Source organism: Glycine max, chromosome 8, assembly GCF_000004515.6.
Source record: "Glycine max cultivar Williams 82 chromosome 8, Glycine_max_v4.0, whole genome shotgun sequence".
Lineage (NCBI taxonomy): Eukaryota > Viridiplantae > Streptophyta > Magnoliopsida > Fabales > Fabaceae > Glycine > Glycine max.
In genome coordinates, this window is record NC_038244.2 from 46,478,770 (window position 1) to 46,586,977 (window position 108,208).

At 33.9% G+C, this 108,208-nt stretch overlaps 10 protein-coding genes, 2 long non-coding RNA genes and 1 pseudogene across 27 annotated transcripts; 9 read left to right on the forward strand and 4 right to left on the reverse strand.

Annotated features, from left to right (window-relative positions):
• The first annotated feature begins 1,163 nt into the window (after positions 1-1,163).
• Positions 1,164-4,364, forward strand: LOC100798416 (laccase-17). The gene is made up of 6 exons (XM_003532267.4): positions 1,164-1,363; positions 1,503-1,654; positions 1,766-2,010; positions 2,116-2,244; positions 2,405-3,379; positions 3,960-4,364. Exons 1-6 carry the CDS (start codon positions 1,169-1,171, stop codon positions 4,088-4,090), a joined length of 1,827 nt encoding a protein of 608 aa, XP_003532315.2. The 5' UTR covers positions 1,164-1,168; the 3' UTR covers positions 4,091-4,364.
• Positions 4,365-8,153: 3,789 nt separating this feature from the next.
• On the forward strand, positions 8,154-11,235 carry LOC100795407 (laccase-17-like; annotated as a pseudogene).
• A 1,525-nt stretch (positions 11,236-12,760) lies between these two features.
• On the reverse strand, positions 12,761-16,452 carry LOC100795932 (laccase-17). Its single transcript, XM_003530846.4, has 6 exons — positions 16,263-16,452; positions 15,998-16,149; positions 15,630-15,874; positions 15,413-15,541; positions 14,165-15,139; positions 12,761-14,008 (listed from the first exon to the last, which is right to left on the reverse strand). Exons 1-6 carry the CDS (start codon positions 16,365-16,367, stop codon positions 13,878-13,880), a joined length of 1,737 nt encoding a protein of 578 aa, XP_003530894.1. The 5' UTR covers positions 16,368-16,452; the 3' UTR covers positions 12,761-13,877.
• Positions 16,453-19,936: 3,484 nt separating this feature from the next.
• LOC100796454 (laccase-17) lies at positions 19,937-22,618 on the forward strand. Its single transcript, XM_026129828.2, is given in 12 exon segments — positions 19,937-20,080; positions 20,219-20,364; positions 20,498-20,742; positions 20,846-20,974; positions 21,148-21,287; positions 21,289-21,415; positions 21,418-21,609; positions 21,612-21,926; positions 21,929-22,027; positions 22,030-22,068; positions 22,288-22,400; positions 22,402-22,618. Coding segments are annotated over 12 exon segments (1,680 nt in total). The 5' UTR covers positions 19,937-19,969; the 3' UTR covers positions 22,426-22,618.
• A 3,330-nt stretch (positions 22,619-25,948) lies between these two features.
• On the forward strand, positions 25,949-31,016 carry LOC100796983 (uncharacterized). The gene is made up of 9 exons (XM_003530848.5): positions 25,949-26,632; positions 27,151-27,326; positions 27,971-28,149; positions 28,646-28,930; positions 29,035-29,093; positions 29,189-29,225; positions 29,307-29,378; positions 29,500-29,821; positions 30,552-31,016. Exons 1-9 carry the CDS (start codon positions 26,500-26,502, stop codon positions 30,966-30,968), a joined length of 1,680 nt encoding a protein of 559 aa, XP_003530896.1. The 5' UTR covers positions 25,949-26,499; the 3' UTR covers positions 30,969-31,016.
• A 4,748-nt stretch (positions 31,017-35,764) lies between these two features.
• Positions 35,765-44,509, forward strand: LOC100798946 (WD repeat-containing protein 36). The gene is made up of 18 exons (XM_003532268.5): positions 35,765-36,078; positions 36,208-36,235; positions 36,320-36,420; positions 36,505-36,708; positions 36,784-37,027; positions 37,642-37,817; positions 38,407-38,489; positions 38,991-39,063; positions 39,529-39,594; positions 40,341-40,383; positions 41,228-41,367; positions 41,619-41,831; positions 41,961-42,045; positions 42,217-42,511; positions 42,866-43,124; positions 43,502-43,721; positions 43,831-44,048; positions 44,154-44,509. Exons 1-18 carry the CDS (start codon positions 35,953-35,955, stop codon positions 44,301-44,303), a joined length of 2,724 nt encoding a protein of 907 aa, XP_003532316.1. The 5' UTR covers positions 35,765-35,952; the 3' UTR covers positions 44,304-44,509.
• Positions 44,510-47,294: 2,785 nt separating this feature from the next.
• Positions 47,295-52,072, forward strand: LOC100798049 (uncharacterized). 4 transcript variants are annotated; one of them, XR_001389661.3, is made up of 6 exons: positions 47,295-47,565; positions 47,636-47,830; positions 47,906-47,990; positions 50,487-50,575; positions 50,758-50,827; positions 51,115-52,072. It is a non-coding gene; the product is annotated as an uncharacterized lncRNA (long non-coding RNA). The 4 variants fall into 4 exon arrangements; XR_005892456.1 differs by having other exon boundaries at positions 47,716-47,830; XR_005892455.1 differs by having other exon boundaries at positions 47,296-47,565; positions 47,724-47,830.
• Positions 52,073-53,449: 1,377 nt separating this feature from the next.
• Positions 53,450-65,113, reverse strand: LOC100799467 (chloroplast envelope membrane protein). 4 transcript variants are annotated; one of them, XM_006586212.4, is made up of 8 exons: positions 63,631-65,113; positions 63,400-63,485; positions 60,512-60,685; positions 59,873-59,987; positions 57,519-57,616; positions 55,114-55,249; positions 54,740-54,813; positions 53,450-53,748 (listed from the first exon to the last, which is right to left on the reverse strand). In XM_006586212.4, exons 1-7 carry the CDS (start codon positions 64,252-64,254, stop codon positions 54,745-54,747), a joined length of 1,302 nt encoding a protein of 433 aa, XP_006586275.1. In that variant the 5' UTR covers positions 64,255-65,113; the 3' UTR covers positions 53,450-53,748; positions 54,740-54,744. The 4 variants fall into 4 exon arrangements, 3 of the variants coding, with proteins under 3 accessions (XP_006586275.1, XP_003532317.1, XP_014635007.1); XM_003532269.5 differs by lacking the exon at positions 53,450-53,748 and having other exon boundaries at positions 54,618-54,813; XR_005892457.1 differs by lacking the exon at positions 53,450-53,748 and having other exon boundaries at positions 54,680-54,813; positions 55,114-55,214.
• LOC102666020 (uncharacterized) lies at positions 64,791-65,769 on the forward strand. Its single transcript, XR_415772.4, has 2 exons — positions 64,791-64,932; positions 65,112-65,769. It is a non-coding gene; the product is annotated as an uncharacterized lncRNA (long non-coding RNA).
• A 352-nt stretch (positions 65,770-66,121) lies between these two features.
• On the reverse strand, positions 66,122-70,789 carry LOC100500246 (uncharacterized). Of its 2 annotated transcripts, NM_001400394.1 has the most exons (7): positions 70,757-70,789; positions 70,427-70,615; positions 70,296-70,349; positions 69,995-70,075; positions 67,695-67,764; positions 67,491-67,579; positions 66,128-66,484 (listed from the first exon to the last, which is right to left on the reverse strand). In NM_001400394.1, exons 2-7 carry the CDS (start codon positions 70,604-70,606, stop codon positions 66,350-66,352), a joined length of 609 nt encoding a protein of 202 aa, NP_001387323.1. In that variant the 5' UTR covers positions 70,607-70,615; positions 70,757-70,789; the 3' UTR covers positions 66,128-66,349. The 2 variants fall into 2 exon arrangements, with proteins under 2 accessions (NP_001235285.1, NP_001387323.1); NM_001248356.2 differs by lacking the exon at positions 70,757-70,789 and having other exon boundaries at positions 66,122-66,484; positions 70,427-70,739.
• A 1,192-nt stretch (positions 70,790-71,981) lies between these two features.
• LOC100800000 (uncharacterized) lies at positions 71,982-96,398 on the forward strand. 9 transcript variants are annotated; one of them, XM_041017724.1, is made up of 27 exons: positions 71,982-72,138; positions 72,713-72,859; positions 73,109-73,179; positions 73,281-73,343; positions 74,155-74,216; positions 75,598-75,699; positions 75,788-75,953; positions 76,678-76,776; positions 77,679-77,828; positions 79,620-79,659; positions 79,839-79,896; positions 80,095-80,177; positions 83,306-83,404; positions 83,519-83,634; positions 83,720-83,838; positions 85,196-85,266; positions 85,672-85,777; positions 86,523-86,662; positions 86,800-86,958; positions 90,652-90,755; positions 90,917-91,092; positions 93,055-93,244; positions 93,779-93,878; positions 94,344-94,512; positions 95,562-95,644; positions 95,739-95,815; positions 95,918-96,398. In XM_041017724.1, the coding sequence occupies exons 6-27, from the start codon at positions 75,657-75,659 to the stop codon at positions 96,087-96,089; spliced, it is 2,520 nt and encodes an 839-aa protein (XP_040873658.1). In that variant the 5' UTR covers positions 71,982-72,138; positions 72,713-72,859; positions 73,109-73,179; positions 73,281-73,343; positions 74,155-74,216; positions 75,598-75,656; the 3' UTR covers positions 96,090-96,398. The 9 variants fall into 9 exon arrangements, with proteins under 9 accessions (XP_040873658.1, XP_003532318.1, XP_006586280.1 ...); XM_006586213.4 differs by lacking the exon at positions 74,155-74,216 and adding an exon at positions 72,285-72,335 and having other exon boundaries at positions 72,007-72,138; positions 73,056-73,179; XM_006586215.4 differs by lacking the exon at positions 74,155-74,216 and adding an exon at positions 72,285-72,335 and having other exon boundaries at positions 72,048-72,132; positions 73,056-73,179.
• Positions 96,399-97,386: 988 nt separating this feature from the next.
• LOC100499971 (LITAF-like zinc ribbon domain-containing protein) lies at positions 97,387-99,847 on the forward strand. Its single transcript, NM_001248063.2, has 3 exons — positions 97,387-97,700; positions 99,243-99,369; positions 99,452-99,847. Exons 1-3 carry the CDS (start codon positions 97,495-97,497, stop codon positions 99,533-99,535), a joined length of 417 nt encoding a protein of 138 aa, NP_001234992.2. The 5' UTR covers positions 97,387-97,494; the 3' UTR covers positions 99,536-99,847.
• A 6,760-nt stretch (positions 99,848-106,607) lies between these two features.
• NAC15 (NAC domain-containing protein) lies at positions 106,608-107,789 on the reverse strand. Its single transcript, NM_001251701.2, has 3 exons — positions 107,494-107,789; positions 107,157-107,416; positions 106,608-107,059 (listed from the first exon to the last, which is right to left on the reverse strand). Exons 1-3 carry the CDS (start codon positions 107,672-107,674, stop codon positions 106,826-106,828), a joined length of 675 nt encoding a protein of 224 aa, NP_001238630.2. The 5' UTR covers positions 107,675-107,789; the 3' UTR covers positions 106,608-106,825.
• Positions 107,790-108,208: the final 419 nt, after the last annotated feature.

Here is a 108,208-nt window from a genome sequence, read left to right on the forward strand (position 1 = left end):
AAAATACATTAATTTGACGAACATGGAATGCTTAATTTAATGAACCATGTAAACAGAACCACCTGTCCAAATGTACCTATGCTTCGGAGACAAGGAGAGAGGTTGCATGATAAAGACAGCAGTTAGTGCAACTAATAAATGTTCAATTTGGTTAATTATATTGTTTAAACAGTGTTATTAATTTCTTCACCTACCATCTTTGAGAAAATAGTCGACACGGTTAGAGGGAACTGAGGATGGTTGAATTTTTTCCTGAAAGCGATTGGTGTATTGTGTAGGGGATTAAGTGTAGAAATGACAATTGTGGTACCATGTTTTTCTAAGATTATGATGCACTGGAGTATATTTGCTCCTTCTGGATGGTGCTTACAGCATAGCATGCTTTCATGAAAAGGAACCAAGGTCATTAAGGTTTCCTTGCTATGGCATGCATGTTATCTGTCATGTAGTTTGTGGTGATGTAAAAGAATATGGCAAACAACTCTTCTACAGCGACTACTTGATGGAATCCCCTTCTCAATTACTTTGGTTCCAAGAACATCGGTTGTGAGAGTTACATCTGACCAAAATTCCTTGAGTTTTTTCTGCTGATAATGAACCTTTATTGGCAGTGGCTTTGGGGTTTCAAACCAATCTAAACTTGTGGTAAAAAGAGTCCAATCAAATTGATTTGTACATGTCATATAAGGGATATACCCTTTAATCAATTCAAGAGAACATGTGAGATGAAACAGAACTTAAAAATTGCACGATGAAGTGAAAAGTGTATAATCTTTTCTTTGATGGGCAATGAGTTTTACTTATTTCACTTTTCACTTTTTTCTATCATACTAAATTTACAAACCAGATCCTTTTTACTTGAACAACCTTTGACATGAATCTTTCTGATACGTCATTTTTAATGCACCAAAAAGTGTGTCAAATATATTGCAAATGATTTTTGCCAAGAACAGTATTAAAGGAGGCAAAATCTAAAAAGGTTTGACTTGTACAAGAAGGAGGTCAAAGGGTCAAGTGAAATAGATTATCTTGGACACCACTCTAGAGTTGTTCTAACAACTGATCTCATTAAAAAATGAGAAAAAAAAAAAACACACCTGAAGATCTTATGGAGGCTTTACATATTGCAACAACCACAAGGTAACATTCCTCTATAAATTACCTATCAATGAACTCTGTTGAATTCACGGTTCAGACTCAAACAAACTGTTTAAAGATTATATTTTCTGTCTTGCACCCTCTAGAACAAAGAAATATGGGTGCTCCTATTAAATCATTTGCATTGCCAGCAATGCTTCTCTTCTCAATGATCATCATACCCCAGCTTGCACTAGGGGGCATTACCAGGCACTACCATTTTGATGTAAATCTCAAAATGGACTTGATATCTTCACCTAAGCTCACTTATTTCTTCTTTGAAAAAAAAAATTCTATTGCACATTCTTTTAGTATACTTTACCATGGCTGTTTGCATTGTTTCTAATGATGGCTATGTGATGCAGATAAAATACCAAAATGTATCACGATTATGCCACACAAAGAGCGTGGTCACAGTGAATGGTCAGTTTCCAGGGCCACGCATTGTAGCAAGGGAGGGTGACAATCTTCTTATCAAAGTGACTAACCATGTTCAGAACAATATCTCCATCCATTGGTAAATTATTTTGTTTAAAATACTTTGTTAAAGAGAAATTGAACATATATTACATAGTGTGCAAATTGAACTTATTTTCATGTGTTTAAAAAACTGTTACCCTCCAAATAGGCACGGAATTCGACAGCTTCGATCAGGTTGGGCTGATGGACCAGCCTATGTGACTCAATGCCCCATTCAAACAGGCCAAAGTTACGTCTACAATTACACAGTTGTTGGCCAAAGAGGCACTCTCTGGTGGCATGCTCACATTTCATGGTTAAGATCAACTTTATATGGTCCTCTCATCATTCTTCCTCAGTATGGAGTTCCATATCCTTTTACTAAGCCTTACAAGGAAGTTCCCATCATCTTTGGTAATAATAAAAAAAAGTGATTGTGACATCATACCATAGTGTTCCTATATTTACATTAATGTACTTAGGAATGACCTAACTTTGACGTATAACAAAATATTGCAGGAGAATGGTGGAATGCAGATCCTGAGGCAGTAATAACACAAGCATTACAAACAGGTGGAGGACCAAATGTGTCTGACGCATACACTATTAATGGACTTCCAGGGCCATTGTATAACTGTTCTGCTAAAGGTATATATAAGTGCTAAAAAATAGTAACACAGAATACTCCATTTTATATGATTAGTAGTGGTTAAATTCCCAAGATTATGAACAATAATAATTTACCATATCTTTGTGAATTAAAATTGGATATGCTGTGAATCTATAAGAAAATATTGGTCTTTTGCAGATACATTCAAGCTAAAGGTCAAGCCAGGCAAAACATACCTTCTCCGTTTGATCAACGCTGCACTTAATGACGAACTCTTCTTCAGCATTGCAAATCACACTCTCACAGTGGTTGATGTAGATGCAATTTATGTTAAGCCATTTGACACTGACACTATTCTCATTTCCCCTGGACAAACCTCCAATGTTCTTCTCAAAACCAAATCTCACTATCCTAATGCCACATTCTTGATGAGTGCTAGACCATATGCGACTGGCCAGGGCACTTTTGACAACTCAACTGTGGCTGCTATCCTTGAATATGAAGTTTCACCACACGCTCTTCACTCAACAACTTCAATCAAGAAGCTTTCACTCTTCAAGCCCATCCTCCCTGCCCTTAATGACACTTCTTTCGCGACAAACTTTTCCAACAAGCTTCGTAGCTTAGCAAGTGCTCAGTTTCCAGCCAATGTACCCCAGAAAATTGATAAGCACTTTTTCTTCACAGTAGGCCTTGGCACAACTCCCTGCTCACAAAACCAAACATGTCAAGGACCCACCAATTCAACAAAATTTGCAGCATCAGTGAATAATGTATCTTTTATACAACCAACCACTGCACTTCTTCAATCTCACTTCTTTGGACAATCCAATGGGGTTTACTCTCCTTACTTTCCTATTAGTCCATTGATTCCATTTAACTATACCGGGACCCCACCAAACAACACCATGGTGAGCAATGGAACAAAGGTGGTGGTTCTTCCCTTCAACACAAGTGTAGAGCTAGTGATGCAAGACACAAGCATTCTTGGAGCAGAAAGTCACCCTCTCCATTTGCATGGCTTTAACTTCTTTGTTGTTGGTCAAGGATTTGGCAACTTTGATCCAAATAAGGACCCAGCAAACTTCAATCTTGTTGATCCTGTTGAAAGGAACACAGTTGGTGTCCCATCTGGTGGATGGGTTGCTATCAGATTCCTAGCAGATAATCCAGGTAAGTTTTGATTCCCTTTTGATATCGTTTTGCTGTGTTATAGGCTTATAGTTAATGAAACGGTTCCTTTATTTGTCATTCACGTAAAAATATAAATAAACAAAAAGCTACTTTGGCTAACATAGACAAAGTTGTGATAGCCTTACATCTTTATTAAACATTAAACAAGTTAAAAGCAACCAAGAAGGACGTGGATTTGTAAGGATCTTTGTAAATGTTTATTAAGCCTTGAAACCCGACCCTGGTGAGTCATCCAGATGCAACTCACCTAAACTTTTCATAATAATAATAAAAAAAACAAGTTAAAAGCAAAGAAATTTTCCTAAACCAAACCCATGTTTATGAGATTAAAATTGAGGTGTGATGATTCTGTCTATGGTTGTATCTAGTTAGTAATTAGCAATAATGTGGCTTGCGAAACTCATTTAGACACTACAAATAATATACTTTCAAATTAAAACAACATAGGATCACACACACAATAAAAGACATTGGAAAATGGACATAATAGGACATAAATTTTCATTGTTTTGCTTATTTAATTTGAATCTTTTGATTTTTCTGTAAATTATGTATGCAGGGGTATGGTTCATGCATTGTCATCTTGAAGTGCACACCAGCTGGGGTCTGAAAATGGCGTGGATTGTGTTGGATGGAGAACTTCCAAATCAGAAGCTGCTTCCACCACCAGCTGATCTTCCAAAGTGTTAAATATTCACTAGCAATTGCGGCCATAACTTTCTGAATATGGTGTTGGTGTTTTGTTTTTATCTTTTTCCCATTTTTTTTCTCTCCTTCGTTCACATGGCCCTTTTTGCCATTCTTCCCGGGCTAACTGACTGTCATTAGTTTCATCTTTTATTTTTCCCCTTCGGGGATAATGTGGAAGTGTGGAAAATAATATTAAGGTGTGTCAACAATAACAGATTTGCTCTCAATATTGTAATATTCTTTCACTTCAATGAGAAATCTTTGATTTTAATTATCCGAGGTATATGAACATTATTCTCTCTCCTTCTGTCTCTATATTTCATAGGAGGCTTAATTCCAACATCCGTGTCTTCATAAACTGTTGATGGTTAAATATTAAAGATTGATTAAGTTATCAAAATTTTCTTAAAAAATAAAAACTTTAAAAATTGTTTGAAAAAAGACTAGAACTAAAAACATGATCATTGAAGTTAAAAGTATATATTCAAATGTTCATTTGAATATTTAGTATAAAATATAATATTAATATAAATTTTATGTAAAAATAGTTTAAAATTCAAACTTTATATTTTTTTAATTTATTATATTTTCATAATCTTATATATTATCTTTTAAAATATAATATATAAGATTAAATTCTATTTTTTCATTTAATTTATTATATTATATTTTAAAAGATAATATATAAGATTATAAAAATATAATAAATTAATATATATATATATATATATATATATATATAATTCGAATTTTGAACAATTTTCACATAAAACTTATATTAATATTATATTTTATACTAAATATCAAGATGAACATGCGAGTGTAATAGTAAAAGAATGTATTTTTCACCCTAAGTTCTAGTCCGAGTTAAAATTGACTTTGAGATAAATTTTAAAATATAGGAAGACGTAAATTAAAAAATAAGAAGACCGATTGGTGAAATAGGCTAGGGGATAGATTTTGCAATTAAGTCTATTTCATATTAAATATTAGACTAAAATAGAATTTTTATTCATTGTCTATAATTTTGGTTTTAAGTTGGTCTCTTAAGTGTAAAAAGTTTCATTTTAATCCATTACATTGTTTTTATCATACAAAATTATTTCTTCTATTAATTTTTGAAATTAATGTGATAATTTTTTAAATTAATGTGATAATTAACCGAATGACCAATTTAATTTGACTGAAAAATTTTAATGGATCAAATTGAAACATTTTATAAAAGATGAAATTGAAACCTAAAATGTAATGTAGACAAGACACCAAAATTTTATTCCAGCCATAATATTAACTAAAATATAAAAAATTGTAAATACAATTAAACTATTAATATAAAAAATATTTAATGATAATGTAAATCATACCTTGGAAATAATTAAATAACCTTATATAAATGGCCATTGTAATTTGAGTCTTCTATTTTAATTTGAAGAGTGAAATCATCATTCATTCTCACATAAGAATGCATCATTTGTAAGAGAATGAAGATGACAACTATAAAATATTTGGTTGATCAAAATCTTACGCAGCTTTTCAAAAAAATAAAATTAGACCTCGTGAAGAGCTTTAATATATGTCATGACCATCCATACAAGGAAAATTAAAGTTTATAATAATCAAAACAATTTTCAGACTTGAAACCATGCTATGGGGCATTCCAGGCTTGTAAACAACTTTTCAATTCCAAGGTCTTGCTAAGAGATAAACTATGCAATACCAAGATTTATCAGTGTAGCCAAGAAGCCAGAATGTTTAATTCCAAGATTGCACATGAAATTTTTTGCAAAGTTTTAATATTATTAAGTGTACTAGCTAGGTGGGTATACGTAGTAATATTTTTTGGTGCAAGTGTGTCTTGGAATAGTTTTAATATAAAAAATAGCCCTTCGGTAGTTTTTCATTTTTAGTGCTCTATCTTTGTAACTTCCTCTTGTGAACTTTGTAGTCACCTTGTATGAAAGTGTCCTGAGTGCCGTTCAATTTTTTTTCAAAGCTGCTGTATTTTTTAAAGTCTTCTAGTTTGCATTTTATTTGACTAATTCTATTTTCCAAAACCACTAATCATTTTATATTTGTCTAAAACTAATTTTAAAACCACTTTTTTTTTTAATTCTAAAACTACTTTCTTGTAATATAATAGTACATGTTACAACAATTTTAATTTAAATTCCTACATGAAATAAACAAAATAATCTCCAGTGTTGAATTTAAGTTCTATTTTTTTTTTATTGATTGTGAATACAAGGACTAAAAGTCTTTAAGAAAAGCAATACGAGCAATATCTACGTACCTTCAAGAAATTACAAATGTATGAAAATCAATAGGTACATTTGAGTCATGCTTCGTCAATAAATCCGTCGTTGATTGGCTATTAAAATCTGAGCCTTTTAATTTAATCCACCTTTGTCTGTTAGGATTTTTTTTTTTCATTGGTGAATATAATTGCGTCAAGTAATAAGTATTATGTTGAATCATTTGAACTTAACCGAAATGGTACGTGTAACTGGTGAACTGGTGGAGAAGGATATTCGAGTAACGATGACGACTTAATCATTTAAAACATAAAACTACCTCTATTGAAAAAATGAAAGACATTTTAGGTCATAGAGTTGCAACAAGTCAAACCACACAAGTAACAAACTAAACCATAATTATCAATGGAAAGAAGTTGTTCATCTTCACAGTCTTTTAATTTTGTTTTTGGACGAAAGACTAAAAGTTCTATCATACATTTTTTTTTATAAAAAAAATGGACTAACAATTGTACTGTTGAAAATATTAATTAGTTTATAATTCATTGATTTGATCGTTGAATTATTTTTAAATCATAATAATTATATATATGTTTTAATATTAACTGAAATAAATTAAAAACTAATAAAAATAATTAAGTTTTTTCACAAGTTTAAATAAATTTCTAATAAGCTTTTACAAATGCCACCTAATTGAGAACTCACTATAATTCTAATTGATGAATTATTAAAAAAAGACACCAACAAAATTTGAATACAAAACCCTTTTGTTAATGTTGTTTAGTCTTTCCTTAAAAAATGTCATTTAATATTTAATCGATCATGCATAGCAAATAAGACAACCAGATCTAAAACATGAGCAATAAAATAATTTATAGATAAACAACGCATGTAGATACACGACTTCTTGTGAAATCATATACTATCAAAACTGAATATCAGTATCCAGCAATTGAATAAATAGTTAATTTAAAAATGATACATGGCTTTTATTTTGTTCCTTTAATGCATTAATTAATTTCATATTTGCAAAACTTGAGTGTTGAAATCATTATAGAAAGGAGAAAAATTGAGTGAGAAGAATCTGAAAAATAATGGAATGAAAGAAATGATTAGGATGGAGGCATATGAGTAGTATATTATTAGTTGCCATGTACTAACTAATCATTTAATTAAAATGAGAACAAACTAAAAATGATAATGTTAATCATATTTTTTTCCCTTTTGTTTTATATTTCCATGCACACGAGGCCACACCTAAGGCTTGTTGTATGTCTATGAATCTGTGTAGTTAAAGAAAACACCTTCAACTAAATATCGGTTTTATGTTCATTCAGTGCAAATTAGATCTCTGCTTAAAGGTAATAAAAAAAAATCTAACACCAATATCTGGCCTAGAACTCTGAAAGTGACATTAGATAGAATTAGAAACAATCTTACTTTGAGAACAAAAGAACATTGGTTGAGAGAGTTACATGTGACCAATGATGTACTCAATCTTCACTTCAGTTCCTTTCAGATGTCATCTTGGCTTGCATACACAACATTACCATTTACTAATAGGTTTTACTAACACCAAATTGTTTTGTTAAGTAGTTGGACTTGCACAAGAAGGAGGTCAAACTAATTTGAATGTCTTTGACACTACTCTTAAGTTGTTCTAACAACTGTTCTCGTTAAAACACAGCAATGTTGATTCAGCTTCTCCCTCAATCAGATAATATTGTGCCACCTAATCATATCCTTCCACTGCTATATATATAGCCCACCATTTCGTCCCATTCCATCAACTTTTAGTTCAAACTCCTAGTAATAACTAAGAGTTTTAAATTTCAACTTTCAAAATAAAAAATATGGGTGTTTCTCTTGTTAAAATCCCAGTGTTCCTTTTGTCATTAATCGTTTTTTGCATATTTGAGCATGCTCTGGCGGGTACTACTAGACACTACCATTTTGAAGTACTTTCTTATAACACTAATTACCTTTTTTAATTTTACATTTCCTTGTTTTTAGTTCTTTTGCTCCTCTGCTGGCTCTGAGTAATAAATTGTGTTTATGTACCTACACAGATAAGGCACCAAAATGTGACACGATTGTGCCACACAAAGAGCATTGTGACAGTGAATGGCCAGTTTCCAGGACCTCGCATCGTAGCCAGAGAGGGAGACCGTCTTCTAATCAAAGTGACTAACCATGTTCAGAACAACATCTCCGTTCACTGGTAAATAGTATTGTGTTTTGGGATTAAAAAAGAAATACTTATTAGAAGAATAATTGTGTAGTGACATTGTTATGATTTGGACATAGCAATAATGTGTCAAAAAACTTGTCATTGTTTGAAATAGGCATGGAATTAGACAGCTTCAATCAGGGTGGGCTGATGGGCCATCATATGTGACTCAGTGCCCCATTCAAACAAACAGGCCAAACTTTTGTCTACAATTACACAATTGTTGGTCAGAGAGGCACTCTCTGGTGTCATGCTCACATTTCATGGTAAAGATCAACTTTGTATGGTCCTCTCATCATTCTTCCCAAGCTCAATGCTCAATATCCTTTTGCCAAACCCCACAAGGAAGCTCCTATCATATTTGGTAAGGAAAATACCGAAGAGATGAACCTTGGTCTACCAATTTCATTATTTGCATAAGCTAATTTATGCTTTTATATAATTTCTTTAAGGAGAGTGGTGGAATGCAGATCCTGAGGCAGTCATAACACAAGCATTGCAAACAGGAGGAGGACCAAATGTGTCTGATGCATACACTATTAATGGTCTTCCAGGGCCCTTCTATAACGGCTCTCACAAAGGTATCAAGTGCTAATAAATATAAATGTTCTAGGAATATTCACTAGATCCTAGAAGGATAAAGAAAGCAATTAATTTACAACAATTAAGTCTAGGAAGATTTATACATAGTGTTAAAGAAAATGGCACTCACCAATTACGGCCTTCAAAAAAGCATTCACTAATTAGGCACTAATTTGAACATTAGCATAGTACTACTACAACTTATGGACTTGCTACTAAATGTTATCTATCAGTAATATGCGTTGATTCAATGTTACAGGTCATTGTTCACAGATACATTCAAGCTGAAGGTGAAGCCAGGGAAGCCTTACCTTCTACATTTGATCAATGCGGCACTCAACGACGAGCTATTCTTCAGTATTGCAAATCACACCCTCACAGTTGTTGAAGCAGATGCAGTTTATGTAAAACCTTTTGCAACCAACACCATCCTTATTGCCCCTGGCCAAACCACTAATGTTCTTCTCAAAACCATGTCACACTACCCAAATGCCACATTCCTCATGACTGCTAGACCATATGCAACTGGCCTTGGCACTTTTGACAACACAACTGTGGCTGCCATATTGGAATACAAAACCCCACCAAATACTCATCATTCATCTGCTTCCCTGAAAACTCTTCCACTCCTCAAACATATTCTCCCCGCACTCAATGACACTTCTTTTGCCACAAAGTTCACCAACAAACTCCGCAGCTTGGCAAGCTCTCAGTTTCCCGCGAATGTACCCCAGAAAGTTGATAAGCACTTTTTCTTCACAGTAGGCCTTGGCACAACTCCCTGCCCACAAAACCAAACTTGTCAAGGACCCACCAATGCAACAAAATTTGCAGCATCAATGAACAATGTCTCTTTTATACAACCAACCACTGCACTTCTTCAATCTCACTTCTTTGGACAATCCAATGGGTTTACACCCCTGACTTCCCAACCAAACCATTGATTCCATTCAACTATACAGGCACTCCACCAAACAACACCATGGTGAGCAATGGCACAATGGTGGTGGTTCTTCCATTCAACACAAGTGTAGAGCTAGTGGTGCAGGACACCAGCATTCTTGGTGCTGAAAGTCATCCTCTCCATTTGCATGGCTTTAACTTCTTTGTTGTTGGTCAAGGATTTGGTAACTATGATCCAAAGAAGGACCCTGAAAACTTCAATCTTGTTGACCCAATTGAGAGAAACACAGTGGGAGTCCCATCTGGTGGATGGGTTGCTATCAGATTTCTAGCAGATAATCCAGGTGGGTTACATTAATGCTTCATATTGATTTGCAACTTTTTTTTTTTAGAGTTTGGGTGAGTTGAGTCCTAGGAGCTCATCAGGCTCAAGGCAGAGACCTCAAGGCTCAAAGAACACTAATAGAAATACACTTACAAATTACGTACCAGCAAGATCCTCACATAAGCAGCAGGAATCAAACCAACGTCCTTTTGGAATATGAGTCTGTTTCTTATCAACTAGACCAACCTTTGTTGGTTATTCAGTTATTGCTTTGCAACTCTAGTGCATAGTTTGTTCACAACTTCACATTATCAACTTTAGTGCATAGTTTGTTCATTTGGATAAATTAGATTAAAAAAAAAAGAATGAAGCAATGCAATCTTATTTAATTCTTCTATGTTTGCAGGAGTATGGTTCATGCATTGTCACTTGGAAGTGCACACAAGCTGGGGTCTTAAGATGGCATGGTTTGTCTTGGATGGAAAACTACCAAATCAAAAGCTGTTTCCACCGCCAACTGATCTTCCCAAGTGTTAACAAAGCCTCAAATTTCTGCAATTTGCTTCAACAATGAGCAATTGCTTCTAACTAGTTGCTTTCATTTTTTTTATTTTATTTTTTCATTTTTGGGTGAAAGACGAGTTTTGAGGCTTGATTTGAAGTTGAGGTTGAACTTTTGTCCTTTCTTCGTATGAGATTTATTTATACACGGCGCCTTCTCTTCAAAATTGTAATCCATCCATTTGAATGAAAATTCCTTCATGAAAAGTTTATGCATTCCTTTTTCTTATAATTGGTAATATTATAAATTATTTATTATAATAGTTAAATAATATAATAATTCAATAATAAAATTGATGCTTCACATATTTTATTAAAAAACAGTTTATTTCTTAATTTTTTTGTTATTTATTAATTTTAAATATTAATTGAATTAAAATATAGTTAATGCATAATTTAAATCTCTAAATCTTGCATTTCTTAAATTCTATCCTGAACCCGGTTACTTTTGGGCTATGAAGCCTAAATACGGTTTTTTTTTTTTTTTAACTCTTTCTTACTTTTTCTCAATCTACATTACTTTCAATATAATTCTCAATATATACTACTTGCGACTTTCTCTTTCCTTTTTATTTTTTTTAATTTAAAATATTATATTATATAATTTTTTAAATTTTTTTAAAAATTACTTATTTATTAAATTAAAAATTATAATTGTTTTTTATTTTTTAAAAGAAAAAATATACAGATAAAGAAATATAAAAAAATTGGATAAAATTAGAGTATAATTTTTTAGTTACTTTTTATGTACTTTTGTAGTTAAATTTATGTGTTGTTGATATTTTTTTTGTTATGTTCGTTAATTAAAAAAATTAAGAAAATTAATTAGTAGTATTAAATAAACTAAAAAACACACTAAAAAAATAATTGATACATCTATCTTATAGAATAGACATAAAATTTCAAAGAGAAGTAACTGCTATATTAAAAATATCTTTAAAAATATCTTTAAATAAAAATATATTGAAAATATCTTTAAAAATATTTATTTAGCAGTTATTTTTTGCTTAAGGGATAAGAATTGATATTTTTATTATTTATGTCTTGCAGATATGAAAAGAAAAGATTAAAATATCCAAAAGATAATGATAACCGCTAAATATAAACTATTTTTTATAATAAAAAAATATTGAAAATATCTTTAAAGATATTTAATTAAATATTTTTTACTGTCACCCAAATCAATGTGACAAGAATATGCACCAGATGAGTGGGACAAAGAAGAAAATAAACGAAAAAGTAAAAAAAAATGTGAAATTTGTCGGCAACATGATCATAACACAAAATAATTGTCTTCACATATCTACATCTAAGTTTTTTCTTAGGCAAGTGTAATTGTTTAATTATTTTATTAATAATATAATATAATGTTCTTCTATAAATAAGTTGTTAAATAAAAAGTCTTCTCAATTTTAATTAAATCTAATGACATAAACAAGCTAATTATATTTAGTAATATAATTATATTAAAAATAATTATATTAAAAAATTCAGATTTTAAATAAAAATATTCACCTAAAAAATATGTTAAGTAAATTAAATAATAAAATAAAAATAATTATATTTAATAATATCATTTTCTTTAAAAAAATTTAAAAACAAAATTATAAAATTTAACTTAATAAATAAGTAATTTTAAAATCAATTAAAATAATTATATAATATAATATTTATATTTTATAATATTTTAAATTAAAAAAAAAAACAAAAAAGGAAAGAAAGTCTCAAATATTGTATATTAAAAATTAAATTGCAAAGTAGTGTGATATGACAAATTTTTTAAGATTAAGGATACAATACATCTTCTATATGTTAATAAAAAATTATTAAAAACATATTATATATATATGCAAATATGTAAATTTCTATTATAAATTTATATATGTAGACATTTTTCAAGCATTATAGTTACACAATAATAACATCACAATATCATAAATGTGAAACTACTTTCGCACCGTAATGCATCTTTTCCTCTCTCATCCGAGCCTTTGAACTTCTGCCTTTTGTCCCCTTCGACCACCCCTCTTTCTCTGACACCATCTACGACGTCTCCTCCCCCCTCCCTCCTCCCTTCCCCCCTCTACCCGTGGTCCAACTCTCCCACATGCCACAGCGCGGCTCATACCTAGTACATGCACCTAAACACCTTGTCATCTGCCCCCCTTGTGAGTCCTAACCACATGCACTAGCTTGTATTTGGCTCTTGCTCTGTCAGAACTTTTGTTGGAGAGAAGAATCGCGGCCCCACCAACGCGGAAAAGGCAATTGGGTATGAGCATGGCGTTGTTGTTCCCAAAGTACCAATTCTAGGTTACGTTCTTGGTACTGACGACGACGGCGTAGGTGTTGGGGTGAGCCTGAAGGATGTCTTTTGCGAGGTCAACGGTGATGACGCGCCGGCGCTTCAGCCCATGCCGCCAAGGTTGAAGCTTTTGGCGTTACCGCGGAGCTTGTACTTGTTGACGATCATGGAAGAGAAGGAAGGGGTGGGGTTGAAGAGGCTGTAGTTGACGACAAGGATGCCAATGTCTTTGGGGTTGACAAGGGAGAAGCTCGGAGAAGCTCCTATTTAAGGCCTGAACTATTTCTATTCCTATTCGAAATCTCGAATACGCATTTGTTCTCTTCGCAAGCGAAATCTCACAATTCATTTTTTTTTTATAGTAACATGAAGAAAATGCATTTGTAATAATAATATATTCATGACGAATTTTCATTCAAATTAATTGATTACAATTTTGTAGAGAAAGACGTCTCCTATAAATAAAATTATCATCCAAAAAAAGGAAAAAGTTCAACCTCAATCTCAATTCAATCCTCAAGACCTCAACTCCTTTTTCACCCAAAAATGAAAATAAAAAATAAAAAATAGAAAATGAAAGCAACCGGTAAGAAGCAATTGCTCATTGTTGAATCAATTTGAGTTTTTTGTTAACACATGGGAAGATCAGCTGGCGGTGGGAACAACTTTTGATTTGGGAGTTTTCCATCCAAGACAACCCATGCCATCTTAAGACCCCAGCTTGTGTGCACTTCTAAGTGACAATGCATGAACCATACCCCTGCACATATAGAAGAATTAAATAGATTCCATGATTTTTTCTTTCTAATTTATCAAAATGAAGCATAACATTTTTTGAACTAAAATGTAAAGTTGATAATGTGAACAAACTATGCATTAAAGTTTGAAAGCATTATGAAACATTAATGTAACCAACCTGGATTATCTGCTAGGAATCTGATAGCAACCCATCCACCTGATGGAACACCAACTGTGTTCCTCTCAATTGGGTCATCAAGATTGAAGTTTGCAGGGTCCTTATTTGGATCATAGTTACCAAATCCTTGACCAACAACAAAAAAGTTAAAGCCATGCAAATGGAGAGGGTGGCTTTCAGCACCAAGAATGCTGGTGTCCTGCATCACAAGTTCTACACTTGTGTTGAATGGAAGAACCACCACCTTTGTGCCATTGCTCACCATGGTGTTGTTTGGTGGGGTCCCTGTATAGTTGAATGGAACCAATGGTTTGGTTGGGAAGTCAGGGGTGTAAACCCTATTGGATTGCCCAAAGAAGTGGGTTTGGAGAAGTGCAGTGGTTGGTTGTATAAAAGAGACATTGTTCACTGATGCTGAAAATTTTGTTGAATTGGTGGGTCCTTGACAAGTTTGGTTTTGTGGGCAGGGAGTTGTGCCAAGGCCTACTGTGAAGAAAAAGTGTTTATCAACTTTTTGTGGTACATTGGCTGGAAACTGAGCACTTGCTAAGCTGCGGAGTTTGTTGGTGAATTTTGTGGCAAAAGAAGTGTCATTGAGTGCAGGGAGAATAGGTTTGAGGAGTGGAAGGTTTTTCAGTGAAGCAGCTGAATGGTGAGTATTTGATGGGGTTTTGTATTCCAATATGGCAGCCACAGTTGTGTTGTCAAAAGTGCCAAGGCCAGTAGCATATGGTCTCGCAGTCATGAGGAATGTGGCATTGGGGTAGTGAGAATTGGTTTTGAGAATAACATTAGTGGTTTGGCCTGGGGTTATAAGGATGGTGTTGGTTGCAAAAGGTTTTACATAAACTGCATCTGTTTCAACAACTGTGAGGGTGTGATTTGCAATGCTGAAAAATAGCTCGTCGTTGAGTGCCGCATTGATCAAACGTAGAAGGTAAATCTTCCCTGGCTTCACCTTCAACTTGAATGTATCTGTGAACAATGACCTCTTACATTGAATCAAGGCATATTGCTGATAGACAACATTTCATAGCAAGTCTATAATTTCTTGTAGTAAGTACCATGCTAATGTCAAAATTGGTGCCTAAACAGTGAACGCTTTCTTTAAGGCAGTACTTGGTGGGTTCCATTTTTTTCTCCTTTGGCTATTGTGATGTTTTAATTGATGTAAATTATTTTTTTCTTTTAATCTTATGTTATCTACTGACTACTCCCAAAGCATTTATATTGATTAGCACTTGATACCTTTGTGAGAGCAGTTATACAATGGCCCTGGAAGTCCATTAATTGTGTAGGCATCAGATACATTTGGTCCTCCACCGGTTTGAAGGGCTTGTGTTATGATTGCCTCAGGATCTGCATTCCACCACTCTCCTAAAAGAAATTATATAAAAGCATAAATTAGCTCGTGCAAATAATGAAATTGGTAGACCAAGGTTCATCTCTTTGGTATTTTCCTTACCAAATATGATAGGAACTTCCTTGTGGGGTTTGGCAAAAGGATATTGAGCATTGAGCTTGGGAAGAATGATGAGAGGACCATACAAAGTTGATCTTAACCATGAAATGTGAGCATGCCACCAGAGAGTGCCTCTCTGACCAACAATTGTGTAATTGTAGACAAAAGTTTGGCCTGTTTGAATGGGGCACTGAGTCACATATGATGGCCCATCAGCCCACCCTGATTGAAGCTGTCTAATTCCATGCCTATTTCGAACAATGACAAGTTTTTTGACACATTATTGCTATGTTCAAATCATAACAAGGTCACTACAATTATTCTTCTAATAATTTATTTCTTTTTTAATCTCAAAACACAATGCAATTTACCAGTGAATGGTGATATTGTTCTGAACATGGTTAGTCACTTTGATAAGAAGACGGTCTCCCTCCCTAGCTACAATGCGAGGTCCTGGAAACTGGCCATTCACTGTCACAATGCTCTTTGTGTGGCACAATCGTGTCACATTTTGGTGCCTTATCTGCATAAGTACATAAACACAATTTATTACTCACAGAGCCAACAGAGGGACAAAAGAACTAAAAACAAGCAAATATAAAATTGAAAAAGGCAATAAGTGTTAAATGGAAGTACTTCAAAATTGTAGTGTTTAGTAGTGCCCGCCAGAGCATGCTCAAACATGCAAAAGATGATCAATGACAAAAGGAATAATGGGATTTTAAAATGGGAAACACCCATATTAATTTCTCTCTCAAAGTGTGAAGTTTGATCTTGAAATTAACTCTTAGTTATTACACTAGGAGTTTGAACTAAGTTGATTGATGCAATGGGACAAAATGGTGGGCTATATATATAGGAGTGGATCAGTGGAAGGACGTGTGATTAGGTAGCACCATATTGCTGTGTTTGAACGAGTACAGTTGTAGAACAACTTTAGAGTAGTGTCAAAGACATTCAAATTAGTTTGACCTCCTTCTTGTGCAAGTTTAACTCCTTAACCAAACAATTTGGTATTGTAAAACCCATTATGTTGTATAATGTATGCAAGATGGCTTCTGAAAGGAACTGAAGTGAAGATTGAGAACATCATTGGTCACATGTAACTCTCTCAACCAATATTCTGTGTTCCCAAAGAGTGTTTCTATCTATGTCACTTTCTAACTTCAAGGCCAGATGTTGGTGTTATGTTCTTTTTTATTACCTTAAAACAGAGATCTAATTTGCACGGAATGAATATAGCCGAAATTTAATTGAAGCGATTTTCTTCAACTACATAGATTCACAGAAATACAATACAACAAGCCTTACATGTCGCCTCGTGGGCATGGAAATTTAAAACAAAAGAAAAAAAATGAATAGCGTTACCATTTTCAGTTTGTTCTCATTTTAATTAAATGATTAGTTACATCGTCACTAATAATATACAAACCATATGCCTCTATCCTAATCATTTCTTCCATTCCATTAATTTTCTGATTTTTCTAACCCAATTTCTCTCCTTTCTACCATGATTTCAACAATCGTCACTATTTCATTACAGAATAGCCATGCAAGCAATACAGCAAGCAACTAAATTTGATAAATAAAAAAAGTTGGCACCAAATTAGAATCAACTTCTCTTCTTTCTTTCAAAATATTTATTTAATTTAATTAAATCCTTAAAAATAAAAATTATTAAAATATATCATTTAACATTAACAATAATTGTTCTGCACCTAGTTAACCTATAGACCTCAAGTCGGATACATCTCATGATCAGTGATTTAGCACGTCATGCATCACGAATTGCGACTTGGGAGTTATTTGTTAGACCTGATCAATTTTGACCCTAAGTCCAATACATCTCTAAGCAAGTTGACATCTTATGACATCATCATAAGTATGACCTGAGCCATCCAGTAATTTTGCAATCTTCTCAATAATTGTTCCGTATGAATTAATAGGCTCTAATCAATTGAGTTAATAGATAAATTATATTATAAAATAAATAATATTGTTATATATAACATTAAAATTTTTAATGTATATTTAATATATATAAAAATTAAATAATAAATTTTGTGACAATTAATTTTAATATAACTCATATGGATTATTTAATCTATATATTTATTATAAATAAATAAATATTTACTATTAAAAAAATTAATTTATTAATAAATTAAAAAAAACATTTTTTTGAAAAAAAAGCACTTAAGGATCACGTAATATGTATAGATTAATTCCTATGACTCATACGAATCATGTAATCCATATGAGGTATATAGATTATGTAATCCGTAAAAACAAAAAATCTTTAAAGATATTTTTAGAATTTTGTTTTAATGCTGGGTGCACAAACAATATGTGGGTGCACTAACAAATCTCATGGACTTGAGAGCTATTATTCTAGACCTAATCCAACCCAGGCCCAATGAAGTCCAATTCCCTAGTGTAACACTAGAGGGTATTAATTGTAACTTAAATTTGGATTACTTGTAAATGTTAATGTTTTAAACACGAAAACATAATGGGGAAGCTACTCATTACATAAACAAATATTACATAGAAATAAAACCTAAAATACTTTACAAGTTTAATACTATTTATCTGGGTGTTGTACAGAACATAAAACAAATAAATAAACATAAACTAAAACTAGTCACGTCCTTCTTGTGCTCGACTCCAAGCTCCACCAACAAGCACCTTTATTTGTATCTTGAAAAAAAGGAAATTAAAAAAAAAAAAAGACATAATATGTCACTGAGTGTTAGGCTTTAAGGATGAGTTAAACTCTTCTACCTAAACACTATTTATTTTACCTCTCATGGCTTTTACCGGGTCTCTAGTAAATCCTAAATTGGGATCTACACCTTTCAATTGCTAATACCTTCCATCAAATTCCTCATTCATTCGGCAACTATTATGCTATTTTACACACGATTGTTTTTAAATATTTTGAAACTTATAACTAAAAATCACATATAGTCTCTAAGTTTCCTCTATTTTTACTACAAAATATTAATAAAAAAAAACACAATAACATAAGTTAACGAATTCATCTATATAATTTATGGCTATCTATTTATTTATATATAAAAAATAATGTCTTCATGAAATTAAATAACTTATTGTTATAATATTTACATGTCATTTCAACATAAATATAAAGATAAATGTGACCCTCGCAGACAACATACTAGTTCTCTACCAAATTCTTCACGCGGAGATATTAAAAATGATGAAATTACACTTGATGAACAAGAAATGCTTAATTTGATGAATCATGTAACCAGAACCATCTATCCATATGTATGCATGCTTGGGAGAGAAGGAGATTGCATGATAAAGACAGCAGCAAGCAGCAGCTAATGCAACTTAATTAAAATGTTAGAGGGAACTGAGGGTTGTTGAACTTTCTGAACGTGCGTGATATGTGTATGGTGCATGTGTAGGGGATTAAGTGTAGAAAGGACAGAATAGTTGTATCATGCAGTAGAATATATTACTTTGCTCCTTCTGGATTATAGCATGCTTTTTTGAAAAGAAAAGAAATTGAGTTAATTGAAGTTTCCTTACTAAGGATGAGTGTTATCTGTAATGTAGATAATTTGTGGTAATGTAAAATAATATGGCGAACAACTCGTCTACAGTGACTACTTGATAGATCCCCCTTCTCAATTACTTTGGCTCCAAGAACATCGGTTGTGAGAGTTACATCTCACCAAAATTGCTTTAGGTTAATTCTATGCTAGTAATGAATGGTAATGACATTGGAGTTTGAAAACAATTTAAACTTGTGGTCAAAAGAGTCCAATCAAATTGATTTGAATATAACAGAGATAAGTGATATACCCTTTTGTCAATTCAAGAAAACAACTTATAGGAAACAGCATTTGAGAATTGCATGATGAATTTTCCTTATTTCACTTTTTCTATCATACTAAATTTACAGACAAGTTCCTTTTTAATCGAACACCCTTGACATGACTCTTTAGGATATGCCATTTTTAATGCACCAAAAAGTGTGTCAAATATCTTGAAAGAGGGTTTTGCAAGAACAGCATTAAAAGAGGCAAATCTCAAAAAGGTTTAACTTGTACAAGAAGGAGGTCAAACGGTCTAGTGAAATTGACTGTCTTGGACACCACTCTAGAGTTATTCAAACAACTGATCTCATTAAAAAATGAGAAAGAAACATCTGAAGATCTTATGGAGACTTTGTACATTTCAACAACCACATGGTATTATTCCTCTATAAATTACCTACGATTGATCTCTGTTGCATCCACAGTTCAGACTCAAATAAACAGTGTTTAAAGATTATATTTTCTGTCCTGCACTCTCTAGAACAAAGAAATATGGGTGTTCCTCTCATTCAATCAATTGCATTGCCAGCAATGCTTCTCTTCTCATTGATCATCATTCCTCAGCTGGCACTAGGGGGCATTACCAGGCATTACCATTTTGATGTACATTTCAATAAGACTTTATATCATTATAGCTTACTTTTAAATAAAAAATTTGCATTTCACATTCTTTTAGTATACCTTGCCATGTCGGTTGCTTTTTTTGTCTAATGATGGCTTTGGCTTTTTGATGCAGATAAGTACAAAAAGGTATCACGACTATACCACACAAAGAGCATGGTCACGGTGAATGGTCAGTTTACAGGGCCACGCATTGTAGCTAGGGAGGGAGACCGTCTTCTTATCAAAGTGATTAACCATGTTCAGAACAATATCTCCATCCATTGGTAAATATAATTTGCTTAAAAAACTTGGTTAAAAAGAAAATGAACATATTAGATAGTCTGTGAATTAACTTTATTACATAGTTTGTAAATTGAACTTTCATGTGCTAAGAAAATTTGGTTACTTTCCAAATAGGCACGGCATTCAACAGCTTCAATCAGGGTGGGCTGATGGACCTGCCTATGTGACTCAGTGCCCCATTCAAATAGGCCAAAGTTATGTCTACAATTACACCATTGGTGGCCAAAGAGGCACTCTCTTTTGGCATGCTCACATTTCATGGTTAAGATCAACTCTCTGTGATCCTATCATCATTCTTCCCAAGCATGGAGTTCCATATCCTTTTACCAAACCTTACAAGGAAGTTTCCATTATCTTTGGTAATAATAAAAAAAGTGATTATGACATCATACCATAGTCTTCCTATATTCCCTTAATGTACTTGGGAATGACCTAACTTTGACATATAACAAAATATTTCAGGAGAATGGTGGAATGCAGATCCCGAGGCAGTCATAACACAAGCATTGCAAATAGGTGGAGGACCAAATGTGTCTGATGCATACACTATTAATGGTCTTCCTGGGCCATTGTATAACTGTTCTGCTTAAAGTATAAATTATGTGCTGATAAAAAATATAGTAACCTAATAATATTCCATGTCATGTGATTACTAGAGGTCAAATACTTAAATCCCCAAGATTATGAATAATAATACTTGACCATTTCCTTATAAATTAAAATTGAATATGTTGTGAATCCATATGAAAATATTGGTCTTGTAGATACATTCAAGCTAAAGGTCAAGCCAACGAAAACATACCTTCTCGGTTTGATCAATGCTGCACTCAATGATAAACTCTTCTTCAGCATTGCAAATCACACCTTCACAGTGGTTGATGTAGATGCAATTTATGTTAAGTCATTTTGACTCTGACACTATTCTCATTGCCCCTGGACAAGCCACCAATGTTCTTCTAAAAACCAAATCTCACTATACTAATGCCACATTCTTGATGAGTGCTAGACCATATGCGACTGGCCAGGGCACTCTCTTCACTCAACGTCTTCAATCAAGAAGCTTTCACTCTTCAAGCCCATCCTCCCTTCCCTTAATGACACTTCTTTCTCGACAAACTTCGCCAACAATCTTCGTAGCTTAGCAAGTGCTCAGTTTCCAGCCAATGTACCCCAGAAAGTTGATAGGCCCTTTTTCTTCACAGTAGACCTTGGCACAACTCCTGCCCACGAAACCAAACTTGTCAAGGACCCACCAATTCAACAAAATTTGCAGCATCAGTGAACAATATCTCTTTTATACAACCAACCACTGCACTTCTCCAAACCCACTTCTTTGGACAATCCAATGGGGTTTACACCCCTGACTTCCCAACCAAAACATTGGTTCCATTCAACTATACTGGGACTCCACCAAACAACACTATGGTGAGCAATGGGACAAAAGTGGTGGTTCTTCCCTTCAACACAAGTGTAGAGCTAGTGATGCAGGACACCAGCATTCTTGGTGCTGAAAGTCACCCTCTCCATTTGCATGTCTTTAACTTCTTGTTGTTGGTCAAGGATTTGGGAACTTTGATCCAAATAAGGACCCTACAAACTTCAATCTTGTTAATCCTGTTGAAAGGAACACAGTTGGTGTCCCATCTGGGGATGGGTTGCTGTCAGATTCCTAGCAGATAATCCAGGTCAGTGATTTGATTCCTTCTTATTATCGCTTTGCAGTGTTATTTGAAACGGTTCCTTAATTTGTCATTGACATAAAAAATTAAAATATAAATAAAAAGAATGAGCTACTTTGTCTAACATAGACGTAGTTGTGATAAATATTCTCTAACAGACTGAAATTTTCATTATTTTTGTTGATTTGAACTTTTTCTTTATTATACTATAAATTTTGCATGCAGGGGTATGCTTCATGCATTGCCATCTAGAAGTACACACCAACTGGGGTCTAAAGATGGCTTGAATTGTGTTGGATGGAGAACTTCCAAATCAGAAGCTGCTTCCACCACCAGCTGCTTCATGATCTTCCAAAGTGTTAAATTTCACTAGGAATTGCAGCCATAACTTTTTTGACTCTGTTGTTGTGTTTTTATCTATTTTCTGCTTTTCTTTTCTCCTTTAGATGGCCCTCTTTTGCATTCTTCATGGGCTAACTGATTGTCACTATAGTCATCTTTTCCTTCGAGAGGAGAGGTAAGAGGGTGGAATGTATCAAGATGTGCCAAAAATAACAAATTTGTTCTCAATATTTTAATTTTCTTTTTTCATTTCAATGAGGAATCTATGGTTTTAATTATCAGGGTATTTTAACATTCTTCTGCTTATATATGTGTTCCTGAATCGTTGGCTGAGGTAGCAGACTAAGGCTATGGACAAGAAGAAGAAGATTTAGTTTATGTTCATGATATTATGATCCTTTTCTTGGCATGTTTTGTGTCTGTATATTTCTTATTACTTATGTCATTTATGCTAAATGATGTATGTGTTATATCTTTTATTCGTTCATTCTTGGTGAGGTCTTGATTGCTGAATTTTATACCTATAAAAATGAGTGAAGGTTGTCTAATTTTTTATCAAATTTTACTTGTATAAAGATTTTTCAGGCCAAATTTCTTTTGGCAGAGACTTTAGAGTTGGTTAGGGGACCTTTTGATTACAAGTATTTAGAAGTGAAATTTTAGCATTCTTTATGGTAAAATAGTTTCTTTGAAATAGCATTTTGGAAACTGCATTTCTGTAACAGTGTTGCATGTTGGCTTCTAGCTTGGCATACATGTTTGGAGACCTTTTAAGGGTGCTTCCGAGGGAGCTATGCAAAAAGATTGGAGACCTTTTTTATTGTAGTTTGTACGTGTTTCACTCATGCTTTTGTGAAAGACAATAGCATATCTTATCCTCCGTACTAGTACTGCTTGTTCCCACTACAGCAACCCTTGCTATGAGAGCCTTTGTGCAGTCCCTTGATTTGTCATTCTCCTCAGTTAGGTATATTTTTTGGCTTATGGTCTAATAGTATTCAAAGATGACAGTCTGTTTGTGAAGCAACTACAAATTAACACAGCATTGCATATTTTTGTGATTTAACAAATCATAAAGTTTGAATTTTGAAACCAACATTGGATACTCATCCAGATCGACCTAGTGGTGGGAGATGAAGTAATGTACATGAAATCATAAATTCGAATTTCAGTGTGACTTTTGTACCAAAAATAAACATATTTCGGACAAAGCAAAAATCTATGTTTGGATATACTTAGAAACGGTAGAGAGAAGTGAAAATTTGTAATATAAAGAGTCTTCTTTATTGCTATTTATTTTATGATTATTTTTTTATATTAAAAATAAAAGGAACACATTACTCTTTCTTCTTTAAGAAATACTTGTACACTACCCTCTCCTTCTCTTATGTTAAAATATACAATTTAATTTATTTAACTTAACTTCGTGTTAAAGTAAAATTACTTACTCCTCTTCTGAGGGATACAAATACAATAATGCTCTTCCCAGTTCACACTTGTGTTAAAATAGAAAATAATTACATGTTTTTTTTTTCTTTAGAAATGCAAGTATTACACTTTCCTTCTTATATCAAATTATAATTTACTCCATTTAGAATAAGTTTTGCAGTTAGTTACCTGATAAATTTCTGAAAGCCTAGATGAGAAAGATATATTGAGAGTTGTAGTTGATTTCCCCTTACGATCTTTCAAACTAATTCAGAACAACGTGTAAGCCAAGTTAGAAGCCAACATATACACTAGCATGGGGTTAATTCATTGTTTGATAGAGACTGATATTAATTAGCTTCTCCCTTTGATTAATTGTAATTGTTATCCTAGATTTATATATCCTTTTCGTGGCAAAAAGGAAGATGAACGTGTCTTCTTTGGTATCATTAAAGAAAGTAACGAGTACCATTCCAGAATATTATTTTGTCGTAATCTATCACTCACCGTGCAATATCAGTACTACGGGGATTGTAATGTAAAATATTGAAAATGACTTTTGATTGAGACTTCTTCATTAGTTTATTCATATATCATTTTCATGAAGTAGAAGCAAAATCTCTTTTTTTTTTATAATTTTCATTTATTAATGTTATTATTTGTCAGAAATACTAATGTACATTCACATACGTCACATACCACATATAAAAAACAAATAAGATAAATTCATTTCTTATAATATTAACAATTTTATAATTAAATATAATATACATAGTAAATAAAGTTCCATTGAAGTAAATAATAATAATTATTATTATTATAAAAATGTGCCAGTTTTTTTACATTTTTTTAAATTATTATAGACGAATATTAATAATATAATTTTGTTAATGTATATATATATATATATATATATATATATATATAGATATTGTTAATGAAAATGCCTAAGGATTTTAAATTTTAAAAAATATACACAAGGAAAACATCAACTTAGAAATGAGATATACAAATATAGAGGCAGTAGATTGTATATTTGAATAATTAAGATTAAAAAATACACATAATTGTTTAAAGTGTTCAAGTGATTAATAATTAGGTTTTAATCTTAATTATTTATATTTTTTTATCCGTAAAAATTAAAAACATGTACTAAAAGATTTATTATAATTTACGCATCAACTCAATTAGACATCCTTAATAACTATTTATATTTGGTTGTATTATTTGGATATATAATTAACAATATTTATTGACAAGATCAATTATATAAGAGTAAAGAAAATTATCAAATATTTATTTTAACATGTTCATCATATTTACCTATATTATATTTATTAAAGCATCATCACTTTGTAGCATTTTTATTTTATTGACTAAATTACAGAAATATAAACTTATTTTTTGTTTTTTTCTTAAATACTGAAAATGAAAACATTTTTTCTAAAATTGAAAAAAATAAAAAATTTAAAATATTTTATATGTGTGGGTAAAACATAATCTCTTGATTGAAATTCACCTTGAAATTTTTCCCTACTTGAAAAAAGGATGTGAAATAAATAAATAAATCATATGGAAATATTTTTACAAAATAAAAATAATTAAGTTTAATCCAACAATTAAAATTTTTACGCAATTATTTAATCCAGCGGATAGCCTGTTTTTTTTCATCCAATTACTTAAGTACAGAGAAATTTTGTTGGGTTAATTAATTTTTAGTTACTCTACTTTTTTATATCCCAATTTTTATTCTTTTAAAAGTTTTTTTTGACAAAATTTAATCCTTTGTTAATTTTTCATCAGTATTTTTAGTCTCTTAATTTTTTTTTTTCATTTTTAGTTTCTCATTTATTTTTATTACTCAAGATTAGTCATTATTTTTGTAATTTTAATTCCTCATTTTTATATATTTTAAGTAATAAAAATAAATAAAAAAACTAAAAATAAGCAAAACAAATTGAGGAACTAAAGATACCGGCAAAAAATCAATAAAGGACTAAAACTTGTTAAATAAATTTTGAGGGACTAAAACTCAGAATAGGAAAAAATTGAGGAAAAATTTAATGAACTTTTTTTCTAAAAGCAAATATTTCCATTATCGAAAATCATGAAAAGTAAAAATCACTTAAATTTTGTCCCACCCAACTACCCCTGTACGGTCAGGGAATCAAATTAACCATGCTTAAAAAAATAGGACTTCTACCAACTGTGTTCAATATTACCAAGTACAAGATAGTAGTAAGAACTTCTAAAATAAAATTTAAAAAAAAAAAACGAAAACCAAAAGGCAACAAAAAACAGTAAAGAATAAAGATAAATGTAAGCGAATTGCAAATACCACATCAATTTTCAAAAGTTGCGGCATTGCTTTACTTAACTTAGTGGGTTTTAATCACAGTGGAAAAAATGAACTAAACTAGTTCTTTTAATTAAATCACACCCACCTTTTTGGTTTTCCATCCCTTTAAGTCCTCATCACTATACTAAAGCACACCACGTGCCCCCTCCTCCTATCTTTCCATAAATGTTCCACTCATTAGTTAGAATACAATGCACAAACACCATCACCATGTTGGCTCAATCTCTATGTTAGATTAATGTTTTAATTTAAGAGTTGGGTTAATTGAACTGAGAATCCAAAATGGAACAGTGAACTTTGTTGTAGCAATGAAGTGCGTTGTTCCCTCTACTGTGTTGTTTCATTTGATCTTGTTCATCTTCCCCCTAGTACTCTCTGTTCACTTACTTTCAGCTTTATCTCCAACTGGGTCCTCCAAACATCCCATAAAGTTTATCCTAGGTTGGTGCTTCTTGCACATGTCTCTGTAGTCTGTAACCTTAATTATAGTGAAAGTGTTACACATTTATAGTTATGGTTGCAGATCTTGTTTTCTGACAATTGTTTGGTTTTTTTGAGAGATGGGCACGTAATGAAAAAAATAAAATAAAATGGGAACATACTAACTATTAATGTTTCATTTCATATTGGAGTATCTAGAAAATTGGATCACATTCGCTGATCAAATTGAAAAATTTATTGCTAAATGCTTATTACGTGAATTATGACATCTTCTACAATTGCAAAACAAACCAGGTTTTTCATTCAATAGTTTACGCATTTCGATTATGCCTTTTTGTGCAATATTTAGACTCAGTTCTTTAGGTACTTTTGATACTGTTCTCCATTTAGAATTGGAGTTTCACCTCGATAATCTGCGAAACCTCGATATTTTAGGAATTGCATCTAAGTTTTTGTCTGTATAAATATGTGTTTTGTTCTCACTTCTCACCTTGTCCTTTTGTCCTTTTTGTTTTAAGGGGAAGACAATTTGGGTCCATGGAAGAATGAAGTCACACAAGTAGCTCAAGCAGCACGTCCTAGAACTAAGGGTACTCTTGTCCTAGCAGCAAACAGAACCAATAGACCTGACATTCTACAGGGATTTCGACGTTACCATGGTGGTTGGGACATTGCAAATCGACATTACTGGGCCGTAAGTTCAATAATTCATTTTCATTATGTACTCAAATGGCTGATACTGAGTCATTATGTATCTTCTTATCCCAACAATATATGATATTCTGGTTTGTTTCCTCCTTGCATCTCCTATTGACCACTCTGGATCTTTGGTCTCTACTCTGTAGGGTTGAAAATTGAACTTCGAGGATGTTCTGGTTGAACTTGTTTTATTTGTTTGGTTATTTTTCTTTTTCATTTTTTCTTCTGCTTTTATGATAGAAGGGTAAATCTGTAGATGTAACAATTGAGCAAAAGAAAAGGGTTGGGATGTTGTGACATTGTACATCATTAAACATCTTTATAGCTAGACAATATTAATTTTCCTCACGCTTGAGACATGGTAAATATGGTGAATCTTGATGCTGAAGTAATAGGATAAATGACTGATATTTACTTTACTCAGTACATTTGTATTTCTACATGCCACACTAGTATAGTTCTTTGCACATTACAATCATAGCCACTTGAAATTTCTTTGCATTGTTTTTTTATTCTACTCTTGTTCAGTTATGTTGTTCTTTGAGAGAATTTCTTTTCCCTCTATTGTTCCTAATAGCCTCCAAATTCTGGTGTTCACTTCAACTAAATTAATCAGTCTTTTAACTATTATATATTCAGTCAGTTGGATTCACTGGTGTGGCTGGTTTCACCCTTGCTGTCCTGTGGTTTATCTCATTTGGCTTGGCACTTGTGATTCATCTATGCTGTGGATGGGGAATTAACATCAAGGATAAAGGTTCAAATCGTTTGCAAAGAATTTGGCTTGTGTTGCTGTTGTTATTCACCTGTGTTGTAACGTAATTCTCTGAACTTTGGTTTTATGTCTCTTTGTTAAAACTTCATTAGATTAGAGTGCTTTATTTCCTCATACTTGCCTTCCTATGCTTTTTAACCGTAAACATATGAAGTTGGTTGTTTAATCATTTGTACTCAAGAATAAACACCTGCACTGACAGCTTGGTGTGATAAAATCGTTTAATTGCTGTGAAATTTTAAGAATCGGCATTATGAAACACAGGCATATTTAATTTTCACTTATGGGAGAAGCTTATTTTAAAAAAAATCTAGGGCCAAGAAGTATCTTCAGTATCTTGTTTTACCTGTCTGTTGTGTAGTTAAAGTTATTCTTGCATTTATGCTGAATTTTGAAGTTGACACTTGAAAGAAGTCCATTGACAAAATTCATCAAATTCCTATCCCTGGAACCAGAATTTAAAATAATTGATTATTCCATTCAAGCTTTAGGTGAATGTTGCCTGGTTTAACAATTTTTATCCTCTCTTAATTCCGCAGGACTGGATGCATCGTCCTTTCTTTCGGGCAGGATAAATTCCATGGTGAGGCAGTGGATACCCTCCATTATGTTGTCAATCAGTCAGACTACACAGTGCAGACTCTAAGAAATGTGACAGAGTATCTTGCGCTTACCAAAACTATCGTGGTGGCAGAGATGTTTCTTCCATCTAATATCATGGATGATATTGACAAATTGAATGCAGATCTAGATTCTGCAGCAGATACACTTTCCAAGCAGACAAATGAAAATTCATTTAAAATACGAAAAGTATTCAATGCTGCGTATGCTTTTCATTAACTTCACATTGTTCGATTCTCATTTACAATTTAATATTGGCAACTGGCATTTGCCATCCATTTATATTGTAAACTGATTCATTTTGCAGGCGTCTAGCTTTGATTATGATGGCAGCAGTGATGATTCTACTGGCTGTAATCGGGTTAAGTATGTATTGATTGATGTCATTATCTTAAATACCATGAGCAAATTTTATAATTACATTATTTCTTTCTCATAATTTACTTATATGTTTTCTTCAGTCCTGTCTATCCTTGGATATCAACACGCAATCCTCATGTAAGTTATGACTTATGATAACACCTTTGCTTATTGCTTCTGTCTCAAAGATCCTTTTCATATTTTAATATTCCATTGCAGATTTGTTATCACTGGATGGCTATTGGTTGCAACCACATTCATTTTTTGTGGAGTTTTCACAATCCTTAATAAGTAAGGGCATAATTGGGTGTGAGATCGATGTAACTTGCTCATTAAGAATGAACTAGCTATACCTTTTCTTAACTTGTTGAAATTCAATTATCTGGAATTTATTTCTTGTCATTTATTATAGTGCAATTTGTGACACCTGCATGGCCATGGGAGAATGGGTGGAGAATCCGCATGCTGAATCTGCTCTTAGCCATATTCTTCCATGTGTTGATCAGAGAACCACAAACAAGACACTTTTTCAGAGTAAACAAGTTGTTACCAATATTGTTAGTATTGTCAATCGGTTCATCTATGACACTGCAGATGCAAGTCCATCACAAGGTAGTATGAATTATTACAATCAATCTGGACCTGCAATGCCACCTTTGTGCTATCCCTTTGACTCTCAGTTTCGAGAACACCAGTGTACACCTCAAGAAGTGTCCTTGGCCAATGCTTCACTGGTATACTTTTTCTCTGTTCACTTTTGAAATTGGAGAGGGAAATGAACTTGTGTGAAACAGGAAGTTAAAATTATTTTGAAAATTGATCAATCACTTTTTGACAAGGAAGTTATTAATGAAAAAATTTATTGAAAACATGAGATGCACTCAATATTACATGGGAATTTAGAAAGATTAATTTTTTGTTGATGGTTGGTTAGTCCAACAATTGTCTCTAAGTTTCATATCCCTTTTGGTGATTGAAAAGTTCTACTGGCAGTCTTGCATTTTAAACCTAGGCTTGTTAGTGTTTATATAGCAGAGCATGATTGAGTAAGAAATAATACTTAACAGTTGAACTACAAATGTGTTATATAATTCTGATTTCTTCGTGTCATTGAACTAACTTAAGTTATTGATGAGAAGTGGTATCGCCAAAGTTACTCTTGTAAGATTTGAATTGTTGTTATATTTATGTTATAGTTTTTATCTAGACAAAACCTTGATGCGATATCTTGCAAGTTTTTTGTGTTGTTTTTCAATTAGAATTAGAGTTTCATGTTGGGAACGTATGCTGACTTTGAATGTAAACATTTATTATTCAGATTATCAAGATGAAACTCCAATTCTAATTGGAGAACAACACTAAAAACACCTAAAGAATTGCATCTAGGTTTTGTCCTTTTTAATTTTTATTCCTTCCAATGGCTTAGAGGCAATTCATCAAATTCTTTATTTGAACTTTTTACAGGTTTGGAAGAGGTATGAATGCAAGACATCTGAATATGGTGTTTGCACCACTGTTGGAAGGGTGACCCCAGAGATTTACTTGGAGTTAGTACAAGTAGTTAACGAAAGTTATGCATTGGAACATTATACTCCACTTTTACTTAGCCTTCAGAATTGCAATTTTGTGAGGCATGCATTCAAAGAAATTACTTCACGTTACTGTCTTCCATTGAACCATTATCTTAAGGTTATCAATGTAGGATTGGGCCTAATTTCAATTGGTGTCTTGCTTTGTCTCGTTCTCTGGATACTCTATGCAAACCGCCCCCAAAGGGAGGAAGCGTTTGTTAGGCTCTACATAGCTAAAAAACTGAAGAACAAATTTAGCAAGAACCCCAACAGAAATTCATCTTTGTCAATAGCAATGAGTGAAGTATAGTTGTACAATGGAAAATTAACTGAATAGAAAGAAAGAAAAAAAAATCAATAGTAGTGTTTCACTGGACCCCATAACAGAGAAAAAAACCAAGGTGAAGCGAAGCTACATCTTGATCGAGTTAGAAGACAATATATACTAGTGAATAGTTGATGCAAAACCATTCACAAAAGGAAGAAATCAATTTGTGTTCATTGAGTAAATAGTTGATTTACACTTTCATCTAGTTATAAGTCCACATCTATTGACTTTTATAAAAATCATTTAAAAATCATACCTGATTTGAATTTTGATTGGTTGTTAAAGTAAAAAAAAACAAAATATTGTGTTGACAATGTATAAGTATCACTCACTTTCTACTATTGTTTTACTTTTGTTAAAATTGTAATATTGTTTGTTTTCTTTTTTACTTATAAAGAATCTGTGGGGGTAACAAAAATTAAACGTCCTTGCAAGAGCAAGAACAACTTGGTTTGCTTGCCTACGAGCAAAACTCAACATCATGTGACAAATCAAAGTGTTATATCTATTTTTTGAAGCACGAAATATTTGAGTGACACTGGAAACATATATCATCTCATAAGTTCTCCAAAAGATTGGTTATTTAAATAATAGTTTGAAAAGAATTTGTCATTAATTTAGTCTTCCATTTAGTTATTTGAGAGATTAATTTGGTGACAAGTTAATTTTTTAACAAATTAGTGTATTGATAATTACAAAAATTATAAAATAATTAAAATCTTTAGAGGACTAAGATTTAATTTTATTTTTAAAAACATAAGCCAACACATATAACATTGAAGGAGTAAGACTTTCTTCTATAAAATATATATATATATATATATATATATATATATATATATATATTATATAATGGATTAAATGCAATTATTCAGTTCCCTTTATCCAAAATAAAAATGGAAACACAAGATCTATTAGGAGAATCACACAAGGAATATGAAATGTCCTTAATAGTGCTTTGTATTATTGTAGTGTCCCCTTGCCCTCGCCAATGGTCTCTCTGTTTTCTGACTCGCCCAAAACTAATGATGTGGCTTCAACGTGTTCCCAATGTTAATCACAAATCGATATTTAACGTTAGCTTTCTGGAAACGCTCCATTGTTGTGTTCACATAATCCATAGGAATTACCTCAATTTTAGGTCTAACATTGTGTTCAGCACCAAAATTAATCATCTCTTGTGTCTCCTTGATTCTCCTCCAATGTACTACCAGATATATTTTTTCTCACTGCCAATAATACGTAATGATAATACTCTTAAGCTTTATAATTTGGTTTTAACTTTTAATATTCAAAGGATGCAACAGTGCATTCTATACTAAAAACATCCTCCTTTTACAACAAACAAAGTAGCATACGAAAAATGACGGTGAAAATTTCATAAATAAATTTCTCTGCATCATCAGTGTTTTATTAGAACAATTTTTTTGAAAAGAAGAAACTATGTATGCTCATTGCCAACATGATTATGATTAAATAGCCAAACCTCTATAGTATAAATTGAGAGAGGGAAGATCAACTTACTCGAGTGTAACTTTAACAGAGTTACTCATAATTCTTATAATTTATTTTCTTGAAATCTAACGGGTAAAATTACCTACTCATTAAACATTAGATTTGGAGAGAGAAAATGTTTTAGGTGTCAAAAAAGTTATCTTTTTCCTTGCAAGGAATTGAGATAAAATCATGCATGTGCTTGGTTGTTCTATACCTATGAACTCTGCCTTCAAGTGAATGATAAAAATAGTTTTGTATTCTTACCCATAAAAATAGTTTTGTATTCTTACCCATAATTAAAGGTGGGAGTAGCAATTCCAGAGGCTTCTCTGGTGCCCCAACCGTTACTAGTTTCCCATGAGACTTCAATAGATCAATCAAGGGCATGAGAGGGTCAGAAACAATATCAATTATACCATCCAAGGTCACATTGCAGCCTACATATATAGTTACAGAAGAACATCATAAGGTTTCATTAAGAAGAAAAAAACATTATAAGTTGTCCATTTACTATTTCTTGTGTAGATGCATGTTTGGCATATATTGGTTCGGGTAAAATATCTTTTTTTAATGGTTTTTGTTAATGCCAACCTTTATTTTTTTCAAATAAAAACTTTCTACTTTTAGTTTCTTAAAATCAATCCAGAGATTAGTGTTAACAAAATTAGTTTTCCAAAATTGTCTTAGAAAGCTATTAAACATCAAACATGTTCAAATTTAACAATCTCACAAGATCATGTAAAGTTGTCTTATCTACTCATTAGTAAAAGCATTCACACGTTGATTGAAAATGTCCATCAACTTTAGTGTGAGTCTTGATAGCACATGTCAAAAGCACTAAAAGATACACTACCACGCACCAAAAAACATGATTTGCAAGCCAAAAGGTCATTGAAAATATTTACGGCATTTGGGAAAGTTCATTGCACAATCTATCGAGATTGTTGCAAGCTATGCACCATTTTCTTCCTGTTAAGGTCTTTGAGAAGGAAACACTATCAATGCCACCATAAGAAGGTCAAATAATATAGGGTTTCGTAAAATTTCATCATCTTTTTTGGAATTTCAGACCGTGTATCGATTGATTTCAATATTGCAAATTTGTGGTTTAGGTCGATGGAACATAATTGTATGGTAATTTGGTAAATATAAAGGGACCCTCCTTATAGTAGTTGCACAAGATGGCAACAGTAAAATCCTTCCAATAACTTTTGCCATTGTCAAAGGTAAAACAACGGAATCATGACTTTTTTTCCTTAAAAATTTAAAAAGGCATGCCACCCCACAAGATGGTCTACGCTTGATTTCAGATAGGCATGAATTAATAAAAAGTATCTACTCAAGACGTGATAGTGGGTGAACGATACAAAATTTTGTACATGAGTTCTGCATTCGACACATTGCACAAAATTACATGAGGAGGTTCAAGAACAATGACATAAAAAACTAATTATCAATATGGATGAATGTCAAACTTCTTTCTATTCATATTAAATATTACTTAATTTTATATTATTCATAATATTGAAATTGTATGTTTATAACTACTTAGCATATGCAAGGACATAACCTATGTTTAATCACTACTACAACAATCTGAGGAAGGAAGTAGATGGTAATCGAGCAATTAATTGACTTAGGGAGATTTCGCGAGAAAAGTAGACTTTCGCATGGGATGGTGGCCGATGATGGGAACACATGACCATCAATCCTGTTGAGTCAATTAATTTGGTGTTCAAGAAAACAAATTTTGTCAATAAGTATGCTAGTAAAATCAACTTATACAAGGTGTGATGCATTGTTTAACTATAAAGGGAGAGAAGTCCCAACAATGATTATATTTGACCAAGTTTATACACAAGTACTAAACAAGATTATAAAAGATGCATAGAGAAAGGCAAACTCTCACATTGTTCTTGAGTTCAATCAATGCAAAACATGATTCTTAATCCAGGAGACAATTAACCCGAGACAAGTTCAGCCCGCAGGAAATTTCACAGTCAAGCTAGATGAGAGGTGGTGCGACTATGATAAATTCTAAAAAGTGCACATGCCTTGCTCGCATGTTGTTGCTACTTGTAAGCATGCTCACCATGAGTATAGAAACTACATACATCATGTGTATACTTTGGAAAATGTCTCCAACATATGCAAAGGATTGTTTGGGGAATTGCACAATAAAGCGCAATGTCCACCTTGTCACGAGTAAAAAAATTTGCCCTGACCTAGAGAAGAAAATAAATTCTAAAGGTCGTTCAATCTCCTCTCGTATACACACCAAAATGGATATCTAATAAGCAGATCAGCCAAAACAATGTTCCATGTGTCACATTCCGGGCCATTCAAAAAACAAATGCCCCCACCATGTAGGCTTAAGTCAACAATCTTAAGTTTATGTTATAATTTGTATTTTAGAAATTTTGTTGTATTGTTTCAAATTTAAGTATTTTGTTCTATTGTTTGTAATTTTATATCTATTTTGTAAGTTAAATATTTTAGTTTAATTTAACTTGTTCATTAATTATGTTTTTTTAATTTTAATAATCAAGTAATATGAAAATACAAAGGATTTCAATTCTAGATGATTTCTTATTTATTGATTATGAATTGTTTTTGGTTTATTTAGTCTTTTGACTCTATATTTTCCTTCTTCCTCTGTTAGTCTCGTATCTAAATATTCTATAATTTTTATAGGTTTTTAGTCATTATTATATTTTTGGTAAAACTACTACAAAATGAAGATATAAGGAATAAAAACATGATAAAACAAAAAATATGCAAAATAAAGGAGTTCAACTCTTCAAAAAGTGAAAAAAAATAAAATATGAAAAAAAATAATGACAACATATGCAACATCATATTATTTTTAGTTCAAACAAAACATAAATATAGATAATTAATGACACAAAAGAAATTTTAAAAAATAAAAACAATTAAGAAATCAATTCCTCATAACTTGGTTAAAAAAATGGACGTTTAAAAAATGGTTAATGGAAAACCGGTTTCTAAATATATACTAAAAAAATGATAGTTAAGAAATTGGTTCTTGAAAAATCGATTTTTTAACTACGTAAAAAAAATAATTTAATTATAGTAATTTGTATCATTTAAGTAAATATTTTCAGCTTGTATTATTTATGTGATTTTTTATTTTATATTTTATAGGAGAAAAATTCGAGTTTAACACTAACATAATTGAAATTTATAATTAAATTATAAAAATAAAAATTCAAATTTTTGGCAATGTAATATTGAATAGAGAGGGAGCGAAACGGTGCGTGTTTGTTTTCATTCTGAACTAATAACTAGGTAAAGTAAAACCCTAGCGCCAAAACCCTGACTGAATACGGAGAGGACAAGAGAAGAAGCAGGGCAGAGTAGGCGCCGAGGTGGGAGTGAGAATTTAAATAATCTTCATCAATTCATTCACTCATTCGATACAAACAACCAAAACAGAGGAAAAGGAAGAATGGGTATATTTGAACCTTACAGAGCAATTGGATGCATCACAAGCAGCGTCCCCTTCTCTGTTCAAAGGCTCGGCACCGAAACTTTCCTTACCGTCAGCGTTGGAAAGGCTTTTCAGGTTTTTAACGTAAGTAATAATTTCTCAACCACACGCTTTCTTTCCTTTTTTTTTTTTTTTCAAACAAAAAATTGAAGATACAGTATTATTATTTTGTTAATTGAACTTCACCCTTGACGTGGAATTTTCTCTCCGCAGTGTGCAAAGCTCAATTTGGTTCTCGTTGGTAAGACTCTGGTTTTTCCTTGTTCCTTTTTCCCCTCCTTTTAATAATTTTGGGTTATATTAAAATTTGCAATTTTCCATGTAGGTCCTCAACTGCCGAAGAAGATTAGTGCTCTTGCTTCCTATCGCGAATACACTTTTGCTGCATATGGAAACAACATTGCTGTTTTCAAGCGTGCACACCAGGTTCTCTACATAATGCTCTGCTGCGCCTGCTTTGTTCTCTTGCAGCAGCATTTGAGGAATTTTAACATTGGCTACTTTTTTTAGGTTGCAACTTGGAGCAGCCATAATGCTAAGGTTAAGTTGCTTCTGTTGTTTGGAGATCATATTGTCAGTGTTGATGCTCGCGGCAACATGTTCTTGTGGCCATTTAAGGGAATTGATGAGAACCTTTTTCCATTTGGGCACATTATGCTGGATGAGAAATTTAGCCCCAGCTGTATAATGCATCCGGATACTTACCTAAATAAGGTAAACATCCTTCTCCCTTCAGAAGATTCATAGAAATTGTATTGTTCCCTTTACGATTGAGAAGCATGTAAGCAGGTTCTTGTTGGGAGTGAGCAAGGTCCTATGCAGCTTTGGAACATTAGCACAAAGAAAAAGATTTTTGAGTTCAAGGGATGGAATTCACCTATCTCCTGTTGTGTTTCATCCCCTGCCTTAGATGTTGTTGCAATTGGCTGTACAGATGGAAGGATTCATGTTCACAACATTCGTTATGATGAAGAGTTAGTTACATTTACACATTCCACACGTGGTTCAGTGACTGCCTTATCTTTTAGCACTGGTAGGAGCAGGAAGTTTTATATTAAAATTCATTAATGCATTGCACTTGCTGGGTGCTGCAGTTTTTTAATACTACTTTGCAGATAATTTGTTTGGTTTTTATCTGTCTTAAGCAACATATAGCTTCATCTTGTCTTGTCTTTTCATTTTTTTTTTGTCTTTTTGAAATGAAAAAAATAACTTTTAGGATTTCCATCGACTCATAATGAAGTCATTAAGTATATTATGTTACTACTTGGCACTTGTTAACATCCCACAAAATTGAATCAGGAGCCTATTTAATTGTCAATACTCGTGTTTTGAAGCCTCCGAGTCAAATTAACTATGTTTCTGTGGTGATATTTGAGGAGCCAACAATTTATCATTCATAGTCTAAGAATTCTTTTGACCCCCCTTAAATTGAATATATCTGCTTAAGGTTCTAAATAGGGGTTGCCGTATTAATCAACTTAATTATTTGCCGTATGGAATATATTTCTTTAATGAGTGTCCTTATGTTACTATTTTTCTGTATTAAATTGAAGAATACATTAATTAAATTGAAGAACTGCCTCTCTTCAAATTTTTCTGTATTATTTAGTGGTTCATGCATATTTTTATTGGTTTGTATATTAGATGGACAGCCTCTTCTAGCTTCGGGAGGTTCATCTGGTGTTATAAGCATATGGAATCTGGAAAAGAAAAGGCTCCAATCAGTTGTAAGAGAGGCTCATGATAGTGTGATCACATCCCTACATTTTTTTGCTAATGAACCAGTGCTAATGAGTTCATCAGCAGACAACTCGATTAAAGTAAGAATTATTTTGAAGGTGCACACATGCATACATGTGATTAAATTTTTTGAAGAACCTTATATGTTAGGAGAATATTCTATTCTGAGTGTAACTTTTGATGGCTGTTTGTTCAAATTTTATAGAAAAAAAATGGAAGGAAGTTGTTTGTGTATTTAAGATATTTGAAACATAACTAGTAAGCTTGGATATCTGCAATACAATACCAATTACTAGCAATTTAACATATTTTCCTTAATTTTTTTTCATAGAAAACTATGAATTTCTTTAATCAGAGTATCTTTACTGAGTGACTATGTTTATTGGGTTCCAGTATGATGGCTTTATACTGAAGTATATGTGCTTTACTGATTATTATCATGATTGAAGCTTTTGCTATATCGTTGTCCATTCTGGTTCATTTTCCATTTAATTGAGCAAAGTGTTTCTGTTCAACTTTTTTTGTTCTATAAGTAAGGTAATTTATTCTAGTGAAGGCTGAAGATAGTTTTTCAATTTTCATCTGGGTGTCTGCTTTTAATTTTTGAATTTTTTTTACTTACCCATTCTTTCTGATGTTGTAATAAAATGTCTGCCTTTGTTTCCACAGATGTGGATTTTTGATACAAGTGATGGTGATCCTCGCCTTTTGCGCTTCCGAAGTGGGCATAGTGCTCCTCCCCTTTGCATAAAGTAATAATTTTTTCCAGGTGTTAATTTATATAGGAATTTTTTTATGATCAATTGTTGTGTACATACATGTTAATGTCTGTATAAATACTATACTGTAGTGCATTTGGTTTATTGGTTATAAAAGTAATGATCAGACTTTTAATTTTTGAAGGAACATCTCGATTAATTATTAATTATGCTTTCAAATAATATTGTTTTCTTGGCCTCTCTATGATGTTCAGCATATGGATTCTTCTGTGTAAAGCTATTTTGCTAAGGGAATATAGAGCTATTTTGTATTAATTGTTTTGTTTGAGATTTTTCTTTATTCCTTTTTTGTGGCTGGCGTTCTTTTTATTTTTGGAAAGGAGGATTCATTATCCTAAAAGATGTTAATCGTATGGGTGAAATTAAGCTATTTAGCATTTGTTTTGGGTATTGTGACCTTACTACATAATGGTTGTCATTTTGCACTTTTTATTTGGCATGTGCCATTACTTACACCTGCAAATTATATGGCAGGTTTTATGCCAATGGAAGACATATTCTTTCTGCAGGTCAGGATCGTGCCTTTCGCCTTTTCTCTGTAGTTCAGGTTGGTTGTCCCTATTTATTTTGGGGAAAAAATTGTTTCATTACTGATACTGTTGTGAAAAATAATAGACAACATTGCCAATGTGGGCAGACAATTTTCTTTGAATATTAAGATCATCCTGAAAATTTACTCCATGAGAGCACTTGTCTAGAGTCCATTGTTGCCTCTCTACAGTCAAGGATGCAACCAAAGCTAGTTCCTTACTAATTTGAATTAAAACAAGTCTTCTCTCTAGTTTCTCCTTGTATGGTTAATGTGCATTTAGATATTAGTAAGTATATACTTATATTTTAATTCTCCAGCCTTTGCTCTTTCTAAGCTGGTTAGCGTGCATATTTATTTTTCCCCTCCATTATATTGGTTATACTTCATGGCTTAATCTTTTGTTCCTGTTTGCTGTGTACTATCTACTCAATTACTTTCCCCATATTTACAACATTGATGTATTTATTGAAATTTTAATAGGATCAACAAAGCAGGGAGCTTTCTCAACGGCATGTTTCTAAACGTGCTAAGAAATTGAAATTGAAGGTATGGCTGTTCTCATTCTGACATATTGTTGCTTAACTGTGCATAAAGACTTTTGGAACTGTTTGCCAAGGACTGTGCCGGGGTTTATGTTAGGTAGGGGGAGTTCTGGTTGCCTAGGTTCTTTTATGTTTTGCTTTCCTTCGTTTTCTGTTGAGTCTCTAGTAAAAATATGTTTAAGCTAGAAGCAACCTGCAAATTCTATCTCTAACTTTTCAGCAAACTTGTCAGAGAAGAGTAAAAGATGCATCTTTTTAAATGTTTCAGACTTAAGATTCAAATGCACATGATATGTTGACATCTTGTATTTGTTGAGTGCAGTACATCATGGTTCTTGTATGCTATGTTCAAACTTGAATGTCATCAAAAGGGAGATTGTAATTATTTTAATTCTATAACACCTGGTTATTAGATCTTTGATAGGTTTTATCCCAATCAGTCTTGTAAATGTATCCAGGTGATAATGCCTCAATTGGGCTTCAGTTTAATGGCAACATGGGTAGGGAGTGGATTAAGAAGTATATGGTACTCTCTGATTCTTTTTTTTGTTGTGAATAATTCATGTTTTATTGAAAATATCTGGAAGTTGGTAACCCAACTTTATTCAATTTAATGATTATGCTGCATTTAGTTATATTTGTGTTGTAATTACTGAATAATTGCTGCTTGTGTGAACGCAATGTGTTTTACACACTTAAATTCAAATTATCTACTTATCCTCTTTTGTTGTGTGTATGCGCGTTGCACAGGAGGAAGAAATAAAATTGAAGCCTGTGATTGCATTTGATTGTGGTAAGTTCTTTCTTTGGCATTTTCTCATTCGGGTGTAATTGTGCTGAAGACCAAACTTATAAATGAAACTTCATCTATTGACTTGATGTTTATATGAATTGATTCTTTTTTTTTTATCAGCAAAGATAAGTTGTATTTATATAGTAAAGAAGTACCAGAGGTACTGATTACAGTATTAGTCACCATAGAAATGGTTCCTCAATCAGGCAGCACAAGTCTGATTGGGAACCAAAATATGGGAAGCAAAGTATACATATATTTTGATCCCAAATGTAACCCCTACTACTGCAAAAGCGCAGCAAACTGATAGATGATTGATGATTATATAACCATAGGCTTATGTGAGTGGTGAATGATAATATTTGTGTTACCTTCTGGCTAGTTTAATTAAGATATAGTAATTGCCACAAAATTTTGGAATTAAAACTGCTTGTTGTTTTCTTTTTTCCTTTTACTAAAAGAATAAAATCACTGAGTCGGAGAGCAGAAAGTTTCTCTGAATTTGGAGGATAAGGGTTCCTCCTTAAGAAAACAGGTTTAAAATAGAAATAACAATGAAAAAGAGAAAACATCAATGGAAAAATACTGCATAGTGCCTAATCTCTCTTCAGTTAGGGAAACTCCCTTAGAAGACTGCTATACACCAAATAGAAGCCAATCACCAAATATTGTCTCTAATCTGCTGTTGAGTGAAAGAAACCAAAATAGAAACTCATGATTAGATAAACACGCAAACACATGTAGTTTATCTGTTTTAGCACTTCCAGATTTCTTTGCTCAATGAATTTATTATTTAATCTGCTGTCAGAAGTATCACAATTTTTTTTTTTTGTGAAAACTTCAGCTGAAATTAGAGAACGTGATTGGTGCAATGTGGTCACTTGTCATATGGATACTGCCCAGGCATATGTTTGGAGACTTCAAAATTTTGTTCTTGGTGAGCATATCTTGAATCCATGCCCTGAAAATCCAACACCTGTAAAGGTTAGGAATTCCACTTCATTCAATATTTTCTGTTTCCTGACAATCATTTCTTTCAAAGAAGATATGTGCAAATTGTTATGCTTAGTACCTGTTTTGTTGCTTCAAATTCCTTTTATAAAGAAAAACCCATTGGATGTGTTGCATAATAACAATACAAAATGTGTGGCATTTCTGTTAGGGTTTCAATATTTAAAAGCATGTTGACAAACAGGGATGGGTTCTAGCTGACTACTGCTTTCATATGGTAACAGGCTTGTGCTATCAGTGCCTGTGGAAATTTTGTCTTTCTAGGGACAGCAGGTGGATGGATTGAAAGGTTTAATCTTCAATCTGGAATTCGCAGGGGTGCTTATATTGACATTTCAGAATCAAGAAATTGTGCTCATGATGGTGAAGTAGTTGGAGTTGCTTGTGACTCAACAAATACTCTCATGATAAGTGCAGGATACAAAGGAGATATAAAGGTTCATATTTGCTGTTCGAAGATACTGTAGTTTCCACTTGTTAAGCTAATAAAGAGAAAATGATAATCACTTTCATTAGCATAGCTACATTATACTGGAAATACTCGTATATAATATATTTAATTGCAGGTTTGGAATTTCAAAGAACGTGATCTTAAAACCAGATGGGATGTTGATTGTTCTATTGTTAAGATTGTTTACCATCGTTATAATGGTAAATTGAATTTTTATTACTTTTCATATTCCATTATCCATGCGTTTGTGTATTCCTAAATCCTAATTCTTTAGTTTTGTTTAAAAAAATAATGTATGATGAAAGAAATTCCTACTGTATAATTCAAACTCACAGGTCATGAAGTGATTGTAGAGTTTTATTGATTTTCAGGTCTCCTGGCTACAGTAGCAGATGATTTAACAATTCAATTATTTGATGTCGTGGCTCTTAGACTTGTTCGTAAATTCGAAGGTCACACAGATCGTATAACAGATTTGTGCTTCAGTGAGGATGGGAAGTGGCTCCTGTCATCTAGTATGGATGGAAGTCTTAGAATTTGGGATGTAATCTTAGCAAGACAGATAGATGCAATACATGTTGATGTACCTATCACGGCATTATCCCTGTCCCCAAACATGGATATATTAGCAACTGCCCATGTTGATCAAAGTGGAATATACCTGTGGTGAGTTTCCAAATTTATTTTCTTTGTTCTTGGAACATAATTTTGTGGATAACGTTTTCTACTTTTCCAAATGTTTGTTGCATCAGATAAATTATCCTTTTTTGGGTTTGGGTGTGTAAATTAATTGTAAGACAAGGTAACATTCTCCATATAAAACATTTTCACTATTATATTTCTTTGGAACAAACAAAAGACTGGTTTTATTGAATTTCTGAAAGGTACAAAAAATACCGATGGGAAAATTGTTACATGTGTGATTTAATGACAATGAATGGAGAAATGGTTCTATTAATTGCAGAATAAAGTTGAATGTGTTGATAAGAAACCATTTTTGATAGTGAGAAATCTTATCAGGGTAAACCAGGCAATGTTCTCTAGTACTTCAAATGTCGATTCATACGCAAGTGGAAAAGAGGTTGTGAGTGTCAAATTGCCGTCTATCTCTTCTGCAGAACATTCTCGAGATGAGCATTATGATGAGCCAATGAATGCATCTCAACCTAAAGATGCTCTGTATTTCTCAACTCAAGATAAGCAAATACCTGAATTAGTTACACTTTCATTGCTGCCTAAGAGCCAGTGGCTGAACTTAATCAACTTGGACATTATAAAGGTCTTCACTTCTCAGCAGTATTCCTTCTCTGATATTGAACTTTTTGTGTGAATCCTTAGGGGCCATTTGGTTTGAGAAAATGTTTTCTGTTTTTACTTGTAATTAAAAAAATGTCACGTTGTTTTCACTGTTCCCTACTTTCAAAAGTTTACATAAGAATCATGGAAAACAAAAAAAAAAATGTTTTTACTATTTTCAGCCAAAAAATAGAAACAAAATGAAGACACGATAGCTTTTTTTGTAATTAAAAGTAAAAACAACTTTTTCCAAAACCAAACATCCCCTTTATTTTGTTAATTTTCATTTCTATTCTCCATCATGCTCATAAATGTCATGTAGTATATTCTGTTTGTTGAATTACAAACTCTAAATTCCAGGTTCGCAATAAGCCTATTGAGCCTCCAAAAAAACCTGAAAAAGCTCCATTCTTCTTGCCTTCAGTTCCATCCCTCTCTGGGGAAATATTGTTCGAGTCTGGTAAGTTATCATTAAAGGAGAATGATGGAACAGATGATGGAAAACAAATGAAGACAAGATTAGATATGCCACAATCACGTTTTCTGTATCTTCTCCAATGTTCAAAAGAGACAGACAATTGTAAGAGTCCAACTATTTTATTTTTATGTGCATCTTGTATGTTGATTGTGGCAATTTTATAATTTATTTTTCTCTGTACATCTCTAGTATTTAACATTTCCTATTGCAGATGCAGCATTTACTGATTATATTAAAGGATTATCTCCGTCAACTCTGGATATGGAGCTTCGAATGTTTCAGATCATTGATGATGATGATGATCAGCAAGAAGCAGAGAAGAGACCTGAGTTGGTATCCATTGAATGGCTTCTGGATTATTTTATTCATGAGCTTTCCTGCAGAAATAATTTTGAGTTTCTACAAGCTGTCATCAGGCTATTTTTGAAGGTTAGGGACTTCTTTGTTGGCCAATTTGACTGTTTATTGAATTCAAATGAATGTGATTTTCTTTTCTGCTGATTGCATGCTTAAAATATTTCTTCTTCTTGCCAGATCCATGGTGAGACAATTCGTCAGCAGTCATGCTTACAAGAAAAGGCAAGGAAGCTTCTAGATATTCAATGCATGGTATGGCAGAGAGTAGATAAATTATTTCAAAGTTCGAGGTGTGTGATTGCCTTTCTTAGTAATTCCCAAATTTAGGTGACAAACCTTCAACTTGCAACCCTCGAGTGATAGCAAAGGCAACTTGTGAGGTCATGTATTTGTTTAGGACTTCTATTCACTGGAATGATAGAAAAGTAGGGCAGCAAATTTGTTAAAAGCTGGTGGATAAGGTTTTGTATTAGGCTAAAATATGTTTTTCAATCTTGTAAAATTATCAAAGTTTGGATTTGGTCCCTGCAAAATTTTGTCTGTTTTTTTGTCCCTGTAAAATTATAATGTGTTACTTTTTGGTTTGAATCAAGGTTTGGATGATTCTAAGCCTGTGGCATTTATTTTTTTTAATTTAAATTTTAAAATGCAATTTTGGAGGGTTAAAAATCGAACTTCATCGTTGACCACAATGCACAAAAGCAACACTCTATCTCCAACATCAAATTATGCTTCTAGACTTCAAAATCCTCAAACCTTGGGCTTCTCATTCGAGCAAGATCTAACCGTGAAAATCCTAGCCCCTACCTCCATGAATAGATCACCTAAGAGGAGCCAAATCCTGAAACAAAAAGAGAATCACCTAAGTTTGTTTGGATCTGGATGGAGATGGTGGCATGTGGCAGATTTGGTTGTTGGTTGTGGTGTCAGAGGTGGGTGATGGCAGCACGAAGGTAATGGGGTTGGGTGCTGGTACAACTCCGTTCTGGGTGGGACAACAATGACGTCCTCGTAGGCGAAGTGATGTAGATGTTGTTGTAGTTGCGGCGTGCCTTGGTACTGAGCTAGTGTTGGAAGTTGGGAGGGAAGTAGAGAGGATGAGGGAGGAGATGTTATAAAACAAACCACCTGATTCGGTGGCGAAGGTTGTTGAATGTCGACAATAGCGAGAAATGAGGATCAGAGCAATATTCAAAGGGGAATCGCATGTGTGAGTTTGAAGGAGGTGCCTAGACATATTTACCTGGAGCTATGGTGTGTGCAAGTAAAGATATAAAGCTTTCAGCTCAAAAATGAAGAGCGACATTCAAGGAACTTTTGAGCCTTTATTGGTGCATTTTGTGGTTATGCGTATGCCATTTATAAATAAAATTCAATGGTTAAAGTTCTTTGCACGAATATGGATTTAATTTTTAGGGTTTTTTTAACTATCTATCCCTGTAGGCATAGATAGTGAGACTAATCAATGAACTTGGTTTTGCATTTAAACCAAAAGTTAGGAAGACGTTGAAGGTTTTGAAGGAGAGGGAAGAGGCATTTGGAAATTTGTGGAAGTTTTTTTCAATTTGTGTGGGGGTTTTAACCCCAGAAATTGTAAGGGAGTGACACGTTGATAAGGGAATCAACCCTATTCATATGTTTTGTGACTTTAGACGAAAAATATATTTTAACTTTCATATTATCATTGTCAAGTTTAAGAGGGTTATTGGAACGAGGAATTCTTGTAACAGGATTTAGTATGGTATACTCATCATACTATAGCAATTTTTGTAACTTATATTTGTATCAGTCAAATTACAATTTACATTCTTCATCAGTGTTTTACGTAATAGAAATTTTCCAGTTTTATGCACTTCTCTTGCCTCCTTTGCTGGCAGTTTTGTAGTCGACAGGGTAGATGAGCATCTAAATGGAAGATAGATGCAAAAGATATGCAAAAGCAGAAAAATAAAACTCAATTTTTTTTACATGATTATGCTATTGCTCTTGACCCTTTGCTAGGACAAAGTAGTACGCGACTTCGATATTCTCTAAGGGCCCATATTGGAAAGATAATTCTATATGCAGAGTAACTTACAGTACAATGCTTGTTGAAGACTCTCGTGATTTCCTACAGAAGATCATGTTAGGTATTTGTTAAACAATGGAGACGCAAAAGTTATCCACAGTCGTTAGATTTAGTTGATTTTAAATCGTCTGGTTATCCGCTGTGAAGAGGGGCGCCGCTGCACGTGGCGGTGATGGGTCATCATTGGTTACAACACACACAAACTCTGGTTACAGTTGCAGGTCCCCAATGAGATTATGTTTCTGTTCACATTGTTATTTTTATGGTTTGCTATTTTTGTTTGTGGTGGAGGGTTTGTTATTGTTGTTCATGGAGACAGTAATTGTGTTGTTGTTGTAGGATTTTGGGGGTGACTGCAGTGGTGGAATGGGAAATGAGCATTTGCAGTGTTGAGTCTTGTATAATTGTAATATTGAGATCATTGTTGTCGAATTAAGCGTGATTTTGTTCTTAACCTTAAGTTGTTGGAAAGAAGATAAGGGGAAGGAGGAGAAAAAGAAGAAAGGAAGGAAGAGAATGGGTATAATGAGAAGGAAAAAAATATGAAAAGTGTAAAAAATAAACTTTCTTATATTTTGCAGTCTTTGTCTTGTTAAACACGTGCATGTAAGTTGTGTAAACACTAAATGGAGTAATAAAAAATTAATTTATGCTAAGATTATTATTTAAAAAAATAATTTGATAGTTAATATTTCTTTAATAATATATAATTTAAGAATTAATATTCAACTCATTACATAAGGTTGAATTTACAATAGACATTCTCTCTCATTTAAGATATTGAACTACGTTATAGTTATACCTGTCTTGCTTCAATAAGTTCCAACATAGCCCTGTTGTTTGCTTCCACATCTACCATCGACTTTATAGTTAACCCATCCTTACTCAAATTATGGGATGTTTCAAATTATCAAATTCAATTTGTGATCAGATTGAAAGTATGACAACCAAGTTCTTTTGGATGTGGAGAATATTCATTGGCCAAGTTAAGGCAGGAGAAATCCACCAAATCAAAGAACACAAGCTGGACCACTTTAGAATGACTAGAGCCTTCAATAAGGTTGTTTTAACAAAATAATGGTGGAAATTGTTACACTATATTTAAATCTTTTAACTCTTTTTAGTTTTTACTTAACTGAAAAGTACAACAAGAATAACAAAAATTAAGCGTGAACCAAATTATTTATGCGAATGCAGGTTTCTCTTGTCACTTTCATTACATTACATGTTGCCTATTATTTATTGCATTGCTTGTGCTTGTTGAGATCGTTGTTATGTTATGCTATGGGATTCGATTACTATTGTGTGAAAGTTACCCTTCTCTTAAGTTATGTTTTCAACACTTCATTTGGTTTGATATTTAGATTTTTGTCTTCCGTCCCCATTGATAACCATGAAACCCCTAAACTATCTGGTGTATGCAACTAACAGGTAATTACTCTGTCTATCACTGGGGCGTTGAATGCAGTCTTAACTGAAGAACATAGAAAGGAAATATGCCGTTACCTCTATAATCATCAAGTAAGAACTTCAAGCCATTTTGCTCCTTAATCTACGGGCTTCTCCCAGTAGTTCTCCTAATTAGTTAAAGAACAAGGATGGTGGGTGGGGTTTGCATATTGAAGGTCCTAGCACCATGTTTGGCTCTGTCTTGAGTTATATTACTCTGAGATTGCTAGGTGAGGGACCTAATGATGGACAAGGGGAAATGGAGAAGGCACGTGACTTGATTCTAGGGCATGGCGGTGCTACTTATATAACGTCATGGGGGAAGATGTGGCTTTCAGTTAAGATCTTAACCTTATTTTGATGATAGATATGACATATTGGTATATTTATTTCTAATTTTGTTGTGGGATAGGTACTTGGAGTTTATGAATGGTCCGGAAATAATCCCCTGCCCCCTGAGATATGGCTCCTTCCATACATGCTTCCATTTCATCCAGGTTCTTGCTCTTTGTTCTGTTTTCTTATGTTTTAACTTGTTCACAAAGAAGACATATTAGGGAAATGTGCAAAAAGGAAATGTGAAAAAAAAATTCCAGGGTAGGAACAACTAGCCGCTTAACTGGTTAACAGTGTTAATCTCAGTTGCTTCTTAAATTAGAAATGCTTTTGTCTATAATTCCTATTTCTATTTTTTGTAGATTCTCCTATATATTTATTATGTTCAACGGAAGCTTCACTCTTTTACAGTTGACTGTTTCTTGTTAAGATTTCTACAAATGTATAGGTGTTCTGATCAATAAGATCTACTTGTAAATCTTTGTTCAAACATTTTTCCCCTTAATGTGGTTAAGTTGAGAGGAATGATTATTTTATAGTATACTGATGGTGGTGGAATCCTGCAGCTTAATTTAGAAGCCTGAGTTTGTTGGTGGAGAAATAAATTTAGTTTGGGTTGAATAAGGTCACTTAAATTTGTACAAAAGATTTATTATATAATGTTTATACTAAGTTTTTGTTTTGTTGTTCAGTCTGTAGAGACCTTTTGTGATTTGGTTCGGAATTTATGTTGTGGGGAAAAAAGAAAGCTATTTTACAGATAAGAATATTCGTGATTATGAACATAAATAGAATGTTAGGGCCCTTTGGGGTGGTTTTAAATTTTGAGTTTCAATATTTTAAAAAATAACAACCAGATTTAGTTTTTGTTTCAAATTTTTTTTAAACCAGTTCTTAAAATATGATTAGTTTCAAATAAAATTATTTTGAAAGTTTCATATCGTATTAAAATTAGTTTAAGAGTGCTTTTATATGGTGATGACGACAATGGTGATGATAGCAACGGTGACGATAGAGATATTCGTGATGTTTGTGGTGGCGATGACAGTGGCATTGGTTGTGTTGACGGTGACGATGTGGTGGTGGTAGCGGTGTTGGTGGTGACATCTAATGATTACGGTGTTGTTGTTGTTAGTGGTGACAGAGGTGATGTTTGTGATGATTGCGACGACGTTGATGGTGACAGTAACAAATGTGGTATTAGTGGTAGCAATTTTAGTGGTGTTAGTAGTGGCTATGATGGTGGTGATGGTAATGTCAGTGACAATGGTAGTAACAGTGACGGTGGTGATGGTGGTGGTGGCAACCAGTTATGGTAGTGACAATAATGGTGATGGTGTTGGTGGCAACAAAGTTGGTGGTGGCGATAGTGATACCAGTGGTTGGCAACAGAGTGTCATTATCAAATGTGAGAAATCTATTTTTTTTAAATAAAAATCAAATTCACAAAACTTTTTTTTCTTGGTTTTGAAAATTAGTGTAAAATGTTTCAAAAATTACTTAAAAATCATTTCAGCTCCATTTCTGCCAAAAATGTTGTTTTGAAATTTGTATTTGAAATCCAAAAACTTGCAAGCACCCCAAACGGGCCCTTAGAAATTTAATATAAAATCATTCATATGCATTTATCTCAAGTTTTTGGAATTGTTGTTTCATGGCATGGTATTACATCCTCTATGACCAAGTAGTTTGAATTTCACTCCTTGGTGTCTTCATTCTTATAAAAAGTTGAATATTAGCACAAGGTAGGTGGACTTGTGCATTATCCACGCTTTCAAGTCCAAAGGACTCTTGCATGAGGGGATGCGTTAGAGATGTAATATAAAATTATTCATGTGCTTGCCTTCACCTTAAAGCTTAAAGCTTTTGGGATTGTTAGCTCTTGGCATTTTGTATCCACATTTTTCAAAGAAGGCATTTGTCCATGAGTTGATGTGGTATATGATTTTCCTGAGAAAAACTTGATATTCATGAATTTTAATAAAATGCTTTCATTGTTAAATTGGTTGTCTTTAGTCAGCTTGAACATTGGTAAGTCTACTTATGAGACTGTAACGGTTAATAGTTGGTTCATGAGTGGAGTCAATAGAAACATGGTAACTAACCCTGCCCCCTAAGTATAAAGATTTTATGGCAGAGCAATTCTCGTTTTTCTTTTTTCGATTCTAATGGATGGTTTACGTATATGTCTTATTTTTACTTTACATCTGGATCTATGTTTGCTTTCTTCTTTAATCCATATTATAAGGTCAAAGGTGAGTTAATGGACTCAGAAGTTCTAGGGACTCAAATTTACTTCTCCAGAAGAAGGATAAACCTACAAAATGTACTCCTCTTAGAGTTAAAATAAAAGAACAAATCACCTCCATAACTAAAAAAAGCTTGGAAAAAGTGACTTGGTGTGTCAAAACAGAGATAATGCAACAAAGAAGTTACCTGGTTGTAGAAAACAATAATTAACTGAAGATCTTTATATTTGGTATTGCTTAGAGAAACATGAATCTTTACTATGTGCATCCAAGTTGTATATGCATTTCATACTTGCAATTTCCAATTACTTGGCTACATTCTTTAATTTGTTTTGTGATATCCTTAGCAGATTAATGGAATTTTCTTTCTAGCTGACACGGATTGACAATTTGAAATTAAATCTCCAGGTATGTTCCATTCTTGACGAGACACTGCAAGCAGTTGGTGCTAAAGCAATGGTGGTCGGACATACTCCTCAAACTATAGGTGTAAATTGGTAAGAGAAGATATCTATTTAAAGATGGTTAAAATAACCTCAAGTTGTCTAAATTTGATAATGTTGTATCTTACTATGCTTGAATTTTGACTTAAATGCAAATACAATATCTAGGCCTTTTAGTTCGTTGTGGATGCATGGAACAGTTCTATTAACTGAAATTAGTTCTTTGCTTCCTACAGTAAATACAATTGTAGCATATGGCTCAAAGATTGCGGAATGTGCAGTGGAGTTTTGAATTCAAGACCAGAGGTAAAACAAACTAATCCATGAGCACAATGTCCTTAATGAATGCTTTTGGTTATATACTAAATATTATAAGAGATAATCACATGTTTCTTAATCTTTCTTCTGGCTGCCGAGTGCCCAGTTCCCATGGAAAAGGCTTGAATTTTTTGTGGGGAATGTAGCACTGTTATTGGCATCGGAACTATGTAAATAAGTAAATTCCATTTATTATCTTGATAGTTCATGTTTCTTTAGATTTTGATCGACTTAAAATAGTTTTTGGAATTTACAGTTGTTTTCGTATTTTTCAGGTTCCTCTATAAATTATAGACGAGAAAGCAAGAGTTATAAGTTGCAAAAGGGACAGACACAGTGAACTTCAAGCTGCTGAATATACATAAGAAACAAACAAATGATTTAACATGTATATTAAATTACAAGTTGCCTGTTGATTGATTCTTTTGTTACAGATTCAATTCAAAATTTGGAAGTAATTGTTATTTGTTGACAAGTGTTACACATTTGTAAGTTGAAACTTTCCACCCAATTAGAGTTCCCCCTGCCCCCCACCTAAACCATTCTTTAATATTTTTGGGTTAATGTTAGAGTGAATTCTCCTGTTCATAGTTTCAACTTCACTCGAAGGATTAAGGTGAGAAATCGTTCCTCTCATAATTACCTGCACTTAAGAAGGACGAATTCTACATTGTAAATGTAATCCTTGATTACTTCATCTTTTGCTATATATTTTTTTTCATTATGTATATTCTATTCATCTTTTTTTAAGCGCAAATTCTACTACCATGTTTAATCCATTTGTTTGCGTTCTAATCCTTACTTCCTGTGTTCTTATGGTTACCAATTTGTCCTACTTGACTGAATAATTGACACAGGTCATAAGCGTGCGTTCTAGGTTGAATTAACGGTGGGAAAGCACTCCGTTGATACAAATATTATTGATACAATGTACACTACACATAGTTGATTGTTCCTTTTTGATAGGTATAATTCAATCCTTATTGATTAAAATTTAGTGACTGACACCACAAGAGCATTGCCTACTTCTACTTTTGGAGAGTTAATGCATTAGCTTCTGAAAGGTTTTCTGAAATCATTTTCTTTTGGAGCTATTTTTTAGGTGTTAAAGGATTGTCTTGATGCACTGTTTTTGGAGGGGTGAAATGTTAATTGATTACATTCTTTCAGAACTGATTATTATTCAGATGTTTTTCATTTCTACTGTCAATTTATTATAGAACTCATATAGTAGACTCTTACTTGTATGTATTATAGAAGTTATAACTGCTGAGGTTTTATTACATTTTACTAAGGGATTGCTCGAGAATCAATGTGATATGCTCATGCAATTACAAGTTTATGTCATGTTCAGACAATCATAGAGTTGGATAACTGTGTGGTATGCTACAGAATGCGCGATATAGCTTTGCAAAGGACGTATGATAAAAATAGCCTGAACATCACACATGATAACAATAGCCTCAACTTTATTGTACATCACTTTGTTATAATAATTTATGTTGTGTGAATTTTCTACCATGTATAGCAAAGCTAAGCATTGAATTTTAATTTTTCGTTCACTTGTTTTTTTTTATTAGCTATTCAAACAATTTGGGACGGGTTTTAATTGTTGATTTTGACCTTGATATTAATATGCTTGCTGTATTTCTGATTTTTAGTTAAATATTATCTTAACAGAATACAAAAAATAATAATTATATGTTAATAATTTAAAAATATGTGATTTCATTTCTATCATCATAAAAAGTAACCCTCGTTTAGGCTTTTTTATATTTCTTTTCAATAAAAACAACTGCTCATAAATATTGCTATTGTAAAAGTAGACCTCATTTAGTCTTATTTTTATAATTTTAAATTTTGTAATAATTATTTTGAATATATTCAAATAATTTTATAATTACACATTTTATAAAATCATCTCATTTTAAGTTATGTTAAATTTTGAAAAAAAAAATTAACTTTAGTAATTGATAAACCTATCAATCCTTGCATTGCCCAAGTCATCCAACTAGTATATATAAAAAGAGAAAATCAAATTATACTAATATAATTTTAATAAATTATCACATCATTGGATTAAAAATTTGTTTCACATAGATTATATATACAAAATTTTATATTAATTTAAAACCATTTATTACCTCATTCATATAAAATAAAATCTACTTAATATAAACTTTAATTTTCAAAATATATTAAAATATGAATAATTTGATTATCTTATTGTTATTCAACTTTAACAAAAATTTGATATATAATCTTAGTAATATATAGATATAATTAAATAATTAGATAAATAATATTAAGTTATTAAATGATGGAATAATTATTTAAGGTGTAACAATAATAATTTAATCCTCCTCATATATATAACTTATGTTATTCTCAAAATACTAAAGTTCATTTGCACACTCTCACTTTAACTTATTAGGTCTAGCACTGTTTGTAAGCTCATTTTCCATTTATTTTAGGAGACAAATCCTAATTGCACTGTAAGCACGTACATAACCAGCAAAGTTTTAATCTACTATCTCATTCCATGTAACTTATATTGCAAAGACTTTGTAACTGATTACGATGTTCTTAAACCATGACCAAGTAATCTAATGATCAAAATAATCCATTATTAGCTTATTATAGTTGATTACAACATTATCAATTGTAGAGATAACTGGAAAAATAAGCCCTCGTCATTTTGTATCTTTATAGGCTTCATATGAAATACAAAAAAGTGAAGGGAAAAAAATATTATAAGATTACATATTATTGAGATTTTTGAAAAAAAAAATCTCAAGTTTCACTTGTAGGTGATTACATTACATTTTCTTTGAAAGATTGTATGAGAGTGAATAATCTTGAAGGATATATTGAAGGTGAAGTATCCTACATGCTGTAGGTGAGGCATCCTATATAGTTTTTAAGTCATTGGTGAGATATCCAAGGTGAGTGCTAAAAAAGATTCAAGAAAAGATCTTGCATGAATTAGCATAAAATGTTGGGAAACATCTAAAAACTGAACATAGCTCTATGAGGTTAAGTGTTAACCAATATAAAAACCATCAATCCACAATTCCCTATTCCTACTCCTTTATATCCTATCTTCTTAAATATTTTTGTGAATTTTATCATGGTTTTTGTTATATGGACTTATAACTACTTTTTGGTATTGATCCTCTGATTCATCAGAAAAAAGAGAACATAACTAATCCGTTGTCATAACTACTTAATTGTGCATAATACTCATTTTATCTAGTTATTTAACAATATAAAAAAAAACATACAAAATAAATGTGTTTCTGGTTTGTGAACTTTTAGTTAGACTTGATTTAGGTCCTTGTACTTTAAAATTGACAAATTTAGTCTTTTAACTTTTAAAAATATGTAAATTTAGTCCTTCACGTTTAATCTTTCACATTTAGTGGCAATTTTTTACGGCCACAAAATTAGAAAAGGGACCAAATTCACATGTTTTCAAAAGTTAGAAAACTATATTCATCAATTTTAAGATATAGGGACCAAAACCAATGCCCCGCCACATTGAAGCTCCTTGAGCTGTTGTCTACCATATAATTGAAAGGAAAGCCAGTTAGCATTATGGATTTTTTTATAAAAAAATACATACTCCCTCCGTTTTCATATATCATATATAAGGGGAAAAAAACAATATCCTCAATCTTGCATTGGAGTATTAAAAACCGGAGGGAGTACTTATCACCATTTTTAACAAAAGTAAGGAAACCTCGAAGTAGTAGCTGAACTCATCGCACAGTCATTATTACACAAAATGTTGGAATTGCAATTTAAAGAAATGTATACAAGAATACTACAAGGCTAGGGTGAAAAACTAAAAATTGTTTCAGTTGACAAAACCCGCATGGCTGAAGAAAACTGACTTACCCAGACTAGTGACGTTTCATTTCTTGGAATATATTTGTCACGCTTGGGGATAAACGTGGGAGGAATTTAAACAGCTGTATCACAAAAACAAGAGGTGATACCTATTAATAACTACAAATTGAAACAGGGCAAATTTCCATAGCTGTCCACAAAATAGAAATTCAGATTCCTAGTAATGTTACTGTTCAACGAAATAAATTAAATCAATAAGGGTTATTGCATAGAAGCGGCAGTTGCAGATCTGAATGCAGGACAATTTTAGGTAGAGGCCAACGGATGACCTTGTATTTCTAATTCTAACACAAACAAGTACATGAAATGAAAATGGACATGGAATCAGTAGCATTTGGCAGTCATTAAAGAAAAGAACATACCCAAAGTTTCACGCATGCATCAATGACAACTGGGACCAGGCAGATAAAAATAGTTATAGCAGACTGATCAACTTCAAGTCCATAGTGCTCAACAATTATCTCTAGCAAAGTTTGCCAACCAGATTCAGAATGATAGCTGAAAGCATCCCAGTGTCCAACAAAAGCAGTCAACAACATGCATATTATACTGAAGGCTAAAGCAATGCAAATTTTCTTAAGGGTTCAGAATACACATATGGTATTTATAACCTGACTAAAGCTATAAAATGCAAAACACAGAAAAAGTGAGCTGAAAATAAACGTGTGGGTGAGTGGGTTACAAAACTAACTTTCATCAGTAATGGTCCCCAAATTGTAGATACTTGTCTAATACCCTCCCTCAAGCTGAGGGTTGAAATATATCAACCATCCTCAGCATGAAAAGGAAGTGATAGAAGAGCTTGGCCAAGAGTCCTTTAGTGAAAAAATCTGCAATCTTGCATTGGAGGCAAGAGGCAGCAGCTTTATGAGTCTGAATGTGCACCTTTCCCATACTACATGGCAGTCGATATCTAGATGTTTTGTTCGCTCGTGAAAAACCAAAATAGAGGCAATGTGCTGTGTACTGTTTTTGTCACAGCAGAGAACAGCTTGTTTGGTGCAGTGAACATGAAGATCATCAAGTAGAAACTTAAGCCACTGAAGGTCACAAGAGCCTGTGGCAAAGGCACATTATTCTTCTTCTGCAGAGGAAGAGGCAACAGTAGTTTGCTTTGATTTCCAGCTGAACAGAGAGTCCCCAAGAAAAGAAGCAATAACCACTTATTGAATGCCTTGTGTCTGGGAAACCCGCCCAATCAGCATCACTAAACCAAGAATATGAAGTACAGAGGTGTGAGGGAATAGAATTCTTTTGCCAGAATTGCCTTTTAAATACTTCAAGAATTTTTTGGGCTGCTTTGTAATGCAACATGTTGAGAAATGATAAGAATGGGACAATTGTGTGGCAAAACAAATGTCAGGTCTGGTTGTAGTGAGATAAAGTAAATGTCTAACCAGGTCTAACTTAGAAATTTCCTGTGCAACTCAATCATGTCGAGGAATTCGGGTGTCACTAACCCTTCACCACCTGTACTTCAAGTTCCAATTCGAGTTTCACTAACCCTTCAAGTACCCGAATCCAGCGAGCCCTTATTATATTTGTCCTGCAGAAAATCTGAATGTAGCATTGGTGAGCCCTCCGCTCAATGGTAATAATTAACATGCCTGGGCAAAGTTGATGAAGAAGGCTTTGATCTCTAAGAACAAATTCAAGTTCTATGATGGATTGCGATTTGTACCCACCACTAGACGAGTTTGATCCCAATTTCAATGTCTGGGAAAGGTGTAATAATTTGATCCACTCTTGGATCATGAACCATGTTGTGCCATCCATAGCACAAAGCATCATTTATGAGGAAGTTGTTGCTGAAGTTTAGAAGGATCTCTGGGAGCAATTCTCTCAAGGGGATCTGATTCGAGTAGCAGAAATACAACAAAGTCGTATTGTATCAAGCAGGGATCTATGGCTGTGACTGATTTTTACATGGGATTGAAGGTATTATGGGAGGAGCTGGAAAATCTTAGGCCAATGCCTCAGTGTATTTGCCCTGTAAGATGCACTTGTGAAGCAATGAGGAATGTTAAAAGGTACAAGGATCAGGATTATAAAATTTGATTCCTCATGGGATTAAATGATAATTTTATTCAAGTAAGATCACAGACCCTTATGATGGATTCATTTTCTACTATGAATAGAGTTTTTTTTTAATGGTTTTACAATACGAGAGGCAGAATGGTTTGGCACCACTGTTTTTAAAAGCATCACCCAATGTGTAAGATCACACGCTGCTGTGATGGATCACTGATAAGATTGCTGAAAGGTAGGATCATTGTAGGGTCACGAGGAAATAAGGAAACTAAATAAAAATAAGAAAATTAGGAAACAAGGAAATAATATCTCATCAAATTAGAATATAATCACAACATATGGAAAGAAGAACATTAATGCATTTGAAACACAGATTCCCACTTCTCCTAAGTGTCTTTTCTACAGCTTAAACTTGACAGATTCAAAGAAGTCTTCAATGCCGATAAATGATAATTACTTCAAGCTCAGTGGGATGTTAATGAACTCCTATCTCTTCTGGCCAAGTAGAAAGCTAAACCATTATTAACACAAAATATTCCATTTCTTAATGGCTTAATGCATACAAAATGTTTTTCTCTCTTGTAGATAGTTTAGCTACCTTTTCTAATGCTATGATACTTCTTTTGAATGCATTAATTAATACATGGTACATGTGATACCATGAGCAAATCAATAATTCATTAGAAACCAAGTTTCACAAAATGGAAGGCGATTATGAGTTGCAAAGGAAAATTACCCTAAGAATATATCTGTGATCAGTATAATTAGAAAAGCCTTCCCAGTATCTGAAATGTTATTGATAATTTTATAACCTGTAAATTTGAGCAAAGCTACCTGCACAACAGGAGCAAAGAAACAAATCAAAACATAATTAATATGTATGTATATTTCAGATTAAAGCTCAACATAAAATATTAGCAAATATCAACAATCAATGTTTTAAAAAAATAGGAATTGAAAGTATTAAAAATGAAACTGCCTAAACATAGCCTGAATCAACTGCTATGCTGAAGAATCCTCCTTAAAGATATGAGTGTTATGTTCCAACCAGTTGCACCAAATAGTAGCTCAAACTGCACATTGCTACAAATACTTAGCATCCTCATTTCTACCAAACCTTTAAAGCTAGTCACTGAAATTAGGTCTATGGCACTTCCAAATTCACCAAAAAGACTGAACAATGTATTCGATTAAAAATAAAAATAAAAAGAGCAATGTAATGTAAGAATAAATTAGCAACCAATTCTGAACAATCATCACACACAGCACACATTAAGAGAAGCATAGTGTGGCCTATTAATAGTGAAATTTGTGCGTTAGACAAACACCATCAAATAATCTTTTCTCCTAGCTACAATAAAAGTGTTGAGCCATTTGACCTTATTCATTCCATTGTTTGGGGCCTAGTACCTGTTTCTAATGTTTCTGGCACAAGATGGTTTTTCTCATTTATCGATAATTGTACTCAAGTAACTTGGTTGCTCTTGATGAAAAATAAATTGGAGGTACCACAATTGTTCGTGCAATTTTATCAGATGGTATAAACACAATTTGGAATCTTTGGATGTGTTGCCTTTATCGACATTCATAAACAACATCACAGTAAATTGGAGGTATGTGCAAACAAGTGTTATCACCCTTGAGTCGTCAATTTATCTCTATGGATGTCACATTCCAGGAAAATGAGTCTTTCCCTTGCTCTTAGCTTTAGGGGGAGAACCATTTAGAAACTAAGTTTGAGTCTTCTCTCACTGATCCTTTTCCACATGATTCTTTTTGTCTCCTCGTTCCCAAGAATCAGTGCCTTCTATATGCACCAAAACCAGTGAAAACCAAGGCCAGTGAACCAGCATTGGTATGCCAAAGGAGAAAAAACTCAATCTAGTCCAGACAACACTCCAGTCACCCGACCTGAAAGTAATCACTGAACGTAACCCTTCTTCTAGTCCTTGTGATTCTCATATCTCAAATACTTGTCAACCTGTGTAATGAATCTTCGCATGGGATTGAGTCATGTACCTAGACACATAAGACTCCTTGCAACCTATACAGAAAGCAAGAAGCAGAATCATCCTTGACAAAGCTTCTCCTAAACTAACACAAGTTTTTCTAAAAATAATTTCTCATTGATAATGTTCCAATCAGGTTTTCCTTTTAAAAAGGCTTACAGATATATCCCTAATTAATAGGATCAAAATTAGCAATTACCCTAATTGATGAAATAAAAAACAAATAGATCCCTTATTAGTAGGATCATATCTAACAATTATCCTAATTAATAAAATGAAAAATAAAGAGATCACTAATTAATATAACCATAACAATTATCAATTATCCTAATAAAAAATACTAATATTAACAATATGAAAACAGGGATTTATGATATTCATATCTTATTAAGATAAGGAAATATTAAGAAACACAAAAAACTGAATTAATTCAAGATTTAAATAAAGCGATGTGGTAATTCGTGGTCCACATCATCATTCCCTGCCTCAACTTTCAGCATGTCCTCAAGCTCAAAATCAAGATAAATTATCTAAAATTGAAGGTTCCCTGTGATCATCCTCATAGCCATCCTCATCTAACTATCTGTCATCGTCCTCCCCATGTACTTGAATCCACATTGCATCAAATCCGTCCATGAACAAACCAAACACATATAAATCATCACTTTGTAAGAGATATGTTGCTTTTAGGGGAAATCACAACTGATTTTTTCAACTACAGTGACCAGTTGCCTGACATGACCACCAAGTCCCTCTGAGGCTCTCGTGACTTCATTTGCAGCAAGTTTGACTCATATGACATATGTTCCAGGCTTCCAGCTTGAGAGGGTGTTAGATAGCATATTGAACACAAGTTAAACATGTAAATAGCTATTACTAGAAATTAGGGTTGGGGTTACGGCAATTTTAGGGATTTGACTTATTCTTATGTATTTATGATTTATTCTGTTATACCCTAATGATTATAAATAAGACATGTGTGAACATACAAACAACAACGTTTCACATTATGATAGATAACAAGTCCAATAAAACTGTTAATGCATAAAAACATATAACAGAAAGAAAATGGTAAACTTACTTTACTCTTATTGAAGTATAAAAGAATAAACAAAGAGATCCCGTAAACTGTATCTGACCATATGTTGGCAAATGCTCTGCGATTTTCCAGTCTCCACTCTTCTCTTAACTCTAATCTGTTGGTGCAACAAGTAGAAAGGCAAAAAGGAGAATGAATTTACAACAATCAAAGGTTATCTTAAAATAATGACTCTTGCTAAATAGCATAACAACAAATTATAGGGAATAACCAAGTCCCACATTGGCTAGAGAATAAGGCAAAGATAGAACATATTAGCGGAGGGCAACCCTCACCCCATCAGCTAGCTTTTGGATTGAGTTAGGCCCCAAACCCACATTCTAAGACAAATCAACAAGATTGATTTTCCTTTTGCTCAAAGCTTTCATCAGTTCACAAGCTCTTTATAAGGCAGAATTCAGGCAAAGAATCGTGAGCAGATTTCATAAGATTAGTGAGAGGCATATTAAATGACAGGCAGTTACAGTGCACTCTTTCTCATGATTGATTTGTGGACTTTCCTAGTGAATTCAATGTTCTTTTAATGCTTCATATAATGAATGCAGCTATAGTAACCAAAACGAGAAAAAGAAAGAGCACCATTCAAGATGATCAGGCAAAAGAAAGAAGGGTTGATCTTACGCTCTATGCCTTAATTCCCACCAAACCTCATCATCAGAAAGAGGTGGAGATTTACCAATCTCAACCTCAAGTTCAAATCGTCCCCTCTCAGTTCTTAGTTCCTCAATTATTTGAAGTTTTTGATATCTTCTCACATCAAGCATTTGTGCTGCAAGTGGTACAGTCTTCACATATCTATCAATAGCAAAAAGTTTTAATTGTTATAAGAAATTTTCAATTCAAGAAATTAAAACTAACACACAAGTAAAAGATGAATAATCTGAAAAACTTTTACTCAATAACAAAGACAACAAAGAAAAAAAAAGATGAAAATCATAGTTTTCTTTCAAATCTCTCTCACAAGGTGGTCATGAGTTTGATCCTTGGCCCCCTTCTTCATAATTAAATTAAACTTCAGCACGAGGGAAAGCGGGCTTGTGCAGAGATTTCAAGCCCAAAGGCCTCTAGTGTGAAGGGCAAGGTTTCTCCCCACCCCGGAGCAATTGTTACTGTGCCCATTCTCACCAGGCCCAGACGCACTACCACTAAGCCCATATGGAGCAAAGACTGTGTCCAATCACTTTTGACTCTGGATAACTATGTTTTGATATTGTTATTTTGCTTTCCCTAAAAGCCTTGATCTTGCCAAGTGTCTGGCACAGATTTATGGGCCGTTGTAGCTAGCCTATTCAATGGCTACCCTTGTAAGGTTTTGGACCATGAAATGAAATTGTCTAATTAGTTTCCTTTAGGTATATCTATAGTAGCTGTGCCCTCTCTTAATGGTAACCCTAGTAGCACTGTTTTTTTTTTTGAACGGCCAAAGATAATATTATATATATGATAAGAATAGTACCAGGAGTACTACAAGGAAACAAAGGATATAGTATCTCCAAAAACACAAGAACATAACCAGCAAATAACAAGCCAACAAAGAATAACAATGCCCAACCGTACAAATCACAGACTAGGTAAAAGACAAAGACATAGTTGAGGACCATTGGTGAAAAGGAACATTGAAGTCCTTTTCCCACCCCCTCAGCCATGACCAAGTGAGAAAGATTGCATTATCCACCAATTTGGAAATGACAAAAGGCTGATTATTAAAAATCATGTCATTTCTGAGGTTCCATATGGATTTTGTAGCTGCTATCCACCAGACCTTCCTCCTTGTATTGGAGTTCCTCGAGCCAGCCAAGGAGCAGTGCTGAAGAAAGTTATCCATAGGGTTGCTGTGCAGAGCTCTATCTTCCCTGACCCAGGAATTAAATTCCCACCACAAAGGCATAATTTTATGACAAGTGAAAAATAGGTGGGAGGCAGATTCGACTTGGCTTTGGCAGAAGGGGCAGAGGTCATTTTGAAGGACAATCTGCCTCCTAATTAGGTTTTCCTTAGAAGGAAGCCTATCCCAGAGTAATCTCCAAGCAAAAGATAAAGCTGTAGGAGGGATTTTGATTTCCCATAGCTGTCTAAAGCCACTAATGGGCTGATGAGGTAACTGGTCAGCTTTGATACAATTATAAGCAGAGTTTGTAGAAAAGATCCCACTTGGTTCAGCTCCCCACACCCAAGAATCCATCAAGGCTGCATTAGTGCTTATTGCTGCGGTCTGGTCAATAAAGTAACAAGGCCTAAATGATCATGCTATAGATATAAAACTATTATTGAGCATCCACCTTATTTTTATTTTTTTTTGCACAGCAAAAATCAGATATTATTATATATAACTCAGTACTAGGTGTACTGGAAATAGGATACAAATATACAAGGCAAGTTGCCTAGCCCAACCAACATAAAGATAGACACAAAAGCAAAAACAACAGAGACATAACCCCCCTAAGACAGCTGCTCCTTCAAGTTAGAAGACCACTGGTTGAAATGCATATCAAAGTCTTTGTCCATGCATTTTAGCCAAGACCAAGTGTGGAACAGAGCTTCGTCCATGACTTTTTCGGGGCTGAAAATCTGGTTATTGAAAACCACTGAATTCCTATGTTTCCAGATAGTCATGGATAGAGCTATCCAAAGTACTTCCCATCTCTTGACTATATGTCTCTTGCTGTTCCAGTGAGAAAATTGAATAAAATGATTTATAGGGTCAGTGGGGAAAGGGCCCACTCTACTAACCCAATTTAGAACCTCCCACCAAAGGCTCCTAGTTGTTGAACAAGAAAACATAATATGGCCAACTGTTTCCTCCTCTACATCACATAAAGGGCACCTATCAGATTATAACTGGGGCTATTGGGAAAATTGATCTTTAACACAAATACATTTGACTATTTGAGAACAAATAATGGTAGGACCAATACTACATCACATGCTACTCTGCTAGTCAGAATGGTTTTTCATTCAACCGCACAATACTTAAAAAGAATTAATTATATTCTGGCAAACCACTAATTTCTGTTGATGCTATATTTTTTGGCACTGAATTATGAGATTAGCTATACATAATATCTTGGCCTCTTCTTTTCTCAGACTGTATTTATAGGTTCCTACTTGGTAGCTGATTCAGAGACAAATGATAGTCCTTGGCAGTCTGAGTTTCCTTAGCATGGTCATGGGCAACCTTATTACATCTCAGATTGATCTCACCACTACAGTACTCGGCCTCATTCCATGTACTAAAACATTGGCCTAGCCCACCATAGTTTTAAATAATAGGCAAGACATTCCAATCAAATATATCCACTTTCATTCGCCTTGTCCTCCTAATACATCACACTCCTACAAACAGCTTGCAGAGAGAAGCACAAACTCAGGCGTATCTGTAGTCTGCTTGTGGACAAATCTTGAAGCAATTTAGCAAAACAGAATAAAATTTTGCCAATAGAAAAACATTTCATATGTTCAGAACAAAAATATAAGATTTGAATCAGAGAGACTTGATTACCAATAAATACCTGTCTAAAAATGGCATAAGTATATAGTCATGAACCAGAAAGTCCATTGCCCAAGGTACAATAATCAACACGGCCAAAAATTTAGCCTGCTTGGTACATGGAATAGAGTTACTGATTAAAGAATATATTAAGTAAATGCTAAGCTATCATCAGCTAAATGAGGGTTTTGATTGAGAAGACAAATGATTACATAAATGACAAGCATTGATGAAAAGAAACAAAAGCACTAACCGAATTTGATGAGGCATACTGGAAAACACGGTCTTCATAAAGCATGTCATCATCTTCCCTTCCAAAAATCAAATACCTAGCGGACTCTACGAACCCCTTTTCGACGGGAACATCACCGGAATCAGCTCGCACATTTTCCCTATAATCCTTCATCCCTTGCTCCCAAGAAGAAGTGTTATCCTTACCATTCCCATCCCCATCCCCATCCAAAAGCCAGTCTTCCCATTTTCTATAGTCTTGGTTCCTCCTATCTTCTTGGGCTTCCCTCAACTCCACAATTGCTTCAGCTCTCCGCTTCCATGCCTCAAACTTGTCGCCCTCGGATAACTCTTGTGTCCTCTCACCCTCGCCTTCAGCCTCAGCCTCAGCCTCTGCCATATCATCGTCCCTCAAACCAAGCCAATTCCCATCATCATTGAAAAAAAAATTCTGCCACCAACTGCTTTTCCTTGAATGCTTTTCCGCTTTTGAAATGAACCCATTAAGACGCCTCGTTTTGCTGCCAAACTGAATCACAAAGTTGGATGATGAACCATGCGAGACGAAAGACTTCAAAAGCAGTTTCTGATTAAAGAGGATTAAGTTCTTGTCGCATAAAACAATTGAAGAGCTCATCAAGATCATGAATATATGCCCACATTTTTCAGTTCCCCAACAAGTGAATGCACATTCTGCTTCTGCACAGTTCAATTCCTCACGTCACGCCTTTTTGCCTCTCTTATACGTCCGTACAAGAAAGAGCATTACCCAGCACATTCTTGGGCATGGCTATTGTTCCGCCACGTTCTTGTTCTCTCTCTTCAATTCTCTATTATTCACATATCATCATACTATGTATAAAAAAAATCTACTGTTTAGACATTACTCCTTATTATCATTATTCAATTTATGGTCCATCCGAGAATCCTATCCTTTCATTCATTTTAATGGCACATCTTACGGACGGTACAGGTCAGATTAGCCTAGAGTGTACCATAGCCATCCAAACTTGCGCGCGTATACTATCTTATTTTCTCTTTTTTGCTCCTTCTTTCCAAAACTAACCCTCCCTCTCTGATGCAAATCTGCGCCTATCTTTTCTCAACCCTACCGCACCTCTATCAAACCTGCGCCACCGCCACACCTCCGTTAATCCTTTGCAACCATCGCCACCTCTGTCAAATCCGCGTCACCACCGCACCTCTTTCAAAACCGTGTCACCGTTGCACCTTCGCCAATCCTTTGCGACCACCGCACCTCCGTCAAACCCGCGCCACCACTGCCCCTCCGTCAGTCCTTTGCAACCACCGTCGACCTTCATCGGTTGAGTACCTTCGTTGGAACACTGGAATCCAGTCAAATCTGTTTCGCAACACCATTATTGGGTTCGATTGAAACAGATCTGAATGAATTCCTTGGTTTTGACGGCTACTTCGCAAATCTGAACGGAGAACTAATGTCTGTTTTTGTTTGTGTTTGTGTTTGTGTTTTTTTTTCTGCAGATCTGTTGGTGTTTGGTAGTTACAACGCTTTCTAATGGTGGATGGTGGTTTCTGGTAGGTATGTTACGGACTTTTGCTTGGACGTTGATGGGTGGTTATGGTGTTTTGCTATAGAAGACGAAGGTTAGGGGAGATGATGTCGCGCGCGACGGTGGCGCTGGTTGCGCGGTGCTGACGCTGGCAGCACGATTTTTTGGTGAGGGCATTTGGTTTGGGTCTGAGTGTCGCGCCGTTATGGAGTGGTGGATTCGGAATTCTGTGCCGACGTGGTTCGTGGTGGTTGGTGGCGGTGATGTGCGCGCTAGAGAAAGGTGACTTTTTTTCCTGATTTGAGAAATGTGTTTGTGGTTTCAAGATTTGAAAAGAGAGGGATCGTCGTAGACGGCGGTTTCAGTGTCGTTACGGCGTCGGCGGAAGTTGGCTCTCGGTGGTCGACGCATTGACGGCAACAACACGGTGTGGTTGCTTCTGGTGGGTGTGGGAGATGGTGTCATGGGGACAAAGTGGGAAAAGGAGGTAAAAAATAAAACGAAAAAAGAAAAAACTGAAAAAATGTTAAGCCTTCGATTAAGAAAAAGTTTAATTTTTGCAAGATAGAATTTGTCATGATAGAGATCTGGCAAAAATAAAGTTCAAACGAAAGTTTGTTATACTTAAATGTCCCACGTTATGAGAATGGATTGTCTACCATGTTATTTAGGTGAAATAGTACTACTAATAGAAACCTTAAAATAATGGTATAACCAATGTGAAATATCTAATGGTTAATTTTCCTCAAGGAACTGAAACTTGCTTTTTAAGTGAGATTTACATACTAGAATTCCAATTACATTTACAAGTCAGCACGACACATGAAAAATAAAGTGAAATAAGATTAACAACGTTTCAAATATTTAATCATGAAAAAAAATTCAACTGGAAAAGTGATACGTGTCTTATCAACTCTATATCATTCAAAATTGATCTCAGGGGACGCGGAAAGCAGAGGAAACAGTTTCAGTGAATAGAGATTCAAGAGCAAAACCACGCCATATATTTAATTTAATGTATGATAATTGAAATGCTTAGGCCTCATGTTCGAATTTACCCGAGAGAACTTCCATAATTGTAGGTTAGATCCAGACATTAACACAACTTTATTTCGGGAAGAGATTGTACTAGAAATACAAGTAGCGACTAAAATTACAAAAACTGCATGGCTTTTGTCACAGATACGAATACTTCCTCTTTCTATCTATCTATCTATCTCTGAGTTCCTGTTCGAATTGCAGCAACTTTTCCCGAACAGGCTGTAAAAATAGCTTCAAGTCGTTGCGCATCTGTGTCTTGTCTTGATGCAAGATATCCCTTGCTTCACTCAGTCTCACTTCCACCTGTTGAAAATTTTGCCGGAAGAAGGAAACAGATCATATAAGCAAATAACTAATCATTTAATCGAAGCAGTGGGGTTTATACGTGCAAACCAATAGGTTATAGGTCTCTCACTTCTTAGAAGCACCCGCATTATCATGCCTAAGCCTATAATGCCAAAACTAGTTATATGGGGTATTAACAGTTGTTACTAAGAAAATGAGTGCGCTCTCACCCACGTAGCCGTACAAAGAGAGGACACTCGTAAGCAGAGGCAGCACATACACACACTAGATAGTAGATAGATAGGGTATTCCTTCCACTTTGGACATCCACTAACTTGGGCAAAAGTGCCTTTTATAGATGCTCACCACTTTTCTAGTGAGGAGCAATGCAACCAAGACAGAATCCATTCCCAGGATCAAGGAACCAACACCCCCAAACCCAATGACAAGTGGCAGCAGATATTCTACATTTACAGAGAGCAGGCAACATTGCAATCATTTAAGGTTTAAAGATCCATAGCAGGCAGGAAGGTTGTGGTATTGGTCGATTCTGGAGCTTCCCACAAAACTGTTGGAAGGTAACAAATCACTTGCCTCAATTCTTGGGATATTTGTTGGTCAACTTTACTTAACATCAATTGATTTTAAGAGTAAATCTAATATGGTATCAAAGTCTATAACTCATCTTGGTAAATTGCCTATTCCAGTAGGTTAGCTTGTTTTGGGATACAGCTTATATATATGTTGGACAACTTTACTTAAAGTCAATTAATTTTAAGATAAAATCTAACAAAAACTAGTGGAAGTGGGTACATATTCACATTATTTTACTAATACAGCGAAGGAGAGTTAAGGGTGTGTGCGTCAAATTCCTACACGTCTTTATAGCATTGTCTCTACTTCCTCAATAGTGGATAATCAAAATCAACTCTTCTGACCATGCACTATTCCAAACAGCATATGACCCTTCTCAATTTTCTAGTAACTCAAAAGTGTTTAAATCAAAATCAACATTAAGAGGTACCTGCAAGTCATCTAGTTCACCAAATGAGAACTCTGGGACATCTATATGACCCCCAATAAACTTCTTCTCTCCTTGTATGATCCATTCCCCTACATCCCTTCGCAAATCAGCATGACTTATAAAGTAATTAGATTGAAATGCATAAAGAAGAATAAAGAACAGCTAGATTGAAATCCTTAAAAAGAATGGTTGATAGTACCTCACCTTTGACTTTTAAGGTCAACTCATATGTATAACCAACACGTTTCTTGTTCCGAACTATCACCATGAATGCCTAAGAAATGTACAATCAAGAAATATCAGTAATATATATAACTATTTTGGGCAACGATATTCAAAGTTTTCCTTTCCTTTTGATTCTTCTTTGGAATATAAACTCAAGTGAATAGCATGTAACAAGTATGTAACTCACCAATGATAGGGAGAGCACAAAGCATTAAAAATTGGTATGGGAGAAGTTTATATACATACATATATATATATATATATATATATATATATATATATATATGAGGAGGGATCAACTTACACCGAAAATAATTTTCTTAGAGTTATTTCTTATCATTCATTTTCTTGAAATCTAACAAATAAGATTATTATTTTTTTAAAACAACCAAAAAAGTATTTATAGATAAAGTAGGGTATAAGTTATATCACTACAAAGCAAGATAGGTGAAAGATAACAAATAAGATTAGTGACTTATTACAACCATTAGATTTCAAAAAAATTAATGGTGAAGATGAGGAATAATTCTAAAAATGAGTTACTCTTAGTGTATTTGATCCCTCCTCTCTCTCTATATATATAATATATATACAAGTTTGGTAAATAGAAAGGAAGAACACATTAAAAATAAAAGTTTAAATATAATTTTGGTCTTTGAAATCTGATGTTTCTTAAGTTTTAGCCCCCATTTAAATTCTATTTGTTTTTAGTGCTTACATTAAACAATAACAAAGCATTATTAATCCTTCATCAGGGCTAAAAGCTGCTAAATTACTAAATTGTTCTTTTATTTATTTAACTGATTCAATTTGGTTCCTCTATTATTAAATAGTTCAATTTCATCCCACAATTTTCAAAACAGCTGCAACATTTCCTTTTCCGTCCAATTGTGGGAAATGATGTTGCTGTGTGCTAGTTGTCATGTAGGACACTTCCGTTATAGTGCTAACGGAAAGGATAACATTGCATCAGTTTTGAAAATTATGGGACCTAATTAAACTTTTTAAAAATAAAGAGACTAAATTGAATAGAGAGATCAAATTAGCCATGTATTTATATATATTTCAGATTTTAATTACATTTAAGAAGAGTAAATAAAAATGCAATTCCCTAAGTATACAAGATGCGTACTATGCACGAATCTGAACATTCATGAATCCTAAACTTTAACACAGCAATTCCCAATATGTAAAAGTCTCATTTCCAGCAAGGTACATTCAGTGGTGGTTGAGTCATGGTTGGTTGTATTAGACAAGGTGGTCGAGACCGAGTCAGATAGTAAAATGGTTATTGTTTAGAAGGATGGCTAGCAGGTTGGTCGTTGGTACCAATTGTACAAGGTGAGTCTGAGGACAGAAACTGGTAGAGGAGTCAGAGATGAGACAAATGGGATTGGCAGTGGGATGAATAGTGGTCAGACACACTACCTCAGGCAGTCAGAAGAGGGGTGTGACTGATACATACAGGGGTTCACCAATGCATAAGCAGGTTGCCAGAGATAGGTTGCTAGTGGTTGGTCTAACATTGGATGGTGGTTTGCTTAGTGAGGTCTCCAATCATAAAAGCAGTGGTGATCTTGATATCCACAAAGAGAATTGAGCAATATGAAAGTGCAAAAAAGGAAAAGGAAAAAAAAAATAGCAAAGAATGCAGCTGTGCAACAGTGATTTGCAGAAGCAAAGTCTCCCAGATCTAGAGCTTTGATACTATTTCAGAATAATAGAAACGGTGCACAACATTACAATATACAAAACTAAATAATTATGTCCCTAAACTAAAGCTAAAGCTTCGGTAACTCATAATCTACACGAGTAACAAAATAATTAAAATATAATTACAAATACAACCAATGTGAGACTTACAACATTTTCCTATAAATCTGAACCTGACGAGTACCTTGAAAAAATTTAGCTGAAAAAAACCTGATTCTCTAGACTCCACCAATTTGAAGCACATCATTAGCATTAAAAAAGTTAACAAATAGATGAATGGCAATATAAACATACATTCAATCATTGGATAAGAAAATTCTATTAAAAAAATTAAATCATCCAATCCAAGACTTAAATTGGAATCTCTGGAGTCTGTTTGAATCCTTGTAAAATTGGGGATGCAAACTTCAAAGATAATTTTTTCATATAAATTTCATCCCATAATTTTTCACTCTTATTTTCAAAGGGGCCACCAAACTGACCCACAAAGTATTATATGTGAATGTCCTGTAATACAGGAATAGACACGGTTAAAAGTAAATCATATTAATATATAATACACTCACATCGCCAACGCATTTTGTTACATCTTCTACTTCTGCCCTGCCAAAGGAGAACTGAATGGAGCCTAATGAGAAAAGCAACTCCTGAAAAAAAAATGCAAAGAATAACCAACCAGAGCTTAAAGAAACAAACAAATTATTAAATATGATTAGCTGCAACAAGTTCATGACACTTTATGTAAGATTGCAAGATGAAATCAAACAGTTTCTAAGATAGTTGAACTTGAACACAATCACATACAAGATTTACAACATATACATAGCATAAAGGGAAAAAAAGACAAAATGGATATGAGATGCAAACCTTAATTCTTGGAGTTGCCCAATTGCTTAGACTTTTCTCCTCCCATGTCCCAGCCTACATTAATTTTGCAGAACTCAAATTCATTGATTGATACAAGAAAAAACAACAGCCCTTTAGGTGGTCATACATACGCGATTCCAAGCTGAAGCAAGCGTGGAAGATTGAGATTGGGAAGGGGGAAGATCTTCTGGGTTGAGCTTACGAGGCAGAGGCAAAGGCGCTGCATCTTCCGTTATTTTCCTAACCCAATAGGTATACGAGGCTCCTTCTTTCTCAGACGACGACACTAGGCCTCCAGCTCCAGACTCCATTTTACTTCACTATTTCAATTTCAAACAAAACAAAACTTTAAGTTGCAACATCAAATGAATGAACTCACATTTAGGAAGCAGAAGAAGATAAGAGATTCGTCAGTAGCCGCAGTGGAATAGAAGAAACAAAAGCAAAGCCCTTCAACTCACAAAGCAGGATCCAATTAATAATAGCTCTTCCGCAAAGAAAGAATGGCAAAGTCAACTATAGTAGTGTGTATCCAAAAGCATTTTAGTAGCATACCATTACTCTACAAGTTAACTTTTTACTGGCTTGTTACCTAAACCTAATATTCTTTTAATTAATTCATACTTTTAACCAAAAAATAATAATTTAATTGGTAGTATTAAATTTATTAGCAATTTATATTAATTTTTTTTAAATTATCCTCAAAATTATTAAGATCCATCTTTTTTCTTTCCGATAATAAAAAATCATATCTCAATCAAATTACTTTAGAGTCGTTGAAATGGTTGAGGCCTGAATCATTAATATAGACTTAGATTAGAAAAATGAATAAACACGCTTAATGAAAAAAAATCACCATCAAAAGCTTTATTTTAGAATTAAGGTGTATAATAGATGAAATTAGTCATGAACATACCTTGAAACATAGCGCCACATGAAGAAAAACGCAAAAATAATGTATGCTATTGATGAAAACATAGTATTATATAATGAATATATAATAAAAATGGTTCAAAATTAGGATTTAAAGAACAATAAATATAACATAAAAATAAGATTCTAGATATGATTTAAAGAATTTCAATAATAGAATAAAAATAAAACTAACAAATATGGGTATAAGATAATCTTTTATCTTGTCAATATTTTTTTTATTTCTCATTAATGATCTTAATTTTTAAGTGATATTTTATTAAAGAAATATATCTATTTTGAAAGTATATATCCGAAACTATAAATTATAGTTCTAAAGATATTTTTTTGAAAAGAAAAGGGGTGTGCATCTCTAGAAAGATAATGTATAACGGGAAGTGAGGAGGTAGGTATGGTGGTGTACTTAGCATTAATGAGTGTAAATAGCAAGAGGCTTATTATGTTTTGGACCATGTGGTAGAAACCCATGATAGTAGGTCTGGTTTATATTTTGCTCTCTAAATTTTTTAAATAATAAAATAAAATAAAAGTTAAATATAATTAATAAAAAAATTAATAACATAAAAGTAATAAGAAGTTAATATAAGTTAGAAGAAAAAAATAATTTAAGAGTAAAATTATTCAATGAAATTTGTGCATAATTTTAATTATTAATAATTATATATATATATATATATAATTATTTTTTTCTCTGAATAATACTTTGGTGTGAAAAGACTATTTGACCGTTTTTTAATAAACGTTACAGTGTCAGTGAATAAAAGAAAAATAAAGGGGTGTTCTATAGGGTTCTTGTGAGTAGTCTTGCAGTTTGCAACTGGATACTTCGGAGATGGAGTTCGCTGATCGTGCTTGAGTTTTGCGGTGGCTATTTTGTCGCAGTTCGCAGAGGATCGACTTCGCGGTGCTGGTGATCTCTTTGTTTTGCTTATTAGTAGATCGAGTTGATAAATCTGGAAGGATTGTTGTTTATTTTTACTGATTGTTGTTTCCGTTGTCGTATTCGTTGTTGTTGTTCCGCGGTTCCTAATTTTGGTTTTTTTGCTCTGTTAAAAGCTTTATGTAGGAGTGGGTGTCATACCAGACTCTAGGAATGTTAAGTAAAAGGTGGGGTTCGTGTGAGTCTTTTGTTTTTGTAACAATGGTGACAAGGCTTTTTGTGTCTCTGGTTGAAGGATTTTAGATACTGTCTGTAATTGTTCTTGGGAGGCTTTGTATCAGGGGTCTTATTGGCATATGTATGGTGTACTCTCTGCTTGGTAATTGAAACACAGGTTGTGTGCCAAATTTTGAATAATATTTGCCTTTTTATTTTTTAAAAAAAGCTTTATGTAGAAGGTGAATTGAATTTCTGAAATCTGGTGTAGGGTATGAATTTTTGAATGGTTTTTGACATTTTGTGGTGAACTGAATCTTGTCCCTAAATTGTTTAATTTTTCTGTTGAAGATTATATAATAATGAATTGTGTATTCGTTTTCTGCAGTTATAGAGAATAGTGAAACAACCCAAGAAGAGGTGGTTTTAAATGGTATTAGTTTGTGAGAGGTTAAGGAAAATGGATTTTCGCAAATTCAGCGTCAAACGTCATTGTTTACTGTGGCAGCTCCAACTCGTTGTCTCTACTCTTCTGGTAATATTCTTTTTTTTATTACTAATCTGATGGCCTCTCACTATAAACTTTCTTTGAATTGATTCCATAATCCCAGATTGCAAGTTTCTGCGAACTTATTGTTATTTTCATATACTCTTGCCATCCCTTTGATAAGTTTGTTATTTCTGTTAATAAAGACATTCATTACATCAAAGCTTGTTGTGATTTTTATCAGTTATTAGCAGTTAGTTCACTTGGATCTCCTATTGAAACTCGCAAAACTGGCAGATCATCTGTATTCTCACTTTTTAACCTCAAAGAGAAGAGTCGATTTTGGAGTGAGGATGTTATACACAATGGTATGTCTACATCTTGTTCAATGAATGAAAACATCTTTTGTTTACTCTCCAGTAAGGGTTTATTTTGATTTTCTTAATAGTTAATTTGTTGTTTTTTTCAGATTTTGATGATTTAAAGTTTTCAAGCCATGGCAAACTAAGCGTATTTAATTATACCAATGCAGGTATACATGCATTCTTTGAAATTCTTCACAAATTAACTTTGTTTCTTTAAACTATTTTTGTTTCATTATGTGCTATTTTTATTGCTGTAAAAGTTTACTTGGATTGTCAAAATCATAGCTTCCAGGCTGCTAGTTGTTTTATTGGCCTCTAATTAGAAACTCACACCAGAGGTTAAATAGGTGGAGTTCGCCTTCTCATCGATTGGAGATTATATCATACTTGTGAAAAACTGTTTGTGGTATACTTTGTATTCTTATAGAAGCCTGCTGCGGTAAAAACATCCTGCCATGTGCTGGGCCCAGGGAAGGCTTGCACCTACTATGTGGGTCTATAGTTCGCAATCATTTGATTCCATGACATGGCAACAACCCCAACTGTTGTGCCAAGGCTTCTATGTGTGACGAGAGAGAAACAAAGAATTTATTTTCTAAACTTGCTTGAGTATATCACTAAGCAGAGTGATCTATTTATAATAATAATGATTACAAAGATGATAAATAGCTACTATTATTTTCAAGAGAACAATTTAAAATATCACTACTTCCTAAGACACATTGAACTCAACTGAACACAAGTAGTGGAACAGCAATAATCATTAATGCTCCTATTTCCAACACTACCCCTCAGGTTGGAGAATAGATGTTTTCATTCCTAGCTTGCATATAATTCTTTCAAAGTCTGGACTGCACAATTCTTTGATAAAAATATCTACAAGTTGACCTTGTGAAAGTACAAATTAAACCACAATTAAGTTTTCCTTGATAAAACACCCATCCACTTCAATGTGTTTCATTTGATCATGCTGAACAGGATTATGAGCTAGGCTAATTGCTGACTTATTATCACAGTAGAGCTTCATCAGTCCATCCCATGTAATTCTCAACTCTTCTAAGATAGTTTTCAACCAAAGCATTTCACAAATATCTTGTGTCATGGCTTGGAACTCAGCTTCATTACTAGTGTTAGATTAATATGTGTTTTTTGTATATGTTTTATTATCTTTCTTATTTTGCACTCTTTCTCTGCTGTACAAGGGGCTGCAGTCTGCACCCTATCTTGTCATGTACTTGTTTGTTTATATATATACAATAGCCTCAGCTTGTTGATAAACTGATATTATTGATATCATAACAGAAAATGTAATTGGCCAATCGAATCTCTGAGCACTAACGTATACTTATAGTCAGAGAGACTAACAAACTCTAATTATCTATTATCTCTAATTCTAACAGATAGAGTTAACTTACAGAGTATACACTCACCCCCTCTGCAAACTTAATGGGACTGAGAAACCAAAGGGAGCTCAGAAACATTAAGTTTGGATCTTAGAAAAGAAAATCTAGCAGATGACAAATGTTTAGTGAGCAAATCAGCCCACTAATCATAGCCAGGAATATGTTGAACAATCAGCTTCTTGGACAGGACTTTTTCTCTGGCAAAGAAGAGATCCAACTCCATATGCTTAGTTTCAGCATGAAGAACTGGATTATGAGCCATTAGCACAGCACTGGAATTATCACAAAGCACCATAGGAGTGAGATGAGGAACTGCGAGTTCAGAGTAAAGTTTGAATCCACAAAATATCAGCTGTAGCAGCTGCAAGGCTCCTGTACTCAGCCTCAGTACTTGATCTAGAGACCACTGAGTGATTTCTAGATCACCAAGAAACCAAATTGGGACCAATATAAATTGCAGCACAATCCCTGATATATTTTGTCTGAGTCATCATTAATGATCCCCATTGGACAGAGAATGAACCTCCATTAAAAACTAACTATTTCTTATTCAAATATTTTTCTTATTTGAACAATAATTATAAATTTAAAAATCTTATATAAATTTTTTCTATAACTTTAAAAATTACGTCATACATAATTAAAAATAATTTTGTATAATTTAGTTAAATTGTAATCTTTTTATAATTTGTAAAAATTAAATTAAAAGTTGCATTTTTAAAAATTATATGTAATTTTATTGAAATCTTATTTTTTTCATTTGAACATAATTTATATCCTATCCTATAAATATTTGGTCCGCGTCAAATATAGGACATGATAACACAATGATGTTATCTAGTGTCTAGTGTTCACCAAAACATTGGATATGATTAAAACCTATTCACGTATCCATTATAATGTGACCACTAAACAGGCTGTAACTTTACTTTAGAGCAAGGATTGGCTAAAGCTTGTGCGGTTTATTTTGAAAATGTAGCACCTATAGTTTTCTTAGAAGAATTTTGTTGTATTTCAGGTAACATTGCTAACTATCTAAAGCTTCAGGAAGTTGATTCCATCCACCTTCCAGTTCCTATGAATTTTATATTTATAGGATTTGAAGGGAAGGGCAGCCACGGTACATAGTTGAAAACTAACTTATCTTTTCGACGGTTATTTCATTTTATTGGTATTGCGGATTCTGAAGTGCATTTCGTGTCTTTCAGAATTCAAGCTTCTTCTAGAAGAAATTGAGCGTTGGTTTACTAAAATTGATCATGTCTTTGAACACACTCGGATTCGACATGAAGAAGTTCTAATTCCATTTTACAAAACCAACATGGATAAAATGCGATGGCACCAGCTTCCTGTTGTCAGTCACATAAATTACAAGTAATGCTTTCTATCCTAACTTCCCCAAAAAACACCAGTAAATCTTTCATTTTCTTTTCATCTGGCTTTGAATTTAAAGACTTGCTTGCCACTACATTTCTGAAATGGATATCAGTTTCAAGTTTCAACACAATCTTTGACAGATAAAGGTGTTTGTGGAGAAATACAGACTGATTTGGCATCAAATTTGAGTATTTACATCATAAAACCCTTGAGCCAAATGTAAGGATGGAAGTGAAAATTAGCTAGACTGAATTTTGAAACCCAAAGCTTATACTAGCTTCTTTCTCAGAAGAGAACTAGCAGGCCTTCAATGGCTTCATTCATTGTCTCTTGGCCATGATAACATCAGTTTAAAACTAAACCTTCTCATCTAACCATTTTGATTGTGATTTTATCTTTCACTTAATTTAGCATTTGATTTTTATTTATAAAAGAATCTATCTGGAGAATGAAGAGGAGTGTGTAGAAGGAGCATGAGAAATTCTTCTGAATCAACTTAAACATACAAAAATTGAATATTGGCTCTGAAGTATTTTCCAACCCCTGTTAATAACACTTCTATATCATTTTCTTTGAGCCCTCTTGATTGGAGACATATGATGTGGCAGCTCCAATGTAAATCTAATATAAATTTTTTCCCCATTTATTCTTGGAATTTCCTTTCTGTGAGAAAAAAATTGTACTATCTTTTGTTTCTCTGACAGTGGACATTCTGGTGCAGCTTTTCTGTTCATGCTATTGAAATGGGAGAGAAGGTTACTTCCATAATTGAGCATGCCATAAATGTGTTTGGCCGCAAGGATGATCCAGTTGGGAACCGGTAAATTAAATTAAATTTTTCCTTCAATTAGATTACATATTATTTGAACCATTATGAGTTCTCTTTGAACATCTGTGCTCTTTCCTAACAGAAGTATTGATAATCAAAGGAAGAGTTAATAGAGAAGCTAAAACAAATTTATCATTTGTTATCTTTTTGAGTGAGTTTCAGCATTCCTTTTCTCAAATGGTCATACCACATATATTAGCCTCCTGCGGTACTAGTAAGTAGTAACTATGCATCAAACAACTTGGTACTCCAAAGGCAATCCAATAACTGAGCTAGTTGATCAAATCATATGAAACTGGATAGCACTCCACTAAGTACTAACTCATTCTTTAAAGCTTGTAAAGGGGTTTTCATTCTAATTGTTCTGTTTTTTCCACTCTACATGGTTAGGCAGGGGTTGTCCCAATTTACTTTGAGAGGCTAATCATAATTTTAAGAAAAATAAATTTTAAAAATGCAGCTTTTTTTAATCAAGAAAACTTTGAAAAAAATATCCTTTTAAAACGCCAGTTTCAAGAGCAAACCCATATAGACCTCCTTTTTCTTCTTTATTTCAAATCTCAAGATCTAAGAACAGACCACCTAAGAAATTTTAACTTGAAAGTAACTTTCAATCTTAAAGAAGTATAGAATTACCAAATAACTTTAAATTTAAGGTTCTTACTTTTAACTTGAAGGGTTCAACGGTAAAGTTGCACCTTGGTGACCGGTTATGGGTTCAAATCCGAAACAACATATGTTAGATTAGATAAACTTCTGACTTTAACTTCAAAGTAGCTTTGAAGCTCCAAAGAAGTTGAGCCAAATCCTACCTTAGGAACATAAAGTGGCTTCTTTTGCTTTGTCTTTTGAATTTCTTGCTTTCTCTTATTCTCCCAAATTCTTCTTTGCAGGAACAATAACGGTGGTGGTTGGCAAGTAGATGTGGACATGTTAGATGGTCTTTTGTCTAGCCTGGTTGAATACCTTCAACTTGAAAATGCATATAATATTTTTATTTTAAATCCCAAGCGTGATGAGAGGAAACCTAAATATGGGTATCGGTAAGTAGTTGTAAAATGTTGTCATTTATTATAAAAAAAATCCAAGAATGTCATCTCTTATATAACCATGGATATGTACACAGTTCAAACTGATGAGTCTGAGTATATTCTTGTAGGCCTAAATCCAAGTCCCAAAGTAGTTGTGTCTTTACTGTATGAGGGAGGGAAATTAGTTATGGAGAGAGAAAATGAATTTGATCTGATTAAAGGGAATGTTTCTCATGAGGGACTTCACATTTTTGGGTTATTGTTTGTAGTTATTGCTTGGTTTATAGGATAGCATTGCTTAGATGGGGAGCTTTTGCTCTTATGTTTAATATTTTCTATACTCAATTTCATTTAATGTAAACTATACATATTTTTGTTTCCATCAATTTTGTGCTTTTGTTCAACGGCTTTGGGAGATTATGGTTAGTGCATGCAAACTAGAATGGCATTACAAATGCATGGTGTCATCAATGCTCGTGTATGTGCTGTTGAGTCCTCTCTCAAAAATTAGGAAATATTGCTACACATTCAGGATTAATTGGCCAGGCCACATAACTCAATTTTGAAGGAGCATATTGCTCAATTCATTGATCATTCAGCTAAGTTGAGTTCCTTGATGACTAACAAGTAGGGTCTTCACCATGTCCATTGCGGCAATGCACATCAAGATGGTAGAAAAAATGCAATGCCAACAATTTTCATTGAAATCACTATTCACTAAGTCAAGAACTGGGGGAAACACCATTCTTGTGATCAATAAATATGATTCACTGGAATCTATGTAACATCTCACTGCAAAGCATGTTGAGTTGTTGACCTTCTACAATGATGATACCAGTATACACATTCCCTACCATAGAGCATTGCTAGTCTCACATCTGTCCAGTTACTTTTCATTCGAGTAGTTGAGTTTGATTTGGACTTTATAATAGCAAATTAAGCCAAAACCATTTCTTTATTTCACACATTCATTCAAAACATTTTTTCTTATTTTGTCCCAAATGTTACATGTAAACAAATGGTGTTTATGTATTTGAACCTGTGATCTTGGCTTACTTGTTTTTCTTAATTCTTTGGATCTTCTATTTTTATTTTAAATTTGGGGGGGGGGGGGGGGGGGTGGAGCGCTGTTCATTCTGACCCCAGTTACTTTTGTTGGAGTAAGATACTCAGGGATATGTGTTTGAACCTGTGATCTTGGTTTATTGCTTTTTTATTTCTTATTCAATAAACTTTCTTCTTTTATCTATAGAAAGAAAAAGGAAGAAGTTTCTCTACTGTGTGAAGCTACATGTGTCTGTTTATATAATGCAAACAAAATTAGGAAATAGTTTTATTTGTTGTTTTGTTCTCTTTTTATCAGGATTACTGATCCTCCAGATTATTATTCTCTTATTAGAATGAGAGTGAAAGTCCATTAATAATTATGTTAAAGTGTCTGGGATATCATAATAATAAGTATGAATATTTTATAATTTTAATTGTGCCAGAAAATAGTTTTTCTTTTTCTTCCTTATCTGAGACAATTTTATGCATGTTTTTGAGTCATATGTGTTTTATATTATAAATATAAATTATATGTCAGAAACCTAATATTAGAAAGAATAAGGGATTTCTGCCCTAAAAACTAGGCCTAACTTGCAGAACTTTTATTGTCTGCACCTCCCATTGCCCAAATGCCCCAAATCTCTTGCAAACGACAACCAAAATAATTTGCTATCTTAACTGATGGGTATCTATCAAAATGATCTGTTTTGGCCATGCTGTGTCTTGCTTCTCTTATTCATTTGCAAAATATTTCAGGAGAGGTTTATCTGAGCCCGAAATAAACTTGCTAAAGGAGGTACATGAAACTGTCTTTTCTCCTAAAAATGTACACTATTATTAAAATGTATCATACTGTGCTTGGCATTCTTCTGCAGAGTTTATGGAATAATTGCTTTCAAAAACTAATTGCTAAATATTTCTCTCTGCTTTATCAATGCCTTCAGTGCCAACACTAACAGCTGCCATATCATGCAGAATAAGAGTTTGCAAATGAAGCTTCTTCAGGCAGAAAGCTTTCCTGAAAATATTCTTGGTATGGAAGAAATATACAAGTTTAACTATACAATATCTTGAATGTAGAAAACCAACTGATGTTCCACCATCTATCTTGAAAATTAACACCACAATTGCCTCTTCCATAACAACAATGATTTTCAAATGTTTATTACTTCTGATATACTTCCACAGTTGATGTTTGAAGTTCCATAAAGTACTTAATATTGTTCTACAGCTCTTACTAAGATTCAGCGACCGTTGTATGTAAAGCATCCAATGATGAAATTTTCGTGGACAAGGACCGAGGACACTGATATTGTAAGTATTTCATTTCCTTGTATGGTGAAAGCATATATGTTTATTTTGCTAAAGTTCTCTTCAAATCTTTCTCATCATTGGATGGCCTAATGATAGTCTTGTACCAAATCCAATTGGTACACCTTTAGCATCAGTTGCTACTTCTACTTATTTTGCACTTCATTTACCTACAAAACTAGCTATTAATCCTCCTGAAGTCCTACTTTATTGGTCTCTAGTTTATGCAAAATTGGCTATTAGTCCTCCCAATAGACCTACTATATTGGACTCCTTTTCCCTACATCTTGCATCAGAATTTCCTTTTGCATTACCTATTTGAATTTGCAAGTGATCATTTGATGGCCCACCTTGTTGCCAAAGATGCTTTTCCCCTATGACCAAGATTGTTCTACTCCTTCCTCTCCATGGCTACTATTTATCAGTGGCCTCTTTATTAGCAGCTACTCCAAAAGTTGATTTCTTGTTTGGCGAACTACTTTTAGGAGTTAGGACAAAAGGAAAGTGAAATTTAGCTAGAAATGTTTAGAGCAGTTAGTTATAGGAGATTAATTAGATAAGGGTTAATGGTGTTTGTAGTCCCTGAAAAATTACCTAATTTTGAATTTGGTCCCAACTTTTAAAACTAAAAGTTTTCATCCCTGTATTTTTTAAAATACCTTAACTTTAGTTGTTAAAGTTTACACCTTTTCCCTCTATACAAGGACCAAAGTCTGAGTCTTCCAAAAAAAATATAGGAACTAAAACCAATGTTTTGAAAGTTGGGGACAAAAATCAAAATATTTTAGAGACTAGAAACACCATTAACTCATTAGATAAATAAGGGGAATGAAGGTGGAAGGGTCCATTCAAAGAGTTAAAAATTGTAAGAAAGGAAAAACCCTCTTAGCACATGGATTTGTATTTTAATAACAACAACAAAGCCTCATGGATCACATGATGCCATTCAGCACGGTTAAAAACCAAAGTTTCAGGAATATTGTTTAGCCTGAGATCTCCCAATATGGTTTCCTTCAATGTCCTTTTTGGTTTCCCTCTTCTTTTCACCAGACTAAAAATCATGCAATCTACTCTCTAACTAGTGCCTCTTGTGGTCTTCTTTGTACATACCCAAATTACCTTAATTAGTTTTCTATCATCTGTTACTCAATGAGTGCTACACCAATCTTTTCTTGTGTAAAGTCATACTGTATTCTATCCTTTCTTGTAGGCCCACACATCCATTTTAACATTCTGATTTCTACTGCAACCAATATTCTCATTATGTTGTCCCTCTAACATTCACTACCACATAGTGTAGCTAGATGTATAGTTGTACGATAAAACTTGCCTTTGAGTTTGGTAGGTACTTTGCAATACAAATAACCGCGATGCCTTTTTCCATTTAAGCCATCCCGCTTGTATCCTATGTGTGACATCCTCATTAATTTTCTCCATTATCTTGTATGATTGATCCCAAATATTTAAACTTGGAAACTTGTAGTATGACATTTTCTCCCAATTTTACTTTTGAGCCAAAATTGGCTTATCTCCTGCTAAAATTGCAATGCATATACTTTGTCTTTCTCCTACTTGTGTGAGAACTTTTTGTTTGCAAAGTCTGCCTCCAGAATTCAACCTTCATGTGAACTGCTTCCCTTGATTCCTCTATCAAGACTATATCATCCGCAAAAGGCATGGAATTAGGGATAATCTTTTGTACGTCCTTGATAAGCAGGTGCAAGACTAGATTAAACAAGGACTTAAAGCTGAGCCTTGATGTAATCCTATTCCAATAGGAAAGTCCTAAGTTTCACCTCTTGGGAGTTCTAATACTAGTAGTTACTAGTTACCCCTTCATACATGTCTTGTATAACTCGGATATAAGCCATGTGCACACCTTTTTTCTCCATAGTCTTCCATAACACTTCTCTTGGTACACAGTCATAAACTTTTTCCTAGTCAATAGCAACCATATTTAAGTCTCTTTCCTTTTGTACATTTCAATCATCTTCCGTAAAGATAAATGGCTTTTGTTGTAGACATTCCTGGCATAAAACCAAATGGATTATTTGCAATCCTTCTTTCTTCTCTTAATCTATGCTCTATCACTGTCTTCACACTATGATAGTCTTGATCATTGTTTCTTCGGACTCGCGGACTACCCATAAAACCCAATATTTTTTCCCTTCGTTTTTTAAGCTAAAATCTATCACACTAAAATATAGCAACATTTATAATAGTCTCAATACTAAAAATGTCAAAATATGTTAACAATACTAGTTAGGCGGGTTATATGGGTAGTCTGCGAATAAAGCCTACTAGGTTCGTGGGTTTTGCGTGCTGGACTCGAAAACTCAATGCAACTACACACCCTTTAAAAAAAGAGGCCCATTATCCACAAGGTTTGTGGGCTGAACGGATCAGTCCGTCAATCTGGGTCTGTATACCCACCCTACTTTCCCCTTACACCTTTCTTAGAGCTCACTCTAAATTCTAAATGGAACAAAGACTATTAACTATTTAGATTGAAAATAGAAATAGGTTTCAAAAACATGAGAATATATTTTATTAAGATGATCCTAAATTCAGCTCAAGTTATGCGGATTTAGGTTTCCAAAGTAAGGATAGTACAACAAGAGAAAATGTACAACCCTTTTCCTTTAGTTCCTTACAGTAATTCACCCCTGCTAACACTGGCTAAAACAAGGTCAATTATATACCCACCCAGCACATGATGCCTCGCCCACCAATCATGAATCAAAGTCGTGATTTTTCTACTTCTCAGCTTTTAATATCCATTTCACCCGCAAGCTAAAATCCTACAAAATTGCCATATGTACTTGCATTGTATCCAAGTTTTAATTGCCTTTCAAAAATACTTTATACTGTAAAAGTAAATTTAATAACAAAAAAAATAAGAAAAGGAGGTATATTTAATAATTATGGGAGGCATGTTTAACAATTGCCTATTTCTTTGCCTTTTCATTTTGTACAAGTCTTGCTAGAAGCCAAAGAGAAACTAGCAGCATTTTCATCGTAGTTGTCCTGCTCAGTGCTCATTTATGTTTAGGGTCTGGTCTTTTTTCTGGATTTTATGGTGTAGGCAGTGTAAGTTTTTACGAAAAGTTTGCTGTTTTGGTAAAATGCAGATGGAATGGTATAATATGTGGCTTGATTCACTAGATAATTTTGGGAGGTTGTATGAAGGGAGAGACACAGCTGAGATCATTGAGGCCAAAGCTTTACAGGTATATACTCATCAGATAAGTCTCCACTCTCCACATAAAAGAAAGTAGGTTTAGTTACAATTTTTTTCCCCACATCTTTTCCTGAAACTTTGTAATTTTTTCGTGTATGTTTAGTTACTAAAAGGGAAGGATCAAGACCTGAAGCTCCATCTGGAAAAAGTATTAAAATCTGGAGACTTCAGTGGTTTTCAAGCAGAATGTCTCACAGACACATGGATAGGAAAGGACAGGTTCAATTTCTCTTGCTTCATACAATGCTAAATTTTAAGGCATACACATCTCTTTCTGTTTACATTCATTAGTCTTTTGTACCAGATGGGCATTTATTGATTTGAGTGCAGGTCCCTTTTCATGGGGACCTGCTGTTGGTGGAGAAGGTGTGCGTACAGAAGCAAGTTTACCAAGTGTGGAAAAAACGATTGGTTCTGCTTCAGGTAGTAATGATGTGTTAGATTGTGTGCGTGTAATGTATACAGCTGTAAATCATACTTGTGATACTCACAGTTAAAGTGCCAAGGTTTGCAGCTAACTACTCATATATATATATATACACACACAAATATTGCAGTCTCATATATGTATAATCCAAGAGATCCAGAAATAAGGATGCAGCACTTGTTAAAAATAAAAACAAAACATCAGCAGTTCAATTAAAATGAACACTGGCAATGACAATATTTCTCCTGGAATTATAAAATTACGTATTTTATAAGGCTTCACTCTAAACAAGTTAGACACTGTTACTAAAATTGGAAGCTACTTGTCCAGTACCAATCACTTTACCTCAAGCTGCTACAAGTACCATCTTTAGCATATGACTCATTGGATTCCAATTGATTAAAATTGCAGAGAGGAGCCTTAGGGAAAGCCCTTTCTGTGAATGTGAGTGATTTGCGGTAGCATTTTACAACATCTCTCTTATCTGTAAAAGATAAAGGTTTTAATGCATCATATAATGTGCAGTACGAATATGCAGCTGTCAGAAACTTGTAGTTACTATTTACTACGCAGGGTTACTTTTTTGACATACACTCTCAAGCTGGTGCATGTAAATAATATGAACCAGTTTCTTACAATTTCCAATATAACCCGCCACTATTTCCAATAAAAAAGTTCTACTTATTGAGTCCTTAATCAGTGCCCTTAAAACACTTGTTGACAAGACCCTTTAATATAATTGTGAAGAATAGCAAGATTTGTTGGTTCAAGTAGAAAGGCTCAAATCCCTTGAGGAATTAGTATAGGATTCAATCCCAAGATTCATGTGCATGTAAAAAAAAAAAAACCCGTTGAAAGTGTTTCTGGTTTAGCACCTAACCATATTTCTGAGATATTGGTCTTACCTTCTAGGTGGGGCGTATACTTTGGGAAGCTAAAAAAAATTATTACATAGATAGATAGGTGGTTTCACACTCATCCCTATAAAGCTTAAGTGTTTTTTCCTAATACATCCGCTCACTCCTAACCCTGCTGGGCTTGATGTGTGGATAATATGGTAGGTTGTTTAATAAAGGCTCTAAAACCATCTTAACATTAGATTTGTGGCCTAACTCATCCTTTTAAAACCAGCTTATAAGATGAGGGGTACCTAAGCTTTATAGTTTATAAGCCTTGGGTTTTTTCGAATAGAGATGAAGAAAAGGAAAAATGTAAGCAACCTCTTTGATATAGTACATTGTCTTGTAAAGTTGAAACTTTGATCTTATTTGTTCAGTTCACTGTGCATGGCTTAACTCTTGATGCCATGTTATATTTATAGCTATTTTGATCCTTTTTCTTTGCTGATTGCAGAAATTTCAGAAGAAGAAGCTGAAGACCGATTGCAAGATGCTATTCAGGAGAAATTTGCTGTATTTGGTGATGTATGTATCATATGTTGGATCTAACAATAGATTGCATATTCCATATTGCATTTGATTCTTCTAAGAACAAGGTTCCAAAGTATTGTAGCAAATTGTAAATACTTGTTATAATCCTACCTCGCACACTGTCAATACCGAAAACAAAAGGAAAGTTGTCTTTCAACTGAAATGATTGAGGATGACAAACAAGTTGTGATAGAATTAAGGAACAATTCTTTGCTAGGTTTATCTCAAGGTTACAGGAAATTTTATGTAGTGTCGTTAGACTTTGATATTATTGGAATGTTAATTAGGATGTTGAGAGGAATGTAGGCATCCAACATGTTTAAGAAAAGTCTCTCCTTCCCCCACTCATTTTTCTATTGGAATCTCAAAGTGGGTCCATTGTTACTTTAAATGTTGCAGAAAGAACATCAGGCCATTGATATTCTTTTAGCTGAGATTGATATATATGAGCTTTTTGCTTTTAAACATTGCAAAGGAAGGAAAGTCAAGCTTGCTCTTTGTGAAGGTAATCTCATTTGTATCTTTTGGGCTTTATTTTTCTAAATTGAACTTTAAATTTGATTAATTCCCTTTTTCATTTCAGTAAAATAATTGTTTCCTCAAATTTCTCATAAAATCTTGCTTTTTGGACATATGAGCTAGCAAATGACAAATACAACCCAGGATATGAACTGACACTAGGATGCAACAAACTTTGAAAGTTATAGGGCACAACACGATTAGGAAATAATTTGTAGTTAATATTCTTTAAACTAATATAAACACATAAATCCTAAAGATATATTTAAGATATAAACAAAAATGCAAAATAATAGTATAGTAATGATTTCTAGATAATGACCTCGTGTTTAAAATATAAGCATTTCTAGATAATGATTTCTAATACTAATCTTGAGGACATCAATGTTTTACAAGATTCATTAACCATTGTATACACTATCCCATTTATATTAGTATAATAATTCAACAAGTAATAGTTAAAAGTGTAGTATAGAGCTTAGGAGTATATCACAGATGTTCAAGAAATATCTAACATGATGTGTGACACCCAGTATGGTAATCATGTGAAGTATCTATACTTCCTTGCTACTGAGATGTTCTCATGAAGGTTATTTTTTCATACACAGTTCTCTTTTTTCCCCTAACTATCAAACCTTTTGTAGATTGCGCAGCTCAGTATTTCAGTAGGCTTAAATCCACATAATGTTTTTGTAGTCTCTCATACAGCTTGTAACGTATGATAATTTCAGAACTCGATGAGAGGATGCGGGATTTGAGAAACGAGCTACAGTCATTTGAAGGTGAAGAGTATGATGAAAGTCATAAGAAAAAAGCCATAGAGGCTTTGAAACGGATGGAGAGCTGGAATCTATTCAGTGACACATATGAGGTCAGCCAGTTGATCTTTGTTAATTTAGTAGCTTTACTATAATGAAATGTAGGCCCACTATTTTTTTTGTAGTTTCAAAAGTCTGGTTAGACTTGGATCTCAGTATTGGCTTCATTCATGGATTTGCCCCTGTGCAGGAGTTCCAAAATTACACAGTTGCACGTGATTCTTTTCTTGCACATCTAGGTGCAACACTGTGGGGATCGATGAGACATATTGTGTCACCTTCGGTTGTTGATGGTGCCTTCCATTATTACGAGAAGATATCCTTTCAGTTGTTTTTCATGACCCAGGAGGTAGGATGTGTGTTCGACCATTTGAAAAGGCTTCCAACTAAAAGAATCTGAGATTCAACATAAAACAGAAACAGAAAAACTAACTTTGATTTTATTAATTTTCTGAATTGAGGAGAGGATCTTACAGGTATTTATAGACTAACAGAAGAGAGCTAGAGAAGCAACTAGATGCTGACTCAGCACTGACTAGACTCAATAACTAACTTGGGACACAAGTTAGTTATTAGAGATAAAACTAGCCTATGCAGGCCTACTGTTAGACAGTGGGCCTTTGTTACAAAGAGTTTAAACATATACTCTTATACTCCCCCACAAACTCAGGGTTTGGTGATGATGATGTCGAATCGTCTCAAAACAAATTAGGATTCCCACAATTCTGCAGTATAGGAATAACCTAGGTCGACTCAGAGGCACAATCCAATTAGGTTCCAACTTCAATCCACTTATAATTCAGAGCAAGGGATTTCATTGAGCAGTTTGCAGACAATTAAAATTCAGAAACAGAATCACAAGATTAATAGGATTATGAAACAAATTTAAGGAGCATCAATCCAATTCACCAAATTCAAGCAATTCGAATTATCACAATTTTCTAAAGATGATGATCCTACTATGAAGGTCTAGTCAATCTAATTAGAGGTAATTCAATTGAACTAATCCCTAATTAAATTGAGATAACAAATCAGATTGAAGTATCATCCAATTAATCTGTAATTAAGATTCAAATTAGGAAATTAATCAATTACCTAATTCATTTCCAATCCTAAACACATTCATAATCATGAATACGAAAATAGAATTGGAGAAGAGGATGGAACATTCATAACAGAATTCAAAATTGTTAACCAGAACTCAAATTCGTCATTTCTTGAACTGGATCCTTGGATTGATTAGTTGTTTAGCCTTTCATAGCCATCACCAATGGAAGAACAACAAAAATTGAAAAAGAAATGGGAAGAAAAGAGATGAAGAAATATGTAGAACAAGTGAGAGAAAAACAGAGAAAAGAGTTTGATCTAAAACTTGTAATAAAAGTTTTCTATCTAACTCCTCTAAAAATACACTAAGTAAACTAATATATACTCTAACTAATAAGTAATGGATGGGCCTTGATTAGGCCCACCTTTTTTTTGCTCAGCAAAAGTAATAATTTGTATTAAATGAGTACCAGTGGTACTAAGCATTACAATAAATGATGACAAGCATTAGGTTCCAAATCAGACTTGATGTAGTCTAGATAGGAACCGAAGCCTGAAATCAGAATTACATAAGGAATACACAATACTGTAATGTGAAATCCTCCTCTAGCACATGAAACCTAATCGAAGATTGCTCGACCAGTGGTTATAGCCTGTCCCAAAGTCCTTCTCTAAGTTACGAAGCCAAGTCCAAAGTAGAAAGACTGCATCATCCATGATCTTGTTAGCATTTAATGTGACGTTGGAAAAAAGAATCTTATTCCGATGCTGCCATATAGACCATGTTAGAGCTATCCACCAACACTTCCACCTATTGACCTTGACAGCCTCAACCACTCCGAATATGTGTTGCAGGAAATGATGTTTTGGGCTTTGCGGGAGAGGACCCACGCTATTCACCCAAGACATGGATTCCCACCATAACGGACTGATTTTGCTGCAATGAAAAAACAAATGACTTGCACTCTCCTCCACATTACCACAGAACAGGCATTTCCTATCATTTATTTCTACTTGTCGTCTATGCAGATTTGCCCTTGTAGGTAAACGATCTCTGAGTAACCTCCAGGCGAATGCTAATACTTTATTTGGAACCTTTAGCTTCCATAGTTCTTCAAAAGCTGAAAACTCTGCCCCTTCTGCTATAGACTCCCTCATTATGATATAAGCACTTCTTGCTGAATAATGCCCACTCGGATCTGCCGTCCATACCCACTCATCTTTTCTGTGTAGCTGAATTTGCTTACTCTCCACATCGTTTAAAAAAGCAACGGCCATGTCTATCTCATTATCAAACAACAGTCTCCTCCAACTGAGCTCCCATTCCCACCCTGTGTCCTTACATGCCCCCATCTGCTGAATGGTGTGATTTTGCTGACTAGAAATGAGGTACAACCGAGGATACTTTACTGCTAATGATCTGTCTTCCCCAATCCATTGATCCTCCCAAAACTTAATATTGTCCCCACAACCTACCCTCCACACTATGCTCCTCGATAATGCCTCCCCGTAATCCGGATGCTGGAAGACCCTTTTTAAATCCCTCCACCAAATGGATTCATTAGTGGTTGAAGTTACCTCGTCCAAACTCCTCCACCCACCATATTTGGACTCCAATACCCTGGCCCATAAATCTCCTTGCTGCTGAAATAAGCTCCACTTCCATTTTGCAAGCAGTGCGAGATTGAAAGTGTTTATATCTTTGATCCCCAACCCCCCTTCTTCCTTTGGAAGACACACAGTGTCCCATTTGACCCAAGCTATCTTGTTATGATCCACAGCTCTTCCCCATAAGAATCTTCTCTGAACACGAACCAACTTGTCCATCACCTTTTTAGGAACCCTGAAAAAAGAAAAGAAAAATATAGGAATGGATGATAAGACAAATTTTATGAGTGTCACTCTCCCCCCAAAAGAAATGTGTCTTTGTTTCCATCTCGCTAATTTTCTCTCACACTTGATGAGTAGAGGATCCCACATCTGACTCCTACTTTGATTTCAGAGAAGGAGAATAAATCAGGCTTAGTAGTCATCAGCAAGACCAGCGACTCATACTAGTTTGGAAGACCTTCGAGTATAACATCCAATTGCTTGTGCTCCGAAATAGGATCTCCAATGGAGCGAAGGGAATCAACAATTGTTTTTATCCAAAGAAGGAATTCAGAAACTGGATGATCTTCTTTTAGAGTTGAGAAGTTCTGTACGCAATTGATGAGACCTAGCTTTTGTCTGAGAATGAAAATACATGTGGATTTCTCCCAAATTTGAAAAGAGTGTTTGGATCTGATAACTCTCGGTAAGAATGAAGCAGAGAGAAATGACTGCAACTAGGTCAGAAAAAGCTGATCTAGCTGATCCTGAAGCTCCCAGGCGTGATAAAGAGGATTCTCGATTCCTGCAGCGTGATCTTCAACGGAAAGAAACTGCATCAGAATCTCAGGAAGCACCAAAAATCTATGAAGACGATGCGCTGTGAGAACAGGATCGACCTGTTGCTGCCAAACAAGAAAATTTGATTCGAAGAGCTTCTCCGAAATGAGATATGGAAAATTTGCTGGAAAAGATGAGTTCATTGGCGTAGCTGGAGCAGAAGGAGAAGAATCAATGCCGTTTGGCGGAACCGTGGTGAACGGTGTAGGTAGAAACGGACCGGAAGCCATTGAAGAAGATTCTCAAGCTCTGAATACCATAGAATCTGAAATTCAACCAAAAACAGAGACAGAAAAACTAACTTTGATTGTATTAATTTTCTGAAGTGAGGAGAGGATTTTACAGGTATTTATAGACTAACATAAGAGTGCTAGAGAAGCAACTAAATGCTGACTCAGCACTGACTAGACTCAATAACTAACTTGGGATTCAAGTTAGCTATTGGAGATAAAACTAGCCTACTGCAGGTCTACTGTTAGACAGTGGACCTTTATTACAAAGAGTTTAAACATGTACTCTTATAGTAACAGTGGAATACTGATGTTGCCCTTATAAATTTTTGCAGAAAGTTGGGCACATTAAACAGCTTCCTGTGGATATGAAGGCTATAATGGATGGGTTTTCCTCATTGATGGTTCCTTCTCAGAAACCAATGTTCAGTCCGCACGTGTATGCAGTCATGAATTTTTAATTCTACTCTTTCATTAGCCAACCTATAATTAGGCATTTCGTTGGTGATTGATTAGAATACAATGCTGTGATTGATTTATCATGTTCCTTTAAAACTGTGCATTCTCCCTAGTTTTCTACTTACATAGCTATGGTTTTAGGTTGCCTTTGTCGGAGGATCCTGCCTTAGCAATGGCCTTTGCAGTTGCACGACGAGCAGCTGCTGTGCCTTTACTGCTTGTCAATGGAACCTACCGAAAGACAGTTCGTACATATCTTGATTCTTCTATTCTACAGTTTCAATTGCAAAGGCTGAATAAGCATGGTTCTCTTAAAGGTCTTTCTTATATCCTTAAATCCTCATGTTTTAGATGGTCATTTGTATGTACATGGAAAAACAAGCATAGGTTGGGCAATCCTCTTGAAATCGAAAAAAGAAAAGGTGGAAATGAAAAGAAAATGTATTTTGTCCATTGATTTGTGCATATGCTGCTCATTCTGTTTTCATTCATCCCACATTTTTATTCCAAGCAAATTTGTTGGAATTTTATTTTTTAATCTTCATTCAATTAAATAAATACTTAAGTCAGAGAATTAGAGATGAGTTTAGAATGACCTTTGCAAACAGCCTAGAAGATGCTTGTTGCTGAAAAGCAAGTATGGCATACCTTATTTGGGATGAATGTAGCTGTAAAATGAGAGTCAATATAGAGGGATAATAGACTGAAACCCTGTGTCAAAGTACACAGTAGATGCTTGTTTATATAGACATGTAGTATTGATTACACATAATTAGAGGATATTCAGTTTCCTCTAAATCAGATATCATATCCTATCACATCATTATACATTAAATTCCTGATTCTCAACACTCCTCAAGCTAAAGCTAAATTTATTCCCAGCTAATAAATAAAAACATAAAATTGAGTTCCACCAAAAAACAATGTTTGAAAGATGACTGAGGGATGTTGGCGAAGTCAGGAAATATTGCTAGAAAGGTAACATTGCCAAAGAGCTGGAATAACCATCAGCCTAAGAAATTTATGGCAAGCAAGTTCCGACCTTAAGAACCACATTTGGAAGTTTGAAACCAATATTGTGAAGAGAATTCAGGGATCTTGGTGAAATCGGGGAGTATTGCTAGGAAGAGAGAGCTGGAACACCCATTAGCTTAAGTAAATTCAAAGCAAGTTCCGATCTTCTTAAAACCAAGATTTGGAAGCTTCAAACGAAGTGTGGAGACCAAATTATTCAAACTGAAGAGACAAAACCATCATAAAGTGACAGCAAAGTGAAAGAAGCCACTGAGAAACATGCCGGAAAAGGACAGTGACAAAATAGGCAACTGGAAAATAAGTGGCAAGCTGAAGGTGGTGGCCGGAAACACGCTGAAAAAGATGGCAGCAGAATAGGCGACCAAAAGTGTGTGATGCAGACTATATTTATAATGAATTGGGAGTTGTGGGTTTGTGCTTCTACTATTGAATATATATTGTGTTTGGTTTATAGTATCTGGTGCATAATAACATGCATAACATGTGTGAAATATTAGGGACTGTTGAATATTAGAATATTTTGATGAAATTGTGTGGATTACGAAGCACTCAACGGCTTCCCTATATATAATAATTTATAGAGAGATTACATTTAGCAGAGCAATAAATAAATATAAAATATAACCTCCTAGAATAATGATAAGCCACTAAGACTATTCAGCTTTTCTATGTCTATTCGGCTTCCCAAGACTTCCCTAGAAACCATAGGAATGTTAATAGTTTCAAATATGGACTAACAAGGACTTTCCACATCTATAGCATGTAGGGGTTGTGTTAAGAACCGAGAGATAACGAGAAGAATAGAAAGAGTTTTATTGATTGGTAAGGAAAATACAGAGAATAGGAGAGACAATTCTCCTCCAAGGGTTTCCCTTTCCTCAAAGAGCCAAGGCTCAGTTGACAAAGATCACCAATGCCTTCCCTTTTCCCTATAGAGGCCTATTTATACTAGAAAACTCCACACATACAAAAATACTACTAACACGCTAGCTTTCCCTAAGCTTCCCCTGTTACAAACTAATTCGCCCCCTTTTTTCCTTTGTCTGTACTAAAATTGTAGTTGTCTGGAAACTTCATTCTCATGCAGTCATGCCTAACAGATTGACTATTGTTGTTGGACATAGTTTGATGACACGAGTTCTTTTCTTTTCACTTGCATTTTGAAATAATTCTTAAAAAATATCCTTTAATTCTTGATATTCTGGGAATTGAAAAATATAATAATATATTTATGAATGGTGCAGGAAGCCATGTGCATTCCAGGTCTGTGCTAGAGGTTCCAGTCTTTTGGTTCATTTACAGTGAACCACTATTACTAGACAAATATTTTCAGGCAAAAGCACTGTCTGACATGATTATTGTCGTACAGTCAGAGCCCTCTTCCTGGGAAAGCCATCTACATTGTAATGGGCATTCACTTCTGCTGAACTTGAGGTAAGATTCAGAAACCTACCTTCCAACTTTTTAAAATGACTTGTTCATCTATCTTGCAAAGCAGGTTTTTTTTTTTATATTAAATTCTTTTGGGGAAATTTGTTGAGGAAGAGGTGAACTTGTATATGAATTTATGTTGTCTTGTGTCATATTGTGCTACAATATTATTTAAGAAAGGCTTAAATATGTTCTTGTGGTCCCTGAAGTATAGTCGTGTTTTGCTTTACTTTTTGCCCCTGTAAAATTCCTGTTTTTTTTTCTTTTTGATTTTATATAACAAGGACCAAAACCAAAAAGAATTTTATAGTAACCAAAAGTCAAGCGAAATTTTTTAGGGACCAATAGTAAAATTTTACTATATTTTAGGAATAAAAAACATATTTATGCCTTTAAGAAATAATTATGCTGAAGTTGTTCATCAATAATTAAAAATTTATTTTATATTGAACAATTGATAATACCTTTATTTATTTTACAAAAATCCACTCATCAGTTCTTTCATGATTTCATCCTTTATCTGGATAATAAATAAAGGCAGCCTATAAAAGCTGCAGTCGCTTCTACTGCTGAGCATCTTGCTGGTTTGCTTCCCCTTCATCTTGTTTATGGACAGGCCCACGAGACTGCAGTTGAGGTACATTTTATGTCCAATAATTGGAGTCCAATATGTATAGTGTTTTAGGTCTAATTCAATCCAGATACCTTTTGTTTGTTGAGGTTCAGTTCTTGTGCATTGACTGTATGTTGTATGGGCATATGTGGCTCTGCTTTGGGTATACCTATGCCCTTAAAATGCAAAAATTCAGTTAATTTTTACCTTACCCCGACCTTGCAACTCTCCCTCATCCCCCAAAATAAAATGAAAAACTGGCATATGTATGGCAAATGGATCTGCAGGAAGCTAAACCATTTTTTCAATTTGTTCTGGTCACATGCTTAATGCCTTTATCAACAATGTACATATTCAATTAGAGATTAGCATTGTTTGCACTTTGCATACTGTGTGTCCCAGGTTCCTAGAACAGTCAATGTCTATATGCTAAAAGTAACTTCATTATCAAGTGTAGTTGAACCATGTATTTATCTCTGAACATGGCAGGACTGGTTATGGTCAGTAGGGTGCAACCCTTTCTCCATTACATCACAAGGATGGCACATTTCACAATTCCAGTCTGATTCAATTGCTCGAAGTTATGTCATCACTACCCTTGAAGAATCAATTCAACTGGTTAACTCTGCCATTCATCTTCTGCTAATGGAACGAACTAGTATCCTTGTTGTGTAGCATTGCAACCATTTAATGATAGAGAAATTACTGTGTTTCAAAGGCATCAATGAGTTCATTATTGGAATGTTCCTTATCCTCTATTTCTGTAATCTCTTATTTTTCCTCTCTAAAGAGTTATTCCTTTATCAACATCTGAATCTAAAAATTAAGACAAAAATGAGATATTGCATGAGAGAAAGTAAAGTGGGTACTATCTCCTAGGCAAAGAGTAAATGAGTTTACTTCTCAAATACTAATTCTTATGAAAGCTAAATGCATTTAACATGTGAAGCATGAACTCCTTCTATGTGTGATACATGAACTGCACATCATTCTAACTCTCCCCTTCAAGCTAACACTCGTAAGATTTTAGAGAGAGAATTTTGGGAACTGAATATGTAGTGAAGTTGTAAAATGTCTTCAACCCACTGATCAACAGTTACAATAGCCTATTTATACTAGCTCTCTAACACTGATTATCTGTCAACTAACCAATGGTTAGTTGAGCTTACATCTGGCACAAAACAGTAAGATATAACTACAGCTGTACAAAGAAAAAACTCTTAACCGTTAGAGTAAGTCTACTCTAATAATAAGCATGCAAACTAATTCTAGTTGAGTAGCATTTTCCTTGGTGTGATAGCTGAATCTTTTAGATTGATTGATTTGTTAGCAAGTAATGTTTGTGGTTGCTCACTGCTCAATATTATCACAATGTGTGACAAAATTGCAAATGGTGCCACTCTGACATGTGGACTGGTACTGGGAGAGCACTTGTCAATGCTTAATATGCAAAACATGGGGAGGGGAACATATTTCAAGTATCTTGAAGAATTAAATGAGTATTTCATATAGTGAATGTGCCATGTGCTTAGATTTCCTTGTCCATTGCATTTGCCTTGAGCGAGAAAAAATATATTGAAGCAGATATTTTGAATTAAACAATGTGAACCCAAACCTGCCATTTGCTTTTCAGGAGTGTTGTAGGGCATTTGTTTTCCTTGAAACACAAGATGGGTTATCTGTTTATGAATTCTTAACAAAATAAAGCTGAAAAAACATTCAGGATCTTCCAGTCCCAGGAGCACGAGCTTGTTAACAAGTACAATTATGTTGTTAGCCTTTGGAAAAGGGTGGGTGCTAGTTATTATTAGTAGCTTCTATTAAATTTACAATCTTTTTCTTTAACAGTTAATTCCATTAATGTGTTGTGAATGTCATTTTCAGGTATCAACTGTCACTGGAGAATTGCACTATGGTGATGCATTGAGGCTACTAAACAACTTGGAGGATGCATCCAAGAGGTTGGCCACTATTCTGCCATAAGCATTTTTACTAAAAATAACAATTATAAAACAGAGTAATGAGACTCGGTTGGTTTTTCTCTGACACAATCTTTCTTGCAGGTTTGTTGATCAAGTTAATGTGACTCTTGCCCTTCTCCATCCAATTAACTGCACAAGAGAGAGAAAAATACATATGGTGTTTGATATGACAACAATTCCAGCTTTTTTGATTGTTCTAGGGTGCCTTTTTATGGTATTGAGGCCAAGGCGACCAAAACCCAAGATTAATTGAGCTTGAAGCTACCATAATGAATTTTAATTAAAGTAAGGATTATTCAAGGGTTTTCAATGTTGGAAAGTTCAAGTTTGGTGGTAAGGATTTACAATCATTTTTATGATAGAGATGGACGTAAGACGTATATAATTTTTTAGGATTTTAAGGTTGTGTTGGTTATGGATAGTGCCCCAGCAAATTTAGTTTATACATGGTTTTTTAATGCGTCAACTTTTTCTTATGATAGACGTACATAATGTTGGAAAGTTTAAGTTTGGTTGTAAGGATTTACAATCATTTTTATGATAGAAGTACATAATTTTGTAAGATTTTAAGGTTTTGTTAGTTATGGATGGATAGTGTGCCGGCAAATTTAGTTTATACATAATTTTTTAATGCGACAATTTTTTTCCTATGTGCAAATTGTGATTTTAAGTTTGTGATTTATTAGTTTCTATAAGCACGTTATTCTCATGTGTGTTTTTTAAAAACTAAAGGAATGTGAAAGTTGTTACTATAGAGATGCATCTAAACTTAATGGATCAGAGATGCATCTAAACTGGTCAAAACCGGTAAAATTGACTTTAAATCGGTTAAAATAGGTTCATTTGGTTGTTGGTCTAACCAGTTTTTTATCCTTTTGTCACTCCCTTTTTGTCATGCCTCGATTCTTACCTTCTGCTTCATGTCTCAATTTTGTCTTACTAATGCAACTGTCAAGTGTCAAGTCTTACTGCTTTTCATTCATTGAGAAATAAAAAAATTTATCTAAAAAATTTAAAACTAAATGGACAAAAAATTTAAAAAATTATGTTTTTATTGGATTGGATCATATTTGAATTTGATTTTAAAAATCGATTCAACCCAATTCCATTAAACTTGTACACATGTATATATTTTTTATTCATAAATTTATAATATCATTGGTATTTCTAATTTTTTTTTATATATTTATAAAATTATTGTATATACCTATTTATTAAAAATATATTTAATTAAAGATATTTTTTATTAAATACTTAAGTTTAGATGCGTAAATATATTGCTATTAATTATATAATGACATGTAAATGAAATATTTGATTTTTTATTATATATTTTATCTTTTATTTAATATTTTTCAAAAGAAATAAAAATAAGATTAAAATTGGATAATTAATCCAATTTAAATTATATATAGTTAAATTATAATTTTAAACCAAACTAATTGGATGATAATCTAACAAAATAAAAAGAAAAAAAATTCATCCAATCAAATTTGAAAACACCCTTTGGATTAAGTAATAAGACAATAATGTAAACTTTCTTGTTTAGCGGGAGCCGGGCAGTGTGTATGGGGGAAGAAACGCGTTTTGAATTGAATAATCGCCTTTTTCTGTAGTATTTATTATCAATGAAAGAAAAAAGGATTTAGAGAGAGAGAATGGAGAAAAAGGAGGAAAAGGTGGTGGTGGGCGTGCCAGTGCCAGTGTATTACGGTGGAGAAAATGAATACCAAAGGGGAATCATCCCTCCTAACGCCGTGTTTGGAGATCCAAAGGGCATCCCCATCCAGCAAACCATTTACAGGGACACTCCTGCTCCTTTCAACTGCCCTTACTGCGCTCATACCGCTCTCACTACCGTCAGGTTATGCTTATTCTCTTTAATTTCAATTCAAACCATCTTATCTCATAACAATTTACCGGATTCAATTTCCAGTCAAAATCGCTCTTCTTCTTCTTATTATTATTAGGGTTAAACAATTTTTTGCTCATTATGTTATGATTTTGTTTTCGTCCCTTTTTTTTTTTTTTTTAATTTTGTATGTGGCTTCATGGGATTATGACCTAGTCATGGCGTATTTAAAAGAGATTGCATAATAGGCTTGATTTGGAATGAAGGGAAAAAAAAAATGTACCCACAAATATCCATAGGTAAAATCTATTATCAAGGGGTCTAGCTCATCAGTTGGTTGGTTGAACAGTGTTGAGTTGTGACTTGTGTTGTAAACCTCTGGTAGGTTCAATTCCTTCCCATGAACAAAAAAGTTAAATCTATCACGGATTGCATTAAGATGGCTTATTCGATGCTTACGGATGAAGTAAATGGTTTTTTTTGTATCACATATTAATGGGGAGCGGGTAGCAACTAGCAAGGTATTCGTTGGTGAATATACCTATCTGAAATTATTTAAATGTCCTTAATTATATATTATATATTACATGTAAATTAAGTTGTCCTAAAATTAACTTAACAAACAAAAAATTGCTTAAAAATTTACAAGCGTGAATGAATTCATTTTTAGTATAAATACATATTATTTTTTTTTATGTAAATAATATATATAGATACTTGTAGACGCTCGTTTAATCAATGTATACCAGTGTGAATATGAAGCGAATCAACAGGACAGGTGATGAGAGTTATTACGTGTGCTCGTCCCGTCCTACTGTCATTCTAGTAAAATGATTCATACTTTTACATTTTATTTAATTCAATTTACTTTCTTTCCATTTTTTTTACTCTATCGAACAGACTCTTCATATAAGAGAAATTCTTATAAAATGTCACAATTTCATAGAGGTTGAAATGATAAGGTGAGGAACTAAAAAAATATTGAATAGGGACACAGATAGAATTAAAAAAAAAATGAATATATTATAGGTACTAAAAACTTAGTTAAAGCCTTTTACAGCACAGCTATTGACCTTCTGTTAATCTGTTCAACTATTGCTAACAAGTTCAAATTTTGATCCCGTTTCACTATTTATCTTGCACTAGCTGGTTGTGTGTGTATGGGTTAAAGTGATTCGTTATGTCAATTAGCTGTTGAAAAGGAACAAGAAAGCATCTCCTAGAGATGATGCAACTCATGGTGATGGTCTTCCATCTTTAGGCCGGGCAAGAAAAATAAATTCACTTTGCGTTAGATGTTTCAACTGGCTGGCTAGTGGCTACAATCAGCTGAGTCAAGTTTGAGTTGACTTGCAATTACTTAGACACACACCGAGGAACTATCTTGCAAGCACGACTAACATTCTGTAAATTTGTCATTTTTAAAAGTTTTTCTTGCTTCTGTTCACTCCCTAGATTAAGATTTAAGCATAATATTGTAAGTAGTTAGAGATTACATCCATTTTGAATTTTTTTGCATCATTATGATGTTTGATACTTTGACCCGAAAAACAGATCAAAGCCCAGTCTGGCAGCATTTGTTGGATGCTTGATGCCAATGATGCTTGGAGTTTGCTTTCTTTGCCCTTCAATGGATTGCCTTTGGCATAAATATCACTACTGTCCTAAATGTCAAGAAAAGGTAGTATCATCGTCAATATGAATAGCATTGATCCAAATGTCCAATTACAACTCAATTGCTTTATCGTTATGTTCATGTGCAGGTTGCTGATTTTGAGAAATCAGATCCCTGTGTTGTGATGGATCCACCACACTGGACTCAGGAGAGCTTTGCATTGTCTGGATAGGATGATAATTCTGTTACTGCCATTTGGTTTTGCATTTTCTATATTGTTTAAGAATTAGCTGTGACATGTGCATGGGACAAACTTACTGCTCTTGAATTTGATGTATAAGAATTATCTACTTATACATGTTTTGTTGCATAACTATAATAAACTCTTGTTTTGTTAATAGATATTGTACTTTAAGGAGAATTGCATACATCCACAATCTGCTAGCTTTATTTTGGCCTTGATAATTGGATTGAGTTGTCTGATGATGAGGAGATATTCTTCCTCTCATATTTCTAATAAAGCAGTGGCTTTTTTATGAAAAAATCCAAGTGTTCATGTTCTTTTGTATATCGAGAAGCAATTTATTTGTAAATATTCCATTTGTTCATTTACTATAGTTATTTAGCTATTAAATAACGAACAATTACATTAGAGTTTTGGTGCTTTTTTTTATATAAAAATAATCATTAAGAAAAAAAAGGATTTTTTCTTGAATATTTGTCGGCTATAATAGATGACTTTTATTTCACTTCCTTTTGTTTCAATTCTTTTTTCCAAATACTTCTGTTTCGGGTTCCCCATGAACTGCATAAATATTAAATTAGATATTCAACGTGATTCAGTACTGTGTTATTTACAGCAATGAAACAATATAGAACTCCCCATGATTCAGTATAATGAAACAAACACAGCAATTGGAGGTATCTCAAGTTTAAAACGTTATTAAAAACTGTAACAAAAATAAAGGTCGGTTGTGGCTAATTCTTATGTAAGACTTTTACTTGACTTTTATAATATTGAAGACATTTCATATCATTGTATTTTCTAAAATTTTATTTTGTAGATGTTTTAAAAGTATATTTTATTATGAGTTATTATGGTAACGGATAATATTCCCGTGTACACTTAACAAATCTCACTAATATTTGTGGCTAATCCATATGGGTTCAATTAATCCGTATGGATCCATATGAATTGTTAATCCGTATTCTTACGGATTTTCAATTTGTATAAGTTCATACGGATTAACCTTATGGATTGTCAATCTGTATAGACTACACGAAGAAAATAAAAAAGAAAGAAATGAAAAAGTAGAAAAGGATAAAGTTATAATTTTTTAAAATATATTGGGTGTAGAAGAAATTTGAATGGTGTTGGAAGAATAACCCATATAGGTGTCTTTGGGGTAGTATTTCCGTTTGTGTTTTGGGCCTTGGTTTTGTAGGGCTTTAGGGATTATTCTCCTTACACATCAAATTTTTTCTACACCCAACATATTTTAAATTTTTTTAACTTTATCCTTTCTTACTTCTTCGTTCTTTTCTTTTCTCTTTTCTTCATATAGCCTATGGGTTAACAATCTATAAGACACTGTTCATTTGTAATTTTTGGCGCGTCCATTGGTCTCCTCCGCGAAGTTGGTGTTGGTATTGTTCGTGGTGTGTGTTTGTTGTCCATGGCTCCTCCCTAGTTTCTCCTCCGGCATTTCCTTGTTGTCCTCCGCGAGTTTTCTCTCCTCCGCCATCGTGAGTAATATTGCGTCATCACTGATAAGTTTTTTTTTTGTCTTTGTTTATTTCTTAGGGATTGTCAATCCGTATGGATTATACTGATTTTCAATTCGTATATTCAATACAGAAAAAAAAATGGAGAGAAAGCATAACTCACGGTGGTGATTTTGGAACAACAATGAATACTAACCACGATCACACACTGCTTGATGAAAAGAATGAAGACGAATCACGAATTGAAGAAAAGAAAATGAGAAAAAATGAAAATGGCGTGAATGGTGCAGCGGACAGATTCTCAATCTGTAGTTCAAATTTAAGTTAAATGAAATTGATTTTCACTCAAAATATCGGATCTAAAAGAAGTACTAACAGTATAGAAAGAAAATCCCCTTAATTTATGGCCCGTCAACTTACAATAGAGAATGAAATTCAATTTGTCTTTGATACTCGTGGAAGCTTGGATCTGTTTTGGAAATTGTAGCCCATATATTTAGATTTATTTCATTAACTTATATCATGAGTGGAAAAGAAATAATAAAAAAAAAACAGTCTTTGTTATAGTCTTTGTTGCAGCGTTACTAAGCAAGAGCAACCCTAATAAAAAAAAAGTTGGTTTGTGGAACTGGTCAAAATTGATGGATGCACATATTCCCTTTTTTGTAAGGCAATTTTTTTTTTTATGAAAAAAAATAGAAAAGCAGAGCCTCTTACATTCTTAATGTGATTGACCTAATCAGGTGAGCCTACCAAGTTTAGCTTGGAGTGAGTGGGTGATGTGTGGTCTACGATAATAGCCTGCCCACGTGATTGACAAAAGTGCTGCTCTATGTCAGCAATTCATACAAGTCGCCCTTTCTCATCCTTTTATTTATTTTTTTCTTCATGAAAATGAAACTTAATAGAAAAGGTGACGTGAAGAACACTAACAGCCTTATTAGATGAATCTAAGCCACCATCACAAGAAACTCCGGTCGGCAACTAAATCATTTTAAAAGTTTAATTTAATTACATTTTTGTCTCTTTATTTTTTAATTCATCTCTATTCTTAATTGCCACAATATTTTCATTCAACAAATTAAATTCTAAAGCTCAACTTTTACTCACGTGTCTAGTTTAATGAATTAGAGAATGTTACTAATGCTATATTTTTAACTTTTTCTAACACACTTTGTAGTATATTTATTGGGACTTGTGAAATAGTGAATCTCATTTTTTATTTGATGAGTTCCGTAGATAATTTTGCGAATCCTTAAAAATTTAGTTAGTAAAGAGTGTTGATAGTATAGAGATTTTTGAAGAACAGTGCAGAGTTATATTGTATTTGTTTGGCGTCAAATTTCCCTAGCGCGCATTAACCTTGAAGCTTATCTGCGTCTTTTTGCCATTGAAAAATGCTTAATGGTACGAAACATACCATGCACAAAAGTACGAAAGCTCGAATCAACAGTTTTCCTTGATTTTCCTCAAATCTGTGTCTTATCTTTTATATTTCTATTTAATCGTTAACCAATCACATAAGTGGAATCAAATGTTTCGTATTTTTCATGCAGCAGCATATATTTCGTACGGTTTAGTTTCAGCATTTTGACGAGAACATATTGGCAAAAGTAGATTCGGGACATAACCAAACATAGGGTTAGTGAAACAATTTTTTAAACATTTTAAAGATTTTTTTTAAGGGAAGTCTCAAATATTAGATAAGGATTATTTTTTTAAAAATATAGTTAAACCTCAAAAATACATATGAATTTCAAAATCAAACTTACAATTATATATTTAAAGAATATACTCTCGTTTTACTAACCCAAAAGTAAGATCTCATAATGCATGTTTATATAAATATCAAGCGAGTTAAATTAATCTTTAATCTAATGAGTTGAAGGACATTTGTAATTTGTGACATAAGACAAAAAAAAATACTCTTGTTTTGCTTGACCAATGGGTTTTTAATAAGCATTAGATAAAAACATATTGCTAAATATTACATGTGTTGTGCATGAAGAAGTGTGGTGAAGTAGTGGCGGATTCATGTACACCACTTTCTCAAGTTCCCTTGGAAAAATGAATTGTGGAAATCCATATGATGCAAGTCTCAGTCTTTCGCAGTTGACACTTGTAACACTGTGCATACAATCACTCCATATGATGCATACAATCATAAGGATTATGATGTGTGTTGGCTCGGTCAAATATATGATTCTGGTAAACAATGGTAAGGTTGGTCTCATTACTCCAGGGAAGGGGTTGCACCAAGGGGATCCCCTCTTCCTTGATTTATTCATATTGTGTGTAGAAGGATTTTCGGCTCTAATTAGAAAAGCTGAGAGGGTGGAGGATGCTCATGGAGTAAAAATTTGCAGGGAGTCTCCTTCTATTACTAATATGTTATACACAAATGATTGCTTTTTATTTTTTAGAGCCTTTACACAAGAAGGTGAAGCTATTAGAAAAATTCTTGGCATTTACAGAAAAACATCGATACAAAAGCTCAACGTTCAGAAGTCTGAAATCTTTTTTACTTGTAATGTAAGGCAAGCAGAAAGGGATGCCATCAAGGAGGGTCTGAGGACTGGCAAGTATCTTGGGATCCCATCCATGGTGGGTACAAGCAGGAAGGCCACATTTAAACATATCAAAGACCGAGTGTGGAAGAGGTTGAAGTCGTGGAGAGTTAAATTTTTGTCTATTGTTGGGTGAGAAGTGTTGGTTAAGGTGTCCTCCAAGCCATTTCGGTTTATTGTATGAGTATCTATCTTCTCCCCTCTTCGTTGTGTGATGAGTTGGAGAAGATGATGAATTCATTCTGGTGGGGAGCGCACGGGAGGGAAAATAGAGGAATAAAGTGGTTGGCTTGGGATAAACTTTCGGTTTCAAATGAAAAAGGTGGAATGGGTTTTCAGAGTCTTCAAGCATTCAACTTAGAGATGTAGGGAACCAGGGTTGGAAGTTCAAGACTGAGCCTAATGATATGACATCAAGAATTTTCAAAGCTAGATACTTGCCTAGACGGGATTTTTTGGACTCAATTGTTGGCCACAACCCGTCCTATAACTGGCTTAACATCTAGAAATCCTTCATTGTGTTAATAAAAGACTATCGATGGACTATTAGCAGCAATGGATCAAACATTTAGATTTGGAATGAGCCTTGGATCTGGGAGGTGGGTAGTGGCAGGATAACGTATGAAGGGCAACAAAGCTATGGTATGTCTTCAATGAAAAGGGGTTCGAAGAACTGGCAGGTTATTTTTGGTATGTTTAATTCAGTTGAGACTGGTAGAATAACGAAGACCCCTCTCTTCGATTCAGTTGCTAATGATCAACTGCCAACTGGTTTAGAGTCATAATAAGTCTGGGAAGTATTCTGTAGCATCGGTCTATAACTTGATTATGAATAAAATTCTGGATCTTAGCCCGTTTGTTGGAATTTAATCTGGGACTCAGATTGGGACCAAAGCCAAAATGGTGCAGAAGGATTGGTTTGTGGCAAAACAAATTTTAAGGATAGCAAAAACAAGTATTAGAGTCATGAACCAAGAAGAGTGGTTGCCTCCTCCACAAGGTTTTTTCAAATGCAATGCGAATGCCTCGTTGAATGATCGTGAGCCTTGTACCAGATGGGGAACTGTTATTCGAGACGAGAAAGAAGCCTTTTTTATTGGCAATGTTGAATGGTCTACCAGATCATGTAGGTTAATGAGGCAGAGGCGATGGGTCTCCTAAAGGCTTTGAAATGGATCATTTCCTTGAAAATGTCTTATGTGATTTTCGAATTAGACTTAAGGTGGTGGTAGATAAGGTAAGTGACATTTCTAATGATCATTCTCAACTTGAAGCCATAGTTTGAGACCGTAACTCTGTAAGCATCTTTTATCATCTTTTCCTAACTTCAGGGTGAAGTTTGCTAGGAGACAAACCAATGTAGCTGCTCACACTCTTGCGTGAGTAGCTATGTCCACTGCTAGTTTTGAATGTTTTTTTTTTTTTTATCATGTTTCCAATTGTATTTATGCTATTATTAACCATGAAATGAGTTGAGATTTCTAGTAAAAAAAATACTTTTTTTTTATGGAATTCTTTTTTTAAATTTTTTTTTTATCAGCATTCCTTTTTTAAATGTTGTGAAAAAGAGTGAAAATATGATTATCTTCGACGATATTAAAGTTTTATGTATGCGGTTCCTACTTTCCTAGAATCCATTGTTTTCGACCTGACATACTCTGACTAAGTGGCCTTTAAAGTGATGTTTTATACAGTTAAATATATTAAACTTTTATCTTATCAATGCATATAATAATTGAGAGACAAACTTTATAATTTTATGTGTCTATACATTTGTTAATTGGAGTTGTTGATAACACGGCTAGTTTAATCCGCAAAATGCATAGTTATTCCTTTTAGTTTATTTATTTTTTAAAAAAGTGCAAATTGGATAAGTTGATATGAGTTGTAGTGTGCAAGGTTTGGCCAACTCCAAGCTGGCTAGTGGCACTCGTGTACGACAGTGTTGTATCACTTGTATGCATATAAGGTAGACGAATTTTACAAAGAGGGAAGGAAATGTAGCTTTCATGTGTTCTATCGTTCAAAATTAGACGTGTTAAAACACTAGTACAGGATGCTATAGAGAAACCTCGACAATAAATAAATAATAAAAAAAAAGTCATTCTGCCAAAGCACTTAATCACTTGTTTTGAATTTTTAATATTGCGAAATGTTAGGTTAACTCGATTTCCATTCCGTATATGTTATTGTTACCTGACCTGACAAAGAAAAGTAATTGTGAATGATTGAGTAGTGGAAAGTGTGATATGTTGCACAAGCAATTATCATACTGTATGCTTAATAAAGTCAATATTGGTGATTTGGAAAATTGAAAAAAATCAACTAGCGGACTTAGAAGTAGAGAGGAGATATGGATAAGATACGCATACTTGTGAAGGTGGAAAAAAAAATCCTAGTACTTCATGGAAGTCTGGGATGGGGTCATTAATCAATTTTTGGATCAAAAATATGTTTTATTTGTTTGTAAAAACATACTATGAATGAATATGATACTCTGTATATATACAAATTTATCATTGCAATAGGTTAGTTTCAAAAATTAATTAACCCTGTTTGTTTCCCTCGACCAACATACCCCATCTACTTCTCCGCCTACTACTGTCTACTGCTATTTAGTCAAAAATAGAATGACAATTCCAAACAATGTTGTGGAAAATATGACCTGAATGTCTGCAAACCCTAATGAAAAACAAAACATTTGGTTGTTTAGTTGTAGTTGATTAAGATTAGATACATAAATAACAGTTTTGTATAAAATCTTGAAAATTAGATTCTGCAAGAATCAACGTTGAGGAGCTGGGCACCCTTTTTCTTTTGCAAAAGGAAGAAGAGCAAGTAACTAGTGATGTCGCATAGATTATGTTTATTCTCCTGAAAACGGTGTTTTAATTTTTGAGAATATATATTTTGATATTATTTTCTTTCGATGGATGCTTTCTACTTTTCCTCTGTGAAAGCATCTCCTTTGAAACTGAAAATGAGTAGCTTTTAGCTAAAAGAAGAAGCACGGGCCTTAGAAAAAAAGGGGTTAAATTGAAGGGAAATGAGAAGTGTATTACACACTACTACTAGTATTAGTACCATACTCTCCAGACTACCCTTAATGCCGGTCTCATTTGGGAAGAGGATGCTTCCTTTCAACAAGTGATTGATGATAATTACAGGGAAAGGGAAAGACAATTAAAAACAACAACTAGATAATGAACTTAAATTTTTAAGGAAGGTTGTTAAGGTTTTCTTCTAATAGTATAAGGGAAGGTGTTGGAGCTACTGCTCTCTTCATGTTCATCTGATTCATGTGTAATTCCACTGGCGACCGATGAGGAGGAATCGGTCTTGTTCTGCGCTAGGAAGTCATAGAAAACCACCTTAGAGTTGCTCTCCTCCCCATTTTTAGCACCAATTCTCCTCTTCAAAAATATGCGACACAGAACCCAATTTTCCATGGGAACAACATGGCTCTGCACAAACACACAACACAAAGATTCTAAACTATGAGTAATGTTAATGTATGCATGCAGATAAGTAAATATTAGTAATTAGTTTGTTTGGCCTAACCTGAGACTGAGAGGCGTTAAGGATGAGGCGATACTCGTGCATGATCCAATCAGTTCTGGATCCATTAGGAGGCTTGCCTCTGTAGAAAACAAGTGTCTTCTTCATTCCGACAACTTGGTTGTTGCCTTTTGAAGTAACAATTTGTTTGTCCAAGCCAGTTGCCTTCCAATAACCCGAATTTGTGGCTCTGTTGGAGCGATTTCCGTTGGGATATTTGGCCACTTTGGTGCTAAAGAAGTATCTCTCTTGCTCCAAATCACCTAAAAATGGGGGCATGGAATTGAAATTAGAGAAAGAGAAAGGGGATGATGGGTGTGAATGGAAAATAGAAAGGAACCTGGCAAATCCCAAGGATCAGACTTGCAAACATGAAGCTCAGGAATGATAGAGGCTGGCAAAGGGCAGGAGAAGACCTTGCGCTTCAAGTATTGCAGAACCAGCTCCTCATCAGTCGGGTGGAAACGGAACCCCGGAGGCAATCTAAGCTCTCCATTCTTCACAAAATTCACCTTCTCCATGCTAATAATATATTTTTGTGTAGAGGAGGGGGGGAAGACAGAGGGAAAATGGAGTTATTATTATTGGATAAAGAAAGTAAAAGGGTATGGAGAAGGATGCAGTGTGGCTTCTTTTATAGTAATGGGTCTGACAAGAAGGAGAAGAATAAGAAGACACATTTGGCGTAAACTAGACTCAACCTTTCTTTTACTTTGACAACTACAGTTTTTATTTTGGTTTTGGTTTTGGTTTTGGTTTTGGCTTGTGTGGAAACTGCTGCTAGCCTAGTTCCGCTCGACCTCTCCACTCTTGGTCTTGGAGGAGGAGGAGAATTCATTCCAATTCCAATTCCAATTCCAATTCTTGCTTGCTTCTACTGTCACAGTGTTCCTTCCTTGAACAAAACAAAAAGAAAGAAAAGTAGAGTATGTTTTATGAAATGTAAAAAAAGTAAGGATTTTTGTTAGTTAAAATAAAAATGAGGCGAGAGAAGTGCATGAAGTCAGCTTATGTGATTGGATACAGCTGGAGAGTGAGTGAGTGAGTGAGTGAGT

Coding starts and splice junctions, on each gene's coding strand:
- LOC100798416 (XM_003532267.4), top strand. CDS start 1,169: ATGAACTCTGTTGAATTCACGGTTCAGACTCAAACAAACTGTTTAAAG. Junction 1,655..1,765: donor AACAATATCTCCATCCATTG/GTAAATTATTTT, acceptor CCCTCCAAATAG/GCACGGAATTCGACAGCTTC. Junction 3,380..3,959: donor ATTCCTAGCAGATAATCCAG/GTAAGTTTTGAT, acceptor TTATGTATGCAG/GGGTATGGTTCATGCATTGT.
- LOC100795932 (XM_003530846.4), bottom strand. CDS start 16,367: ATGGGTGTTTCCCATTTTAAAATCCCATTATTCCTTTTGTCATTGATC. Junction 15,542..15,629: donor GGAAGTTCCTATCATATTTG/GTAAGGAAAATA, acceptor AATTTCTTTTAG/GAGAGTGGTGGAATGCAGAT. Junction 15,140..15,412: donor GTATAACTGCTCTCACAAAG/GTATCAAGTGCT, acceptor CATTGTTCACAG/ATACATTCAAGTTGAAGGTG.
- LOC100796983 (XM_003530848.5), top strand. CDS start 26,500: ATGAAGTGCGTTGTTCCCTCTACTGTGTTGTTTCATTTGATCTTGTTC. Junction 29,226..29,306: donor TATCAACACGCAATCCTCAT/GTAAGTTATGAC, acceptor ATTCCATTGCAG/ATTTGTTATCACTGGATGGC. Junction 29,822..30,551: donor CCTTGGCCAATGCTTCACTG/GTATACTTTTTC, acceptor AACTTTTTACAG/GTTTGGAAGAGGTATGAATG.
- LOC100798946 (XM_003532268.5), top strand. CDS start 35,953: ATGGGTATATTTGAACCTTACAGAGCAATTGGATGCATCACAAGCAGC. Junction 36,421..36,504: donor TTTTCAAGCGTGCACACCAG/GTTCTCTACATA, acceptor TACTTTTTTTAG/GTTGCAACTTGGAGCAGCCA. Junction 43,722..43,830: donor TTCAAAAGAGACAGACAATT/GTAAGAGTCCAA, acceptor TTCCTATTGCAG/ATGCAGCATTTACTGATTAT.
- LOC100799467 (XM_006586212.4), bottom strand. CDS start 64,254: ATGATCTTGATGAGCTCTTCAATTGTTTTATGCGACAAGAACTTAATC. Junction 59,988..60,511: donor TGGGAATTAAGGCATAGAGC/GTAAGATCAACC, acceptor TTGCACCAACAG/ATTAGAGTTAAGAGAAGAGT. Junction 54,814..55,113: donor ATGCATGCGTGAAACTTTGG/GTATGTTCTTTT, acceptor TTTGTGATACAG/CTGTTTAAATTCCTCCCACG.
- LOC100500246 (NM_001248356.2), bottom strand. CDS start 70,606: ATGGAGTCTGGAGCTGGAGGCCTAGTGTCGTCGTCTGAGAAAGAAGGA. Junction 70,076..70,295: donor GGGCAACTCCAAGAATTAAG/GTTTGCATCTCA, acceptor TTTTTTTTTCAG/GAGTTGCTTTTCTCATTAGG. Junction 67,580..67,694: donor GTTGACCTTAAAAGTCAAAG/GTGAGGTACTAT, acceptor GAAGGGATGTAG/GGGAATGGATCATACAAGGA.
- LOC100800000 (XM_003532270.4), top strand. CDS start 72,755: ATGGTATTAGTTTGTGAGAGGTTAAGGAAAATGGATTTTCGCAAATTC. Junction 79,660..79,838: donor AAATAAACTTGCTAAAGGAG/GTACATGAAACT, acceptor CATATCATGCAG/AATAAGAGTTTGCAAATGAA. Junction 86,959..90,651: donor TGTTTTTCATGACCCAGGAG/GTAGGATGTGTG, acceptor AAATTTTTGCAG/AAAGTTGGGCACATTAAACA.
- LOC100499971 (NM_001248063.2), top strand. CDS start 97,495: ATGGAGAAAAAGGAGGAAAAGGTGGTGGTGGGCGTGCCAGTGCCAGTG. Junction 97,701..99,242: donor ACCGCTCTCACTACCGTCAG/GTTATGCTTATT, acceptor CCCGAAAAACAG/ATCAAAGCCCAGTCTGGCAG. Junction 99,370..99,451: donor GTCCTAAATGTCAAGAAAAG/GTAGTATCATCG, acceptor GTTCATGTGCAG/GTTGCTGATTTTGAGAAATC.
- NAC15 (NM_001251701.2), bottom strand. CDS start 107,674: ATGGAGAAGGTGAATTTTGTGAAGAATGGAGAGCTTAGATTGCCTCCG. Junction 107,417..107,493: donor TGATCCTTGGGATTTGCCAG/GTTCCTTTCTAT, acceptor CCCCATTTTTAG/GTGATTTGGAGCAAGAGAGA. Junction 107,060..107,156: donor TTAACGCCTCTCAGTCTCAG/GTTAGGCCAAAC, acceptor GTGTTTGTGCAG/AGCCATGTTGTTCCCATGGA.